The sequence below is a fragment of the Labrus mixtus genome, chromosome 6 (genome assembly GCF_963584025.1).
Source record: "Labrus mixtus chromosome 6, fLabMix1.1, whole genome shotgun sequence".
Lineage (NCBI taxonomy): Eukaryota > Metazoa > Chordata > Actinopteri > Labriformes > Labridae > Labrus > Labrus mixtus.
The window spans coordinates 6,568,677-6,690,572 of NC_083617.1; the positions used below are offsets into that span (position 1 = coordinate 6,568,677).

Here is a 121,896-nt window from a genome sequence, read left to right on the forward strand (position 1 = left end):
GGTGCTCATGTCCCCAAGTGACTGTCCTTACTGCAGAACCCTGCACAGAGAGGACACATGTTGGAGAACACTAATGCAAGCAAAATAGAGAAGTAGCACATGTACATTTGGCTATTTTTTATTCTTATTTTTATCTGTCTTCCTGTTGAGTTTAAATTTAGGCTGAAAAATCCATTACAATCAGTACTTAAATATAATTTATTCTTGAAAGTATTATACTATGATTATGCAGCCCATGGTCTACATCTAAATTGACTTTTTTTTGGCAGAGAGAATGTCATGTTTTCACCGCAGTAAAACTCTAAGATAGCCTTATACTTGTTTTATTTACTGTGCAGACAAGAGACATTACATAACAGTTCTCCCTGTTTGCACAGTTCTGTGGATTGGCTCAAATGGGTGTAGGCCTCATAGCCTATCAAAGTCTACAGATAAAATAGTGATGCTGCAATAATTATTTAGGGCCTGTTAACTATTAATGAATTGAAGGCTATAATGTGCATGATTAAACAGTGTCACCATGCCATGTTTATTCTGTCACACAATAGATCTCTGCATATTAAACTGCGGGATAATTCGGGGACTATGCCATGCTCCGGCTCTGCAGAAGTCCATAGTGTACTACAGTAGTTAGGGTACCATCTAGAGTTCATCCATCAGTTCCCTATATGATACGCTACAACAACGGAAGCCTGCACGCAGCCTCTGCGAAAGGCATGTGACTGAAGAAAGGGCATTCGGTAAAATCACGTTAACTTATCGCTGAGTAGTTTCAAATTCTCCCCTGCAACCCACCTGACATGCCTGGATGTTTGTTATTTCTCCTCGTCCCTGCGCAGATACTCCGCGGCCTGCAGAGACAAGCTGCGCGCCAAACACCCGGCATGGATAAGCGTCCCCGCACCGACTCCCGCAGCGAAACGAGGCTACTACGGTTTCTTACCCCTTGTTCGAAGAGAGCCCGCAGTGTTATGATCATCGTGAGGGAGCAGCCCGACAGCAGCAGCAGCAGCAGGCTACAATCCACTCCTCTGGCCGAGGTCGTTCGTCCTTCCCAGGCTTCTGTGTAGCGCACCTACCACCACCACCACCACCACCACCACCGGGGATCCACCGCACCTTTGGGCGTCAGACGGATTAGTTAAATCGGTGTAGCTGATCTCACGCAAACCCGCTATTGGTGGTTCTGACCTGTCGCTGTCAAACTGCGAGGCTAATCCAATTAAGCGTTTAGAGGCGACCAGCTAAGAATAGCGCCAATTACAGCAAAAAGTTTCAGATCCTTCAGCGTGCTGCTCGGTCGTAATAGAGCGAATGAATGGGGCACCATGTACAGTTCATGTCATTGATGAATTACCTGCCGGAGAGGAGCAGCTTTTACCGAGAGGACGTCAAAATCAGCAATGCGATGATCACAAGGATTGTTTTGGATCCGTGGTGGGAACACTGAGGATCATACAGAGGATCACTGCTGACACAGGATACATATGATACCAGGTAATATTCTCTACCGTCTTCCTGCTGCCTACCACACTGCTGGTTGACACTTTGAGGAGGTGGTGGGTGTCTCCATGTTTAGGTGTCTTCCATCAGTTTGCAAGATGAATTCTCTTCAGGCAACACACCGAGATTCAAATCCACAGGACTGAATTTATCTGTAAGAGTCTGAAAAATGCAAAATATTGCCTCCATATTCAGGCCTGTGTTGACAAAAAAAAAAAATCAGGTTGCTTAAATGTGTAATGAAGAGCCTGATAATGCTGCAACTACATAAATTAGCCTGGCTTTAATGCTCCCCACTATCATATATGAACATTGGATTTTATCTTACAGATGCTTTGCAAGAGACAAAATCCTCCACAAGCACATTGTACTAAATCCCTCAAAATAAAGTGCACCTTCTCTGTTGTCTGTGTGTACATCATGTGGTGTCTGCTAATGGTGTTTGTCTCTAACAGGATAATAAGGCAGCTTGCCGACTGCTTTCTTTGAAACCGTGAGAGACGCTGCATTTTAGTCCGAATATAACGAGCAACTAGCGGGCGAAAGAGGCTTTTCCATAGGGAGCTATAGAGGAGGAAAACATGCATAGAGCGGCAACTGGTGTGTAAAATGGGCAGAGTATTTACAGGATAAAGGTAATTGCAAGTGTTTTTTTTTTATGTCGTTTGTATGCTTTGTAATTCCACCTTAATCATGGCTTTTTTTGAAGGTTGTGATTTGCTGATTGCAGCGCTCACAGTCACATGTTTGTTGTGAGAGAAAGCAGGACAAACTAGACTTCACTACACATCCTAATGTAGTGGTCGAGGTGTTATTTGCCAAGGGATTCGGGCTTCATGTGGTAGTCTGCTGTCAGGAAGCATCCAGGATTCTGTGTTGGTTCCAGCAGCAGTGTGTGACTTTACAGCACTCCTGGAGTACCTTTACACCTGTAGACAGAGCACTCTGAGGGGGGAGCAGCTGCTGAAGTTTTGCACAAAAGTCGATGGATGGAAACACCTGGCAGGGAACCCTGTACTTTCTTGTCTGATCCCGTCTGTGGCATGAGAGAAAAGAGTGTGCAGGGACTCAGCAGGATGAGTCTACATTATCATAATTATCTAATCACTGATTTGAAAAAAAAAAAGGTTGTGTGCAGTTCTAGTAAAGCTCATGACCGCTCACTTTTATTGGTATTTCTGGTTTCTTGCAGCACACTTCACACATCCCTCGCGTTCATGCAGACAGTCTGGTGTCACAAGCCGAGGGATAAGTTCAGTTTGAGCAAAGGATTTAACCAGGGCTGAAGTAAGTTAATTGGGTTGGTTTGTATCAGTGGAAACAACGTTAAGTAAACAATGTTGTTGACTGTTTGGACCCTGTTTAATTAATGCTCTGCTACGATCAAATACAAACACAGTCAGGGAAATTAAAAAAGTCTTAAAGGTGTTTTTTTTTTACAGTCTCAGGCATGTCAAAGAAACAAATTGTGATTTTGTGTGGAGACAAAAGTTAACACAGTTTTCACTCTCAGTGTTGTAATGAGAGTGATCACATCTTTAAGTGCAGTGATTTCTTTGATTTAAAAAAAAATATATATGAACGTGTTGCAGTTATTTCCGCCCTTTAAATCGGACACTAACTGAAATACTAAGCTGGTTTCTACAGTAATCTTCCAGAGTTAAAGGATTTAGGGTAAATTCTGAGTTGATTTTCCTTTTAAATAAAAGATTCATCTGCAGAAAACTGGGGTTTGAAGCTTTCTCAGAACATGTTGATTTCATCAGGACACGATAGTGTGAACCGAGTAGTTTTAGCAGAGGTGTTTAAATAGAAAAAAGTAGGCAAATAAAACTTGATTTAAGAGATAAAACCTAAGAAATTATGGTAAAAGTATGCAAAAAAAATGCAAAAACAGCACTCAGATAAGAAAGCCTGCCTTTAAAGGCTGCAATTAACCATTCACTTCGTTATCATTTAATGTGGTAGTTATTTTTATAATTAGTCATTAACATTTCTTGAAGCCTCAAGTGATGATGATTTTGCTCCTTTTTTTTTTAAACAAACAACCCAAATAAACTTTAATTATGACATGGCAAAAGCATCAACTCTTAACATTTAAAAAGCTGGATATGTTTTATGTTAATTGCTAATAATAGCACAATGATTCATCAGTTACCAACATTTTTGCAGATCAATTTCATGTTGATTGATTCATGATTCATTTTGGAGATCTTGTATTGCACTCCCTGTCTCACGGGTTTCTTTTGGCGCTCCACACTCTCCACTCTCTACAGCCTAATACCTACACAACATGTCACAACAAACTCATGGGATCATGACACAGTCGATTTTGAGCTTTCCGGGAGATGCCCTCTGGTCAGAAGAAAGCTTATTAGCTAACCGGACGGGCACAGAGTGAGAGGCAGTGAGACTAATGGACTACCATGATCTTATCGAAAGAAAGGTTTCTTTTTCTTTCTGCGAAGGGTCTCAGGGATGTAAAGATGGGGTGGAGAAGGTGACGAGAGGATCACAAATCTGATACTCAGAAAAGAAGAATGGCTAAATATGGAATTGTTTTCAGCAGCGTTGATAGACGTCGATTACACTCCTGCAGATTCCTGAGGAATTACACATCTGCTCAGAATATCACCTGAAACAAAGGCTCCAAAAAAAGTGATGTTTTGTTGTTTGTGCATGTGTTTGTTTTATATGTGCCGTTATGTGTGTGTCCTCAGGTGCATGCTGGGAATGTGTGCAGGATGAGCAGCACATTTGTAACATTAGCTGAAGTGTTGGAGGCTCGAGGGGGCCCTCTGCTGGAGGAGGAGGTCTGGTCCCTGCTGCTGGCCACTGCAGAGTCTTTAGTGGATGTCTCTTATAAGGGTAAAGCACTTCAGACAGTAGCACACGTACATCACATCTAAGAGTTACCGCTGAACCACGACTCTACTGCGATGTGAATGTAACACACACACACACACACACACTTGAATGTGTCCTCCAGTGTTTTGGGTTTGACTCTGTGTGACTCTCTCCCAGAGCTGGAACATGAGCATCATGTTCATAGCTTGTGGATTTTTCTACTTCTTTTTTTTTTTTTCAGGTCAGAACAATATGTGTAATATAATAAGCCCCACCTCCCTGCTGCTGTCAGCCACTGGCACTTTAGCATTTAAGAGCTGCGGCCTATCAGACGAGGTTTCCACCTTCACCGCTCCGGAGATGCTGCAGGGCCGCGCCAGCTCAACCAAACCGGCCATGGAGAGGGTCAGTGCACACACACACACACACACACACACACATATCATCAGTTTATGGCAGAATTTTCTCTGCAGAATCAGCTTCTTTTCTTTTTTTTTTTTACTGGTGAATTTTGTGGTTAAATCTGCACTGACTTTGATTGTGTGTCGTTTTTACATGGAGTGTAACATCTCAGGATGTCAGGAGTTGAAGGACAAGTGAAGTGTGAGCACACCATCTAGTGGCTGAGCGGAGGAACTTCAGCTCTCATTGCTGCAATTTTTGAATCCTTATGTCTTTAACATTGGGAATAAAGACTCCTCAAACAATAACAAGAGTGCTTGCATACACAGAAAATTGTGTTTGCTTGTCTCACATATAGTATCTAGAAGTAGAAGTAGTATACCATGACAAATGTCTTTAAACAGGTGGACAGATGAGTCCGATATACTGCAGTCTATTCAGTAAGGTTAAATCAAACTTTAGTTATATGTTCGGACATTTAGAGGATAATTGGTGGAACAGTCATTATGTTTCATTTTCTTTGTCTTTTCTTGATAGCTGGATCATCTGGTCAGTTCAAACTATTCCTTTCACTTTGTTTGATTGATAGTTCTCTAGTTGAATCACAAGATGTTGCTTTTTGACCTTTGAACTTGTGCCAAACTTTATCCCCAACATCCCTCACTTTGCCTTAAAGTGCCAAACACACACTCCTCCTCTCATCACTTCTTTGAGTTATAGTGAAGGTTTCAATATTACCATAGAAACACAACATAAAAGAACAGATTTGTTTTTAGTAATTTTAGTATTTTTTTTCACCTGTCCTGTGATTAACTTCTGTATTTGATTGCAACAGATGCTGGTGTATTCACTGGGTATGACTCTCTACTGGTCAGTTGATTTTCACCTACCTCAAAATCAGGTGAGAACCTCTGACACACAACTCTCTTTTATCTTTCTTTTTGATTTTTTAAATCAACGTCACACAACCCCGTTAACACGATATCGTCCCGCTGTCTCCCCCCTCTCAGCCGGTCCAGTTGAGTGACCACCTGAACAGCCTCCTCCTCAGCATGTGTGAGGATCTGTCCCACCGCAGGATCAATCTCAACTCCATCCTGGAAGCCTGCGAGTCTCAGCACAAAGCCTCCATCCTGCCTCCGCCTGCCAAAGTCATCAGACAGCTGGTGGAGGAGGTTTTCCATGAATCTGTGAGTCTGTCTGTGAGCGTCCAGCTCCCCTGTGGATCATTGAGGATGTGTTTAGATTTAGAGCAGCGCTGTGACTTAATCTAAAGAATCTGTTTTTTAATAGAAGTGGTTTCTTTTCCTCCAGATGGACCATGGCTCTCTCCCTGACAGTAACGTCCCTTTGAGCGGCAGGAGTCAGATGATCAGAGAGAGACTTCATGGTGAGCATGTCAGACCTTTGATATTTAGTTTTATCTGACTTCATTTTTGATTGATAGTGAAAATGTGTGTGGGAAATGTTGTTGTGTGACAGTCGTTCTCTTAATGATCTGCTCAATCTAAATACTTAATAAACTTCATGAAATGCCTCAATATGTCTTTAAATACGGAGGCTCTTAGTGGAAATGTATCCAATCATTTTATTTAACTCTGATGTCCGTAGTAGGGAGTACATTTCCGTTGTTTTTTCTTGAGATCTCAACTTATTTATCTCATTATCTCTGGATTATAACATTGGTTTTCTTGTGATAACGGGTAAATTTCAGCCATTATGTCGATATATCATGAAATACAGTCGAAATCAAAGGAAAAACCAGCGTAGTTATAAAAAGATAACTTGATAAAGAAGTCAAGATCTTTAAAAAACATCCAAACTTTACTTTACTTGTTTTCACAGGAAAACATAGTGAAATAAAATGTATCAATGTTTGTCCTCATAGGGCTTCCGTACCTCAAACATCTGCTGTTTAGCCTTTACAAAACCAGTCTTAATCTGAAATAAAATTGCTGCTTGATTAATTGTTACACTCATGGACGGGGAATCTGCACCACGACTTTATGAAGTTAAATCTTCTTATTGATAAATAAAGTGCTTGTTTAGCAGATTTTTTTCTACCTGACTAGTGACACACTGAAAGAGAAGTCATGTCAATTTATGATGCAAAAAATATATTTTTGTATGCTGCAAATTTTGGGAGATAGTCGACATAAAGTTCTTACAAACTGCTCTCATGCGGTAGACTATCTCAGCTCTGCTGTCCAAAGAAAAAAAGTCGAGTGATGTCATTAAAAATGAGTAGTGTGAGCAGTTTGAAATGAAAGGCCCACCATTAATAAAGACACAAACGCCTAATCAGCATGATTTTAATGTAAAGTGTCTGGACTTGAAAAGTGATGGTAGCACCTTCTTCCACCCCTTGACAGAAAACACTTCTGAAAAGACAGTTATTAGTTATTTTAAACAGTCAGCAATAACTGGTAATTTACATGCGATTGTGAATATTCAACAAATGTTTACAATGTTATAAATGACTGTTTGATGCGATTGGCTGTCTGTTTTCAGTTTGTGAGCTTGTTGCCCACGAGCAGGCTTTGTGTCCGTTCATTTTAGTACTTTATTGTACAAGGGTGAAAGTTTTTTGATTGTAGATGTTGATGCTTGCTCTCAAACTGTCTTAAAAGTAAATCCAAAAAAAAACACGCTCACCTTAGTAACTTATGTGGGTGCTGAATCCTCAACCAAAAAAAGTATTGAAAGTATCAGGACAGCACAACAAAATCTTAAACTTCCACTTTTTTCCATTGCCGCAGACTGTAGACGCAGCCGTCTTCAGCGGCTTCAGGCAAACAGACTCAGACTGTCTTTCAATATGAATAATGAGGGAACATCAGGTCAGAAAGTGCAGGAATAACTGAGTCTGAGTTTGATCAAAGTGGCAAAATAATATGAAACAATTTAGACATCATAAACACGATTTGACCCCTTGAGAAATTGTGGCCTTCATATTTTCAGAAAGTGGTTGCAGTCGTTGCTCTTATAACTGACGACAGGTCAACAGGATTAAAATCTTAACCTTAAGCAAGCAGAGGATTAGGCTCGTGTGAGAGCCAATCACCAGAGTGTGGATGCTCTCGGCTAAACCCTCCGCTAGCTAGACTCAGTTCTGTTCAAACATCTCAGTGCGTCCGATGAGCAAAGAGACAGCGGGAATCAGACATTGGTGTGATCTGTCCTCTCTTTCCTGGTGTACAGGAAAGAGGGGGCCTCTGTCCGACTTCAGTGAAGGAAGCGCTGAGGGGAGGAGATACTCAACGGACTCTGACTCAAAGTCAGGTACGCATGTGAGGCGAACACCGACGACAACTAGAACCACTTTCTTGTACCCCTGGCGACACATTTTTATATAGCTCATAATGTGTGTGCAGGTGGTTATATGTGCATGTGCTCATTTTATGTCTGTTTTTAAGGGAGTTTACATCAGAGACCTTGGAGACAAAGACCAAGGAGTTCTACCACGCCGCTGTACCAATCTTCTTTAGACAGGTGTGTACTTTAAACACACACACATACACACCAATATTGTAGTAATAGGAAGATTCTTTAAGCGTGTAAAAAGGACCTGTGCGTGCATGTCCACATAAATAAACCTCCCTCATTGTCCGTCCTGACTTTGAGGGGACACGACATTGTCCCAGAGTTTGACTTTTCTAACTTGCCTGAACAACTATTACACAATCCATCCTTCCCCACTTCTCTCTCTCTCTCTCTCTCTCTCTGTCCCCTCAGACTCCCTCGTGGGGTTCGTCACAGGGACAGCAACTGCAGTTGGCTTGGCGGGAGCCCCCACCACAACATTTCTCCAAAGACGCCGGGCAGATCTCAGAGTCCCTCCATCACCTTCAGTGAGTCCTCGCTCAGCCTGAGCCAGAGGAAAGCCAAGGTAAGAGCGAACAGGACCTGACCTAAAAAGTTATTGCAGTGCGAGTTTTTCTTCTTGCGGGGATCGTTGACTTTAAATTTTTCAGAGCGGACAGCAGAGCATTTAAAAAAACAAAAAGATTTTCAGCTGTGTCGCGGCTTACAGATGTTATATTTTTTTTTTGTTGTCAGGCTTTGGGTCCTGAGTTCGCCAGGATGCCAGATGAACAACAAATAGTCCTCGAGCTTCCCGGATCTATCGTGGTAAAATCTTCATCTCTTTCGGCTTTCTGCTTCTGGTTGATGTTTTATTTAAATTCCAGTTTTTTTCACTCTATTTGAATTTGTCTTTTCTTGCATGATAAACTATGTCTGTCTGTAAAATTCCCATGTACAGTACTCATGTACATGTATGTGAGCATGTCAGTTGTTTTTTTTTATGTGTGTCTGTGCTTTTTTTTTGTGTGTATGTGTCTGTCCACAACAGTCCAAAAAGGGCCGTTCTTGCTCGTCTCAGAGAGAAGTGACTGTGGTGCTGCCAAACGGACAGTATGTGGTGGTTCGCTGTGACATTAAGTCCAAAGCACGAGATGTGTTTGACATGGTGGTGGCTCATGCAAACTTGGTGGAGCACTTCTACTTTGGTCTTGCCTTTATAGATGGTACGAGGACAAATGACATGTGACTCATTTATTTGAATGCACATCAGACATTCAAATTAAAACATTTTTATGTAAAAATATAAAATCCTGATTGCAATATTATTCCCTGAAAAAATGGCTTGAGGGGGATAATATTGTGTTTGTTATAATACTTCAAATATAAATAATATTTTACACTTAAATAAAAACTTCATGGCTTTTATATTGTTGTAGTCATACAGGATTTTCTTTGTCGCGTTGCAGATGATGAATATTTCTTTTTGGACCATGACACAAAAATCTCCAAAGTTGCACCTGACAGCTGGAAAAAAGGGCAGATATCCTCCTTTTTGGTGTTTCTTCGGGTTAAATTTTTCGTTGATGATATCGCCTTCATCTTGTAAGTACAGCGCTGTTGTTCTGACTACATTACTTAAAAAAAAAAAAAAAAAGAAGGAATATAGGCATGGCCAAGATAGCATACTGCATGGTGTACTTTTTTTGAATGTTAGACAGGATACAACAATCTGCTTAGAAAAACTCATCTTGCTTTAAAAAATGTTGAACCTTTATTGTGCTATCTGAAAAAAGTGTTCTTTTCATGTATTTGAAGTTACATTTCATTGATAAAAATAATTATGTTAAAATCATTTTGCTGCTTTTTATTCATCTTAGGCACAAGCTGACCCGTCATCAGTACTACCTACAGCTGCGTAAGGATATCCTGGAGGACAGGCTGTACTGTAATGAGGAGACGAGCTTGTTTCTGGTTGCTCTTGCTCTGCAGGCTGAGTTTGGTGACTACATGCCAGAGGTAAAGGAGGACAACAAAAAAAAAACACCTACATGTATGTCTTTAAATGCCAGAAACATCTTTCTGCGTGTGTCACAGCTGCACTTTTGTGTTTTCTTTTTTTTAGCTGTATGGAAAGAACTATTACCAGCCAGAGCATTATGTGTCTAAGAGGATGCTGGAGAAGCTGGCCCTGCCTAATATCAAGGAGGAGTTACCAAGACTGCATTCAAGTCACGCACAGATGCTCCCTGAAGAAGCTGAAACCGAATATCTAAAGGTATGTCAGCTCTGTATGCACTGGTTTTTGATGATTTTTTTTTCACTTTTCAGTTTCAATAAATGACTAGAGTTGTTTTACGCCTAAGCCCTCTCATGCAAATACACAGACAGGATTTGAAAGAATTTTCAACCCTCAGATTGCCCAGCAGTTACCGGAGTACGGGGTTATGTTCCACCGTGTGGGGAGAGAGAAAAGGCCGGTGATGGGAGAGTTAGTTTTGGGAGTCTGTTCCAAAGGAATCATAGTGTACGAGATGAAGAACCACCTCCGCGCCGTCACCAGACGCTTCCTCTGGAGGGAAACTGACTCCATATCAACTGGGGTAAAAATAAGAGCCATCCTGTACAGCTTTTCTGTTATGAAGCTCAGCTTATGTATGATGACTTGTGTCCTTCTTTCAGCGACGTAAACTGATTATAGAGTGCGGCGGACCCAGCGGGAGAAAGCACAGTTTTGTAACAGAGAGCTCAAAAATAGCACAGTACCTCCTGAACCTCTGCTCGGCACAGCACAAGTTTCACAGTGAGATGACGTCGCGACAACTGAACCACACCTTGATACCAGGTCGGAACATTTCAGTGATTGTGTGGAGTGCTTTGGCTTTGTCCGTACCGTTACACATAAAGGAAACACTGCTCACAAAGGTTATGGCTAAATATAAATAACCCCTGATTCTCCTCTGTTCCTCCAGATGAAAACATGGAGAAGTACCTGTCCGTCTACCAGAGTCGTAACTTGAACCTGAAGCGGATGTCGTGCTCAGAGGGCATGCTGAACCATGTCGGTGTAACACCTGGTCAGCCGGACTCTATCTCAAAGTCATGTGATGACCTAACAGCTAAGCTGGAGGCTCGGCTGCGCCAGCAGAGAGAGATGAGGAGGGAGATGAGCCGAGAGCTGAACAAGGAGCTCCTTGACTCAGGAGAGCAGAGGGACACGAGAGAGCCACAGTGCTGGAGGTAGCCCTACAAATAAAAATACCTTTTCATATATATGTATTTTTTACGGAAACATATTACCGTCCAAAATAAAGAAAGCAGACGTTTAATGAAGTGTTCATGTGTGTTGCAGCACTCAAGAGCAGATTCCCAGAGGGATGTCCAGTGTGTCACTACAGAAGCAGGACTCCGACGCGTCTTCCTCCATAAGAGGTGAATTCCTCAATTTTTGTGAATATTTAAAAAGAGGTGACAGAAAAGATAAAAAAACAACTTTAAGCTTGAGCATCTTAAAAGCCTTAGGTGTCCTTACGCTGATGTTGTGTGAACTTTAGTGGAGGGATTAGCATAATTTTTGTAAAAGATTTTCCTCATTATCTTGACTTTCACCTGCACCCGTGAATCTTAACATTATGACATTAAAAAAGAAAAGAATGCATTTTTAGTAGTCTATATACTATCTGTAAAACATGTGCTTTTCAGTTGAAACACCGACCAGGACCCCACCTGAGAGAGAGATAGTCTGTGTCAGCCTGAAAAAAGATGCCAAACTTGGCTTTGGTGAGTTTATTAAGCACAGAATGAACTTTAATCTAGATGTAAAATCAATGAACAGAGTGACTTCACTTCCTCTCTGTTCCCGTTTCAGGATTTGTGATTGTAGGTGAGGACAATACAGGTAAACTCGACCTTGGGATCTTCATTGCTTCGATTGTGCCTGACGGGCCCGCGGACAAAGATGGACGAATAAAACCAGGTAGCCTATGACGCACCAACTGTTGACCAAAATCACAGAGCAAACATTTTCTCTTCTATCACGCTCAGAGTAGGAAGCTCAAATGCTGTTATAATGTCACACTGCTGTGTTTGAGGGTTTATACATGTAGAAAACCTGACAAATTATTTAAATGCTTCTATATTTTAAAGCAATAATTAGATAGTGACCATTTAAAATCCTGAAGGACAGCAGGTTTTAACTTAAAACAATGTATTTGATGACCTTTCAGTTATGCTACATCAGACCAGAGCTAACTTAATCCTAACTTAAGTTACAGCTAGCTCACATCAACTTCTAAAAGTGTTGTTACGACAGTAGTTTAGCGTTGAACAGCTTACAATCAGTCAAAAGCTAATGTTAGCGTGTTTAAAAATCCTAGCTAATAATACTGTTTTAAAGGAATTTAATAACTTCTAACGTTAAGTTTGGAAAGTTTTTAGTTATGAAAGGATAAACAGGCATCAACAACAGCTTTCTATTCAAACCCTTCCTTACAAACATTACTGTGAGATATTACACTAAGATGAAATACATTCAGAAGGTTATAATACTGTAACCACTTAGCTAACATTTACAGTAGCTTAATATGTGACTGACTGCTAACATTAACTTAAGAAAGTGTTATAAAACAGTAGGAGTGGCAACATATCAAGACAGTAGCTTAGCATTGAACCTTTACATGACAATATTACTGTTAGAAATTATGCCTTTTCCTATAGTATCATATAAAACAAGCAGAAGCTAATGCTAGCATTCAGCACTTTCTAGCTGAAGGTAAGCTGGATGTGTGGCTGAAAGCTAACGCTGTCGTCCTTAAGGTAGCCAATTGGTTGTCGAATTTCTTTATTTAACCTGTAATAAGACCGTCCTCAGGATTTTTCACTATCCAGTCTTCAGTCTTTCAATTTTATATCAATCAGGAAAAATTAAGGTAAAATCTTTAAAGAAAAATAGTTGCTGCAAGAAGATATTTTGGTTCCAGGAGTGGGGAGAACTTGCATGTAGTCACAAAGCTGGCCTACTTTTTAGAAACAAAATCTGGCTGCACATGACAACCTATAACAAGGACTTTGTTGTTGTAGGTGGACGTCTCATTTCACTCAACAAAACAAGTCTGGAAGGAGTGACGTTCAGTGACGCTGCTGCTATCCTACAGAGCAGCCCTGAAGAGGTGGAGCTCATTGTGTCCCAGCCTAAACGTGAGACCTGCTTAGTGCTTTTTATTCTGCCTTGTTCTACTCCATACAGTCATGCTACTATTAATAAAACAATGTCAAACCATTAGTTGGGATCACATTAAACTATTAGTACACCAATGCATTTCTCTCCCCTGGTTGTTTTCCTATCAGAGTCTCTGAAGGACAGTAAGAGCTCCTTGAGTCAAAGCACTCTGGGGTTAGCATTGGAGAGGGGCTTTGGGTCACAGACCACCCTGAGCGGCACCGAGTACCGTCCTGCCATGGAGGAGCTGGAGGAGGCCATCACTCTGTCCAGTCTGGCAACCCCGAAACAAAACAGGAGGCTTCACATTCCTGTTGTCAGAATTCATGATGCCCAGGTTAGACTAAGTGCTCTGCTAACAGCGGCTACAGATAAGTGACTTTGTTTCCATGGCAACTGAGTTGTCAAGTGGAGGTCAAAGCTGATAAAAAAAAAAAAAAAGTTTAACTGCTGCCAATTGTTAAACGGATTAAGCGCTTTGATTAATGTGTTAAAAACTCGCCTGCATGAGACGTGTCCTGGAAATATTGTCTTCACCTTTATTTAAATAAAAGTTTTTTTTTGTTTTTTTGTGGCTCTTTTTCAGGACGTATGTTCCAGGTCTCCCTCTATCCTTAGTCTGAAAACTGGGGAGCGGTTTGTGGTGGAGCTGAAGAAAAGTGGTGGCAGTCTTGGCATGAGTGTTGCTGTAAGTAACAATTAATACACTCATCACCTGTTTAAAAAAACCCCAAAAAACTAAACATATATGTGCAAATTAATCATTTTTTTGCTATATTTGGACTAATAAGGACACGCTTATTTTATCCAACCTCCATCAAACCTTAAATCACATTTCTGCAGTAGCAGGCTATCTGAACATTTGACTTTTTTTTATGTGGTTAGAATTATTTTAAGTTTCCGGAGTTGTATGACGTCAGAGCAATAGTATATCTATTAGACAGCATAAGAGAAATTCAGTAGTCTACAACCCCCAAAAAATGTCTTACCTCAAATTTTTTTTTTTTGTTGAAATCTTCGGCCTTTGTGAAGTGATTATGAGGAAGGGAGAGAATCCTACTGAGCATGTGCAGAGTAACTGTCATTAATCCAGCAGGTTTCATAGTGAGGCCTTTTTCAAACCGCTCCCTACACACTCACACTCTGTTACTGAGTGAACTCTGTCTGACGTCACGCCCACAGCTGAATGACGTTCCCCTCCTAACGATGGAGGGTTGAAATAAAGCAGCGAGCTTTGGGACAAACTCCCCTCGCTCCCACGGAAAAAGGAACTTTATATAACCATGATAAGTCAGATTTAAATAATGAGCTGTACACATAAATAATGTTGGGCAAGCTCATTCAAATCAGAACACAAAATGAGAAAAACTCCTTTATATTATGATTATTATTACATCTTATCGTTTCAATGTTATGTTTATAAGAGGATTAGTTTTTGTAAGTCCTTCTTTCTATAAAACACTTATCAGTCAAATAAACACACATACTGTTTTCAAGACTAGAAAATCATTATTTAGGTCCTGGTTTTTATGTTAACTTTTTTTAATTTCTTACATCTGTTTGTTCATACAATTTTGTCTTATGTAAAGAAGTTTAAGTTTGTGCAGGGCACGGGGGATAACGCAGAACTTTTATGTATGGAGTGCCCCCATGACAAACACTAAAAGGTGTTACACCTGTTCAGTAAGCCGGCGTTCGTGCAGACTCACTATCGGAGGGTTTACCTACCTACTCTCACTCAACCCTCAGAGGTTTTGGACGGCACTCAATGTGGCTGACCCTACACGTGGATGGTGTGAGAGTGTGTAGGGAGAAGGTGTATGGTTTTAGACAGGCTCAGTGTGTTACCGCGGTCTCTACTACATTAAGCTAAAACTCTTACAGTCCTATATATAGCAGTCTCTTAAAATCCTACTGTCAAGACTCAGTTCACGCTTTCATTTAGAGGGGTTTGATAAAATAAGATTTACATGTTCCGAAACCTTTTTTTTTTTTTTGAAAAAATAAACATTATAACCTTGAAAAAAAAGAGGACTCTGCCTACGTTCACTGGCACCTCACTGTATTTCTTTTGTTAGCTTTGTTGCTCTACAGGAGTTTACATTAGTTCTACTTATCATCCCCACTTCCTCTATGACTGAAGAAGTTCAAACAGAGAAGCTGAAGGACCATTACTGTGCCCAGGCATACGGCCTTGTGCCTGATGCCCTGTTGACATACACACGGGAAATTGTGCCAAGGACTTAGTGACTTTGTTCTTGAAGTGCGAGATCAGCTCAGGCGAACCGATTTATAGGGCCTTCACGCAAAGGCCAAAAGGTAACAATCAATTAGGCGAGTTGGATGTCTACACCCTGAGTCAGAGTACGTTTTAAATGCCTGCTGTGACAGTGATGATCTGGAAGCTAGCGCTGGTACAGTCTCACCATCAACTTGACAAAATATGTTTAATCTTTTGTATGTTTGTTTTTTTTTTTGTTTGTTTTTTTTAATATGTACAAAAAGATAAATGTCTTCTTTGTTATTTTCTTTATTTCAAAGGGAGGAATAACCACCAACGTGCGATACGGAGGTATTTACATCAAGAGTCTGGTGCCTGGAGGAGCTACAGAGCAAGATGGACGAATACAGATCGGTAATTTTTTTGTTTTCATTTCAATATTTGATCATGTGTAAAGATGCAGCACAGGCCAACATCTTTTTTTTCCACTCTTTAATTTAAAAGGATCACAGTGTTATTTGACTTTGAATGACTATTCTCATAATCAAAGGGTACGATAAAAACCCTGAGCAATATCTACCACATCTGTCACAGACCCCAGAGATTTTTCAATTCCCAAATTCTGAATTTGAAATAACTTGAAAGTGGATTTAGAGTAATGCAGTGGACCTTTTAGATTAAAGCTCTTTAGAGAAGTTGTTCTTGAGGCTTTTCATTGTTATAGTCTTTTCTTTTTTTTTGTCAGTCATTTATGTTTTTTTGGCACGCCATTTCTGCCACTGCGCTGTGTCTGCTTCATTCATTGCTTCAGTGAGCAGGAAAGATTTTTAGATTTGTTGACAAGACCATCAAACGCACACACACAACAACACACACAAGTACACACACACACACACACACACACACACTAAACGTTTATGTGTTACTGTTGCTAATGATGATGAGATTTGCGTTTGTGCATATGACAGGTGACAGACTGCTGGAGGTTGACGGGTCCAACCTAAGGGGCGTGACTCACCAACAAGCTGTCGAGTGCCTGAAGAGGACTGGGGAGGTAAACACGCACACACACACACACGCACACACACACACACACACACACACACACACACACACACACACACACACACACACACACACACACACACACACACACACACACACACACACATGCATGTATGCACACATGCAACTATGCACTTGCAATAAACAAATACAACATCTCTTGTGATATAATTGCATAAAAAGTAGTGCATTCAAAAAATAAACAACAACGTTATTTAACCAGGTGCTAAGAAGAATCGTGTAAATAAAAAAACAATAAACAAACAAAAACAAAATATAAAAGAAAAACAAAGACTGATAGAATGTGTGCTGCATATGATTATAACTTTGAAGAGTTGTAGAATATAAATATTATATGGAATATAAATACAGTATTGTATAAATATGATTTTTGTCTTCAATATTGCACATTGTCAAAATATAAAGGAAATGAAGCTAGCTTGATGTCCAGCGTTGCAATGTTTGAGTCCTGCATCCAGGTCGTATGTGCTGTCCTCATTCTTTATTTCCTTCAAACATGATTACAATTTTGCTCTTTTCTTTGTCTAATGTACCTCAAATGAAACCATTAAGTGGTTAAAGATTCAAAACCCCCTCATTTGAGTTGTTTTGTAATTGACTATTCAACTTTTATTAGTTGGACATTAGGACTTGTCGAACTCTTAAAGCTCCTTTCAGTAACTTTTCGGTTGTCTTGATTTGGCGACCCCTGTGGACAAAGGGGGAATATTCATAATCTCAAACAAGCAAGTTATTTGGACACCTACCCTGGGTCAGGAGTGACAGGCATTTAAAATAACTATATATGAATAAATGATCTTCTCTTTGATGGTTATGGTTTGGTTATGATTTATAAATTAATCTTTATTAATTTCAGTGTGTTTTTATTACCAGCTAAAAACTATTCACAGGAGCTTGAAAAAACAATTCAATACATTTTAAAGCTAATCATCTAGAAATGTAATATTAGGTACCAATCTCCATTTAATTAGGGTCTTTACAACCGTGGCCAGACATTACACCATTCAAAGAATAAGCTCATTAATCGTTTTTAAAAGAGTTTAAAGTGGTTACTTAGTTAGTCTGCTACCTGTGTGAGCCAGTCTTTCTCTACAACTACTTCCTGTTTTAAACACACAGCTATGATTGGTTGCCAGGGACAACGTGAGGTTAAGAACAACACCGACAGCTTGTTATTTAATTCTAATCATCACAATACATTTACATGATACAGTAAGCCCTACACTATTCATAAATCGATATATTCATACAATTTGTTGCCTGGGTTATTACATGCGCAGAGAAAACGCTCAGTAACTGTTGATAGTGTTCATCATTTTCTGTAGCAATGATTGAACAAACTGTTAAAAAAGAGGGTGTATGTGCATCTGTTCCCTGTAGGTGGTGAACCTGCTGTTGGAAAGGGAGCCAACCATAATACTGGAGCCCAGACCTGAATCTCCCTGCCCCCCTTTGGCCCACTGTCCATCACACACACAGCCCCCCAGGACTGAAGTCTCCATGGAAACGACCTTGAGTGGTCGAGCCAAGGACTACAGCTTTGTGACTGATGGTGAGAGGGGAGAGGAAGGGGCACAAACGCTCACAAAAGGGGGAAAAAAAAGACACACACACACACACACACACACACACACACACACACACACACACACACACACACACACACATTTGCACACATGGCCCAGAGGTGACTGTGAGTCATCTGACAGCTACATTGTGGTTTCTGTCAGAGTCATCCAGAGCTGACGCTGCCTCTGTCCCCCGAGACTACATGCTCTGAAACCTCGAAGCTGCCTGTTCAGCTGAGTTAAAGGGACAGTTCCTCGTCTCTGATTTTCTCTACAGGAGATGTACAAAGAAATGAAGGATTTTCTGCCTTTTCAAATTCTATTATTAAGGCTGTTCATCTCAAAGATACGTGTTGGAGAGATTGATGTACAATTTTTTAACACAGTGATCCAAAATGCAGCCTACATTACTGATTAAAGATTACACAACACACATTGATGCTCCAAGATTCCCCTCCTTCTCCCTTTTTTTTTTTTCCCCCTAGAAAACACACATGAAGTGGTGCTGAGGAAGAGTTTGTCCGGCCTCGGTTTCAGCTTTAACATCTCGTGGCTGCACTCGGGGCCCGACAGTGGCAGCGTGGTCCGCATCAAGCGCCTGTTCCCGGGACAGCCGGCGCTGGAGAGCGGCCTGCTACGAGCGGGCGACATCATCCTGTCGGTGAACAAAGAGCCCGTCAAGGACCTCTCTTACCAGGTACAAACCGAGGCTTTTAAATGAGTGTATCGTTTTCTCTCGTTTTTGTGTTCCCTAAACAGAGCGTTTCCACTCCCACACTCTTCCCTTTTGTTTTTGCATATTTCAGTCTTAATGCACGGAAACCTTCTTTTAGTTGATCGGTCATTTCAAACGATTCGGATTTTTTTCTTTGCATTTTGTTGCTGTTTCTTTTTTTCCATACATTACCCATGCATGTTTAATGGATGCTTTTCTTTTAAGCACTAATCCTGCAACACTGAAACATAAAAAAAAAATAAAGATTAATAAATTAAATACATCCTTTAGCATTGTTGCCATGGAAAATTAAGCCAGCCTGTTTTCATGTGCAAAGAAAGTTTTTTTTTTTTTGTTGCATATAAGAGGTTCTGCTATGGTTAATTATTTTAAGTATTGTGTGATATCAAAATGGCGATTGGAGATCAATGTTGCTGCACACTTTGATAAACATGGAGCTCACAACAGCCTAAAAAGTGTTCATACTTTGTTCACTAATGAAAACACAGCAGTCGTTTCTGTCTGTTGAGGAATAATTGTGAATGGGCCGGCGAGTGAGTGAGCAGCTCTCCTAGTGACCCTGTTCTTTCTTAAGATCTCGAGCACGTCATCCCATCACTAATCCTTTAAGCTCAGACAACCAAAAATAGCGAGCCGGTTGTGTCCGAGCGTTTGATGTGTCATTTAATCTTTTGTGTCCGGCCAACATGTGTGGTATTTACACACAAGCGTTTTAGCATAGCAACAAAAAAAACATAATGGGTTTTTGTCTCCAGACTTTAATACCCAAACCTTCCTGCACCAACAGTTTTCTGTGCGTGTGTGTGTTTGTGTGTATATTGTTTCAGAGAGTCTTGTTTCTGCTACGTGGTGCTCCATCTGAAGTTCATCTGTTGATCTGCAGACCAGGTCCTGGAGTATTTTATGTTGTAGATGAAAACACACTGGTGAGTTAACAAACATGCACAAGTATGCACACACATACACTTTATGTACAAAGGTAGAGAGTAGTTAACAGTTGGATATATGTGTGTAAGTATGCACCTGTATTTTGTTGCATGTTAATACAATTACATTATATCCTATATTAATGTCTGAATAAACCTATTCACTGATTCTGCACACCCAAATGTGGTTAAAAAAAAAGTATGAACTTTGAAAAAGAAAATCCAGACTTACCATCTCCTGTCTGGTTCTGTAGAGTCCTGCAGCCTTCAGAGAGGTCCGGTCTCAGTCTCTGGACATCAGACTAGGAGACGACTACAGCCAGCTGCTTAAGTTTAAATATGATGTCAAAATACCCGTCCTGAAGCCGGCTCCCACTCAGGAGGACGACGTGACCAACGCAGCGGAAAAGAGGCCAGAACCTCCTGCACCTCCCGCACTCCCAGACAACCAGGAGGGTGTTGAAATCCAAGGCCAGAACAACCAGCCTCTCCCATCGCCTCCCCGCTTGCCCCCGTCACCCACATCGCCTACGTCGCCTCCGTCGCCAGTCTCACCAGCCTCACCCGCTTCCCCAGCATCACCTGCCTCACCTGCACCCGGCTCTCCGACAGCCCCGCCAGAGTCCCAACCGACCGCTGGGAGACCACCGGAGGAGGTGGAAGCAAAGCAGGGGAGCAGAGGCAAAGGGGAGGAGAAGGAGGTGGCAACGACGACGAGCTCCGTTGTGACGCCTATGGACGTCTGTCCTAAAACTGCCTCCAGCTATGTTTATTCCAGGTAATGAAAACTACAGTATGACATATTATTACACATCTTATTTCACATATTATCACATCATATAACATCATATAACATGTAAACATATGCTGTTTATCAGAAGTGGAGGAAGCCTCTGGTTTTAAAAGTGATACAATGGTGACGAGCCTTAAATCTGCATTCTGTCTAACGGCCAACAGGGGGGGGGAACTTTACTAATTGCAAAACAGAAATCCATTTGAATGTAAACAGATGCAAAAGTGCCCCAATGTCTGTTGTTTTATTAACTCAGGTCATATTTTCCTAACACGTTTATGGATCTCATCGCTGGTTTCAAGTCTCATTCTATATAAAATTCATGTTCATTTTGTAAATAATGGTCCCTTTACAGGTGATGTACTACTGATCCCCATCCTAAAACTCACATATAGTGTTACAACGCTGGATGCCCATACTAAACATGGGCAAGGTTTCAGATCAACCCAGGATCACGCAAATCACGCGTTAGTTTTTCTGATACAAAACCAAGAATCTCACAAGACGCCTTCAGGCCCTCATGTGAGCGGTTGAAACCTCTTACATAGGCTTACATCGGGAGGGAAGCCTTAAAGAGACAGCAGCTGAAATGAACCCTGTGCAGAGGCTGAAATGAGCGTTTGTACCCAAGCCCGTATACGATGAATAAGGAGTTTTGTAGAAGTGCAGATCATGCAAAGCAACTGAATATGTTTCACAGACTGACATCATGACAGGTGAAAATGAGTATAACATAAGTACCAGCTACTACAAGGTAGTTAGCCAATCATAGTTCAGGATTTTGGGGTGGCAACAGGGATTTTGAGATATGCCCAGACCCCGTGGATCCTCCCCTGCTCGAGTGCTCTACAGTCTCTTAAGTACTCTTTGTTTATCTGCAGTGGAGTCCGAGAGGAGGCCGATGGAAGTGTGACCTACTGTCTGATGGGAAATGGACTGACCATCATGGCGGATGAAGAGTACCTGACCATCAGCTCCACAATGGAGCCTCCTCACAGCTTTTCCTCCAATCTCACCTCTCACACCCCCTCAACCAACCTCCCAGCCCCCCACTCTCAAACCTCCGTCCCCTCCTCCGGATTCAGCTCTCACAATCCAAACCTAAATCCTCACACCCCGACCACAAACATCTCACCTCTCAACCTCTCGTCCGACACCCTGAACACCTTCCCCCTGACCCACCTTTCTCAGCCCCTGACGACGCAGCCGCCCAAAGCCAAGCACCACCCGATCCAGCAGGGGCTTCTCCCCAGTCACTACAAAGCCATGTCCAAGAGCAGCAGGCCTCTCGTGCCTCCACCTCAGCCTCCTGCTCCGTCACTGTCCCCCATCACAGCGCAGGTCATGTCCTCTGTGCCTCCCTGTGCAAGTCCACCTGCACCGACGCTACCTCACCCAGTGCTGCCCCCTATTGGTCCGAGCCACACGCTGCAGAGGGAAGAACCGGAGAAAAGAGAGAGGACGTACAAGGATGATGATGCAGATTTGGATGAAGAGGAGGAAGAGAGTAGAAGAAAGGCAAGTTTGCCAAGTTTTGTGTTTTTGGCTTACTTTACCCCCGCCGGAAAATTTTAGTTTCACCTCAATATTCTTGTCATATATAAGATATTATTGATTTAGACGGAGTATTTGGCTTGTAACAATTTACGAGCAGCCAAAGATATACTGTAGATGTTTGTTTTAAATGTTGAAGTAATCAATTTCAAGCATGTTACATTTCACATGTAGCATTTAATTGTGATTAAATTGCATAGCCAGTATAAACAACCAAACTGGTAACAAAGATTCAATATAGGATAGGATAGTACTTTATTGATCCCCAGAGGGGAAATTCGGGCGTTACAGCAGCACAGACAAGAAAGCTCAAATACACATTAAACAGAATAGATAAGATAAATAAAAATAAAAATAAAAACAGGGGGTATATACAGTACAAAATGAATGATGAAGTGAACTGGGGAGAATTGAGAATTGAGACAGTATTTGCAGAGAATGACAAGATAAAGTGACAAGTGATGATTAAAGTGACTTGGTATGATAAATAGCAACAAGTGATGTAAAACAGCAGAGAAGAGAGGCAGTGTTGTACTACAGTAATGCAGAGTGCACTTATATAATATAATGTAGTATAATATAATATAATATAATATAGTGCAATATGAACAATATAGTGTAATATAATGAAATGTTATATAATATAGACTAGTATAATAAAATATATAGAATGTACAGTATATATGTATATATATATTGATGCTAAATAATAATAATAATACAATAATACAATGATAATAATGAAGCAGGTCATGTGGGTAGTGTTTTATGGGGGTGAAGTTTAGTGTCAATGATATTCTATGTTTTTTAATTCTTATCAGCATAAATCAAAGTTTACCAACCCACTTACATTTGCATACGCTATACTGCTTTACAATGTATTTTTTAACCTTTAATTCATATCAAAAACGTTTCACCACAGTGAGTTATCCTACCGAGCAGAAACAACAGATGCATTAGCCCATGCTCTTGTTTCTCCATACCTCTGTCTTTCTCTGCTTAGTACATTGACAGCAGATGTCAAGGTTTAGTGCTTAGAAATCTGTAACAAGGATTAAAGGAATTTGAGGAAACACTTTTTTATTCACTAAGTTCACCAGAGTCCACCAAGGTGTTAACATTTAAGTATTAGCTTGAAGGGATGCTTCTTGTTATTTATTGAAGGTAAAAGTTTAAATGATTTGTCTTGTTGTTTCCCTGTCAGGGTTTGGTCAAAGAGTTTGAGCTGACAGTCCTTCTGAGCAAATCCAGGAGTGGAAGCTTTGGGTTCACCATCACCCGAAGCAAGCTGGACAACTGCTACTACATCCAGGAAATACTGGACAACCCCGCCAAGTCAGACGGTCGTCTCAGAGCTGGAGACAGACTCATCACAGTACGCTTAAACACACACACATCTTCAATACCGAACGTTATATCGTTGTGAAGTGTTTGTGTTGAGTGAGTAGTGGTCAAGGTGACAGTGATGATCTCTTATTGGTTTCCAGGTAAATGGGCATAATGTCACCAGTGTTGCAGACGACGTTGCCATGACGATCCTCAGGTCGTCTCCGAGAAAACTGAGCATGACCCTGGGGAGGGCTGTTACCAACCTGGTGGCCCCGCCTCCCTGTGACAGCCTGCCAGATGTTGTTCTCTACAAGACGCCTTCAGGACAGCTTGGTGGGGCTCTGACATTTTTTTACCACTCATTTCAAAGAACCTGTAGATCCAATCTAACAAAGCCGAGCCTTTATATGTTAGGCCTTTTTTATAAAATAGATAGAATCTAAAAAAAAAGCTTTTTAAATACAAAATCAAAAGAACATAATAATTATAAATTTCAATAACATTTTCTGGAATTGGATTTTACTCGGAGCAAATTGTTAATTGTGAGGTAGTTTATTCAGTCAGAGGAAAGGTCAGATAAAAGTTAATAAAATAAAGTTATTCTGCTTTTACTCCCACTGTTGGGATGTGTGTGGACAATTAATGACAGCCAGGGATGTTGAGTATTGACCTCAGTTTTATATTTTTAGCTGCAAGAGACAAGCTATGTATTGAAACAGTACTAGTAGCAAGTGCCACAGAGCCATCAGTTAGCATTGCGTTTATGGGTTAAATCTTCATTTAATAGCCTTTAATTACTCCAATCTATGAGATTAGCCTGCCATTATTCGGGACAGATGTCAATGCGAGACAGACTTTTCATTATTTCCAAATCAAACTCATGCACAGCAGAGATGGAAAAGACTATAGAATTTTAAATCTGCACTGAAATCATATTTCACTGTGTAAACAATTAGGACATCATTCAAATGTTTTGATAAGAAATCAGTCATTTGATCTTGAGCTCATCTATGCCAAACTGCTGCACTTTTTATCCCCTTATTATTGTTTTGCTAACTATTTAAAAACACTCGATGCATAGGGGCCTTTAATTGAGGCCTGCCTTTATTTTCTCAATTATTATAAGTTTTATGGTAGGTGTTCTTCGCAGCCAAACTAAAACCACTTAAACATTCAGTATCGTGTTGAACTTCACTGATGTCTCATGTGCAATTTTTTTGGAGTTTGATGAGGAAGATGTCAATCAAACTTGGATTTTTGACACTTCACAGCCCTGTGAAATTGTTCAAGCAGCAACATTTTGCTGAGTTTTTTTCTTTTTTGATTTTAAGAAGGCAGAGATTCACAGATTTTGAATGTGCTTATTGGGTCTATATGTACATGTGTATTATGTCATGCCGAATGCTTACAGGCTTCAGCGCACATCACCGGTGTTGTCCTACTGTTTGTGTGTAGGTATTAAGCTGACAGGAGGCATTGGCAGCAAATGGCAGGGCATCTACTGTCTGGAGGTGGTGCCAGGCTCTCCTGCCAGCGAGGAGGGCAGCGTCCAACCCAACGACAAGATCCTCTACATCAGCGGCAGGTGCACGCTGGGAATGACCCTGGAGGATGCAGTCAAAGCCTGTGAGATCGCCCCGCGAAAAGTTAAACTCAAAATCATCAGGTTTGTGTCCTCAAACTGGAGAAATGTGTTCATATAGGTGTTTTGTTCTTTGTGTCTCTGAGTGACTCTCATGTTTGTGTCTGCCACAGAGAGGAAACACCAGTGACCCCGAAGGCTAAGTGGAACGGTGAGTTGCTCTGAAGGGTTAATGGGATGCTTTCACCTGCTTGACTTAACCCAAGGACACATCAACAGGAAAGTTTTGTTGGACTGCCTAGAAACCAGAAATGTTTGTGCTCCGCTGAGGATCATTTAGGATCAATCATTAGCAGAATGTTTTGTGAGCTCTTCATCTGTATGCTAAATAAATGTTTTTGTACTAACGACGGTGTTACACTTCTAAGCTGTTCTCTCTTGTAGGTCTGTTTGACTGGAAGAAGGACAGGAAATTCTTTGCCCGTTTTGAAGAGCCGGTCTCTCCAGAGAGAGACTCTCCTACTGAAGATGGTGAGGTTTTGAACAATTGAATTCAATTGTTTGTTATAGAAGTCTTAGGGGCATTTTCACCTAAACATAAAATATTAGAAAGTGTCCAAAAAAAAAAAACACCAAGAGAGGTTTTCTGTACTTGGGCCTATCTCCTCACGTTTTCTATCAGCACAATGACTCTAGCTTGTTGCTGCTTTGTCTGCATGAAGCCGGAGCTCGGTGCTGAAAGATAGTTGTCTTTGCAGCTGTGTGTTTGAGTGTGTGTGTGTGTGTGTGTGTGTGTGTGTGTGTGTGTGTGAGTGTGAGTGATTTGAATGCTGACAGACAGATCCTGGGCTCTCACAGCAGGATTAATAATTAGCAAGCCTCAGGCCCTCCACTGGTGTATAGGACTGCAGGGCTGTATCTGTCTCACACACACACACACACACACACACACACACACACACACACACACACACACACACACACACACACACACACACACACACACACACACAGTGGCATACAGACAGTGGTCTACCGGGCAGGTAGCACAGTTGCTTGGTGACGGCGCATGCAGCAAACAGGGACAGTGGAGAGGGGTCAGTCTGAAAAGAGCAGACTTGTTCACCTGTCATAGAAGAGACGCACCCATCAACACTTCTCTTATAAAATGGCCGAAGAGGTGGGAGGTTGGTGTGTGTTGTTTCTTCCCCCCGTGTCTACAGCGAAAACTTCCATTGGCAGAAAGGATGCATGGATGTCAAATCTTGCCTCAGGGAACTTCTGTTGACAGCTTTGGACCGTACTCCAGACGTTTCTTTATAAAAGCGTTAACATGGCTGACTGACTTTTTGATGATTTATTATCTGCATCATTTTAGATACTATAAATGACTTTCTGCATTAGCTTGTGATCATTGATAACTCTTAACCTGTTTTTGTTTTTTTCAGTCGAAGCTGTGTGTAGGACTGCGGGGAATTTCCGATGTCTCCCTTTCACCCAAGATAAAGATGTAAGTTTTATCAAATGCTACTTTCCTTTGTCCAAAAGCTCATTCTTTCTAAGTCCACGTCTTCATTTTCACATCCAGTTCTGTCGATTTAATTTTTCTTCTCCAGCACATCTTTCAAATTGTTTTATGTAACACACACTGTAACATGAGTCTACTGTGTGTCAATCTGCGGATGTATTCTCCGCAGGGGGGGCCACTGTCTACGTGTGTGTGTGTGTGCGTCAGACTTTTTAACAACTGATATATGTTTGAACAATATGAGGGGATTACTTGCAGGGGGGGAAAAAAAGTGTTCCTGCAAAAAAAAAAAAAAAAAATGGAATCAAATTTCCAGAAAGCAAAAATTATTCATCACTCAATTCCTCCAATTTTTTTCGTTTTCTTTCTCCTACTTTCTTCCTGTGGTTTATTTAGAGTTGCATCATGCAAGTGGACTTCACAAAACCAGAGGGAGGAGGCCTTGGCTTTGCTTTGGTTGGGGGAACTAATGGCAGCATGCTCAGAGTGAAGGATATCTGCTCTGGTGGAGTAGCTGAGCAGGACGGTCGGCTGAGAGTTGGAGATATTCTATTAGAGGTACCATGCTTCTCTATCTTTAATTATCCCTGTAGTGGGGGGGGGGGGAAACAAGGCCTGATTGTCACTGTGTGTTTTCAGGTGAACGGCGTGATCGTGTCCGGTCTGAGCCACAGTAAAGTGGTGGACATCCTGCGTAAAGCGGAGGGCTCTGTTCAGCTCACCATCTGCAGAGACATCCTGCCCCTGACCTACTCTGAGTCACCCACACCGCCCAACATGTCCGCTCACACTGAAGCTATTCTAGCCGAGCAGCCGGCTCCTGTGTCCAGCCCTGATACCTGCTCCTCTCCCGACGTCGTGCTGAATAAGCCAGTCGAGCGCCCTCCAGGTAGGATGTCTGACAACTGTCTATTCTTTCAACGCAGGTTTTAGAAGGATCAAAGTGCAGAAATAAAACGCTGTACTCTCAAGTGTGAATGACATCAGAAAAATGAGGGTTTTAGACTTCACCGAGACTTGAATACCATTTTTGTAACTGTATTTAAACAAAATATGAGGATAATAATAATCTTTATTTAAAAGTGATGCCTCTAATAGACATACAAAACCACACAAGACCATCAGAGAAAACGCAGAATATTTCTACAATGTTACTGCCACTAGGATTCAACCGATGCAATTAACACCGGTTTTTGTTTACACATTCCCCAGAAAGGTCTCACAGTGAGTGGTATGAGTGGAAGCCAGATAAGACATTCTTTTTTTAGAGAATATTACGAAGGCATGTACAGGAAAGCATCAGCAAAGAGATTAAATGTTCTGTTTAATGCGGAAAGACCCCGAAAATGGACCCGAAATGAGAATTCCTCAACCTTTGTAGGATTTGAATCGCAAATAAACTTACTTTGGAATAAAAATGATACGTTTTGATCGGGTAAAATCATCAATCACAATCAAATTTCATGCAAATCTGTGCACTCATACTTGTGTTCTAAGTCTTAACATTAAACTTGCGTAAAACACATTTTATAAATACAAATGATGCTGCTTTTACGTGCAGCGTATAAAGGAGAAGTTACACCTTGACTTGCAATCATTTTCAAGACCAATGAGTTGCCTCAGAGCGCTTTAAAGCAACACTAACTTAAATGTATTGTGTCCTTATATCATCGTTTCAGAGATAACATCAGATCCTGTGCTCGCTGAAGCTGGTGTGGTGCTAACCTCACCCCCGCCTCCACCTCGACGGCTGACTATAGTCACAGACGAGGCTGCAGTTAAACAGGTAACATGCGCTTTAAAAGCATGACATTCTGTGTTGTAAATATGATTTTAACCTTTATTTAATGAATTAATTAACACCCCTTAACTCTTGACTAACATCTACTATTAACACGTTACTCCCTCCTGTCTGCTGCCTCCTCTGGCTGGAACAGGAGAGCTGTGAAAGCACGCCTTCTCATCAAGCTTGCTGCCCGTCCCTCAATGTCACTGACATGTTGCATGGAGCTTCTGACAGGTAGAAACTTCCCAAACTTCTCCTCTCATGTCGCCTCTACTTATTCCTTCTCCTGTACCACCTTAGTCCTCCTCCTCATCCTCCTCCTGCTTCCTCTGTTTGGTCTACTGGTGTTCCATTCTTAACCACAAGGAGGCAGCAGAGAGCAATAAATAAATAAACGCTGCTGCATAGAGCTGAGGACCTCAATGAGACAGCTAGGAAGCCTCTAGTACCATTGCCTGTAGCCTCACAGCATTAGGTATGGCAGACGTATGCAGATATTTTAGCTTCTTGTCTATACTGTATTTTAGGTGGAAAAGTCGCAGGGAAAGGAAGCTCAGCCTTGCATGATTTCATCCCCTCCTACCGAAGAGTAAAATGGTCTGGTCTCACCCCTGCCCCCCTGACTCCCCCAGGAAACAAATTGTGACCAAACTTTTGGACCAGTCCTGCAAAGACATCCGGAAAACTCAGTCAGATGGCTGGAGCAGCGAAGAAGAAGATGACGATGTGTTTGAAGCCACCAGTCTCGAAACAGCCTCACCACAAACAGGTGTCCGCTCGTTTTCCTCTTACGTTGATGCGTCTGTTTTTTTTTTGTTTTTTTTTGCTGTTTTAAAAGCATCACTTGTCCCTTGTCTCTTTTCCTCAGGCCCACCCATAGTTTCAGAGGAGGAACTGGCAAGTTTAGCCGTAATTAGTCCCTCTAAGACCAGCCAGTACTCCGGCTCCAGGGTTAGAGCTCTCATCCAGATTCTGCAGCATCAACTGGACCAGCAGGAACTGGTCAAAGAATTCATGGTGTGTATCATTAAGTGTTGTGTAAAATTCACAGGACAAAAGGTCAAATAAAACGGACTAGACATGACATTAAACCAGTACCCCCATTGATCCTGATTAACCGCTTTGATTCAGTCACAAAGCTGCAAGTTTGATGCAGAAGGAAATGTGTGCTGATATTCAGTACAGCCGTTTCACCTCGAGCATGATGATGATGAGATTTTTTATAACTGTAACAGACCTTTCACTTAGCTCCAGCAACAAAACGCGTTCTACAACTTGACCGAAACTGGACTGTTGCTCGGCCTCACATAAATATTCTCTGCGCGGTTGATACATTTGAATGCCTACACATTTCATTTACATTTCATTATTTAATTCAAGTATTTTTTAAGAAACTATATCGATCTTTGGAATGCAAAGTATGACAGTTTGCTGCGACGGTTATGTAACATCAACGATTCAACATTCAGTACACCTGAGGCAGAGTGATACATCAAGGCTGTGACAGAAATCACATTCTCATTCTCTACTCCTTACCCAGAAAGTTCTCTGTAGAAGACCATAAAGTGAGCTCAACAGTGCTGTAAAAACGCCGATAATGACATCATTGCTGTCGCACAATAAAACGGGCAGCTCAACGCTTGCTGGGAATCGTGCTATGATTAAATAACGGCATGACTTTCTTTCTTTCTTTTTTATAGATTTAATTGATTTGTATGCCTTTATTAGAGATACGGGACAGAGGGTGAAGTCAGAAATCAGAGAGAGAGAGTGTGTTGAACAACCAGTCGCCCTATGTTCAGGACCTAACCAATTGCTAGACCAACCTCCTAACGGCATGAATTTCAGGGACACATAATGTTATACTGAGAATATTTTCACAAAATAAATAAATATAATAAGTAATATATTTTATTAATCAAACCATATTTTCATGCCACAATTCATTTATTCCTCGTGTGGTTAAAGACGTCCATCTATTGATTTTCCTTTGCACCACAATGCATGATGGTTTATATTCCTCGGTAAATGACTCTCAGTTGTACGGTAATTTCCACAATGCATTGTGGGAAACATTGACTCCACTCTATTGGGTATAATAATTCTCAATCATAATAACAAAAGTAATGCATAAGAATTATATAAAGATTTTCTGAATACTCAACAAAGAAAAACAAAAAACAAAACAGAGTTTGTTAGTGTTTGTAGGAGGGAGGAGTTTTTAGGGATTTTTTAAAGGTGGAGAGTGACGGGGGGGGGGGGATCTGATGTTCTTTGGGAGATTTCCTCATAATTATGACGGCTTTAGTGTGGTTTATAGTGAGTAGTCATGATTTTGGACACAGGCAGTTTTCAGATATTTTTTTAAAGCACCAACACACATGCAAGTAAGCACATAAAGATACTTCATTAATATTAAACGCTGCCGTTTTGTTCTATTTTTTTTTATGGACAGACACACAGCAGATCCAGCTGCAGTCTTCAAAGTCTAAACATTTCCTTTTTTGTTTTTCTGCCCTTGTTGCTCCTTTCAGGCTCTGGAGCATCTGAAGCCCACGGACAACTGTTTGGTGGGAAAAGCCCCAGAGAACAGAGATAAGAACCGCTACAGAGACATCCTCCCCTGTAAGTCTCTCACAGAAACTTCTGATCACTTTCACTTTCTCCATTTGTTCAAACTCCTGTGTAAATGTTATATTCCCCCCTATTGGAGAGTTTTTATTGGTGAGCTGAAGCCTGTTAAAGTTAGATACTCACAGACCCCGGCGTTTATAGGAGTGCCTGTTTGTTAGCACTTTTCTTCGCCTCTCAGTTTAAGTTGACTTTGAGGTCTCTTCTGAAGGGGGTCGAGATATTTGTTTACAACACTGAAGTCATGTCTGCACAACAAATCATCCAGTATCAATTCACTGGTGGCCACACTGGTAATTTCCTTGGAGTCAGCCCAGTGTGTAATTACGAAGATGTCATTTGTTTCCAACCTTGTAATTATCTAGGATTTATATTTTTTAATAATTAAAGCGGCTTCAGGAGAAAATTACAAGCTGTGTAATTGGTTTGGATTTCAGGGTGTAAATGCAGACTCAGTTCTGTGTGTGTGTGTGTGTGTGTGTGTGTGTGTGTGTGTGTGTGTGTGTGTGTGTGTGTGTGTGTGTGTGTGTGTGTGTTCATGCACTCAGGGATGCTATGCTTTTGTTTATGATAACACTAATGATAGTGAAGATTGTTCAGCATGTTGTTAATGTAAACCTTCAAGATAACACACACAGTACAGTGTTTCCCCTAGGTTTACAGCGTTGGGGGGGGTGGGGACAAGACGACACGACACGACGACACGACACGACAACTTGAAGGAATCTTTCATGCGTTACTTTTAATGACAGCTGTCCTTTTCTATCGGAAAGGTATCCTTAAATGACTTCTTTCCCTGATTTCCGACTCTAACCACTACCTATACCTACAATAAAAGGCACAAAAAGCCCCCCCAAAAAAAAACCTTTTATTTTTTTATTTTTTTACTTGACCTTCAGGGTCATCAAATTACAGAAGCTAACTTGGTAATGTGTGTCAGATAGATAGCAGCTCAACACCAGTCACTCAAATTACCTGATAATTTAAATAAACATTCGCTCTTGTGCAGTTGAATGAATCAGAAGATAAGCTACAGAACACAAAAAAAACTTTGTTTTTAAAAGGCTATAAACATGTTTCACTCTGCTGTCAAAGTTTAGGCACTGATAAACAATCCCGTAAAGTTTTAACGTGCGAGTCTATACTGAAGTGCCAAAATACTGCAGTTCCTCAAGTGCCCACTTGAGGCCGGCGGCAAAAGCCAAGGAAGCCCCATCAACACCCATGTTAAAATGCTAATTTTGACAGCAGAAATAAACATGTTTACCTTGTGGTTAAAAAAAATGAATTTGGTATCGATAGCTCATGTCTTTATTGGCACACACTGTACAAAGGGGGATTTTTTTTTTTTTTTTTTTTACAACTAATCAATTTTTGATTGTATTAAGTCTGAGAATAATTCTTATTTAAGGATGGGGTTGATCTGACTGACAGGTGGGTGTGTTGCAGCTGTTTGCCATTAGCTAAAAGCCCGCCTCAGCTCCACGTCTTTGCCCATAGCCAGGGTGACTGAAAGTGAATTTGAGACAGCATTTCTAATATGGCCACCGCCATCATTGGGCTTCAAAAGTCAACTTCAGAAACCAGCTGGTGACATCACTAAGACATTGTCCAAGTATCTTGGATTGACTCACATTTGGAGCCAGCCTCAAGTGGCCACATGAGAAACTGCAGTTTTTGGCACTTTTCTATTTGCATAATTTCTCAGCCACTTCAGGTTAATGACTGGTATGCAACACTTTTGGATTCAATGCTTGAAATGTGGTTAACCCTGGTGATATTGAATAAAGTAACACCTGATTATAATGTTAACCTGCCACACACACACACACACACAATACACACAAACACTTAGCAATTACTTCTTCAGTCCTCAGAGTGGCTTGAGGGTGTTAAAAAGATCCTAAATGGAAAATCACTGCACCTCACCAAATGCCTGGTCATGTTTAGCCTGTAACAAATTGTGTTTGTGCATTAAGTCTAGAAAAAGGGGGGCATGTTGTGTGCTGCCCTGATACTTTGCTTTAAGCCTTTAACTATTTTATTTAGAAAGTCTGATTTCCAGTCTGTGGCTTTTTGACCTCACAAGCGGGAGGTGTGGGACTAACCCAGAACACATTCCTTACTTTCCTCCATCTATCACCTCTCTCATCACCAACAAACTTCCTCACAGCGAGGGTTTGTTGAGCCCGACTCCAGACCCTAGAGCTGTTTACTCGGCTTTATTTACTGTAAGATTGCGTGCCATTTGGAAAAACAACAAGGCGTGCAGTGTTTGTTGTTTATGATCAAGAAATGATTTGGCTTATCAATCATCAAGAAAAACACTGGAAACGTCCGTCAGTCTGTTGGAGGCAGAATGGTGTCTTTCTTTTTTTTTTTCAGCTGCAATTAATTTATTGTTAAACTCATGCAGTGGTGAATGCTCACACTCAGATTTACTCATGCAGAGAGTTCAGGGTGATTTTCCCTTCACTCTTTCCCCCCCATAGATGACAAAACTCGTGTTGCCATTGGAGACAACCAGGACTATATAAACGCCAGCTTCATCCGCTTGCAAGTTGGCGATGAAGAGTTTTTCTACATTTCCTGCCAGGGCCCTCTGCCCTCCACGGTGCCGGCCTTCTGGCAGATGATCTGGGAAAACAAATCTGACGTGATCGCCATGATGACCCAGGAAGTAGAGCGGGGACGGATTAAATGTCACAAGTACTGGCCACAGAAGCTGGGCGTGCCTCTGGACACGGGCAGGTACCAAATTCACCTGGAGAACCAGCAGCACCTGGACTACTTCCACATCAAGGTCATCCGCATGGTGGAGACAGAGGTAAGAGATGTCATTTATGTTTATTGGGATAAATTGAACTCCAATGATGATTGTAACCTTCGGATTTAAATCTCTTATTCCAGTCCGGTGAGACCCATTTCGTCCGTCACCTGAAGTTCACACACTGGCCTGACCACGGCGTGCCACAAAGCTCGGAGCAACTGGTTCGCTTCATCCGCTACCTGAGAGCGGTGCATCACAAAGGACCGGCCACCGTGCACTGCAGCGCCGGCATCGGACGCGCAGGAGTTCTTATCTGCACTGATGTTCTTCTCAGCCTCATCGAGAACGATTTGCCTGTGAGTTGAAGTCATTTTCAGATCTGTACCTTTGTCTCTAAATATCTTAACACAGCAATGAGCCGATTACAATAATAGTTTCTGTATTTATAAAGCAGTTTTATTCAACAACAAAGTGCTCACATATATATATGTATTTGTATAAGAGGGCAAAGCAGTAGACCTGGTCTAAGTGAGAAATGCAATGACTGCAAGGGTTTTCCAACAATTTCAAAGAACAATGTAAAAATATTATAGTGAGTAATTCAAATGTACAAAAATGAATTTCATTTAAAACCAAATTAAAGAAAATATGAAAGCATTGGATTTATAATTTAAACTTGTGTACAGCTGTTTTGATGAGCTCTTTAAGTTGGACACAGATGGATTGCCAAGACATTTTATGCAGATATTCATGTTCTGCAGGAGATGATGTGTTTTACCCTCTGACTGTTTCTGCGGCAGCACTGACAAGTTGATAACTTTTCTTTGAGTGAAATGTCTCAACAACTCTTAAATAAATAGTATTTAAAGACATTGACTTACCTGTCAGGATGAATTGTAATAACTTTGATCCCTTTGTGTTATTTACATTTTATGACCAAATACTTGAAACAACAATTTGTCACTCCCAACTGCCTTGGCTATATTTTTGTGTGTAGTACTTATTGTGGAAATTATTAGCATGCTAACAAACTAAATAAGGATGGTAACCAAGCCTACTAAATGTCTGGGCCTGGTTGTTCAAAAGGTTTATTCTGGATAAGAATGATCCAAAATTCGGTAAACACCTTTTTTCTACCAAGGATCAAGTAATCCAGCTCACATAATCCTGGTTTTAAAAGAAAAACTGGACAGGATAAACTTGGTCCAGGACTTTATAAGGAAAACCAAATCTGGATTGCCTGTGCTTTAAAGATGACGTCACACGACATAACACAAAGATCCTTACAGCTGTTTCAATTACATGATTAATGTTCAATATTTTTGCAATTGGGTGAACTAGTTTCTTAAAATTTGATTGAAAATCTTGAATCCTGTTGGATAACATTGAACAACCAGGCCCTGATCATCAGCTTGCTCTCGTTGGCATTAAGGAGATTGATGGCTGTCAAATCTAAGTTTTGTGTTTTTATTATGGGCATAATGAATGACTTATGGCTCACACACATCCTATAGCTGTGTCTAACAACCTTCTGTCTCCTCTTTTAGATTGATGTGACTGAAATCGTAAAAGAGATGAGGCTTCAGCGTCATGGGATGATTCAAACCAAGGTCAGTGCCAACGCAAGGGTTAAGTGTTAAAAGTTCAAGCTTTATAAAAAGAGACACTTCTGAAAAGTCATGCATGCCCTTTGTCCCTCTCGTTGCAGGATCAGTATCTCTTCTGCTACAAAGTCTGGTTGGAGGTTTTACAGGGCATTTTACAGCTTCACGGCAACCAATGGCAACCGGAAAGTCCCAGAGACCACAAAGTCGTCTGAATGTTTCCACCTCCACTTCAGCGAGCTGTAAAGCACTGACTGACTTTTAGAAACCACATGCAGGCTATCACAGCACAGACCGGAGATCTCTTTTTCTTTGGCTGTAGTTTAGTTTGATTAGCTTTTATGAAACCTGTACTTCCTCTCCGTTTTGATACTTTGTGTTGAGCCCTTTTGTTATTGACTTCTACTCTTTTTTTTTGTTTTTTTGTTCTGTATGTGCTCTCGGTGCTGTGATGATGTCTGTTTAATTTAGATCACTGAGGTTGTTTTGCCTTTTCAGGCTTAGTGATTTGCCTTCTGTCTCTTAGCAATTTTTTTTTTTTCAAATGTGTGTGTCACTTTTTGAATGTTTCTCATTTACTTTCTCCCCATTTCCTCATTTGTTTTTTGCAAGTTGCATTATTTTCTTTTTTTTAATTCAAACTGCATGGAATTCAAAAATCTGGTAATATTCACATCTTTTATCTGGCAGTCATTTCCATGAATGTCATCAAAATGCACAAGTGTACAGTACGCTCATCTCACCAGAAGGAGAATCTGTTTGTAACCTTGATGAGTAGCGTTTGATTAAGCATTATCATTTCATTAAGTGCATTTGTACCCTGGAGAAAAGGGCATTAGCAAAAGAACAGTATTGATTTTTCAGTTCATCATCTAAGGGAATGAAAAGAATCAAGTGCCTTGGAATGACTCACACCGTTTGCTCTGCATCGACCCCGAGCCGCTTGTCACAGGCGGCCGGGGACGAGGGGCGAGAATCTGATTTGAGAGCTTGTTTGTTGTTTGAGGTGAATGGGAGGAGCATCAGGAGGAGGAGGAGGAGGAGGAGGAGGAGGAGGAGGAGGAGGATTACATCTCACATCTCACCTTTAAGTTAGTTACACTGTAACCAAGAAACAATGTGAAGTTTGCACACCGCCTGGCAATCTTTTTTTTTTTTTGTTTGTTTGTGGGCCCATTTTATACAACTCACAATGAACGTCTTACTACACACAATCACAACTTGCACACCCTAATACAGATAAAGAATGATTTAACATAACAAACGTTTGGATGAAGTCATAAATTTTCAATTCACTCTTTTGCAAAAAAAATTTCGATCAGATGTTAACGCTGAATACTATTTTCTAAAATGTACAAAAAAAAGTGATTTAAATGTCATTTAAATAATTAGTTTTAGGTGTCATTTGTTATATGAAAGCATCCTTTATCTGTATTCCACAGCTATTTTAATACAAACTCAGCCAAAAATGCAAAAAATACGACGAGGTTTACAAACTTTCCATTTTGCCACTTCAGATGTACAAAGCAACGGAGCTGCATCTCAAAGTCACAGATGATTTATAGCTGCTGGTTTTAACCTCAACCTTTGGATGTAGCCGCTTGTGAGCTTTGTTCTTTTAGCCGCTATCACACACACACACACAAACACACACCAGCTCTCATATTGCATGCAGACTCTTAAAGTACAGACGTCTGAGCCTGGAGTTTGACTGAATGACTTGAACATGATCAAAAATGTGGAATGTAACAAAGCAATACCCTTCAAGGGGGGGGGGGGGGATCAGAACGTCAACCTCTTACCCACTAACATCTTCAAAACTGTTTGGAGCATGTTGGTTAAGACATATGCAGTACTTTACCTTTGCCATGTGGATGGCGGTGCAGAGCCGTCAGCCTCTGCGCTGTGTATGCGACATCCTTTCATTCAGCGCTGCTTGGTTGGTTTTCCAGCGACGGGTTATGTGCAAGTTCATGTTCTCCTTGAGATCCTGTTGATATGTTTTCTCCCTCAGAACTTGGAAAAAAAAAAAAAAAAAAAAAATATTATTATTGAAAGAACAAACGAGCACATTTTGCATTCATCTGTGAAAAGGCATACTGTACAGTCAAGCAAGTGCTTATGCAACAAAAACAGCATTGTGAAATGTAATAACCCCTTAATTGCACAACTGCTTATTTATGCTAAATTAATGTACAAGCCACTATGTAACCAATAACTGAGAACAATATAATACCTCTCTCTTTAATTAAAAACTCTTCTGAAACTTGTTTGTGTGTTTTTTAGCACGTTTCACACCCCCACCGATTCTGAACGCAACATAACTCAAGTTGAACAACGGAACAAGAGCAGCAGAGAGGGTTTTCCCTGACGGCACACACAGAACAGAGAGCCGGAGGCGGCCCTAAATCTAATTCCACTGAGCCCCCTCTCCACTTTTACTGCAGGGTATACTCCCTCTCAGGTTTTACTGCAGGGTAAATAAGCTGGTCTCACAGGGGTCTTTGTGACAGCATGGAAACCCCTGGAAGCACACTGCACGCCCCACACACACACACACACACACACACACATATAAACCCGACGCTGGGGGAACGCCATGGAGCAGATTTACTCCCTCACTTTCTCTCTCTACTACTTCCCTGTGTACTCCCACTGCCCTGTCACACACCTCCAGTCACCCACCCTCCTCTCTCCTCTTACTCCCTAGCTCAGACCTTGTTATTGCTGTTAGTTATGGCAGGAACGACAGCGACTGGGTTATTCAAGGCCCATTCGTATTTATGGTTGTATCATTTTATACAGTTGTGCTTTGGATTTTTAACCACAAGACCCCAAGGAATTACTGGCCTGGTTCACTGACTCAAAGATGATGGTGAAACGTCTGGAGGTTGAAAATCTGTTGAACCCCCAAAAATGAGCCAATATTGGCTGCATTAGAAGAATATAAGGAAATGTAAAGGCAACATTTTGAATATTCATTCCCTCCCTGTGGATTTGTTGCTCTCAGCTCTGCGTTCACTTGGACTGGACGGCGCTTTCTTCAGCTTGGTTACGCTTAGCTCAGAGGCTAAAACATGATTTATAAGTTTGTTTCTCTTCAACTAAATCAACTTTTAAGATTCATATCGTTACTTGAAATGGATGGCAGAATCTTTTTTTTTTCAGATGTTTATTAGCCCTCATCCTCTGCCGTCTCTGCCTTACAGAACCCTGATAGTGAAACAGGACCGGAGGGGCGGAGGGAAGTGGGGAGACTGGGGGGAGGGGGAGCTGAGGGATGGAGGCGATGTGTTCTGAGAGCATTGTTTTTTTTTTTACCTTAAAATATGCTATGAAAGTTTCCTAGTAAGCTTTTAAAGGTGGAAAATCCTTAGTTGTGTTACAATCATTGGTTGTGTTACAATTGAGCAACCAGGAAGAAGGTTCTCTAAGAGACAGAGAAGGGTGTAAAAAAAAAAAAGTGCACGTATGCCCTCAGTAATTCCACTTGGTTTTTGCTGGTCTCACAGTCAAACACAAGCCGTTTGTTTATCTCTGCGTCTTGGATAAGAATCGCAGACAAATGATTTGCTGCCACAAACTCTCTCCCCACACAGAATCACACACACACACACACACACACACACACACATTACTTCCTGTCCCCTCCTGTCAAATATGACCTTGAATTTCTTACAGGCTTCGGCTAGTCTCTGTAAGACTTTGATAATTATGTGGAACCTTTGCCTATCCTGTTACTGATGATTTCATTTCCTTTTAATTAGTTTAAATGCCTCACAGCCTTACAGCCACGATAACAAAGAATGAAATCATTTTTCCACAGATTGCAAACAATGCAGAAACATTTGATTTAACAGGAAATGCTATCTACTCTCATGCATCACTTTTTTATTGTATTGCAGACTTTAGATCTTGACTTAAATATGAGGGAAAGTAAGAATGATTTGAATTATTTGGTTGAAGTGTTTTTGTTTTCTTTTGTTTTGAAGAGGTCAAGTAGGATTGTCCCACTGCAGCTGAGCACAAGACGACTGAGTTGTTACCCCACAGGACTCTTAGAAAATGGACTCCGTCATAGATCATTTAAACAGACTCAGAAAACACACAGATGACAAAAATGTTGATTATAATCCCTCTGCAGCAGATGTTTGAGATTTCTGTATTGAAGCATTTCAGTGTGGTTGCCAGATCTCACTTTTCCTGGATGAAATTGTGTTTGAATTTTGTCTGTGGACGTAGTGATGTGTTGAGTGTTAATGGACGCTGGAAGGAAGAGGGGATGTTGACCTACCTGTGTGCTACACGGAGGAAAGTCATCAAATACCCTAATGTCATCGACACAGTGAAGGAGCCTGAAAAACGGATTTTAGTTTCCCCGTGTTGCATAAGCCTGTTGTGTAACACTCTGGATTTTTGTGTTCTAGGAACTTCACGGTCTCTATATTCCAAATTGTGGGATTTGATTGTGCTTCAAGCCGAAAAATAAACGAGTATTAATGTGTTTTTCTGCGTTGTTGTTGACCATGGCCTTTGTAAGGCGACCCCATAGGCTCCTCTATGATGACAGCTCGCTGACAGAGACACAGAGAGCCATTCATCCCCTCTCTGAGCAGAATGACACTTTTGTGGCTTTCCAGCCTTTCAAAAACCACAGACATGTCAAAGGAACCGATTATGATTAGGGTCTCCTCTTGCATGTTCACTTGTAATTATCTTAAGTTGGTTTTGTAGAGGGTTAGCTCGGCTCCCTATTGGCTTTTCTTGGGTGAGTAGCAATTGGAGTCTAGAATTACATCCAGTGGTGATTTGTGAAAGGGTTTTAATCTTCTGAGACTACTTTTGGTTTTGAGTTTGAGTCATTTCCTAGTCTGTGTTATTATGTCTGCTAAAATCTGAAAACCTCCAAACATAGAGCTTATGAAAAACTGTATACCAATATTAGAGCTCAGTTTGTCATCATTATACTCCAGAAATACATGTCCAGAAATACATGTCCGTCATGGTTGGAAAAGCATAGCAAATGTTCAAATCGCCAAAAAGAAAGAACACAAGAGCAATGGCTCATTTGGGACTAGTTGTGGCTCTCTAAGGTCCTACTTGAAGAAAAAAAAAAATCCAAAGTAATGATTTAAAAAAGGGAAACATTGTCAGCAGAAATTATTATTTGCAAGTCATGTCACTTTGTTTCCCACACATATTTTAGGAAAGAGAGAGGGTTTTTTTGATTGTGGCTCTTGCAGAAATATTTTTTGGTCACTGTGGCTCTTAAAGTCGATCAAGGCTGAGTACCACTGCCCTAAAGAGTTGAAACATTTAATTGTAAGAGAGGCCTCTCCAGGCAGCAGCAGATAAGTATTTCTAAAACTACAACTAGACTAAGAAACTCTCACATATGAGATATTGATGCCACAAATTAATTTACTGGGGCAAAAACAACAGATGACCTTAAAGAGTCTGTACCTCACTCACTGCTTTGTGAACTGGCGTTTTTCAGTTTGTACGTTAGCTAGTCTTCGCCATGTTGGTTGTCTGAAAGCGTGAGGTGGCGTTTTTGGACGAGGTGGAGGGTCAATATTTTTGCTCAGTGATCATTTGTTAGCTATCTATTTGAATGTAGTTTATAACTCAGATGCAGATTAGGATTTTATAGATTGATTTTTGGTTTGCAGAGGTTGCTATGTTAGGCATAAAAATAAATGCTCCTTTTAAAATCATTTTTATTTTAATAATTCAACCCTAAAAAGGTCAAAGACATGTATATTGTGGCAGTCTCTAACACGCTTAGAGCAACGCTTTGAATACAGGCTCAGTGTCATGGCGTCACCTGCAAGTGCTTGTTGATGCAGGGATGTACACTGCAAAAACTCAAATCTTCCAAAGTGTATTTGTGTTATTTCTAAATCAAGATATCTCATTAAATGTAATATAATCCAAATTCACCTGACAAGTCCAGATAAACATCCTATTTCAAGATTTTACAAGTAAAAATGAATTACTTGTTATGAGTAATTTAGCTGATAGTGCAGAAAGTTTCATGAAATGTGGTGTGAGATCTTAATTCGTGTAAGGAGATGCCTTTTCTCTGTTTTTTGCAGGGCAAACCATTGAGGAACATTTTGTACTTTTTAAAAAATGACAACGTAGTTATTTATTCATGATTCTCAAAGGAAGAAAAATCAAACTAAATTGAATTTAAGCTCTTGGCGTCTGTGCCCTGTGTGACTCATGACCATGATTTGTTATAATTATAATGTGACCTCTCCTTTAATCAAAAATAAAATAAACACTTCAATTGCCATGAACTCTGTTTTTGATGATTCTCTGTACACTCTACTCTTATAATCAAAAACAAGAAATAGACAAATCAACGATAAGAGGTGCTTTAACGCCTGGCTGTTCCTGGAGAAAGGTTTTAGATCAATTAATTTTGCTAATACAATTTGATGAAATGGAGGATGGACAACACTAGAAAAAGAGTGCAGAGGCGCTCTTTGTCAACTGGATGGTGTGTGTCGCTGAGTGGCAAGGACGATCTTCTCTTTGTCAAACTCCCTCCTAAATCACAAGCCACATCGGAGCAAGGTTGATTAACACCTGCTTTCAATTAAGAGACTTTCTCATCAAGCTCCAGTTGAAACAAGAACAAAAGAGACTCCCGCCTCATCCCGTCGAAGATGTTCCCGCGTTAGATTGCTATTTAATCAGAGGAGCAGACGCACGATGTTGCGAGAGGCGTCGTTTATCTTCATTTGAGCGGCGCCCTCCATGATCGTCTCCACAGGGGCGGCTAATTGAAAAAGGGCCTCTGAAATGCGATTGTTAGCCGTGATAATAATTTATTACTCTCAGCTTGTGGAGTCCTGGGAGTCATTTGTATTCATTAGTGTAAATTCAAATTATGTTTGGGATTAAAATGTGACTTTGACAGGCAGAGGGGCCTCTGACGGGGACAGGCGCTGATGAGACCTTTGCTCCGGGTCACTGCCTCCCACATTCGCCTCCGACTAAGTACGCGGCGGAGAAGGCTTCTTTGCCTCACCACCATCAATCTGTGTCTGATTCAGGTTGAGACGTTAGCTTTGATGGCCCCTTCTGAGGCGTGTGTGTGCTCTGAGGACACTTCACAAGCAAATGAATCTACTAACTGAAAGACAACACCATGATCAGATGAGAGATAAGACTCGGGCCTTACCAAATGAAGAGTCCTTATTTTTCTCTCTTTTATTGAGCCAGTTGTGGCTGTTATTTGTCATGCCTGACTAATATTGACCAAGCTTTTCTCTAAATGTCAGGCTGTGATTTCTTTGACGTCCAAGAGGAGATGGCAGTTAAGTAGGTCAGTGTCACTGTGATGAACATCAACCGTGGCGGGTCACTGACTGGGCCGCTCCTCCACTTGCCCGCCCCGTGTGACAAACCAGTGAGCCAGAGGAGGTGAAGGAGCTGAGTGCTCCTTTATTGAAAGCCCAGTAAATTACTCCAATACGAGCTGTCAGCAAGTAAAGCGAGGAACTTTATCAGATGCACTGCTAAAGGTCATATTTTATTGACCTGACAGGTCTCTGGCGGGGGTCTGATGGAAACGGTGGCGAGGCTGGAGCTGAGGATGATGCTGGATATGAAAATGTCAAACACTACAGGTCAAAGGAAAGGAGTGAATATTTCTCTTCAGTGATTGTTTTTTATTAACACATGCACATTTTCTGAATTACAGAAGCTATCTGACTCATATTTAGAGTAAAACAAAGGGATTACATTTAACATTGAACAGTGCTGTATGTATTTAGTCTCTAATGTATTATATAATGAACTGAATCTTTTGTTTACCATTGTATTCATTAATTATCTGAGTATGAAATGAATGTGCCATTTAGTCCACAAAAACTTCCAGTAATCTAAACTAAAGTCAACGTCTTGTGCACTATTATTTGTAACTATTTGCATATAGTATTGCACACATATTTCTGATGGTGTGCAACACTAATTATGATTATAATGACGATTTAAACTATTCCTTTTTTACATATACATTACATGTTTTTACATTCAATGCATACACTAATGACATAAATTAGTTCATGTAAACTTCCTTTTAACACCCCGACCTTCTCCACTTTAAACACAGTTTTAAAAATGTGCAAGATTTAAATATAAGTACAAATAAAAAAAATGTTTCACACGTGTGTCTGCTCAGTTAGGAGAGCAATGCTGTTGTGTTAAAATTGTTATTCAAAATACTTTTTTCCCCCTCCTTTTGTGATTTTGCTGTGAGTCAGGCGTTTGTGGTTGTCACTCATTCTGTACTTAACAGTTGTTTAAGTTCGTTCTTTAATTTGTTCAACATGTCTGGAAAGAATCTGGCGAAATGCTGTCAGTTTAGTGTCTTGTAAATAATCTCAAGATCATAAAAGCCGTCACTTCCAATCAAAACAGTAAGGCCGTCAGCCTCAGAAATACATGCATATGATACCATGATAACCCGGGATTCGCAAAGTTGTAGGTGGAAAAAGTGTTTAACAGGATATATTCCTTGTCGCAGCAACTGTGGGTTCGTATCCGACCTCGGTCCTTTGCTGCATGTCATCCCCCGCTATCTCTTTTTCCAATATTTCCTGTCTCTCTTCAGCTGTCCTATCCAGTCAAGGCAAAAAAAACCCCTCTCATTCAGGGCATTTTTCTACAAAGCATACACACCGACAGACTTTTGGAATAATTCCCTTCCTTCTGTATATCCCTGTTTATATCTTTGGCAATTTTGGACAAAGTTAAAAGCTAAAATGTCAACTTTGGAGTGTTTTGAGACTGAAGACCCTGACACAATGTGCAGGAAAAGCAAAAGGGGGTGTTTTTTTGGCTTTTATTGATAGGACAGCTGAAGAAAGACAGGAAGTGTGTGAAGACGAGAATGTGGACAAAGGACTGAGGCTTGGTGTCAATCCTGTATCTGTACATGTAGCTGCATGGGGCGCTGGTTTTACCAACTGAGCTTACATCCCTGTGGTTGCTATTATAAATCTGTGAGTTAAAAGGCGTCATCTGATCATGAGAAACATCTCGGTATGACTCATTCTCACTCTGAGACGTCCTCCTCCAACACAGGGACCTACAGAGGGGCACCCGTGTGGCATGAAAACAGATTTCCCCTCTCAATTACGCATGAATCACACACTTTAAAACGTCATGCAGTTCTATACAAACATGGGAAACACGCAAACACACACATACACACACACACACACAACTGTGTAAGTGTGGAAAATCCCAGAGTTTCCTTCTGACCTCGGTCCACACTTGACTCGGGGACAGGAGCACCAGCTTTCATCAATGGTGCTTTTCTCTAAGGTGGAGGGAAACCTAACACACACACACACACACACACACACACACACACACACACACACACACACACACACACACACACAGGAACACACTCACAGGGCAACCCCTCTCACACACTCCCACGCTCCAGCCCTCTTTAAATGTCAGACCGTGGGAGAGAGGGTTTATCTTGGAGCGGATTGGTATTTTTACACCTTTCGTTACAGCCTCACTCTCTCTCACACACACACACACACACACACACACACACACACACACACACAGAGAAAGACACACACTCATTGAGTTTCCAACATGCTCCGTCTACCTAAGGGCAAGCTTTGGGCTTGGTGTGCTACCTCACTGTGCAGAACATGAAAATTACCAAAACATTTATGCCCTCAAACAGCCTTTCATTTGCAAAGTTTAACCAAATGTCAGGATTAGAGCTTTAACTTCTTACCTTTGTGATTTGTCCCCTCTCTCGTGATCGAGTGCCCTGACCTTTTTGTTTTCACCTGCGCCTCTATTTTCTCTCTTGTCCCTGATTACTCTCACCTTACCAGTCTATTTAGTCTTTGGCTATTAGTCATACAACTATCAAACGTAGTCTGCATATATAGTGAATGCTAAATTTGTAAACAGTATGAAGCATGAAAGCCAGTTGGGGGTTATTTTGCAGTATGCCAGGCCCGGCTAAGCTGGTTTCCGGTATTGGAATGCAGACGTACACAAAATCCCAGCTGACGGTAATGAGGTCTGAAAAAGCTGAAAAGTGATCCATTTTGATTTTCATGATTTTGGGATTGAAAATAGATAGTTGATGTGGTTTGGTGCGATTGTGATTATCTCCCCTGTTACCATGGCCGTCGCTGTCTGTCATTTTGATCTTTGACCTGGAGCTTTGAATTGTTGGAAACAGTATATGAGGAAGACTGGTCTGATGAATACTGTAGGACATCCAGGTATTTTTGGCATACTGCGGATCTTGCATTTGTTCCCATACTGCATTATGTCCAAATCAGGATGTTCTACTTTTACAGTCGGCGGTTTGGAAAACAGCCGCTTTGATTGAAATGGCACTTGGCACAAAACTACAGATAGTTGGGAAACAAAATGTTTCTTGTACCAACATTTAAAAAAACTGAAAATAGTATCCTTTGCATTTTTAGCCCATATGAAGATATGAAAACTCAAACTAATATTTGCAGATTCTTTGGTAATTTGTAATTTTGCAAAAGCTGGAAAAAAAAACAGAATACGAACAATCTCAAAATTTACAAGATTTATTTGAATTTCTTTTTATGTAAAAACAGTCAAATACAAAAACATCTCAATTTTAGAAGTATTTATTTGAAGTTATTTTTAAGTCAAAGCCGAAATACAATCAAATCTCTAATTCAGAAGTATTAATTTAAAATGTAAATATCTAATCACAAATATAGAAGTTTTAAAAAAAAAAAACAGTAAACTGAGTATTTCTCTAATTTCAGTTTACTGTCTTCCCCAGAGAGCACGCCGCAAGCTGTCCGATAAAATAATTTGGACAGCATGCTTGTGGAAATTCATGCTGGAGTTCTGGACCAGCTCAATAAGTCACTGCTCATACTATCTGTGACTTGGATTTTGGGGCGACTGTGGCAAGGAAAAACTCCCAATAAGAGGAAGGAACCTCGGGAGGAACCAGGCTCTCTGGGGGAAATGCACATCCTCCAGTGGGCCGGGGGGGGGGACCTGCTGCTCCTGCTGCTCCTGCTGCTCCTGCTGCTCCTGCTGCTCCTGCTGCTCCTGCTGCTCCTGCTGCTCCTGCTGCTCCTGACCACGGGACGTGCTGCACATCATCCATCCTGCTCTGGCTCTGGTCGGCCATCTAAAATCCTCCGGGGTCTGTTTACCACCTGCAGAGAGAACACAAAGAGAGAGAGAGAGACAGCACTTACCTTAACATCCGGTGGTGGGTCCTTTAGGACTTCACCTGGTTTGAAGGTGAGATTCTCCCCGCCGCTGCCTCTTCGTTTCCATCCCCAGTCCCCATGGAGCGTCCCATCGCCTAATCCTGAAGATGAAAAAAGACCCAATAAATCTTGTCATCTTTCTCCTCTGCAGAAAAGGTGGAAAATAACTAAGAACAAATTCCTTGTTACTGTACTTACAGCTAGTAGACTTTAAGTATCTGAACTTTAAAAGTATTTCATCACTTTTTACTTTTTCTACCTCATCTGTAATTTAAATGAATCTGTTGTCTGGGGAACATTTGAAGAACATCGGTGTAGTCTTTTTTTCTATCAGTGCACTTTTGACGGTATTTAGTTCCTACCTGTCTTCTGTAGAAGAGGACGTAGGCATTCTGACGTTGCCGCTCACACACGGAGGCACCGCTGGTTTCCGTGACCTCGGCGTCGTTGAAAGTGAACCAGCGATCTGTCGGGTCCCCCGCTGACAAATCTGGATCCACGCCGTCACAGATGTAGTGTCCTAACGGGTGACAGAGCATCGTTAAAGGGGCTGTCTGATGACGGTGACTCTGTCTACTACAAGTCTCCATGATATGAAAAAAGAAGCGTTAGTAATAAGAGAAAGAACACTTCATCAAACATAAAACAAAACAAACGCTTATATTTAATAATTTAAGAGAAATTATGTATTATTTTACCACTTCCTGCTTTGCTGCCGATATGAGTGATGGCGCTAACCAGGCTGTAGCAGCGGCCACCCTGAGAAGGTTATTCATAGTTAGTGCAGAAATATTCGGATTAATTTCGTTTGCAATCAGGTCGTAGTTTTTAGTTTATATATTTACCTCGTTGGAAGGAATCACCAGATCCCTGAAGAGGTCTACTGGGTCCTGGATCTTCTCTAGCTGGTAGGATGGAGTATACCTGATGCGCTTCAGGTGCAGGACCAGCACTCTGTAGAGAGAAGGACCGAAAATATTTGAGAATAACGTTGTTACCTCCAGAGACTTTCTCTGAACCCTCCTTTTGGTGGACAGGTGACGCATCTTGGTTTGGTGCTTTTTTTCATTTGGGTTAAATGCCAGCTAGCTGTCCTGTAGCACATGTTTCTGACTTTAGCTACTAAAGTTAGTAAAAAGCTTGATGGGAAGCTTTAAAGGGTTTGTTTGTGTTTCCTCACATGTTTTGTGGCTGGTCAGGGAGCACAGAAGTTTCTTTAGTATCACTTGACAGGTTGATTTATTTGTTGTAAATGTGGCTTATTGATCGTTTTGGTCTCTAAGGCCATGACGACTTTGCTTTTATTTCAGCTATCTCACTTGGTGTGGAGTGTGGGTTTTTTGGGGGTTAAAAATATTATTATTATCCCTTTTGTGTTTCTGCAACATTTATTATGTTTTTTGCATATTTTAACAAAATTCTACTTCTACAGTTCCTCTTGGCAAAGCTAAAATTAGAAAGATTGAAATTGTAAAGAACAGTGGAGTTTAGACTATTCTACTGGTTCTGTCTTGACAAATCTACTTCTTTGGGTGATTGAGCACTTGAGGTCAGGAGCTTGGTCATATCTAATGGCTGTGTTGTCACTCACCTTGGCAAAGTTGCAAACGATGCACGCTGGCCTGACACGTCTGCACCGCATTCGCATCGATACTCCAGATCGGTCTCCTGCAGCACAGCCAAATATCGACATGCTTTACAGGATTAACAATCACAACAGCCTACATGCTAACGCAAGCCAAGAGATTATAACATGTGGTATAGTGCAACATGCTATCACATATGTCTGCATCAGGCTCTTCTATGAATGAATGAGGAGAAGAGGTCTTTGTTACCTTAAGATAATCCTGGAGCATCTCTTCAGTTGTTCCCCCTCCAGGGGACAAGTCTAGAGACAGGTTTGTGTACTCCTCCTGTCTTGTGGATCCTGCACCGCAGCTGCACATTCAAAAGACAAAACAGATCAAACACAGCTGCAGATGTATAACAAACAATGGTCTAAAACCTACTGTTGATGATTTGGCATTTTAAAGACTAGATCACCAAAATAGCATTATTTACTATCTCTACAGCCTTATATTTGGGACTGTGGTAAAAGTAGCTCATTTAATAGATGGGATGTCCCTATGTGGTCCCTGATTGAATATTTACCCCAGCCTCACATGATGTCAGATTTATGAATATGGGTTACCTTTTGCAGGTCCTGGTGTTCTCCATTTTGAACACCATGTGTTTTTCAACTGGGCAAGTGTAAGTTTGGTCCATGCTTTCGGCCAGCACCTGCAGCTGTGGACCCAAACCTCTGATTTGCTCCAGGACGGAGAAGAGGAACTCATGTGCATCCTGCAAAAAAAAAAAAAAAACAACACATACACATACAATTGGAGGAGGTACCAAGCAGCAACATCCACAGCTGAGAAAGGAAGCAACCTCTTAAGTGCCACTTGAGGCTCATTGGCCAGCTAATAAATTAGCCTTGTGCATTGACTGCTTAGCTTTGATAACTTGGCAATTATGAATGCACTGAACTTGAAGCTTCAAAAAATAAGTCCACAGAGCTTTCAGTGGCTTCACATGGGCTACGTCCATTATTTAAACAGTTGATGGTCTGTACACAGAGAAGAAACTAACAGCAGGAGGTGAAACTACAAACCATGAAACCAGTTTACTTACTTTCTGGCTGTTATCTTCAAACTCAGGATCCCAGGCTGAGACTGCGTTCTTGAAGTCTTTAAGGAGGTGGATTTTTTGATGCCTGTCTGCTGATGAGTGTGCCTTTTTTATTGCCATTAAAGATCTGAAAATGGGAAAAAAAAACTTTAGAAGCATTGTCTTTTCAGTTATAGTTTTGGGAATTCATTGTAGAACATAGGGGGGGGGGGGGGGGGGAATTGGGTTTTTGCCTCAGATGGGTGCTGTACCTGACAATTTCTGCATCAGGGATTAAACTCCACACCTTCTCCTGACAGCTGATGGCGCTGACAAAGTCCTCCAGCGTCAGGAGGCTCTGGAGGCAGGAGTTCATGTAGCAGGTTTGTCCTATGTTTGGGAACCTGAGACGCAGACAAAACACATCCAACAGGTCATTATCCTTTATTCTTCAATGACATTTTAAAATGTACGCAAAGCTCACTTCGATTGGATGGATTCATTTTCTAAAGCCTTGTTACTTGTGTATTAATTTATAAATATATTTGAGCATGTGTCTAAATAGATGTACTTACCCAAGACACTTGACCTGCTCGTGTCTGAGAGGCTTGTTGCTGATGTTGGTTGCTGCCTCTTTCTTCTTCTCTTCAACGATGGCTTGGACGTTCTTTTTGTCTTCATCGAGCACTTTTTCCCCCTTTTCTGTTCGGCCTTTAGACTCCACCTGGTGTTGGTGAGGGGTGGAGCGGCACCGTTTCTTTGAGCTCCTTTCCTCTTCAAGTGCTTCAGATGAAGAGTCCCATTTCCTTTTCTGTAGGAGCACAGATAGACTCCGGGTTGAATCATGTAAGGACACATTTATCAACCAATAAATGAGTGCCTTTCTCCTTCAAACATACCTGGCTGAATAACTGAAGATCATTGGGCTTGAGGTTGTACTTCGTGGTTTGATGGCTCTTAACACTGGTGACATAAAGAGTTATTTTATTGTATTGCAGTTTCAAAGCACTGTCTCCTTCTTCACTGTAGGATCTTCCCATTAAATTCTTTCAAAAAAAAAAAAAAAGAAGAAGGTACCAAGACATGCTGGCAGAGCGATAGCACTTACCGACGTTTTTTCTTTGGCTGCTGCTGGAAATAAAAATATGAGAGTTAAATTATAATTTAAATTAGATTATAATGATAAGTTAATTCTTAGTTATAGTTAAAAATGAAGCTCATTCTGTGTAACATACCAAAGAACGACCAAAGCGCCGATACCACTGCTTCCTCTCATGCTTGTTGTACGAGGCAGGAGGAGCATCATAGAAGTCGACACTAGTGATGAAGAGAGACAAAGACGGTTTTTAACGTGTTTTTTTTAAGAACTGATGAGAATTTCAACTCTTTTCAGTGAGCCTGTTCATTTGGCTCAGTTCAGCAATAAGCTCTTTATTTAATTTAATTATTTAAAGCTCCTGTGAGGATCTTTTGGTTGGTGTTGATTTGGCGCCCCCTGTGGACAAAGGGCTGATGACGAGGCTGCTGGTACATGAGTATCGTTTGTTTATTGACCTAAAAAATCTAACCCTGCCTTTTTTTTTTACAGCCAAAAGCATCGCTCATCAAAAATATTTACTGTACATAACAGCAGTGTACGGTTATATTCACTTTGTCTGGCGTCTACCCTGTGGTAGGAGTTAAAGACATTCATAATAACTCCATAGTATTAGTCATTCTTCCTGCTGATGTCTTGTTTACTTTTGTTGGTAAAAAATGAGTCATTAACATTTATTTAAGTCTGTTACTAACAAGTTAAAAACTCCTCACAGAAGCTTTAATATAAGTTTGCTTTATGTGGCGCGGTAGCTCAGTCTGTAGGGACTTGGTTAGGTCAGGACCAAGTCTGGAAATTGGTCTGGTAGCTGGCAAGGTGCCCATGTTGTGTTTCCTGACACAATTGTTACTGTGCACAAGTTTCGTCATTTGTTTGGGAATAATCCTCTAAGAAACTAAAAAAGGAAGATGTTAACCTGGCCATGGAAACGATCAGCTACTGATGTCCTTACCTCCTCTGAGAGCAGGGTTTGGGTTTGCTCTCCTCTGTCACCTCAAAATCCTCAGGCTTTGGTCTCTGTACAGACACAGAAAAGGTGAAAACTTCACATTTCCACAATAAGAATTTAAACTGGCTTTGCAGAAAGATTTGCTTAACACTGTGAAGTTGTGAAACGTTTGGGGTTGCATCAACAGAAAAAAAAAAAAAAAAAGACAGTCGGTGTGTAGCAGGCTAGATCTAGATCACAAACCTTTCCATAAAAGCGGTGAAACATCTTTGCGACTGTTTTTCAAAGTTGTTTAACGCTGAATCTTGAAACTTGACTCTCACTCAGGGTTAGACAGTGCAAACTGAACACTGAATCCTAAACATTTGCAGAAATGAACACAACATGAAGCCTGTGAGGTCAACTCTGTTCTAGAATGTGGATGTGTTCTGTAATGGTCATAATGTGTTAAAAATTCTACACAGACTGTTGCTATGGATACACAATGAAACAGCAAAACTTGTGCACAGCAAAGATGGGAAATACTATCAACCTGAAATTATTAGTTAGGATATTCAAATCAAGAATTTGATGTTCATTTTTAAGACAGTAGGTCAACCTGCTGCACGGCTGGTTACGCATACAGTACTAGCATCATTCTGTCTTTCAGATTTTGAAGTTCATGTTATTTTTGTCTGTTGTTGCTTTTTATCTTAAATCTTCAAACTAATCAACCCTACATACATCGAGGCCTCTAATTGAAACCTGCATTAATTTGTCAAAACTTTCAGCTACCAGGCTAGTAAAGGGGGCGGGGCCTGAAATTGGGATGCACATTTATTTCAAGTATAACGGTATATTTATTACAAGTTTATATGCTAAAATGGATATAAACAGTATAGAGTGTGGGGTCTTAAAGGCCCAACGTACAATAAAGGAAATATCAAATGAAGACAAAGTAAAATAGTCCACTTATCTTCAAATTGCATATCTAGAATTGCCCAGTTTATTTGAATAAAGATTAGGAAATAAATCATTTTTATATTTATTTTGTATCTGATGGTTGAAAACCCTCAAATTGTATCATTGACGTTATACGTAGGTTTTATGATATGAGCTTTTATACATGAGAGGGTATAGTCGTTATTTTTTCTGTTCTTCTGTGTTTGGCCAGTGTAGTCAACCCTGGCTGCTGATTGGTTGAAGGGCAAAGCATGCTGCCAGTGAAGGCTTGATTGTTATACTGGAAGCTGCAGAGCTGCGGTAGCACACTGGTCTTTGGCTGTGCTTTACATTTAGTACCTTTGTAGAAAGTTTTGGATATTTTTTATTTGACAAGAAAAGTTCTCAGCAAGCTGCTGAAACAAAGAACCTGGACTGGAGCAAAGACAGCCAAATGTTTTCAGCTCTGCAGTTTGTGTGTGCATATTTTGGAAATAAGACGGAGCGGCACTAATAGGCGCGATGGAGCTCATTTCTCTTATTGACCTAGCGGTTGTTTACAGACGTCCTTTACTTAAATCCAAATCAGTCGAACTTTGTTATTTCAATTTTCATGGCAATGAATCACTTACATAAACATCAGGACCAATCCATCTGTTGAATCAACAGTTCCTCCAGCCTTTGGTACAGCGCCTCTGTAATCACAAGCAGAAATTATGTTGTTAGGAAACTTAACAAGCGGACGTACCAACTATTCATAAAAAAAAAAAAAAAAAAAGCAAATCAGTAATAGAGGATACTTAAGAAAATGGCATAACTTTGATTGATTATAGAGTGACAGGTCACACACTCACAACACATCCTGTTTGATCTAAACTTGAATGTCACTTTAGTTTAAATCAAACAAATGGTGATGCTGAGGAAGAGTAGTGTGTGGAAATGTCTTTTATAGATTAATGAAAGCCTTTGCACCAGGAGACAGAAGAGTGAGGGATGAGAAGAATCCCTGAATGGACAGTTACAAAAACAACAACACTTGAACCAGCAAGCACTAACCGGGGTTTAAACATTGACTCCTTGGTGATAAATCAGAATCAGCTTTATTGGCCATGTATGCTTTACACACACAAGGAATTTTACTTCAGTGAACTGTGCTCTCTTTGTAAAACGTTCACGTTCCATCGAGCGTTTTTTACAATCGTAACTAAGGACGTATTGGAGTAGATGTCACAATGATGTCATAGCAGTTGTGCACATGGCAAACGAAGCAGGCTGCATCACTGAAAAAAACGCCTAATACCCGATCTGCGTTACTATCGCCTTGCTGGTGGCTAAGCAGCAAGTCGGTCCTTAATACACATCGAGCCATCCGACAAATCTCCGTATTCAATGTCCTGGAGATGTCTGCAAAACATTGTATGTGTCAAGAGGTTGGTAAGCCTCGAGTTTTTTGAGTACAGACACTGGTCTGGGTTTATTCATTAAGCGGATTCCAGTGCACAGGCAGCTGTTGTGTTTTCCTCTCACATCCTGAAAGTGGCCGTGTGTGCTGCAGGATCTGCAGTGGCTGGCTGTGATAGGGGTGACGAGGGGCCACGACAATGCCTGTCTCCCACCCTGCTGTTCCACCCGGGAGCCTAAACTACTAATGGCCCCCTAATGTATAAATACCATTCTGTAGGCATTAGTCACACTTTCTCTCTTTCTCTGACACACGAACATGTACGCGCGCACACACAAACTCAGAGTGGCACGTCTATAAGGCATTAGTCACAGTGGCAGCCACGGCCCACGGTTGGATCGCAGATGAGGGCCAAGGCCAGGGGCTGAGGGTCTAAATTCTCTTGCACAAACAATGCGTGTCAAAGAGGCCCATCAGTGGCATTCTTTAAAGACGGGAAGATGTTGTTTGGAGCACAAAGAGAGGGCAGCAGGACCGTGCCGGAGAATGGTGGAGATAGAGATGTGCATTTCCAGAAGCGCAGGTTTCTATTGTAATGAGTGTTTTTCTGGAGTTTGTATCATGACTGTGCGCGCATGTGTCGAATAAACGTCCACTGTGATCTGTGAATGGGGCAGCGTTGACAGCTTTGCATGTAGAAGAGAATACAAAAACATGTTACCTTTGAAGCCGTGCATAAATGCAAATCTTTGCAGGGAGAGAGGCCTTCTCTCTTTTTTCTTTCTGATGTTGTGAAGTGAGACCACAAGCAGGGAAAGGCAAAAGCTGATCCAATACCCAGGGGGATTTGTTGACAGTTAAATATCTTCATTCTCACATGAGGCATTAGGGATGCAAATTGCCATTCAGGTGCATGTATGCTGGAGCAGTGGAGATTAGTAATTCCTATTTAAAGCATCATTTATCACACTAATATAAAGACATTAAGACAGTATGAAAGGTCATTAATCACTGTACACCGAGTAAAAAAAATATTGTGTACATAATGTATTTATTTCTGTGTGTCTATATGTTCATGTGTGTGTGGGTGTGCGTGGGTGCATGAGTTTGACCTTAAGCTAACTTTGTGACATTTTCCCACACACGTCAAAGAAGCTATGAGCTGACAGCTAAAAAAAAAAACACTTTGATGAATTCATCATCTTCCACTTTTCACAAAGTACACAATCAATCAAATTCCTTTCAAAGCCACTTGAGGCTCAGTTTTCTAGATTTATAAAGAGTTGGTAAATTTGGCTTCAAATTGTTAAAATACATATATTATGTCTAAGTGACATAAATGCTCAAAGAATAGAAATCCTGCACAATAAATGTCATTTGGCTAAAAACTGCGATTGAGGCTAATCACGATTATATCTCACATCAACAACTATGCATACAAAACTAGCATTCAGCAGCCCTTAAGTCAAAAGACTACAAGAGGAAGTAGAAGCCCTTGTATCTTAAAATTAATGATTCAACAGGTTAATTAAAAATTAGCTACAAAATGCTTAGTCATCCATGTTACAATCAGCGGTTAGCATACAAATACAATGTTAGCTAAGACTGCGTGGGCAAGGCAGATCCAACATTTATTAAAACAACAGCACTTTTATATTACATATTAATATTATTATTATTATTATTATTATTATTAATAATTTCAACTGGTCACTGAAAGGTGAGTTACATCATGCTTTGCCATCTATGTTAGAGTTAGCGGTTAGCCTTAAAAAAGTGACGTCAGCAAAAATGCCCTATTTGTACTCATAGCTACGTCTGGATTGTATAATGATAGTTATGCAGAATTTAGCTAGTGCCCTATAATTATGGAACTTACCTCCCCATCAGCAACTCTCAATATACACCCACCCCAAACAAAAAGTATAAACCGCCTGAATAGACAGCCACATAGTGTGACAATTCCTATGATTAATGTAATGATTTGACTAATGTTTGTTAAAATATCAAGATTCACCACGCACCTAATATCAGTAAGTCTTACGGCAATTTAAATTACAATTCTCAAATATTAAGACTTTTAGATGCACACCTTTTTTCATGTAAGATTCATAGTTACACAGTCAGAGGGCTATTCTGGATTTGGTCTCTAGTGGCTTCAAAGAACAAGCAAGGGCCGTTTGCTATTTTTGCTCTGAAGTATAAATAAAAAATGAAGTTCCTACGCCTTTGTGTGTTTTCTGGGAAGTGTGTCTAGCAAAGACAAATTCTCGTAAAAATTAAACAAATCCTTTGATGCCAACCATCGCAGGAAAAGTCAATTTTTGGCTAAACTAACAGATGGTCCTGAGTCAAAAGTTCGTCATGCTGCTGCGAAAATACAAACCCATATTTCAGTCTATTTAACAATTAGTGAACCTCACAGCATGGGACATGGAGATCATTATTACAGAGCATCAATCAGAACCCTGAAATCAACCGTGGCCGTGCAACTATTACTGAGCTGTGACCGCTCTGTGCGTGTGACCTTATAACAGGGCTGTAAAACACACAAGGGGGCTTTTATTCACTTCTTTCTTTTAAGTCTCGCACTATTCAACTGTCACGGTGCTTTAACGGAGAGCTAACAATTTAACAGTTCGGTCTAAGTAGACTCTGTGTTGGTCCACGTTAGGCAAAAGTCCACGTAAACGGAGAAGCACGATTGAGAAAATATAAGAACAAACTCTATTTCATGTCGGAGGTTGTGAACGATTTGGCGGGTGTTTATATTACTGTAGACTGCAAAAGAATGTGTGTGTGTGTGTGTGTGTGTGTTACATGGCTGGAAACTATAACGAAGCTAACAGCATGTGGATGGGGATTCCATGAGAAACACCTCACCAGGGCTTTCCTCGACATCCTTTTCCTCCACTCAGCACCCGCCACTTTTAAGCGCCGAATGACACTAACATGCACTCGAGCAGAGAGTGAGGCGTGCTAATTTCTGCTTGTTTTGGACTAGGCAAAAAAACGTGCAGGATACTGGATGTTTTGATACATTTGTAAAATGAAGACTTGTGTAGGAGTGTTGCTGCACTGAGCATCACTTTCTGAGGACGACGACACCTGTACATGTTTCTCTCAGCTCATAAAACAACTTCTCCACGTGAAGTGGTGAATCAGTGGTTGTACTTAAAATACCTCCTTGTCTCACTGTTCTGAATTTTTCCCTCCACTCATTAGATCCATATTTTGCTCCTCATTACTCTATGGTTGGTCAGCCTTTGGTCTCCAGCTGATTTGGTTGTAATGTTTTATACTTTTGCAGAATTTGCTTGGCAAAATAAAGAAGAAGAAAAGGAGTAGTGCTCCCTAACACTGTGAGGCACATTTTCCAGCGATTTAGATGTTTCTCCTGTTTACCAGGTAAAGACCCCTGAGAGAACACAGGGTGGAAACTTAAACGAGGAGGCCTGTTTAACGAGAGAAGGGAAAACAAGCCTTTGCAATTTGATTTTACATGATGGCATTAGAAGTTGGCCTTAAAGAGTGCATGGAAACCACCAGAGGGAGTGGAAAACAACTGTGTCTGACCTCCGAGGTTGGAGACTACGATGAGAGTGGCATTTTAGCTAATTTCATTCCGAACATGGGATTTTAGATAAACAAAAGACTGGCACTGACTGCTCATGAAGGACTGATTCCAGACCTTAATGTATTGAAGTTGAAGGGCAACATCTCAGGATTATTAGTTTCCATAATGCTGTAAATCCAGAGAGCACACTGGTTGATTTCAGCTGGTAGGAAGATCTGTGTCGTGGAATATCACGGATCAATTGGCATCTGATGTCATGTGTATTTAGACAAAAGTAACTCTCACCTATTATTTGGATTCAAGTACGATGGAGGTTCCTATTCCAGCAAAGACTGGATGATTATATCCTTCAGACGGTCTGAAATTACACCCGAAGGTCTGATACTGCCAGTAACATATATTTTACCCTCTTTAAACATCCTGAAATTAAACTTTTATAAATGTGTAATAGCAAAGGATCAGGAAAAATGACATACATTGAACGCTTAAATAATGGTTTGGCTTGAATTTAAAAGCCACTGTTAATAATAGATTCAATTTTTACAGTTTTGTAGCTTCACAGAGCACTCTAGCATCTCACAATTCATTCTTTACATACAACCTGTGCATTTATGCTGTTATAGTTAACTCACTATTAATTCAATTTCAGTGTCTATTTATATGGACATGAATACGATGCATTTGATGATGCCACAGCATTTCTTTTTTTTTATGCCCGCAAAAGCTAGTTTTCAATTATTCACGAAACTCAAACATTTCAAAATCCCATCAGTCTTGCTTTCAGCTGCAGGACAGACAGGTGTTATCAGTGTAAAACCAAAGTGAGCATTAGCATGAAATGATAAACCCAGTTAACGCTATTAAAACTGTGGAATGACAAGGTTTGCTAGTGTAGCACATTACAGCTGAAGGTCAAGAGATGGTGGTGACCAAACTAGAGGTAAATAGAGAATAGTGGCAAGACTTATATATTCCAGGTTGTCAGAAACACCCGCCCAAATGGATGTTAGTGTTGCATTAAAAAGTAGTTAAGCAACTGTTTGCTTAGACATTAGCCATATCAACTTTGTAAGACGGTAGCTTTGTGTTTAACGCTCAAAATTAATCTTGGAATTGAGTGAAATCAGTGAATGAAGATTTTTCTCTGGAGAAAAGGAACAACTGATGACTGATTGGACTTGTATGATACATGGGAAGTAACCAGGCTTAAAGTTTACAGGTACAGGTAGGCATATTTTCAGGTTTTAAAGACTGCTATCCTGACTTTATTATCTGGTCAAAACTGGCTCTGTAGACACAAAATGTCGTAAGTTAAAGTTGCCCTAATGAATTTGAAAAGATGGAATAGGTGTGGATAGCAGGATGCACCTGCTGGACGTCGCCTCGTCCACATCTGACAGCCATTAGCTTCCAGTTCAAATGTTCGCTCTATTACGCTATTACAGCATTACCACGATACCACCAAAGAAGCAGCCTCATCAATCTTCTGCTGTCTTTGAACAAACACACACGCACATATTCACACTCAAGGCAACTGACAACCCTTTCTCCTTCCCCGCTCAGGCCTCCTCCTGCAGGGACTTTATTATTCTTTCTCCTCTGACATGTCATTCGCTCTTTTATCTTTTGCATAATGCATGAAGCCTTTTTAAAAAAAAAAAAATCAGTTTCATCAGTTTGGCACCAACACGCAGTTTGTTTGGCTTTGAGTTTGAGATGTAGAGGTGCCCCACATGTAAAGGTCTGTCAGACCTCAAACGTCAGCTCACTGTCTTTTTCCAACCGGCTTTTTCAAAAAAATGACACACAGAATTTAGAGTTTCTTTTTTGGTTGACTTTGTGCATCAGCCAGGTTTCCTTAAAAATGTCTCTCACTTCACTAACCCCGCCTGTCCAAAGCCTGTGACTGGGATCTTTCCCTCCTAACAGTTTGGAGGGTGCTAATGTAAAGTGTTAGCAAGAGGGCCGGTTCACTGGCTTCTGTTTTTTAGGCCTCTGTGTTCTCCAAGGCCTCTCCTTTCCCAGCTCCTCTCCTCTGAAGCACTGTGGGTGTGTTTTGAGCACGCCCAGCAGGCCGCCCTCCATCACAAAGCCCTGTTCTTCCACAGTCCGAGGCTGCCAGCTGGTGAGAGTGTCCAGTACAAGTGTGTATGTGTGTCAGAGAGAGACAGAAAATGTCCGTACAAAGGAAGAAAAAAAAAATTACGGCTCTATCTACTTCTTCGTGTCTTGTTGACCTAACCAGAGAGGGGAGTGAAAACCCTTGGAGAGAGATGCAGGACTTGGATCTTGAAGTGGAATAAATCAAGAAGCTGGACTCATACACTCAGCACTGCAGGTTTTTTATCTCCCCAGCGGGCAAGCGAGGCTGATAAAGCTCCTCCACTCAGTAGCAGCTCCATAGACGGAAGAAAAAAGAACATAAAACACAAAGAAAGAATAAAGTGCTGCCTTTGAGGATTCAGGAATCCAAATTAACTGTGGGTCATGTCATGAGAGCGCTACGCTGCGGTAAAGCAAGAAAATGAAACGCCTGAACTACAGCAACTCTCAGCTGAGGTGGGCAGATCAACAATTCCCATGGGAACTCGCATGTTTCAGAAGACCCGCCCACCATGAAAGCCTTTATCAAAAGACGCGAGTTCTCAAGCAGAAGAGCAGAAATGAAGACAAAAGACGTGGGAGGGTGAAAAGCAAGGACACAGTTTCTCATTTTCTCGAGGCCAAATAGCACGCTGCACGCTCAGCTGTTTTCAGTGGAGGAGACACATGACAAGTGGTTGATGAGCATCCGCCTGCGATCCAATCCAAGTCCTCAAACAGCACCAGTGGCCACCAAGAGTGGTGCATCTGTCAGCTGTCATCTTCCTTAAAGTCTCACAGTCCCAAAAAAAAAAAAAAAAAGCGTCCACTTCCTTCCTCCCAGGCGTCGTGCAGCAGCCAGGTTTCAGAAGAAAGACATGCTGGTGCTCATCACACACCCCTATGATTATTCACAATAGTAGTGGAATGCTGCAGAGGCTGAGAGCTGCTTGAGACCCTCATTCTGTGGCCAGATTGGCTGCAAAAGACACATTTGCTGATGCTACAATGTGCAAAATGAATCAGACGACTTCCTTCAAGGCTGTCAGTTCAGCTGGTTGTGTGCCATGTGGGTTTTGTAAAGGACACAAGCTTGAGAAGATCACAGTAGTCTGGCTCTGCTTCTACACCGTGTTAACATCCTTGTAAATGGTAAAATGGACTTCAGCTTGTTTAGTGCTTTCCTAGTCTTCTGACTACTCCAAAGCACTTTTACACCTCAGGTCACACCTACACATTCACACACTGATGCCAGAGGCTGCTACGTAGAGTGACCATCAGGCGTAACTAATCCCATTCATTCACATTTATACACCACCAACGAAGCAGCTGGAGCAATTCAGGGTTAAGTGTCTTGCCAAAGGACACATCGGACATGTTACAGATTTTAAGAAGGGATAAGGAATTAAATCGGCTCAAAAAGTGTAGTCTGGACCCGCACCTTAAATATAATCTGCCAAATCTTTAAAATAAAATAAAAATGCTTAAAAAATTCAACTGAAACAAGCTTTTAGAGGCTGTAATTCCAGATCATCAAGAAAAATGACTTGTTTAAGAGTGATTTCACTCACAAAAGTAGGTTAGGGTTGATTTTTAGGACACATGATTGAAAGGCTGTTACATTATTATTTATTATTTATTTTTTATTTTACCAGGTAAAAGTCTCATTGAGATTAAGAATCTCTTTCATAAGAGTGTCCTGGCCAAGACAGGCAGCAGCACAATTTACAGGCTTTCAGACATAAAAACACTTAACAATAATAAAACATACATTAAGCGATCACAAAATGAACCATTCATCAAAATCTGTCATAAATCATCAACAAGGCGATGGACAAGGGCAATACGAGTCACTTAAAACATCGACAGTCAGATATTCCTGCCTCCAGAGCATTAAGAAGACCTTTAAAAACATTCAAGGAAACCAGCTCCCTAAGATTTAAAGTATCTTGCAATCGATTCCAAGACGAGGAAGCAGCATACTCATGACCTAGAAACAAATAACCCAAATGTGTCTGCATGCATGTGAAATAATTTCATATCAAAAAAAAGAAAATCCTGCAAAATTATATCACAACCAGACAGACATTTGGTGTGGAGCAGCAAAGGTCCTGAAAACAATTTTGTCTCGCATGGATCAGCCACCACATTCTGTTGAAGCTGCTTGTTGTGGTTGGACAAACTGCCGTGCAACGGACAAGATCTATTTTCAAAGCAGCTCAAGCTGATCTCTGCTATTAAAGCAGACACATACAGAGCTATTTCAGGAGCAGGCCTGGGGGCCACAATAACAGTCTTTTATTTTTGTGGATGGAGCTTGAATTTAAACAAGCCACTTTTTAAGCTTTGCTGAAACAATTGAAGTGAAACAAGGAGAGGCTGACTTAATGAGATGGATTTGGATGGATAATAACAGGAACGATATGAATTCAGAACACATACTGTACCGGCTGCAGTGAAATCATAGGCCTTTTGACTCAGGAGGCATACGGAAGCACTTCAGAGAGGATCCTGCTTGGCTACGGTTTCAGTTTTCATTCCCCAAAACCATGATTATTCTTTTGAATTTCACCCCATCAAAACTGCACTCAGACCTCAAGGCACCACAGCAATCCTCCGGGTCTATGATTTGCATCTCAGGATTTATGGGGAACACGTTTGAAGAGCTCCAGATCAAATGCAACGTTTGAACATTGAACTGTTCCTCCGGCTCTATTAGAAGAAGAAAAAAGGGGGTAATAATTGCATGAACCTAAACAGCCCTAATGATATATGGAGATATGATGACAGACACAAAGCAGAATATGGGATTGTTGTTTATCTTTGGTGCATTAAGCAAACGAGGGGGCGGAGCAGAGGGAAGGTCAAGGGCATTTTCAGCACAACTTCACACATGTAAGAACATGAAGGATCGCCTGACTTCCTGTTTATACATTAAATGGATCCACATTGGCCCATGACCCAAATGGCGCAAGTGTGATTGTTTTAAAAAGCTAAACAGCTACATTTACAATTACCACTGATGATGATGGTGTTCACCACTGAATTGTACATTAACAGTATATAATGTGTTTGAACCATAAGGCAAACATATTAAGAAGTTTCTTGAACTGAATGTGTTCCTCCAAAGCCTAAAAAGCTTTTGTGTGACTGCCGGTGCCCGCAGTCCATTCTCTCGAGAGTGAAAGTGACTTATTGGCCTTCTCTCTGTTTGTCTTTGCCTGTCCAGGTTTGTATTGGCAATGTGGTGACTGAAGAGAAACACAATCGGGCCAAGAGTGCTGCACTGTGCCCTTCATTCATCCATCACATCAAGGGCTTTCTGAACACAGAGCTCCTACAAGCAATTAATGCCAGTGAGCCTCAGCGCTGGGTGCTGCTCAGTGTAAAGGCTGCCTTGAGGCGCAGACCACAGAGGTCACGAAGCACTTCCTCTACCTTAACCTCACCTTCACCCTTGTCTTGGAAACAACAGACAGGAACAAAAACAGCTTAATCACTAAGGTGCCCCTCATTTGTAGTGACATTGAGCTCCCTAAAAATACAGTATTAAGTAGTATTATTTATTGAACTATAGACAATACTGTGTAGTAAAGATTGCAAACTGATGTGAGGTCATTTGTGATCATTGGCTTTGTGTCCACAAGAGATTAGTGTTGATTTGACTACATGTTGTAAATAATTCCACATGTTTGGTGCACAACAACTGAAGTTGGAGTTTCCAAGTCAAGTCTAGCCCGTATGTGGAAAAGCCTTGGATTCTTTATCCTTAATTGTGTGGTAGAGTGGCTATACTAAATTGAATCCTGGAGGCAAAGAGAGTTAGCAGAGGAGGTCCGGTTTTTGGAGTCTACTTCAATGGTTTTGTTAGCATAAATAACTTTTTCAAGGATGTCAAGTCTAGCCACAACCCCTGGTCCTAAAAAAATAAAGCCAATGTGGAAGTGCAAAAAAACTGCGGAGGCTTTTGGAGGCTGGCTCCAAAAGTGACGGAAGTCCCTCACACATTAAATGTCTATTTTGACATCAGAAATAAAAATGTTGCCAGCCTGGGAGAAATGTTTTAATTGGTACACACTTAACAATGACTGAATTGGTTTGATAACTCATACGTTTTGATTATATGAAAGCTAACAGTTGTGAAAGTTCAGGACGTGGTTGATCTGACTGACAGGTGGATCCTTTGTAGCTGTTTGCCAGAAGACTAAAGGCCCACCTCAGCTCAACCTCTTTGCTTTTTTCTAGGCTGATGGTAAGTTAGTTCGAGACAGCATTTCCTATATGGAGACCACCTTGTTTTTGTTTGAAATTACAGCTTCAGAAACCAATGGGTCATTAAGTGCATAAAATGAAATTGTACGTTATCAACAGCAAGCTGTACAGAGTGAGCAATACATTGTGTCGAATCATCTGCATAGAGATTGATATCATTATTAAACAACAATTTTAATACTAATTATAAAAAATGAAAGGGCCCTATAACTGATCCTTGAGGAACACCTTTAGTTAATTTTTTTATATTTCCAGCAGTGTGCAAGCCGTCTTTCTCTTCGTTTTAAGATGATTTTTGTTTGCTCAACTCAGCACGTGCCCTATTTGGTTTGGATGTGCGTGTTTTCTCAATTGCTATATTTCCAGCTTTGACACATTAAAATCTATCAGAAAAGTAATTAAAATCTCTGTACAGTCAATCAAACTCAATATTGCTGTGTTTGAATAAGATCAACTCTATTGAAGGCTTATAAAGTTCAGAAGCCATTTGTCCAATTTCCTTTACTTAAAATTGTGCCCTGTTCAGCTACTGACTGCACAGAAGCCTTGATTTTTTCACACATTTTTGCACCCTCAGCAGAGGTGAGGATCAGTTCAGCCAAGGATTTCCAGAGTTTATTGCAAATTCCACTTTATCTCTTTAAACAGACAACCTAACGAAAGGTATTTGACCAGAAATATGTCACCCAGCAGATCAGTAAAAGGCTTACAGTATGTTTCCTGTGTGGAAAGGAAGACTTGATCCATTTGTCTTGCTGTGAAGTTCCACTTTGGTGTAATGAAATAAATAAAGTGTACTGATAGGGAAATGTAAAGAGTAGTTTTGAGTATCAGCCCAGGCCAAGCAAAGTGTTTTCCTTGGCTCAGGGACGAATGGGTAGCATAGGAATAAAGTATGTTTCCAGGATCTACAATGACATTTCATACTAAATTTAATGTAAACATTTTTAAAGGCAGAAATTTTAAGGGGGTTCATCTGTTTTTGGAGATTGTCTTTCACTGTAGACATTCTAGGAGATATTTAGTGCACACACAGATGTGAATGCAAATGCAGCATTGCAATGGGACTTCAGTCAATCATGTTAGACACATTAAACTGACATAACTACATCTATGGGACCCCAAGGACTGTGATTAAAGTTCATAGTTATTATTATATAAAGTTTTTTGGCATGAGAATATGACAGATACTCTGGAGAAGCATTGGTCTATCTCCACGTTTGCAGGAGTGAACCTCAGAACTTCGTCTGCTATTGGCTGATGACATTATAGCCTCTTGAGGCATTAGTCAAATATTTTGTGCCTTCCTGAGTTGCTAGCAGTTATTCAGATTGGAGATAAACGATATCCCGGTCACAACTTAATTCTCTGTGCTTATAATGTTTTCAATCCTATAAGCAAGATGCAAGGCAAGACATGAATTGAAGCAGAGAGATAACTTCTTCAACAGGATTGTTAGCTGCACTTTTATGCAGCTGTCTTTTCAAAGAGATAGATGAAATGCTAAATAGCTGGCAGACGATAGCTGACTGGTTCACAGATTATTATGATGGTCAATGCCTTCTGCCTCTTTTGCTTTTCACACAGATTTTTCTGCATGGAACAAAAGCCTTGTAAATCTCTGGTGGACTACAAAAAAAAAAAACCAGAACACTTCTGACACATTCACACCCCCGTTCATAGAGATTAGAAAACAGTTAGATGACAGCACACAAAAGTGCAAGGGTCAGATTCAAACAGGCATCTCTTCACCGTGTGGCTCCAGAACTCCAGGGTCGTGTGGCTCTGGGCCACCAGGCAACAAAGAGAGATGAGATAATCTGGCAATGGTGGAGGTCCACTGTGGAGAGTGTATTGTCTGTGATAAGGCTAATAAAGTCCGGCCATGCTGGCTGATCCTTGATATTTGGCCCCGGACCAGAGTGGGCATACTGCTCTTGTCTCTCCACTTATCGTCTCTCTCTGCCCCCTCCAAACTGTGACAGGAGGGCTTCCAGGAGCAGCTTTGATCAGCGTCTGCCTGTCATTCAGCATTAGTCACCCCAGGAGAGGGGAGTCCTATCTGGGCCTGGGATGGACCGGAGAAGGGCTCCATCCTGAATGGAAGGGCCCATGGCTGTGGAACAATCGGCTCTGTGTGGCACAGCAGACGTCTGGGTGTTAGCAGACATACTCTGGTGTGTGCCACATGTCTCACCCCTGACACTGTCATGACCCAATCTGTACTCCCCATACAGCTTTATCTCCCTAAAATGGCCCCACAACTCTATTAAATAGGATGTGTTGGTGAGATCATTGCTACTGCTGACACTTACTCGTGCTCACTCAACAATGATTTAATTGATGTTTAATGAGTTTTCCAGAGTGAAAGAGTGAGAGCATTGAGTTATACTCATTGCATCCAGAGGGTAAAACATACAGATTCACAGTGTTTTCAACTCCAACAAATTAGCTTATTTCCCATTCCATGAGAATCACTGTACCATAATGACTTTTGGACAGAATATTGTTCTTGCTCCAAGTTTATTAAGCTGCCAAGCATGACATCAGAAATCTCCTATTCAAATCTATCATCTGCCCCTACATCATGTCTAAGGTCGCTCACGTAAGAGAGTGAGCAAGGTGGAGTACGCAACTGTGCGGGTGTGCAGGCATACACATTTTCAAAATAAAGCGCCAAGGTCATTGGAAAACCAGAGTGGAAATAAACATTATAAGTAGAAATCTTAGTTCAAATGACAGGATTTACTCCAGTCTGTTGTGCACAGAATTGGCTGGCAGATTGGTAAAGTGATGCCATGTGCTTTGGTAAACAGTTTTTGGTCTGATGTTCCAATTGTTTCAACACTGGGTGAGGGCATATGATGTGATCTCTGGCATTTCAGTTGTTCCCAAAGTACTTGGCTTTCAAACTGCGCCCTAACACACGCCTTCAATTAAGTACAAACAGGCAGTCGATAGCATTGGACACTGCCATACCAACACTGAGAGCTGGCTAATGCTAGCAGAGTCACTGACAGACCAGGACCCACACACCCCCTGCTGCATCGGTAAAACCAAGGAAGGTGGAAAGAGTGCACGCAAGAAAAGGGAAGTTGACCGCGCTCAAACTGGCTGCTGGTGAAAATTTAGAAAGGATGTTTTGAGAAACCCATTTTAGGACATTTTTAATTGATTCAGAGTTAATTGCAATTCTAGTGTGACGTTTTTCCCACACGCATACATGCAATATAAGCTGAAATTTGTTCTTAAAATATAAAATAAAAAACTAAATGATGGCATTAGCTATAGTACTAATGAATTAAACTTACTTTGCAACATTCACCACCAGCACAAAAAGACTGTCAATTAAGAAAATGTTTCCTTCTGCAGCAAAATAGATCACAGTGAGAACAATTCAATACCCATAGACTAATGATAATCACATAAATTGGTGTAAAAACAGATTTTGTACATAGATTAAATATTAACATTAGTATTTATGAAAACATTAAAACTCTTGGTCGTCGACTTGAAATTATTTAGAGCTTCACTTGTTGTTTTGGCAGGGGCTAAATTGATAATGCAGATCTAAAATACTACATTTAACATACTTTTTAGATGGTTGCTATTATTTACACAGCACCTAAAAGACACAGTAAGAAGGCTATGGTTTTAAAACCCCATGGTTTAAGTTGAGTAGGAGGATTATGGAGTCGGTTTCTGGTGGTATGTTAGATTAAACAACAGACATAATGTGAAGACCTCATGGTCCATGTCCGTGGGAGCAGACACGAGTGCAATACAAGCACCCACACAAACACACACAAGTACGTGCACACACTCAATATATACACATGTGCTGTAACATCTGACACCGCCTCCCCGCTGCTCCCTCAGTGTCAAGAGGGGAAGTCCATTCATTTCAGAAAAAAAGCCCTGTGAATCAGAAAGACTCTGAACCAGGACCGAGGTTTCAGTTTACATGGAGACTGAATGTTAACAGCTTTTGTCCGCAACATCCGAAACCATTCATAAATAATATTTATATTTTATATGCAAAGCTGTGATAAGGTGGCCCGAGACCATCGGTCATTAAACAATGTATGATCCATGAACCAGAAAATGAAGGTAGCATGTGTCACAAAGGTCTGAAACTTTAGCAGCTAATGTATTTTTCTTCACAATCTGCAGCATTCCATCTTAGAGCCGTCGACCACTCTATAGCAGTCACACAACTCGCAGACCTATCTGTTATCACAACCCTTTTAGCATTTCCTGTTGGCATACCCAAAACTTGAGCTTCATCCAGAAGCAATCTATCATTTAGATTTATGTTTTTAGACTCACACATATGCACACCAAGGCCTTCAAGCACACACATGATTAAGAAAGGGAAAAAAGGAGAAATGAAATTGGATTTCCATTTCAGAGTAAGAGATTTAATTCATACCTAATGCAGTTGGACCATTAATATAATAATACAATAACTGTATTATAATACAACAACAATTCAATTATCTATTTCAGGGGTGTGAAGTTTCCTTTCAATCAGAAAACTTCAAAATGAAAACAGCTGCTCAGATTTGTGACATTTATATGAACTAAACCATGGAGCATACTTCTGACAACTTCTGAGCTTCCCACCCTGAGCGTGATGTCACAGCAACATGGCCGCCATGGGAATATGATCTATTCATACACCTACACATGCTTATATTCATACATTCCCACACAGTAGGTAGACATATAAATGCATTGTGCAATATCCCTGTAACAGAATCCGTGCAGCTTTTTCCTGAAACATCCTGGTTTGCTTCCTGAATAGTTGGTCCTGGTTCCCTGTGTTAATTAAAAATAAGTTTCCTCCTGTCTCCCTGTGTGATGCCAGAACTGAAGCAATAACGCTCTGAAAGCTGACGGTTCAGGCAGGAAGTCATCAACAAAGGGCCTTCACTTGTATTAATTGAATCTGCGTTCCTGTGAGATTGGCCTCCGCTGCTCTGGTCTTGACCTTACAACGGGTTTCTCACTCACTCGTACTGTATGTTTATCCTTTAGGCTGACCTGCCTGTAACTCTACCAGTGACAATATAGCCTGTTAGACTCAATGCATGAAATGATTGCTCTTGTGTCAACGATTGCCAGAATTGTGAAATATCAAACTGACTCAACACGACTTGGAAATCTAACACTATGGGAGCTTTTTTAGATCGCTACTTCCCCGGCTTTCAGCAATCAGTCACTTACCACTACAGGCCTTTTCCTCTACATAAAACCCACTAACATGACATCACTGCGGCAGTGGTCACGTCCAATTAGAGCCCTGAGAGCGACAGGAGGCCTGAACCCCCCGCTAATGGGAAATAGATATCGCAGTTATTGCCCTGCTAGGAGGGTAAATTTATTGGGAAATATCACACACCGCCTCGCTAAATGATGGAGACAGAAGCAAATTAGAGCAAGGGTCAGTCTGACAGATCCATCAAGCTATGAAAAGACCCCGCCATCATATTTCCGACACATATCTGCTTTCTTTAGAGAGCGGGAGCTCTGGGATAACACAGGTTTTTTTTTTTTTTTAAGACACCTGGAGGCCATTGGGTAAAAGTCAGCCCAACAGAAACAAACCCAGTGTAAATCTCAGCAGGATATTGTACTGAATGTGTGTGGGCATATCACGTTCTGGGCTCTATAAGTGATCACATCGCACCAAAGAAACACACTCTGTCCATTCTTCTCATCTCAGAACTCAAGTGTAAAAACACAGAAAATGTGAAGTGGCCAGGAAGTGACAAATAAGAGCCCTTTGATTTGTTTAACAGTTTAAATAATCAAGCTCACTCCCGAGTGTTTCGCCTTGGTTTTCTGTCAATATTTTCAAACCTGCCGCAATTCCCTCACCTCAAATAAAACCTCCAATTTCACTTGAATTCAGAATTTAAAAACAAAAAAAAAAACACTGTGAGGTCCCTTCATAAGGAATAACATTCCCATATTTGCTCCAAGGCACGTTCACTCTGGCCCCGTTGTGAAATCAGAATAATTAAAGGATTTAGCCAATCAATCCGCCAGCGCAATTTCCTCCATCCTGGCTCCAGCCCAATGGGGTTTAAGGGGCGGCCGATGGAGGTGAAGGTCACGGGCCTATGGGACGTGTTCAGGAAGTAGCAGCACACAGTGCAGCCTGTAATGAATATCATGGGCGTCAGAGTAAACACAACACCACCAGTCACAGCTCAAATCCCACTCTAGGATATTCTGCATTCACAGCAAACACTTCACACTCGGTTACTGCAAAATTAGTCGAACTACAGACTATAGTGTATGAATGCAAAGTGTTGGATACATGTAGAGAAAACTACATATACAGTCCATCCATTTCTTGGCAGGTGTATGAACATTGAATATCGACCAAAGCCAACATTTCCTGCAGTTTCTCAAAAGTAGAAGGTATTTTATACTTTTTTTTTGTCTATTTTTGACGAGTGAAAATTTGGGCACTAGTAGTTTCAGTTAATTTACATTTTTTCTGACTTTCATCGAGTACTGTAAGTTGTATAAACAGCTTTAGTTTACATGGCTAGATACCTTAATACACGTAGTTTGCTGTAGTCAAACTTCTTCCACTGTGAAGTAACATTTAATTCTATCCTTTAAATTTGTTTTGCCATCCTTTGAATGGATAGGCAATAACTGACCAAGAAAAACATTTTCTAGGAATAAGAAAAAAAAGGGCTTTCATGAGGCAGTAACATTTTGCATGTCAAATGGTTTACCACGGACAGACACCACGTTTAAAAAAAAAAAGCTATTAGCTATTAGTCGAGGTACAAAGTATGACATTGATGTTTCTGCTTGTGAATAACGTGGTCATTGAGAGACTGAGAGTGTTTTAACACACACACACACGAGAACACACATAATCCATTTATTTTCCTTAATCACCGATCAAACCCTCCTGTCAAGTGGTTTGAGCTGCGCTTAGAGAAAATAGTCAGTCAGTGAGATCTTAAGCACAATACGTCTCTCTGTACCTCGCCACGGGCTGCGAAGACAGAAGTGAACCAAAATGAATCTGAAACAGTCAGATGTCAATTAGGCATGACATAAAATATTCCCCTAGTGCTCTGGGAGGTTTTTTTTTTTCCTTTCAAAAGTCTGGATGTCACATGAGGTGAAATTGCCAGAAGCCAGGTTTCGTCGTCCAGTTTTAAAACCTCAGTCTCTAAAATGAGACGTCGGATTGTGCCTTCTGAGATTCCCACCTGTGTGTTCAGGAGTCTTCTATCAAGGGCCAGCAGCCAGAGGAGAAAGAAAAACCCCAAAACACAAACCTATTTATTGAGACAAATTCCGAGCAGGAAGGGAAATATTTTGTTAGCTCGGCGGCAAACGGTCGGCGGTGTTGGAGCAGTCCATAGATGAAGAAGAGGAGGGGGGGGGGGGGGGGGGGGGGGGAACAGCCGGCCCTTTGTTTGCTGACAGAATGGTGCACTCCGTGGGGTCACTGCAGGAGGCCCAACATCACAGCCACGAGCACACACACATTCTCCTTCCTTCACACACACGCACACACACACACACACACACACACACACACACACACACACACACACACACACATGTTCGCCTGCACATGCATGCACACTCTCACAAAAACCATAACATTCCTCTGCTTCTATGAATGTTTTATTAACCATGTGAATGGGTCACAGAGTTACACCCCCCCCCCCCCAGCATAACTATAGTCTCCATAGCCACACACACACACACACACACACACACAGAAACACACGCCTGCTCCTTTCTCACACTCACACACACCTACAGACCAGGACGAGCGGATGACATTGACATGTTGGGATTCCTGTTCTTTCATTTCCCCTAAACCTGTGGCTCATATTAGGTCCCGCTGTCCCGATCTGGACAATAACATGAATCTCCATTAGTGGATGTTTTTTTTTGTTGGATTTTTTCATTGATTTTTTTGTGTTAGTCTTACAGCTAAAGGAGAGCAATGATAACCACAAGATGAATAGGATTAGTTCAACCAGACAAAATAAAAAACTTTCTTTTCAATGACTGCATTGTCTTTGTTTTTATTGGCCGTTGTTGAGATTTCCAACCGTGTCATGGTCGTTCTGATTGTTTCCCCTAAAGATATCATTCATTACATTTACATGAGGTTTAAAAAAAAAAATAGATTTATTGGGTAAGTCCGACATGTAAACACAGCCCTATTCAGACTATCCATTCAAGGCGCGATATTTACACCCCAGTGACGTCTCGCCTTCACTGTGAATGTCACAGAGGCGTGATGGGGGATCAAGTCACCTCTGTGCAGCCATCGACGGTAGTAACAGATGCTGGACTTATAGGTAGCTCATTGTCATTGATTGTAATTTATTTTTATAGCGCTTACATATTTGAGAGTGTTTTCAAATGTTTTGATAATCTTTAATCTATACGGTGATGATGTTCTGTAAAGTAACGCAGCAGACAAAGTGAGCTAAACAGAACACTTTTAAAACGATGTTTTTCTGTAGCTTTGGCAGTTACTGCTTGACAGGATCCTAAAAGTCTTAAAACAGCGTTTAAACAGACGCTGGTGCTTTCCGCCTAAATCCCTACAATCCTGAGTGACCTCTTGTGTGAAAGAGTGTGACCTGTGGTTTTGTCAACCCATAAAATATTCCTGAGGAACACAGGAAAGTCACTTATAGCAGCTGTAAACATCCTGGAGGATGCACATCATGGGAACATTTGGCTCAAACTACCCCCCCCTTTTTTTTTATGAGTAAGAAAACCTTACCAGTTAGTCCGTCCCCCCCCCCCATATATGAACAGAACTGCTCTTTTTTTTAACAAAGCATGACGAAATCAGCCACCAGTGGACGACTGGCCAATAGTTGACCCATGCTGAATCTCCTGTGCCCACACACAAACATTTATCAGACCTCCACTGCTGAGCTCTGGATCCAGAAAGTCTGACCCGATGCAATGTGAAGGTGTGAAACCAGGAGCGTTTCCAGAACCAACCGCCAGTCTTTAAACCACACGCAGACACACAAACGCTGGCATGTGAAACCCTCACGCTCCTACATACCCCCACAGAGAGCAGAACACAAGTCCTGTTTGGTTTGGATAGCCCTACCAGGGGACCTCCATGTTGAACAAACTAACACACACAGCTCTGAGTGCTCAAATACAACAGGTCCTCACAGTGCAGGCTGCCGCACAGATCAATGGGCAGTAGATGGTCACATCTTATTTCATGTCAGATTTTGATTATGAGCAATCATTCAAATCCTGCAGTGACACATTATGAATGACAACTTATATTATTGCATTAATCTGATCATTTCTGTTTCTTATCTCTTATAGATCACTTATGGTGTCTGCAGTTTCAGTCACTGAATCAAGAAAGATCACAGCTGTGATATCACACACCTGGTTTTGAATTATTTAAGAGTTAACATTATTAAAGGGTGAGACATGCCATTTATAAATTAACAGAAAAATTAGCTATAGGGACCAAACCCTGCTTTTCGTACCAGACGGTAAACAGGTTGTCGAAGTTGTTTTGTAAAGTTGGGAGTAAGCTGTTTTCAGACATGCACTCCTGAAAATTTCTAGAAGATTTTGGTGCAGCCTGTCCAGTGAAGCAAGACATGATTTAAAAAAAGATGCTGCATTAATCCAAGATGTGCTGACAAAGGCCCAGTGTCTGACACCATAATGACAGATTTGCCTACAAGTCAATGCTGCACGTGACTGACTGTATTCACATAGTTTAAACAAAAGAGAATATACTGGCAGGCAGAAGAGAGTATGAAGCTATTTCACCATGTGGTGGCAGTAGCTCAGTCTGTAGGGAAATTGGTCTGGTAACTGGAGAGGTGCCAGTCCACTTCCTGAGCACTGCCGAGGTGCCCTTGAGCAAGGCAGCAAACCCCAAAACTGCTCTGGAGCACTCGCTGTGGGCAGCCCCCCTCACTCTGAGACCTCTCCATTAATGCATGTCCATAGGATCCTGTTTGTGCATGTGTGTGTAGTCCGGCCTATGTTTGTGTAGCATGTTCATTAAACAGAGTGTAAAACTGAATTTCCCCTCGCGGGATTAATAAAGGATTATGTGTGCGAAGACTACACCACTAGTGCACAATCAGTGTGATATAAACATCAATCCCGCAAAACTCCCTTGCTATATATTTTCCTGAATATTACCTGCTGCTTTCACACATTGGCTCAGCCCAAGTTCACATGGAAATTGTACAATAGGTAAAGTTAGAGTGAAAAATTTGGGATGATAAATTTCAGGAATTTCTCAGGGGTCTTGTTGCGTGTGTGAAAACAGCTATTTTAACATGAGACTCTATAGGAATTTACTCACTTTTGGATCCAGCCTCAAGTGGCCGCTCCACACACTGCAGTTTCAGCTCGTTGATGCTGGCTACTTTTTCCATCTCCAGAGATCGCTGTTTTTGTTTCAGTTGCCCTTTAAAATTTGGGACCACATTGCTGCTTGTTCAAACTTGGCCCTAAAGTGTCTGTTTGGCCTCCGATGTGGCTGCATTTATCAAAATCAAAATGTGTGGGATTCTGCTCTCAGTGAGAGCTTGACTACTTCCACATGTGGCTTTGAAGATCCTGTAGCAGCAAAATCTAATTTTTGTGCGCTTTGACCTGTCACTTAATACACCCATGCTTCAGACGGAAACATTAAAGTCGAACTGAAATGACACGTGTAACCGTAGCCTTGGATTATACGCCTGGTTGTGATCTCTTGAGAAACATTCACAAGCGGTTTCTCTGTCCTGCTGCTTTTTTAAATATCTTATTAGATCTAGTCACAGTGATGCTGCTGTCCTCACAGTGGAGATGGAGGGAGCAGCATTATTGTAGATAATGCCCAACATTAATCTCACGCTGCCCTACATATTCAGGGTTGAAGGTCAAACCCATTTCACGTTGTCATCCTCACGTTTGAACTTGTAAGACTATTTATTATGACCCTAATGCCCTGGTTTCAGATATCACTTTCCCCCTCTCTCAGCTCAAACATATGTGCTTAAATTTGAGGAATTTCAGTTTAAACTCCTGCATTCTGTGGATAGATAATAACTAATGCCACTCGTCTGGGGGAAATGCAGAACCCTCCTTGTGTATTTCCCATGTGCTGCTCCCTCAGAGAACAGTAATGAAATAATCCCATGCTGTCATAATGACAAGGGGTTTTTAATCACAGGGAACGACAGCTCACTCTTGGGCAATTTTTTTATTTGTTTTTCAAATGTTATTACTTCTAAAGGAACAATAGTATATATTTCAATATCTGTCTGCATAGCTAGGAGTTTGGTTTAAGATTGGTCAATCTTAAGTGCCATTCCAAACTCTCACCAGATTTCAAACTGTGTTTTTCAAAGATGACGCTTTTGTATTACAAGTATTCAAAACAAATGACCACAACAATTAATCATATTTTGTTTTTCAACCAAGACACTGCATGGGAAATGAAGCCAACTCCCTTTATAAAGCGTCTCCACTCTCTTTTACAAAAACACACACACACACACACACACACACACACACACACACACACACACACACACACACACACACACACACACACACACACACACACTTTCAAACGTATCTCCAGAAAAGTTCAGATTTAAGACCTGTCGCTGCCGTGGAACATAGTGAAAAGGAGTATCCTGTGGGGCCCTTGGGGGCCAGAAAGGTACTATGCTGCTCTGCTCGTGCATGCAAGTGTGTGTGTGTGTGTGTGTGTGTGTAGCGGCAAAGAGTGACCCGAGAGGCCCAGCTAGTTACAACCTCTCTGCTGGAGACCACCACTTCCACAAAACAAGCATTGTTGGTACAGAGCTCCAGACACCAGAGAAACACACTGGAAACAACTCCTTTGCACACATGCACCAAAATACACACACACACAGCAGAGACAAAACTGTGCTGGGTTTAACCATCAATCCCATAATAGATCATGTTCTCAGTTTTTTGTGTATAAAATCATATTTAAGTCCCATCTCGTAGCTACACCTCAGCCTTCCAAATCGACAGAAACACACACACACACACACACACACACACACACACACACACACACACACACACACCCCTCTGTGCAAACGTGGATCACTGTCGCTAACAATAGCCCTTGGGTGGTTGGTCAGACTATTATTGTAAGTGTTTCTATGCTAATTATGTGTGACTGAGAGCATGTCAGAAGTAGTTACTGGAAATAATGTGGTGAGCTGGAAATTGTGAGGTGGTTACTTCAAAAGAAGAAAAAAAGAAAACTTTATTGAGCTTCAACAGAGGCTTTGTCTGACCAGTGCTGAACAAATGAGAACAGCTCTAAAAACACAGCGCCAGAGCCACTGGATCATTTATTGTAACTCCAAAACAACATAAGGAAGACATCATCACCATCAACATCATCATCATCATCATCAAAGAGGGAAGGAGGGGTCAGCATCATGACCTCTGCTTCTGGCTTTGCGCTCTGCAGACACCTCGTTGGCTGACAGGAGTATACGTCAGAACCTCTCACCGCTCCAGTATAACCCCCCTCAAGCCTCGTGCGGTCATACACAGACGCATGAGTAAAAGTAGAGGCTCCAACTGTTGCCCGGACTAACCCACGTTCAGCATCCACGTCCCACACGGAGGAGTGAGACAGAGCGGAACGAGGAGCGCGGAGAGGTGGAACATTTACGCACAGCCTGCATAGTTTGGATTAGTTTGGCTCGTCTTTTAAAAAGTGCACTCTGGATAGTTTTGGACACATTTTTTTTTCTGCACTGTTCATATCTTGGATTTCGTATACATCTGAGCAATTTAATGGCAGCTCTAAGTTTCATTTCCTCGCACTTGTTCCTGTTGATGTTCAGTTGTTTCCTGGGTGCTGCGTCAGTCGGGACCATGAAAGGGGGCACAGGGAGCGCACAGGACAGTGGCACCCTCCACTCCTCATCGCCGGACCCGTTTTTGGATGACCTGGATGAGGACATGGTCTCCCAGCACATGTTCAGACTGTATGAGAAGTGCAACAGGGAAAACCGTCTCAAAGAGGGAAACACTGTCAGGAGTTTCAGAGCCAGCCAAGGTGTGTGCATACATTGATTAACCTGTATTACGCAATCGACAGGTATCCTTCCGGCAAAATGGTTCAATTGAAACAATTTGGAATTTATTTTGCATCAAGTAACCTTGTATGTTGTTAATGCACAAGTAATCGAATGAAAAAAAAGCATAGCCTAAATGTCAGCCAGGCTCCCCTCTGATCCTTTCCATGAATGGTTATTAAATGTGCACGCGCTCAGTGGATGCATGGCTCGAGCAGAAGCTCTAAATAGGTACGATTGTTTTGGAACAGTCTGAGAATGCATTTTTAATGATTTTTGGACGCTAGTGGGCTTACTGTGTTTTGTGGAAGCAGCTGCGCCCCATCTGATCAATTACCACAGACACACGCGCACAATATGCGCAAGAATGCGTGCGATTTTCTGCCAGCCGTGACCCCGCGTCGATAACCTACAGTAAAACCTGCAAAAGGGTCATTGTCGTGGCTCCTGTGTTCCTGTTGTGGCTACAGGACATGTGCGGCTCCACGTCCTGGAGTCAAGGGGGCTTAACGCACAGTCGTTCCTCTCTGTCTGATGCTGTTTATAAAAACACAACTCATAGACATTTTTATCCCACACAGTTCTCAGATGGCATAGCATAACACGTGTGTATTTTTACTGCAGAGGCTGCGTGTAATCTAAGGAGAGATGTGAGAGAGTTTTCACAACAATCTAAGATCTGTTAAAACAGTTGATTATGTCTTGGTGTCTGGGCAGACAGTGCTGGCTGTATTGGGCTTAAGGCGAAAGCTTTAAAGGGGACTGAGGTAAGCATTTCCATATGCAGGCTGAATCCGAGGTAATGTATATCTCTTGAGTCAGTCCATGCTTCCGCTGAACTCTTACACAATGAACAATAACTCTGCTGTTGAAGTTAATGTTCATCATGAATATGTAGCTCTCCGTTCAACCCCCCCTCTACCCCTGCCAGCCTGATCCTCACAGTCTGGCTCCTCTTAAGTGCACCTTCTCCGAGCCATGTAGCTGTGGACCAGCCACTCAGCTCAGTCACACAGAACAAGAAAATGTTTTGAAGATTTATACTGCAGCAGGAATGCTTTTGGTGTGATTTGAGCGCTTTCCCCCCCTAATCCTTTTCCTTCCTTTCTTTCATACAGGACTTTATTATCATATTGTTACCCTTTAAACTATTATTTCTCCTAAAAAATTTGAAGAAATACCGGTCAAATCTCAAATATGTCAATCTAAATAAGGTTCGGGTACTGCTTTTCAGTGCCTGCATTTGCAAATGCTTTAATCATCTGATCATGCCAAACATTCCAGAAAATAACAAAATAACAATGGCCTTAAATAGATTTTGATTGAGCGTTTATTTTCAAAACAAGTACAGAGTAGCACCAGTGAGTTAGAAAAAGGACCAGATTTTCTGAGGCAGAATGATCTGAAATCACAGATTAGTAAATTCCCCCCAAAAAATGTTGCCATCACAAACATTGTTTTGTGGATAACAACAAAGTTTACTTTCAGGTTGTTCAACCACTTGACACTGATTGATTGATTGATTGATTGATGTTTGATTGTCCTCAAAATCGTCTGACCTCTAGACAGTACACCAACTCAACCTCACCATCAAGCTCGTTGAAGATTTTGGAAAAGTTAGCTTTTGGTGCAGTTTGAGTGCTTTTTTTTGTAAAGCATTGTCCTGTTTTCTCTGTCATACACAACTTAATTATCAAACTGATCCCTCTTAGTCACTCATTCAAAAATTACTAAACTATACCAGTAAAAATATCTAAAACATTTCAATCTAAATGAGGTCTAATTCCTGCTTACAAGTGCCCTCATTGGCAAACACTTTCATCAAATCATGCCAAAGATTTCAGCCAATCGGCTCAATGAACACTGGAATGTATAAAATAAATTATGGCTCATTATGTCTTTTCAACACAAGAAAAACGAAGCACCGGATAGCAATAAAACTGCCAATCTTTTCTGCGTTAAGTCATCCTTTTGTTGAGAATAAATTGCAAATTGTGCAGGATAAATTTGGTTTCCACAACCTTTAATCTGTGGATTAGGGTCTCGTTGTCAGGTTACTTTTTTTGAGTGGTCGTTACTACATGATTGATTGATTGCTTGATTGATTGATTGATTGATTGATTGTCTTTTCAGACTCCTCTGACCACCGGACGGTGTACAGACTCAACCTCACAACAATCCAGGACTCGGAGGTCATCCTCTCTGCCACATTCCACTTCCTGCTCAATCGTCGTCCCCATCACAAACCCTGGTTCTGTAAACGCTTCAAAAGCCCATCCTGTCGATCCTCAGCAGTGCACCCGCCTCCGTCCATCAGCCTGCTCCTTCGTTCTGTCTCCTCAGGGTCAGAGATCAGAGCTGGGTCAATGGGGTCATTCCTAGGCAACATGACCTTCCACCCCCACAGGAGAGGGGCGTGGCAGATGAAAGACGTGACCCAGGTCATAAAGGAGGCACGGGACAAGGGTCATCTCCTGTTGTCAGTGGAGGTGGACTTTGGGCAGCAGTACCACATGAAACCAGAGGAGGCGCTGTCTGCTGGTGGCCTGCCTTACCTGCTGCTGTATGCTGATGACCAAGCCTTGGCTGAACCCAACAGTGTGGCAGGGAGCCTTCAGAGATACGACCCGTTTAACGAGGAAGGGGAGCCCACACATTCTTCGCAGCTCCAGCAGAAACCAGACTCGCCGCCCGAGTTGAAAGGACGCGTGAGAAGGGAAGCACCTCTGCTCTCTGACACCATTCAGAACAATGAGCTGCCAGAGGTTGACTTCAGGCCTGAGGGATACAGGAAGGATGACCTTTGGGAGAGCACTTGGTACCTGGCACTCAAACCCAAGCATAAATTAGGAAAGAAAAGAAAGAGCCAAGAGGTAGGACAGGGGAAAGGTAAAGGAGCACAGGACCAAAAAGAAGAGGTTCACAAAGCAGTAGAAAGAACATCACAGGAGCTGAATCTAGAGGCCTCAAATGTGAAAAAACTCACCGACAGTCATACCCAGACTGTCAGCAACGGACAAAAGCATGAGCGGAGAAATGAAGGAAAAAACAGCAAAAGGCACAAGGGGAGCGCTAGCTCTCAGTCTCCAGTTCTGAGCTTTGATGAACAAACGATGCGAAAGGCGAGGAGGAGGCAGTGGGGCGACAACCAGCAGAGAGGTTGCTCCAGGAGGAACCTCAGGGTGGATTTTGCAGACATTGGATGGAGCGAGTGGGTGATAGCACCCAAGGCTTTCGATGCCTACTACTGCTCTGGAACGTGTGGGTTCCCAATGCCTAAGGTAGGAGCACAACAATCTCTACTAAAAACATGTTCAAATACCATTTGCAATTCTCAATAATGATTCTGTTACTGAAAGTGTAATATTTGCTGATACCGAGTACGGAAACGTGATAGCTGTTCATTAAAAAGTGTAAACATCTTGTTGTTTAAAGCATAGACTGTATAAATATATGGACGACATGAAAGGTCGCCACAAGTAAAGCCAAAAGATTTAGAGCTCCCTCTGCTGACTGGCTTCAGTACAGGTCAAAAACGCCGCCTCCTCCATGTTAACAGATGGGAAAAGGTCAAACACACGGCACATACATCTTTCGTGTGTTCGTTACTGTGAGGAGTTTAGTTTAAATTAGTAATTTGATGTTAAAAAAAGGGGTAAAACTCCAATCGTTTGACAATCAGTCAGAATCAGAGGAAACAAAACAAACACTAGCACAAGAGTCATTGAACTTTACATAACCGTGACCGTCAGCATCAGACCAACACAATAGTCTGTTCTGCTGTGGACTGTACCGACCTGAGGGATCTTTGACTTTTTTTTTATTCGATATTTAAATGTGGTTTTGGTTTGTGAAAGAGGGCATCAAAATGGGAAGAGGTGGAGACACATTGTCCATATGAATATACAGTCGAAGGTCAAAGTCCCTCTTCCCTAGCATCATACTTTTGATATTTGTAATCGTACCATGATAATTGAAAATGGTTAATATTCAGAGGTTGATTAAACTATGGTATAAGATTGGTTAAATTACAAAATTTATTTCAAATACCAGAGGCTGCATGTTTTATAGACAGATGTAATAGATGGATCCCAAACTGGAAACCACTGGAAGATTTTAGGTTATATTGGAGGCCACTTTAGCATACATCATCCTTTTTCATTACTATATTGAATATGATTTCATCTTGTTCTATTGCCTTTCATTAATTCCCCCCCCCCCCCCCCCCCCCCCCCCCCCAAGGTGGCAAAGCCGTCCAACCACGCCACCATCCAGAGCATAGTCCGGGCCGTAGGGATTATCCCCGGTGTTCCCGAGCCCTGCTGTGTCCCAGAAAAGATGAGTCCTCTTGCTGTCCTCTACCAGGATGAATCCAGGAACCCGGTGCTCAAGATTTACCCCAACATGTCCGTCCAGTCCTGCTCCTGCCGATAGGAGGGTGAGGGTGATTGAGGTGGAGGAGGGAAAAAGAAACTGGGTGGATGTGCAGAAAAAAAACAGAAAACTAATGGAGTCAGCACCATACCTCTGTTTGTTAAGTGGTTTCTCGACACTGAGAAACAAGCTCACTTTGGCCGTCGGTATTCCTGGAAGAACTCAGGCTATAGAGAAATCACTTCCATCTCTTCTGTCCCGCGGCGGCAGACATGAAGAGACACTTTGTCTGGCGTCTGTTTTAGCAAGAGGAACAAGAGTCTCACATGTAAAGTCAGGGCTCCACATGTCCCAGAAGCCCCGTTGTTTTGATTCTGTGTTTGAGATAATATTGAGGATTTCATGGTCAGCTGCGTTTACGGGATGTGTTCCTTTTATCTCAGAATGTGCTTGTTGTCCAGACAGCTCTCAGTGAGTTTAAGTTCATTTTAGACACAGAGGCTATAAATAAAAGACTTTATCATTGTGTCGTCAGGCAGCTCACGCACGACAGAGATTATGACAGATTTCCACATTCTGACATGTTGTGTGCAGCTGTTTTCACTTGGAAGCAAATCATACGCCACATTATACATACTTGCAATGTTAATCTGTCCGCAGACAGGAAGGTTATTGTACATTATTGCTTTTTATATCTTAGAAAGGAAACATCCAATGAATTCAAGAGAGGCATCTGGAATTCATTTCATAACACTTCAAGAATGTTTTATTAAAACCAGAAATATTTTTCTATTTTTGAATGTGAAACGTGGTTAAAAAAGAATTTGTCATGGTTACCCTGTTTATGTATTACTTTATGTTAGAAGAGATGTGGTTTTGTACATGTGCATTGTTTAAATTATGAAAAGGTAGCCGTCTTTATGTTCGAATAAAAAAGTAATTTAATCACACGCACTTGCTGGGATGTTATTGTGTTTTACAGCTTGTGTTATTTCTTGGTTATTGTTGGATTCTTGGTGGAAATCTTGGAAGCAGAAAGGGCACCTCTGTTTTAAAATAGCTCAGTACAAACGCAGGAAGGTTCCACTCTGAGATAACCAACATTCCCCCAAAGCCTCTTGAACCCATTATTACCCCCACACCAAAGGCTTAGTCGTCTGTTGTCCAGCAAATAATGTGACTGATGCCTTGGGTTAATGGTTGATGGAGGAAGCAGGCACGCACCTATTAGGACGTCAGCCACTTGAACTTCAAAACATGCTGCACTTCCCCCTTTCTAAGCAGGTCGCTCTGAAGGGCAGGAAGTTTTCCTCAAAAGCCTTCTTCTTCTTTTTTTTTTTTTAAACAGATGGTCACAGCCCGATGATCTCAGCCACTTAAACGTAACTGTTGTCACTTTTATCCACAGCAGGCAGAGAGTGACCCATGTGGTGCCTAAACAGCGTGTCAAACTGACAGAGAAATGACAGAGGAACCCTTTTGATTATGAATCCGTCACTCTGCGGGTTGTTTCCCCCTCGAGCTTGAAAAAGTTGGCACGGAGCGCCACATCTGTTTGCAACAACAGAATGTTTTTAAGTTTGCCAAGACTGGACTGGACGGTCATTTTTTGGGGCCTTTAAGCCCCGTTTCCACCAGTGGTCCAGTTTGGTTCAGCACAGTTTGGTACGTTTTGGACATAGCGTAGACCGCTAATTCATTGAACAAAAGAAGAAGACAACACAGTAAACAAAGATCAACGATTCTAAGGAGGGTGTGCATCTCAGAGGTCATCCACAGGGCGGCGCCACCCACTGACAATAATAGTGAAAAAAAAAACAAAAGAGCCTGGAAATAACTGTCTCCAAATCCACGGGATATTTAAACATGAAGCGTTTTGTGTGCTTTTCCTTTACTACCAAAAGGGATTCTTTCGACCAATCAACGGACTGCAGTGGGTCTCACACCAGCCTTTTAGGTCACATTGGTACGCTTGGCATCCTAACAGAAGAGTACCAAAAAAGTAGGATGGTACAGATTAGTTATTTTGGTACCATTACCGACTTTTGACGCCAAACAAAATGTTTACCGTACCGGACCGCTTGGTAGAAACAGGGTTTTGGTGACAACAGGGAGGCTATAGGACAATAAAACCCTCATCTTTAGAAGTAATATTTGTCCAAGAAGTCCATTTAGCTGCAACAAATTATATGCCCAAAAGATAAATTGATGGGGTTCATAAAGTCAGTGCAGGTTTCTGAACATGTTGCATTGTTGTAGACAGCTCTAAAACAAAATGTACCAACCCTCCTGTCTGCACTGTTTTGCATTTGATGAACACAGATTTAAAGTTTAAGCACAGTGGATCACATGGGATACAATGTGGCTTTTTTTGCAAAGTAAAAAAAAATGACTTGACAACATTTAGTCCTTCAAGATGGGGTTGTATTTTTGCAGCAGACATGTTTCCCTTTGAGAATAAAGGGAATGAATACTTTATTGATTATTTTTGTACTTTGGACTTACAAATATCTGAGATCAGGATTTATGGATTGGAGGATGCTTTTCTGAAAAAAATGTGAGGAGCCACATGATTCAATGTTTGAAGAAACCACATGAAGACGGTATACAAATGCAATACGTACAAGATATGAAAGGAAATCTTATCTTTTCAGCTTGGTAAGATACAAGTTGGGATAAACTCATTTTAACAGTTGAATTAAGTGTTGTTTCTGCCCGCTGCTCAGCCATCGGAGGAAGAGACGATAAGCAATAATAAAACCCTAAAGAGATTATCTTTAATCCATAAAGATGGATGGTAAAGTGTGACAGATGACAGTGGAGAGAAATGTCTGAAATACCACACACATGATTCAGCTTTTCACCATTTAGATCTAAATGTTCAGCTAAAACAAACCTTCTCACAAAGCCCTCTTTATGGGCTCTAACCTGCATTTAAATGATTTTGATGACTGTAATGAGGGTTATTATGAATCGTGTTTGCGTTCATAAATGGTTTACCTTCAAGTCCACTGGCTCGATAGTAATGATCACCATCCAGGTTCATTATTTTCCTCATTTCCTGACTGATCCCTTTTTTTCAGTCTGCACCCACAGTCTGCTTTCACAGAGTGAACCCACGTCAACCGCAATCACAGTCACAGGAGAGCACTTACAATGACCCACTCCAGCCCAGAAAACCACCGCAAGTCCAGGCTCGTGTTCAGAGCCCGGTGAGTCTAAGAGCCAAAACCAAACGAGCCAAGAGGGGAACCAAGAACAACATTTGTTTTTCCACAAGATGACTGTTTAATTAAAGGGGAGCAGTATAGCCATTATTAGACGACAGAGGAGTTTCTGTGTCTGGGATTAAATGGCTTTTTCCTCACATGCTCAGAGGACTAATAGATCTGTTCATTATGATGAGGCTTTAATACTCGGACACTGTGCTACTTAATCACCTATTTATTCATTTGGACCACTGGGTGCTTTATTTTAAAATCTTTTTTCCAGTAGAAATTTACATTTCTACTAGTTCCACCAGTTTCCAAAGAACTTGTAGAACTCTTCTTTACCTTAAAAGTGCATTTTAACCAGGAAACTAAAAAGAGAACGTAAAATAAAGTTTGTTTAAAACTGAGAGGTGTAATCTCTCTCTTATGTTGTGGGTGTTTCGTGTGCAGGTTTCATGTCCAACGTAGGATTCAGCCCCAGAAATAAACACATTTAGACATCAATTATTAGTTTTATGGTTATATTTCCATACATTTTAAATCAACTCTCTTAAGACACCCTCTGATGGTCAAAACTATTTGTACTGCAAAAGTCTGGGAGCAGAAACTCTATTAAGCCCTTTTCACACATGCACATAAAACTCCTGATGTTTGAATGCAAAAAGATTCATTTGTCTCCCTTACTTTATCCAAAATCTTTCCTGCCAGCCCCCTAGTAAAATTTCTGCAAGAAGCCGGGGTTAGAACGCAGCAGAAAATATTCAAGATAAGTCACTGTGGGCGAGCAGGAGGGGTTGATGATGTTTACATCCTGCTATATCAGTGTGATCTTTAGAACTGCTTCATTATGTTTTCTGCTTGCCAGTATTTCCTCCGAAGCTGTAGCACTGACAGGTTGCTGCCCGTCTGCCATCTTGGCACATCTTTATAACGTCACATTATGCTTTCTTAGACCCCCCTCCCTCCTTCTTTCCAACACTCTGATGTGCCATACATTTGTTAATTATCAACTCGTAAAGATTTCAGGGGCAGGCTTTTTCTACAAAACAGTGCACATGAGAAAACGGCTCGACTGAAATAAAAGCAGAACTCAGCAGCCTGCTAGTTCACATTCCTGCTAATGTTACAGACGGACTGAACACGGTCAAGCCTCGACTTTCCCATGAACTCCAGGCCTCCTTCCCGCCTCATTTACCTGCAACAGAGACGGCTATTTATGTCCGTCTGTCTGCAGCCTGACATGAATGGGACGTAGGCTGTCCCACTACTGGAGAAAAAAACATCACAAAGCTAAAGCGGTACGTGGACAGTATCGAGGAAGTCCATGAACGATAACAATGAAACTTCTTTATCTCCAATATGTTTTTGAGTGGCAGTTTGGAAATCAGCCTCTGATTGTTTTTAACGTTTTCTTTATTTCAACTAGCATGCTAAACTGTTGGGCTAGGTATCTCAGATGACATAGATCTTTTAAAAACAACTTTTATTTTCTCTGACTATGTCAAGTGTGTTCGGCAGTCTAAGCAGCAGCAGCCAGAGTTTTAACACGGTCAAAAAGAAGAGATCACATCCCTCCAATTCTTGCCTTCTTACACTGGTTACCAGTCAAGCAGACGGTTGATTTTAAAAATACTGCTGACTGTGTTCAAGGTGATATAATGGACTTGTCTCCGCTTACCTTTCAGAACCCCTGTCCCCATATCAGCAGGTAAGAGATCAAAGGTCATTTGAACAAAACCTTCTGTCCATGCCCAGATCCAGGACAAGGTGTTATGCGAATCAGGATTTTTGCCAAATGTATGGAACTCTTTACTTCCAAAAATCCTTCTTTCACCCACAATTGGTATTTTTAAGACTCACCTCAAAACAAATTTCTACTCAATTGCTTTCAATTTTCAATAACCCATCAAACTCAAGGATCCATAGCTCTCTACGTTTTGTGTTACACTGTACATAAGTGTTACCTGTTCTTTCATTTTTATCGTTGTGGTTGTTGTTCTTGTCCGTTACTTTCTAATGCTAGAGTAGCAAAAGCACACAACAAACAGAAATAGGTTTAACTTACCTCATTTGTGTGTGACATCATGGTTTGTCTTGGTGTGGACTATCACAGTGACCCAGCCTAAGTTTGATTGCCAGAAAATGATCCCATTGTCATTAGAACACAAGCTTGGTTGTATCATGATGAATAATTAATCTGATCTTGATTAAAGAACTAAAATGAACTCGTTATGACAGAAATATGTAGTTAATAAATGTTTGCTTAGGCCTTCTGTAAATTGGTGATCAGAATTAGAACAACAAGCTTTTTCTGATGGTTCATGCCCAATCTTTAAAATAAATAAAGACACTAGGTATTTGAAAATACAATCTGCTCTAAAAACTAATGATACACTCATGGAAAATGGAGAAGTTGGTCTCAGTCACCGCCTACTAAACCAGAAAGAAACTGACACCCTCTTTGATTTGAAAGAAGACACAAGACTCATCCGTTTCATTTTCATATTTTTAAGAGTTCAAAGCCAAAGTGCAAACACACTCAATCCATGTCTCTTGTACAAATCAGAGCAGAGAAAAGCAGATAAATAAGAGGATTGACATTTCTGACAATCATAAGCTGTCCTCGAGACCTCTCCGTCTTTGTTCCCCTCCTGAGTTCCATAAGGCACAAAATAATCATCAAGCTAACAAACAGGCCTAAAAGGACAGACAACCAACTGCAGTGAGATCAGTCCAACGCGGGTCTCTATCGCCATCTAGTGGACAGGCTGTGAAGGTTACGTGTGTCAGTTTTCGTTTTTTCTTAACAGCTAACTACATTCACTGTTACGCACCAAAGCCTCGCTGTGAATCTGGAGTCTAAACCTGTTTATATACGAGCATCGTGTGGGAATAAATAAGTGTTCTGTCCTTTCGCATCTCAGTTATGAGAGGTCATGTGTCTGGAGAGGTGGTGCCGCTCCCTGAAGTATTCATGGCAGATCGGACAGGTGAGTTTCTCCTCCCTCCTTCGCCTCACCTGGGACTCCGCTGCGAACTCCTTCTTGTGATGAGAACGCATGTGGAAGACGAGGTCTGACGTCATGCGGAAAGAGAGGTTGCATTTGGCGCACCAGTTCTGCACAGAGACACCGTACGAGGTGTAAGTCGGAGGCAGGATCGTGAGAGACGAAGTGGTCTGCAGCTGGACGCCAATGCTCCGGGGCCAGTGTTCCGGTGCGTAATGGAAAGAGTTGTTTAACGCCACCGGGGATGGCACAGTCTGTAAGTCAGCGCTCAGCATGTTTGATGCCATCAGATTGTTGTATCCCATAACTGTCCTGGAGGGAAATGCGTCAGTCATCTCCTCTAAGCGGCTAGAGGGGGCTGTTGGAACGCTGCTGACGCACGCCTGGGGCTGCACGGGAGAAGTTCTTTTACTCGGTTTGCAAAATGCGCTTTTCTGGTCGCCCTGGCTGGAAATAACCCGAGAAAATGCGCTGCTGCTGCTGCTGCTGCTTGAGCGCAAACTGGAGCTCTCCCCTGTCTCCTCCCGCGCGCCAATCTCTCCCTCGTGCGTAAAAGTCCCTTTGGCGTCCCCTATTTCCACATCTTTACATCCCACGTGACCCTGTTTGATCTTATCAGCTTTCCCAGCAGAGGACGATGCATCTCCTAGTGCCTGCTCGTAGCCTTTGCTCATTTGTGTGATATTGTCGTCGTTTGAAATATTTGTCTTCTCCAACAGAACCGCTTTCCGGCTTTTGGGGTAAAGAGTTTCCTCATATTTCCTTCTTTTGGGGAAAATCTCTGCGTCCTCGTTGCTGCTGCTGGATTTCTTGTGTTCCAAGTCTCTGGCGATGTTGTGGAAGTCTGTGACTCGATGTGGCCTCTTAATTTCCAAGTGCTTGTGCTCGTAAACCTCGCGGCCCCAGGTGTCACTCTTGACTTGAGTGCACAGGAATCGGCAGTGAGCCAGGAAAGGATACTCATGCTTGAAGACCTGGTTACATCTTCCACATTTGAACTCTGAAAGAGACAAAAAAAAAAAAATGTGAGTACTGATACATCCATATATGAGATGCGAATATGGATTTTAGACAGTTCTGAGTTGTTTGCTCACAGAAGTCAAATCACAAATGTTTATTCTGCAATGGAACACTCAATCTGCTGTTTTAATTTTGGATTAAGAATATGCTCAAAAAGCTGTATGCTGGCTTTTTTTTACAGCAGGATCTTGACCCACGTTACATCACAGTTCTCTCCCTCACCTTCACTTGAGCCTCTGGTCATGTCCGTGAAGCCCAGCAGGTGAGACAGCTCTTGGTCGTACCACACCAGCAGCTCTTCTTCCTGCCTGATGTCCCGGATGGTCCTCACGTACAGCTGACCCGCTTTCAGGAAGGCCTCCATGTTCTGCTCCTCTCCGTTACGCGCAGCCTGCACGAGCCTCAACCAGGACAGGACAAGAGCGGAATTACGCATGGCCTCGGGGTCCACCTGTTGGCAAGAATCATTTAAACCAGTTTCCGGATTATTACTTTGTAATTACCAACATTCAAATCCAACTGTGTCATCTCTGCAAGAAATAAAAATATCAAAAGGGAAAATTGTTGATCTTGCAATACATCTTGTGGTACTTTAAATCATTTAAACCACGTATTCCAATGCAATTCAATTTGGTATAAGCAGCTTTCCAAATAAACAAAATCAATGCGCAAAATAAAGTCACATAAAACAAAGAACAAGCTGCATCAACAACAAGGAACCCAGGTTCCAAAACACTATCTAATCACCTTATTCTTCATTTTTTATTATAGCCTACAAGTAAAGCCAAACTGCTTTTTTACGTTCAAGTATTAATGTTGCATCATAACAGCCGAGCACAGGCAGACCCACTCACCCTGAACACATAAGACTTGGCTCTCTTGTCGCAGGATTTCTGCGCTATGAAGGCGATAGTGTCGTAGAAAGTGTTTTGGAGCACACAGGGACCAAAGCACGTGCCTGCAGGGATGCTGCGCGTAACGACCACACTGGTGTAGAGATCCGCTGGATGCTGCAGGAATTTACTGTCAGCGGTCCAGATGGAGCGAGGCAGGAAAGTGTAATCCATCGTTAAACTGTGGAGAAACATGAAATAGATTAAAGAGCTGACAGGTAATTTAGGCTGAATATGAAAGGCAGTTGTTCTTATTTTCAGCAGATGATGTTAAAATCAAGAGGCCTTAATCCCTTAAAGACCTGGACGTTATAACAAACATTTATCATTTTGTTTCGACAAAATTCATTGATAGAAAACATTAGACCATTTTTAAGAATTGTGCGTTTTATTGGTCTGCAGTTCACCAATATGGATTCAGGTGCTTTAGTCTTCCGTTTGATTTTCTTGGCTTCAATATTTACAAAAAAAAAAATAAACACATCAGCAGGTCTTTATTATGTCTTTCTGCTGAAATTGCATGTTCTGACTGTGATGCAGTCGCAGCCGGTGCCGTGGCAAAATGATTTCTAACGTCCTTTGTCTCAGTTTTTCACTCGGTTTCTCCTTTTGTCTCCCCATCTGCCGTGAAGCCCAACTGCCTCCTCTGCGCGCAGAATAAGTTCAGAATGTGCTTCTCTTAAAGCATTAACAATATAAACTGCACAAAGAATACCTGACGACTAATTTCATCCATCAAAAAGTATCGAATGAAGGGGTTTTTATCTTTTGACACTTGACGCGCAGCATCGCAACAGAATGTTCTGGTGCAAATCCCTAAATTGCTGTCATAAAATATGACATTTAAAAGATTCATTCATTTAAAAAAGAAATCAAAGAACAAGTGTGTGATCGCTGTGTTGGGGACTCACCTGCCGGACATTGGAGAGGTTTTGTTGTGCCGCGTGGCAGTAAGTGTCAGCAGGTGTAGATGACCTCGGTAACGATGCTCTCTCGTTTCGCCGCTATGAGTTACTCATCCGACTGATTCTTCCTCCGTACTGTGGTCGCACTGCTCTCCCACTCCCACTTATCCCCTTCACTGAGCGCACTGAAGCGTGGCGCATTGGTGTAAACACGTGCGCGCTCACGGACACACACACACACACACACACACACACACACGCGCGCGCGCGTACACACACTCACCATGAATTCAGAAGATTGGCTGATCCTTAACGTGTCAGATTTACTGTCCTTTCAAGGAAGGAGAGAGAGCTGGTGGCTGTTAATTTGGCAAAATAAAAAGGCAGATAATGAGGTCTTTATTCAAATATGGTGTTTGTCTATTGTGGAAAAACACAAAGCAGCTGAATACTGGTAATAGTGGTGATACAGTATGTAAGACAGTTTGAAATGGTTTCATTTTTAATTTCGAGTCTTCACTGTGTATACATTGGAAAAATTGAAGCAGTAAATCCAGATTCCCTTAAACCATGAGCTGAGAGTCCCACATCCTTCTGCAGCAGACCTCATAAAAGCCTTTGCCATTAGACAAAGATAATTATGTGTGAATGCCTTCATCATATTATCTGTTGTGGTTTTAAAGAAAGGACACTCCACACGTTGCTCTGTGCGCAGCAGGAAAACTGCCTGTACTTAAAATGAGGCATCCAGGGACAGTCTTTAGTCACATATCTGGAAACAATAACCGAGATTAACGAGTGGTGGGTTTTTTCACTGGCTTATGTGGGCAATGGGAAATTGTAAAATTGGCCACTTTTCCTTGATATGATGCAGGGTGGTCTGGGTTTGCCACCGGGCAAAATGCATAATTCATAAAGTAAATGTTTCTGTCTAATGAGCATTTAATGGATTATTCTGCATCAAAGCTCTGGACTGGATAAATGTCCTGCTGGTTATCGTGCCAACTTTGTGTAATGAGGAAGCTGGAACACATTTGTGAGGAAGCTTTTCAACTTGACTGGTTGAAGTGCTGCTGTGTTTTAAAAGGAGAAAATACCTTGAATGCGAAATAACATTTCCTGGAATGTAACTATTTGTTCACATTGCATTGTATCGTGATGGATGAAAATCACCCAAACGCTTTAGAAACCTTTCAGCATCACATTCTCTCATGGGTCGATTTGCATTCTGGCACAATAATGAGTCTGAATAACAGAATAACTGTTTCTCATCTTAGGGCGAAATAACAAAGTGAACGTGTTTATAGAGGGGACGAATTAAAAACGTAGAAATGAAGAAAACATTATTTACAAGGCAGATAAAGGGAATTTATTGAGCAGGGATGATTTTATAAAAATGTATCCACAAGGCAAATCATTTGGGTAAAACGACTTGACACATAATTTGATTTCATATTAAGTATTTCCTTGATGTTTCATTACAGGAACAAACAAAAGAAAGAGTCAGATTTATTCAAACTGGATTTTTTTTCTTCCACATTCTCCAATAATCTAATGTTATTCAGGGGTTTTCCCTCCCAGGCGCTGCATATCTGCGCACTCCTTTTTTTTCTGGGTAAAATTGGAGTTTTGTATCTCTCCTCGGGTGTCGCTCCTCTCCTCCATCCTGCTCTGCTTCGGTTCAGTGTTTTTTTTTTCTTCTCAGGAGAAAGAGAGGAGTTGGAGAGCCCGGCTTCAACTGAACAACACTCCTGTCTGCTGAATGCACCCAAACTAACAGCAGGACACGCCGACAAAAGACACTTTTATGAGACGCACAGTCGATTTAGATAAAGACTGTAGAGAGAAAATGTGAAGATCTTCGGTTGTCACAGTGTTGGAGAAGTCGGCAGTAAACCGGGAAAGATGGCGAGGACTCACGCTCGCATGTTGCTCGCTTTGGCTCTGCTGGGAATTTTCTTCCTCGATGTGTCGGTGAAAGCAGAGCAACAGGAGGAGGAGGAGGAGAGATCCTGTCAGGGAGCTTTCGACCTCTATTTTGTCCTCGACAAGTGAGTGTCCGATATTATTTATGGCTTTGTTACTTTCTGCTCGCTGCACATTGCCATGCAACCGCCCAGTTGTTTGGAAACGCGGAGCGCATCAGCCCAGATTCCCTCTCCACGTTTCTGTGGTCGTTACGACACAAAATACAAGTTAAAATACAAGTTTGAGATTGTAAATGTGTCAGACTTTATTATCTTGTGTTGTTTTGTACCGCAAAAGCAGGCCTTAAATAGGACATCGATTCGTTGTTTAACGGAATCTCAACACTGATAGTCTAACTATCGAACTTCAGCTCTCATTGTTGATCTTTTAGTCACTTTTTGTGCAGGTTAAGTGCATTGTTTCTGAAGTGGGATGAATGTTTTAGACAATGGGGATCTTGCTTTTCTTTTCTTCTCGTCCGGTTCAAAGTGGAGGGGCGAACAGGCTGAGCTTTACTCACGGGATGTGGGCAGGGCGAGCAGGATGGATAGAGTTTCAGGCTGATGACGCCTGCGGACACAGCTGCAGCAGCTGCCCCGCAGCGGTGCCGAGTGGCCTGCACGGTGATCCCTTTCAACTGCAGAGCTGTCCCTCCCTGCATCTACTGGGAGCTCACTGCATCCTGAACCAGCCGTAGAAAGTGGAAGCAGAGTTGTAGGGTTCATATCTTTGTTGTTGTTTTAACCCTTAAGGGCATTATGATGTTTTTTTAAAGGAACAAAAACAAGTGACATGCACATTGGTACCAATATGTGAGGCATGTTTTAAGTTAAAACAGATAACCACTTGGTTTGGTTATGCTTTATATATCTGTAAGGCTCTTGTGTGTTTATAACAACATTTGGGATGTAAAGCTGTGAAAATCCCTTTGCAAAGCATCTTCTAACTGTACTGGCTTTTGCTTAAAACTGCCTTTCTAATTTACCTGGATGACAATCTTTTCCTTCTGGAAAATGCTGCTGAATATATGAACCAAAAACATGAACTGTTCAAAGTATACGGACCATAACCTCGGATGTATGAAGGTGGTATCATAGCAACCTAAGGAATGTAAACTATCTACATAATATTAACTATTTTCTTTAGTTTTTCTTTGGAATTTCTGTGTCTCATCAGATAGGAGTAGGTAGAGGAATTCAAGGAATGAGGATGACAAACCAAAGTCCAATAAGAGAATCAGGGACTCTTCAATAACATCTACTAGAGATACAAATTTCCAGCGCTAGACTCCTTAATATTAATGTCAAGCCTTCTCTCCCTCCTGAAAACGTTAAGAAAAGTTCAGGCTGCCCCTGACATCTTCCTGAGTTGCCTGTTCACACATGCACCTCACAGCAGGACACAGCGTTCATCTGACGTCGCAGAAATGACGGACATAGCAACAGAGTCAAACAGCTTTTGCCTTTATACGGTATCTATGCTACATGCTATTGAATTGTTATTGACAGTGTAAACAAATGAGTGGACGAGAACTTGCAAGCAGAAAGAGGAAGCAGCATCGTCATGTACGCGACGACAATCTCATCCGTCGCTCACCCGTCGTGCGTAAACGTCATCGTCCCCGTCCGCTTGCTTGTGTTGAATTTTTCAGGAACATTTTCTGCCGTGTTCACTCATCAGCTCACCACGACTTCTCGTGGACATTTTCCTTGGGGGGGGCTGAAAAAAAAATCAAAATAATGGTCAGGGTGAAAATTCAAAACAACATGCAGCTCATTTAGAAAAAATTAAGAAACTTTCAGCAGTTTTTTGAGTGAAAACACCTTTAACCCCAGATCAGTGTTTGAGTACCTTTAAAACATTGTAAAACAACGTATTAACTTTTCATGTTGCACCTTTTGAAATCCAAGAGGAGAGCCCCAACCAACCATACTTAAAATCTCATAACTGTGACGTTTTCTAGCCTGTTTTGTTTTTACCACCTTTTTCTGGGCTTACTGCTCCAGTAATTACCTCTGTGTGATCTCACTGCAGCCCCAGAGCTGCTGAGTTGTTTTTCACAGCAGCCCAGACATTATAATTGACATTTTTCTGTCATAATTTTGGGCTCCAGTTGCAAGGTGAAGTTCAAGCTTGTGGACACAGAACAATCAGACATGTCAAAACATGCCAAGTGAGCATGGAGAGAGACAGAGAAAAAAAAAAAAAAAACATTAGGCAGAATTTCTTGTCCTATTTTTGTTTTAGATAAGTGGTTTTAACTCCAGAAGAATGGATTTTGTTTTGAAGCGAATGAGGGATTCTGCAGCATGTGGTCATTTGGAGGGTAACTTGTTGATCTCTGTGGTACCTGTTTTAACATTTTGGTTAGGTAATGGCTAAAAAACAAATACTTCCTGTATGACCTCACCTGGCCTGTTTTCTCCACCTACGAGCTGCTGGATGTTGAGTGACATTTTGCTCTGTTTTTTTTGACGCATTGGATGATCTTTCCGATGTCCACGGCAGCATCTGCCAGCCGCTCGACCGTCTTTACCCTTTGATTCAAAAAGTTTAGGAGGAGCCCGAGGAGCGCGGCGCATCACGCATGGCCAGGCATGTGGTACGCCTCCGTTTGTTTCTCCTGTCTGAACCAGCATGTATCAGCAAGCCTTCAGGAAGCCTCTGCTCTTTTTACCCCCAAGGTGGCATCAATTCTTTATTATTTGTTTTTCAGATCTTTAATGCCACAAGAGCGGGGCATTCTGATTGTTCTTAACTCCTCAATGTTTGTTTTAGCTTCAAATCTTTGGCTTCACTGTCCAGACAGTTCAGGGACACGCTGAGTAGAGAATGTGTGTGCGCTTCACTGGACATTAGAAAGACTAAAAACACCATGAGCTCCCCGCATCACTACACTCTGTCTGACCCCACCAAACACCAGGCTGCATATTTCCTCACCAAGCGGTGTCCCACAAATAGAATACGAAGAGTTGTGTCTTAGGTTGTTTTCATTGGTCCCAAAACTTGAAGATGAAAGGAGACGCTACTCTAATATTATGAAACCTGAGAGGGTAAAAATGTGTGGAGTGGATGGGATGAATGATGGCAGTGATTTAGCTCTATATAGCTTTCTGCTTAAATTTATTGTGCAAGCCCGACTACAACAGGACTTTGAAAATGATTTAAATATGTTAGTCCCAACTTAAAGTCACATTTCTGCAGTTGCAGGTCGATACTCTTTAATGTATACACCTCAATAAATGTTCTGAATTTAAATCTTAAACATTGGAATATATTCTCTGATAATGAAAAGTTGTTAAGTATGCGGTATTTAAAAGCAATTCAATTCACTCAAACAGTATATGAGGAGGGGGGGGGTGTCTTTATTTTAAATAGTCTCTCAAATTTATTTTCAAAATAATAGAATATATATATTTTTTTAATTGATAAAAATCAAAGTAGAAGGAAACTCTGGCGCTTCAGCCTCTCCACAAACGGAGGTCAGATCCAGACAGGATCCAAAGAAAAGTTTGACTGAGGAAGAAGCTGTGCGTCTAACGTTAGTCCTTTGCAGCCGTAAGGGATTTGTGTGATCCAGTATTTTCTCTTGATCTCGTCTGAAAGGAGGAATCCTGTTACGGATCGAGAAAACTAAGAGGAGGACCCAGATGCAGAATCAACAAAAACTATTTATTCTTCAAAAAGACAAACAAAAACTTCCTTCCAAAATCCAAACAGGAGGAAACAAGGAGCCGCGGGTAAACTGACATACGACAAACGACATACAATGAACTGACGCAAAAGGGAAGAAACACAGAGACTAAATAGACACGGGATAATCAAACACAGGTGAGACTAACGACACAGGTGAAGACAATGAGGGAAATCACAATGGAGGGAAACACACAGAGGAAGGAATGAACGCAAGACAACGAAACACTGAGGACAACTACAAAATAAAATACATGAAACACTGAAGACACACAGAACTCAAGAATGAAACAAAACCCACTAGAACATAGAGAAACACTGAAAAACAAAACTAAAAAATACCAAATCATGACAAATCCACTGAATTACATTTTGAGTTTTGCTCTAACGCTGCTCTCTATGTTAAATATTAAACACAAATTATGCAACAGATTGGTTAATGTGCACAAGGTTTTTACACGCTGGAATGAAACTGAGCCTCTGTTGTGGTTGTGTCAGTTTATGTTTAGACTCCACAGATTTAGATAAGACAGAGAAGTTGTTCCAAGAGGAGATTATTCCAGGGGGAGAGATTTCATCGTTCTCTAACTACTAGAGAAACAGATAAGTGGAACAGGAATTGATGGGTGAAATAAGAGGTACAAAGGAGGCATCGTGAATTTAACCAGGTCGGACTTTCACTCTGTTTATGACCCTGTTACACACACACATGTACACACACACACACACACACACACACACGCCCTCTGCTGTAGAAGCTGTTTGATGTTGCATCCTTAACTAGACCCTCACGCTCACATTTACCCCCTGCTGAGTGTTACTACTTTGTCCTGCTGTTGTTCATGTCCCAGCCTTTTCACTCTGTGGACCCCCAACCTGTTGTAAGACTGGCTCTGCTCACTGAGACCATCTGTTCCCCCTCACGGGTCCCACACACACACACACACACACACACACACACACACACACACACACACACATACACACACACACACACACACACACACATACATGCACACTCATATAAACACAGACACACAGATACACACAGGCCAGCTGCCTGCTACATGGTCCCTGCTAGAGGCAGACTGCTACATCTGTCCCTGTCTAACCTCAACCCCTCTGGCCCAGCAGCAATTAGCCCCCATTAGCACCCCCCTGGGACTGGGCTTCATTAAGGAGACTGTCATGGCTGCAGCAGCATGTAGCAGGGTAACCAGCAGCTCTCAACGCTGACAGGTCACTGTCTCTAAAGTCATGGATTGTGACTGATCGATCACAGGAATGTCCTCGAACATGGACGAGATAAACTCTTACTGTTGGTCCGGAAACATGACCATAAAATCCAGTCTGTTTACGAGAATCCTAAAATGCTTTCTTTACATTTGAGCTCTATAAGCACCAGAGAAAGTACGGACACAACCTTCTCTCAAGGAGACGTATAGAAAAAAGGTAGGAGTACTGATTCAACTTCTTTACTGAAGTAAAGGTAAAAAGTTCAGGCTCTGAAATACACTTACAGTATCAAAGCAGCTCTCTGAAGGATGATTGATCTTGGTCTGAATCAAGTTTGTCAGCAGTGTTTGCAGTTTTAGGTTGTCTTTGTCTGTTATGAGATGTGTAATGCTTGATAATAATAATAATACATTTTATTTAAAGGCGCCTTTCAAAACTCTCAAGGTCACCTTACAGAGCAGAGATTAAAAAAAACACAACGATAAAATTAACATTAAAAAACACAAATGCACAGGATGTAAAGGAGTTATGAGAACGGGTGGAGAATGATCAGACTGAGTATGCCAGTTTAAAAAGATGTGTTTTGAGATGAGATTTGAAAATGGAGAGAGTGTCGATATTACGGATTTGTGGTGGGAAGGAGTTCCAGAGGTGGGGGGGGGGGGGGCAGAGCGGCTGAAGGCCCTGGACCCCCATGGTGGACAGGCGGGCGGGTGGTGCAGTGAGTTGAATGGAAGAAGAAGACCTGAGAGTGCGAGTAGGTGCACCTAAAGAATCATGTTTTCTATTGGTTATTGTCCAATTCATTTATGTCGTTCTTTATATGTCATGCCTTGCCTACTGAGACCCCTGTCCCTCCCTTCCAACAGGGATAGTCTTCACCTTTGAGGGGCATATGTGAACAACCCACTCAGGAAGATTTCTGTGGCAATACGCCTGAAATTTTCCACAAATTCCCAGGAGTGCATATGTGAAAAGTGCTTGAGAGTAACCTGTTTGGAACATGTTATAAAATGCCAAAAAGTCTGGTGGTTTTCCATCCAAGAGGCTTGTTGTAAAGAACGAAAAACAACCAAAAGTTGAGCCCATGTTTGAAGTGGATAAATAGTTAGGGGTCTTCAAAATCAGAAGGCTCAATCCCAAAGGGACATTCATCCTCCGTACAAAAAAAATATTTCAATTCATCTGAAGGTTGTTGAGCAATTCGGCCATGGACCAAAATATTGGACCGGCCAGTGTTCAGCTCAAACACAAAGTGTAATAACTGCCATAGCACACATTTGGCTTTAATTTTAGCCTATCATGCAAAACGTCTATTTTTGTGTGATTAATCCCTGAGACAGCTGGCTCCTAACTAGAAAATCCTGCATTTAATAAAATCAAACGATATTGGCTTGCAGCAGAGGATAATTAGTCATCTGTGGGAACATCATATTTTATCCTTACAAGGTTGTGTTTATGTTGTTTTGTTAGGTCTGGAAGTGTGAAACATCACTGGATAGAGATTTACTCCTTCGTCGAACAGCTGGCGGAGAAGTTTATCAGGTAAACACAGGATTAGTCATTCAAGACATCAGATGTTTTCTGTTTTTGTCCATGTTAATGTTACAAAACAACTGTGTGTTTGCAGCCCCATGCTGCGGATGTCCTTCATTGTCTTCTCCACACGAGGAAACATCATCATGAAACTGACTGAGAACAGGTAAGACCAACACGTGGAAAACATCATAACTGTCCCTTCTTCTTCATTCTGCATCTTCAGCTTCCCATGAAATTGAACATCAATAGTCTGTAAAGTTTCCTCGTTTGTGTTTATCTTTGGTTTTCCAAACTTCTGGGAACTCTGATTTTTCTGACCAGATTTTCTTGCAGTTTAAAATTGAATTTAACACAAATTAAATCCAGCTTTAAGCAACCAAAGAATACAAAACAGTTCATTCAGTCTCCTGGGGATGACTTTGGCTGAGGATTGGCTTGAATACTTCTTGAGCCACACAGTTACTTGCCAACTCAAACCCCTCTGTACCTCTCTTTATCTACTTTCTTAGGCAATGGGAATATTCCCCGATGTATTTCCCCGAAAGCAGATTTCTTCCAGCGTGTTTGATCAGCTTTTGTGTGTTTATCCTGCAGGGAGTCGATCGATGGAGGCCTACAGGCTCTAAGGAGGGTTGTACCTGGAGGAGACACGTTCATGAATTTAGGCCTGGAGATGGTAAGAGGCTGAGGATTGAACACGTTTGTAAAGCCAGCCAACAGCACACTAGTTAAGCCTTCACTTTACAGTTTTATTCCAAATGTTCTCTGAGGATAGAGTGGACTTGGCAGCTAGAAGGAGGGATAATTAGTGGGGCTGGAGGAGTATCTCAGAACATGTTTTTTTTTTCTGATTCCTAAAACTGCTGAGTTTTGTGAACGGCTGTAACGAGGCATTGTGAAATCAAACCACACTGCCTTGAGGTCTGTTCTCATTTTAGATTCAATCTGAAACATGTTCTGGTGGTAAAAATGTGACATTTCGAGATGATTTCTAAATTAAAAAAATGTCACACAAAGACCAGTGACATGCTCAAAGTCCTCGTAAACTGAGGGTTGTGGCCTACTGTCACAAAATAATTGCAACATGTTTTAACCCAATGCAGTCTATAAATGTATAATTATGCACGTTTTTCCTTTAATTTAACAGAATTGGTTCAGAATCTTGACTTAAACCATGTTTTGTAAATGCAGGCTAACGCGCAGATATTCCAAGAGAAGCAAGGTAAGCTAAGCTGTGTGTTGTTAGTTAATTACAAACGTGTTGTCAGCTGTTACAGAGAAATGAAAGTTTTGTGTTCTACAGGGACAGCAAGTGTTATTATTGCTCTGACTGATGGAGAACTGAATGAGTGGCAGTTTGACACCGCTCAGCGAGAGGTAAGTACGATGTGAAACTATCCGATTTAAATCACTTGTAAACGTTGACATGAGGATGGGTGTGTCAGCATTTCAAATCAGTGGGTGATAAATGGTGAATTGGTCTGTGGATATTGTTTTAACAGCTGTTCAAAACAGGAGGAAATACTAATGTCCTTTTGAATGCCTCTTTAACAAGCTCTACTTGAGAGAAAATGACTTTTTATTTTTATTTTAGTCTTAGTCCAATAAAGGGTCTAATTACAACTCTTCATTTTTGCAGTCTCCTGAGTCTCTTATGTTTCACATAGAAAAGATCTGCCATTTTTCATATAAACAAAAATGACCACATAAGCAAATTACAGGATTCAAATTCATACTTTTGAGGGACATGAACTCAAGTCAAGAGCTTCAACCAGTACACCATTGTCATTACAATGATTAATTCTAAATAAGCATATCATTTACTTGTGAAGTACATAGCTAACTTTCTTTCTTGACAATGAGAGGCATCCAGTTCAACTCGTGACCACACAGTTTATGTGCTTTGGACCATTTTTTAAAAGTTTTGTTTCCAACACAAATAAATCTTAAAAAACAGTTAATTCCATTTAATTGTAGTGCTACTGAACAACTTTTCTCTGTGGTTTGTTGACATAATGACGCTAGAATTTAGGTTCTTCCACCAAAGGAACCAGAGACATCATCAAACTATTGATTACATTTAGGACAGCCCCATCAAATTTGTCTGTAGCCACAATTTGTAAACAATGACTCCCTCAAGTGGAACATAAGGCAAGCCTTCTTTAATTTGGGAACACACAAAGTGGAAAAGAGGCAGATCGACTCGGGCAACACATGGTCCATGTACAAATAGGCTATAGGCTACAAAATCTTGTGAATTGGAAGTGAAATATGGCAGCAGGTAAAGATAAAACATTAAGATAAACTTTATTGATCCCCCATGGGGGAAATTCAGCTAGTCTATAATTTTTTCTTCATAACAACAATTTTAAAGTAATCTTTTCTGGCCAGTTATTTGGGAAAGTCCCCACATCACAGGGTCACCTATTGACCCAAAATGCAAAGTCCCTAGAACACTTTCTTCAGCTAGCCACCAATGCTTCAAGCATTGAAAACATTAAACATTAACCAAAAAGCAAAACATCAAACAAAATAAGAGGGTTGACTGAATAAAATGTCGTTTTAGTTCACGTTCAACAAGAGAAACAAAAGAATAGCCTACAGGTGAATGGGTACTTCCGGTAAAACTCCGGTCCGTATTTTACGTAGGCTTACAGTTCATTATTTAGCAGTTTATTCACAAACAGTATAATCATAGTTTAACAACAGCTCGTTTCAGATACATTGGGTACACGTTTCAAATCATTCGGCCTGTTCAGAGCAATTATGAAATGAAAAACAAAGACTGAACCTCTGGAAATTAACTTTGCGGGGCTGAGTGCTACCAGCTTCTGGCAAATACATTTTTGCTCCTAAATGCATTTTGTGTTTTATTTCTACCTTTTTGCAGGCACAGAGGGCCAGGTCAATGGGAGCCATTGTTTATTGTGTAGGGGTCAAAGAATTCAACCAGACCCAGGTAGGATCCACACAAGGATATTAAAGATGATTCAAAGTTGATAAGAAAAAACATGACGAAAATGTCTTTCTTTCTGTTTCTGTATACTTTTCTAGCTTGCAACGATTGCAGATACCATGGAGCATGTGTTTCCTGTATGGGGAGGCTTCCAAGCCCTCAGGGGAATCATTGACTCGGTATGACGCATGTACCATATGTGTACACTCATCCAGTTACAGAGAAACATTGCAATCTTGTGTTATTACATTGACTTGTTGTGTATATTTCATTTCTTCCTCTCAGATTATCAAGAAGTCCTGCATTGAGATTCTCGCTGCGGAGCCGTCCAGCGTGTGTGCAGGAGGTAAGAGGTGTGATGAACAAGCGTCTCCCCTCCTTGTTAAAGCGCTGGGCAGTCAGGGTGCACGATTGTGTCATATGACAGTCATCTAAAGCCTCTGGAGTGGAACATGAGGTTGAGTAATCGCATGGACGCTTATGACTGTGGAGTGACAGAGAGCGTATTGTCATTCACGGCCGGGGGAAATTAGCATAGCCGCTCCAGCACAGCGTGTGCGCAGAAAAGAGGAGGGCGGGGGGGGGGGGGGGGGGGGGGGGGTGGGTGTTGGTCAGAGGAATTAGCCGTGAATCTTTAAGCATGGCTGCTTCTCTGGCCTAGTTTGCCACATTGTATATGTTAAACAGCCATTTGGGCTGTTTCTCTTCTTCTGTGTCCAGCTCTTCTTCTGGTCAGCAGTTTCAGGAAGTAAGAAACGGGATAAAAGAGAGATGATGAGAGAGAGCTTTTATGCATAGCCGGCAGGATGGATGAGCTTTGACATGACCTTATTAGGACTCACTTAAGAGAGAGTGCATTTACAGCCATGCTACCAGGACAACCAATGGAGATTAGCGTCCATTATAGGAAATGAAGGAGGCGAGAGGAAATGGAAGGAGGAGAGGAGAGGAGAGGAGAGGAGAGGAGACCAATAAAAATGTTGCCTTGAAAGGAAGGAAAACTGAAGAATCGAGGCTGCAATGTGATAATTACAGTCTCTGGTTGGAGTGTGTGTCACTCGACATGTGCCCAAATGTCCTCCAACAGCCTCATTTATAATTCGATTGATGAGCAGTCTAATGGTCAGTGAACTAAGAAACCAAGGACCCACTTAAACCAAGACTTGATCCGGCCTAATTAAGGAACATGACAACGTGCTGAACACATGCATATAGTGCGCTTTGTTTCAGACAGGATACGTATGAATACATTTTTTTGTAATTCTTATGAATAGCTTTAAATTTTTTTTTTTTTTTTTTAGAAAAATAACTGGCACATCGGTTCCTTACCCAATGCTTGTTTTTGCAGTATTATGTGATATAATGTCAGCAATAGAAGCAAATACCAAAGCTTGATGTAACAATATATCCATCTTGATTTACATATTTCATATTATGACATGTTGCATAGGTAAAGTGACAGGCTCGTTCTCTGTCTTTCTTTCTGCCTGTATGTACACACACACTGTACATGCTTTATTAACACATACACGATAGGATGTTCTTTATTCAGCACGCACACACACATGAACACACACACACACACACACACACACACACACACACACACACATCTCCAAGCACATGTACACACATGTCCCTCACATTGATGTGAAGTGACCAGACCGAGCTGCCTGCAAACAGGCCATCAGACTGGACAGTGAACGTTGGGCCACACTATCTGACATGACAGCACTGATTCCCCTCACACACACACACACACACACACAAACGCACACGCACACACCGGGAGAACGGCGAGAGTTGGGCCCTTAGATCTAACATGACAGCAGAGATTGCTGCTTTCATTAACGCCTGACCCTTTTCCTCCCCGACGTCCCGTCCCGCTGCGCCCCTCCCTGCCCTTCACTGTCCCGTCGCACTAACGTGATTGAAGAGCCGCCGTTCGGACAAGCCGTACCCCATTTTCCCTCTTGCGCATAGCACACAGTAAACACACAAGACACACACTGGTACAAATGTTATCCCTTGTCAAGCGTTCAGGTGTAGATGTAAATGGACATGTGGCCACAGAGGCAGGCAGAAAGCGCACAGGCGAGGGCAGCAGCATATGTGTTGTTCATGTCAGCAGGGCTCCACCAGTCCCTGCCCACCATGTGTCTGACAGCGCTGACCTTTCAGCCCATCAAGCCTCAGCGTGTGTTTGTGTCAGGATGTGTGAGGAAGATGTTCAGATTCTGACTTTTTTTTTTTCCAGTTTATAGCAGTTATTAAGTGATCAAGAAAACAAAAAACCTCTGTGGAAACCAACATGATGGGTGTGTTTAAGAATGACTGGTTTGGAAGTCTTCAAGATGAGTCAGGACTGGATATTTTTTATGAATAAGAATACATATGGGTAACATTTCTGTAGCGAAATGTTGCAGATGTATTTGTGCAATTAACACAGTGCTCTCTCTCTTTGGGTGAATGATATGACTGGAGAACTGGATTTTTTAAAAGCCTTCTGCAGAGAGCATTAGAAAGAATGAGTGTCAAGTCCTCTAATTAAGTTGCACATTGTGGTCAATGTTAAACATTACCACATAAACCGCCGTTTATGTGAGAATGATTACAATCATTTATATGGGGCTGTATTATAAAGCTGTTATTTATTACCCCAGTTGTTGTGGTTGTCTTTCACAGAAACAACAGGGCAGGATCAGGGAGAAGACAAAAAGTGTGTGGTAACTTTACGGCTAGGAAACTTTGTTTATCTCACGATTCGATTTCGATTCTTGGGGTCACGTTTCAATTGAGAATCTATTTTCAATTCAAAACGATTTTGAAGTAGTACATACTTCAGGATCTACTCCAGTCATCCGTGAGACTGACTGCTCCATTTGGCATTCTACTGAGTTAAAGAGCTAGCCTTAGCACTTAGCAGGGAGTGACTGATTAGCCAAAAAAAAAAAAAAAAAAAAAGCGATTTTTGGAAGTTATGAATCGATTTAAAATCTCAAAAGATAATAATCTCACTTTTTCATGAATCGATTTTTTCCCCCATCTCTAGTGGTGACAATACATTATTTAAAAAAAGCATGTGGTTAATCAGATGGTGCATGTGTGTGTGTGTATGTAAACACATGTAGAACCTGAGTCTAGCTGAGGAAGACATAAGCAATACTGACAGGTTGCAAGTCATTGAACATCTGTAAATAAGCATGCTGGCAGTCGTGCAGATAAGAGTGTTAAGAGGGCAGCTGCGTGCACACGTTTTGCCTACCTGAGTCGACACAGTTTGCACAAAATAGGGTGCAATATTTGAAGTTATATGATTAACCTAATACCCATATATCTAACACAGACAACATTCTCTGGGTAGAACTCAATTTTAATCTCCATCTGTGTTGTACATCACAGCACTCCCTCCTGGGTCGGCTCCAACAGCAAATCTGCTCTATTCAAGATTTTTACAGCATCTGTGAATATGTAGAGATCCTCAGACAAATGCAAACAGGGTTTTTTTTTTGTTTCCTTCGCTCTTCTCTGTCTCTTGAGTGTGTATCTTTTATTCACGGCTTTTCTGAGTAGCTTGCCTGACCTTTAAGGAAACACTGGCACGTATACACCCACACCCTCTGATGTTTTTATCCAGTGATCTTCACGCTGGAGCTTTAAAATGTTAAAGGTGTGGCCGATGCTCGCTTCCTTCAGAGCCAGCATAATGCTAGAGGAAACCTCAGTGCACAGCCAGAACACACACACACACACACACACACACACACACACACACAAACACACACACACATTCATGAATGCACATACTGATGACATGCAGATGCTTACACACTCCTCAGAAAAGCACAGCGGCACAGGACATATACAGTCTGTTCATAGCATTCTTCTTCAGATCCACATCTGCATACTGACACAGACATGTGTTAATGGTGCCATAGGTAAGGTCAGGCCTACTTTGACAGTGCTCTGCTGTTGTCAGCCCTGCAGGCATGTTTTTAAGCAAGTGTTTTTTTCTCCCGCTCTCTAACATATGCTGGGTAGCAGCCACATAGACACTCTAGCATATGCTGGCAAGCCTCTGTCAGTGCGCTTTAACAGTGCCTGAGGGACACTAAAGGTCAAAGACATGCGCACACACACACACACACACACACACACACACACACACACACACACACACACACACACACACACACACACACACACACACACACACACACACACACACACACGCGCACGCACACACATACACACCAGCTCCTGGCTACATCACAGCACATATTTGTGAATAGCAGCACTTTAAGCATTAGCACCATTGGAGCTTGTTATGGCCTTTCCACACATACACGCACAAGCACACAGATATAAACAAGCAGTAATGAGGCATGCACAAGTTTCTGCTGCTTAAGTTGAGTGCATCGGAGGGAAAGGATGGCCTTTGGCACTCGCCATAGTGGTTCACTAGAAAACTTCAATTTTGAACTAAAACAGAAGACCGGTTTCATCTTTTGCATCTCTCACATGCCACTGAAAATGTATTTTTTTTTTTTTCATGCACACGTTTTGGTATAATGTCTAATGGTGCGTGCGATATTCTTTGATTGTGTGTCTGTTTCAGAGAGTTTCCAGGTGGTGGTGAGAGGCAATGGGTTTCTGCATGCAAGAAATACCAACCAGGTCCTCTGCAGTTTCAAACTGAATGACACACACACTATCGGTAAGTTCTGCACATACCACTCAAAAACAGATACAGGCACAAGAGCAGGGCATGTTGAGAGGATTTAAAGGATTATTTATGCTTAAATAAATATAAGATGCAAGCTAACAGAAGATTGTGACTGTGTCTGATGGATCAAGTTTGGCACTTTTGCATTTCCTGCTTCTTCAGAATAAATACTTTATGGAAAATACCATGAAACCGAAAAATGATCATCGAAACAGAGCACAGAGTTCTGATGGGTTAATTTCCCCTGTATGCTCTTTATTACAGCGATTTGCTGTAGTACATAAATGCTTACACTTAAAAGCATTTTTGGATTCTGGTTTGGCTTGTGCTTTAAAGAAGAATGTGGGAACAGTTTTTCAGGCTGCACATGTTAGTATTTCTGCTGCATGAAGAGTGACTTTTTTGTCTTTCCTTGTCTAGATGAGAGACCAGCTGGAATAGAAGACACCTTCCTGCTCTGCCCTGCTCCTGTCATAGAGGAGGTTGGGAGGTAAGCAGGACATCTCCTTTGTTTTTTTTTCCTTTTTTTTTTATCCCCATGTCAAACTTTCTGTGTTCAGCTGTAACACGCTGCACTCAGATATTTACCAGCTGCACGCAAGTTTGGTGTGGACACAGAAGACTGCTGTCCTTGAACAAATTAGGGCCAAAGTCATTGAGTGTCTGTGATCAATCAGTGTTTGTCACAGCTAACGAAGCCAGACACCAATCACAAGGGGACAACAGGAGAAGAGCCCAGGAACACAACTTAATGACAGCCACGCTGGAGAGGACTTTGCAACCGTGTTTGTGTGTGTGCGTGTGTGTGTGTGTGTGTGTGTGTGTGTATTTGCTCGTGTGTGATTTATCCCAATCTCTGTCTGACACTTTGGGAGAGTGAAAGTGTGAGTGGAGTCGGCGGGGCAGTGTAAAGTTTCCTCTGAGGGCTGCTAGCTTCGCTTGTGGTGATTTAGAGCAGAAGTTTCTCGCGGCTCGGACGGGGCGATGCTGTGGGCCGAGCTCGGAGAGGACCGAGGAACGACCCCGCAGCCTTCCCGTTCCCCCGCCGCCCGCAGTCCTGTGCATAATTATACACTCCAGCCTGCAGCCTCAGACACCTCCCAGTCATCATCTGTCTTGATGCTGTCACTCAGATTTCTGGTGTGATTTGAGGTTGTCCTGTCCGCCAGTGAAAAATACTGCCTTAATGGGGAGAAAAACATTTTGTTTTCGCACTGTGGCAGCAGGGAGATTTCAGAGTCTGTAGTACATGGTGTATTTCACCCACACATGCTATAACAGAGGTTACACATGGAATTTTAATTATAACTCACATGCAACAATTAAGGGATCGACTTAATGACAATTCAAAATCCAAAAAGTACCCCCTTCCTTCTGTCCGGGTTGTCGCTAGTGTGGTTTTGTCTCGGGTTGGGCTGCACCTCCAGAGAACATTGCAGAACCTGGAGCATCATTACACATCACAACGGTGCCCAAAGGAGCTGTCCTCACATGTAGCAGAAGCCCATTAGAGCCGAGTCAGCAATGCCTGAGTGCTGCTAAAGAGGAAGTCAGCTGCGAATGGCTGAAGGGCCCAAAAGAGGAGGTGAACAGCTGGCTGATGAGTTCTGGGAGCTGCGGTGCCATAACATGCAGATATAGACTTGGAAATATGTAGGACGGCGAGAGGGCAAGCTTTACAGGTGTTTTGCGATGTGAAATTTGAATCCTTTGGAATTGTACTTGCAGAGTTAAATCCTTTCAACCAAAATCATCTCTCTTGAACCGAGGATGATCAGATTGGATGTTCACCATCTATATTCACAGTTCTTCATTTTCTTTATTCACAAGCGTTTTAAGGGTGAGCTAACCCAAGCTGCCAAATGTTTTCAATCTGTGAATGCAGCAAATAAAAGTCAGGAAGATTCACCATAAAAAGTAGATAATGCTCATACAAACAAATGTGTTAAAACAAAGTGGACAGATGATACCAATAAATAAAAATATCCTCTAAATACAAATATTTTCCACAGTTTTTTTTTTAAGAAATGTTTTCATTTTATTTTGAAAACTTAATCAGTATTGAACAGGACTACGACTCACGTCCCCAATAATTCACCCTTACATGTCAGATCACATTATAGGTGAACTGCTTCCTGTTTTGGGGGTCATACAGTCTATACATGTGGTCTCAGAGGACTCCAGCTCCCAGCGTCACCTCTTAACCCGAAACCCCCCCAAAAAAAACCTCACTCACTTATCCCCTGTTCCAGAGAGTCTTATCACATATAATGAAGTCATTGACGCTGCCGTCACACAAATCTATGTTGACTGGGAACCTTCCGGATGCGGCCACACACACACACACACACACACACACACACACACACACACACAGGGCAAAGACACATATAAAGTGGGCAGATTGATGATTGATAGGGGCTGAGATCTCTCTGTCAGAGGGGAGCTGATAGCACCGTGTCCCCCTGCCTTCCTGAAATGAGGCCTGAACATATGATGGGGGGGGGAGTAAAAAAAAAAGGAGGGGAAGAAGTGAAAGACAAGATGAGTGGCACCTGCACTGCCAATTTCCTCCTCTGAAGACAGTGTCAGCATGAGTTATGAGACAAGCTGCTACAGTGGATGGGAGGAGGAGGGAGAACAGAGTCAGTGTTTGAGGAAATAGCGAGGAAGGGGTCTCAGAAGGGAGGGACAGCGCTGAAGGGATGTCGAACAGGAAAGGCTTTCCTCCTACCATCCCCCCCCTGTCTCTGTTTCCCTCTCCCTTCTCCCACCCTGCAGTGACCTCCCCCCTTGTCGTCCCCTCCATGAATATAAACCTCAATGCCCCCCTTGTGTCTTTCAGAGCCCCCCCCCCCCCCCCCCCCCCAAACCATAAGAACAGCACAAGAATGCCTTTCTCCATTCTTTTGCAAACCTTTAACTACAAACCAGCTGTCTGTGTTTTTACCCCAGTGTGTCTATTTGACGAACAGGTTTTGTTTTTGTTGTTAGATGAATAAACTTTCACTAAATATTTCCCTGTTTTTTGTGTCCTCAATCCCGTGAGGCCTTCTCTTCCTTAAAACCCTGCTATCTCTGAATCTTCATCCAAAACCCTGCCGTGCATATATCAGTGTGAGTAGTGGGGAATAAGAAGTCATTTAGCTGTCTGTGGTTTCCACATTAGATGTCTGGGCCTGATCCAAACAGAAGAGATTCCTTCACTGGGTGGAGAACTCCCTGACCTCTTTCAGTGTTTTTTTTATTTTTTTGTCGATGTCAGCATGTTTGTGCGCTCATAAGGCAGCAAGTATGGACAAAGTAGATGGAGGAATGTACTCGCCACCTCAGGCGTGCTTCTACAGTAGCCGAAACATGACCATGATGTGTGCACCCAGGCAGATGTGCTCCAAGACTTGTGTGTGGCAGGCCCATGATAAAAATCCAGAGAGGAATATTACAGGAGCTGAAGAGTGACGTTTCCTCAGCTGTGTCTGCAGCCAGTTTAGTTTTTTACAAACAAAACGATTCAAACACATGTTCAGGAAGGAAAGCAGACTACTTATTTCGATGGCAATAACATACACAGAAGTTTGTTGATCATACTGTAAATCTTAGCAGCTGAAAATTTGTCAATAAGCACAAATCTGATGTTTATGTGAAGTGTATGAAACAAGCTTCAAAGATAACAAACCATGTATACATGGGGCGCAGATCGCCTAGCGGTTTGGTTGCGCACCATGTATGGAGGCTATAGTCCTCCAAGCGGGCGGCCCTGGTTCAAGTCCGACCTGTAGCTCCTTTCCCTCATATCATTCCCCACTTTCTCTCTCCCTGGTTTCATACTAGATCCACTCTCCTATTGAATAAAGGCAAAATTCCCTTAAAAATGCAATCTTAAAATACCATGTATACATGTCATTTCACCATTAATACAACATATGACTTCTCTCTGCTCCGCTACAGGGTTACGTATGTAAGATGGAGATGAGATTTATTTTAGTTTCATTTTGTAGGTCTTTATTTTCTCAGGTTGAGGTAATGCACATTGTTTGATTTAAGGCTAACTTCATTTATATTTATGTTTTGTACTTTGCGTACAATAACAAGAGTAACTGTTCGATATGATGCACTTTGCCTTTAAGGTTGCTCATGGTTACGGTAGTCGGAGTGACATTTGACTAAACTGTTACATGCACCATGCTATGTACAGTTCATGTTTACTGCGGCTGTAAAAATGGGCATTTTAATATGGGGTCTAAGCCTCAAGTGGACACTCAAGGAACTGCAGTTTTTTTGCACTTCTGCATTGACTTTGTTTTTCAATAACGGACGGTGCGGATTGAAAAATAGTGAGATTTCTCCGTATTTGGGGGGAGGCAAATCAATCTCAGACTCTCAGATCACAGATCAACATCACTGCCTCAAATAAAATGAATAATTAGTTAACGCAAAATAAGCCCCTTTTAAGCGTCTTAACCAACAGTTTTTGTAAGATCATATGGTTTAGTCAGTCTGTGTTTAATCAAACCATCACGTGTTTGTGTTCCTGCAGGGTGATCTACCTCCAGGTGAGCATGAACGAGGGCATCTCTTACATCACCAGCTCCGTTCACATCACTACAACTGAATGTGTGAGTACTTCCTGTGTGCGCACCATCACTACAGCACACTACAGTTTTATTTTTTTCCTCTGGCATGCTGCCTTATTTAAATAAACTTTCTTTCCACCTTCTTCTTATTTGCTCTTGGTTCTCCAGTCCTCTTCTTCTCTCCTTCCTCTCTGACGTCTCCTCTGTTGTGTCTGTCATCAGAGGAGGCTGTGAGTACTTTGGCTTTTTTGTTTCATCTTTTTTTTTCCTCATCTCGTGTCCGTTCGTTCTTTTAAATCTTAATCCGACGCCTCTGTGTTTGTGCACAGTTTGACGGTACCATTGTGTTGATATCGTTGCTGGTGGTGTTCCTGCTGCTGGCTGTGCTGCTGATGTGGTGGTTCTGGCCTCTCTGCTGCACTGTGGTAAGTTTGATGTGCGGACAAGCTTTAACTTGTCTTCATTTGATTTACTGTCATGAGTTTTTTTTCTCACGCTGTGTTTTTCTGATCTACAGGTGATCAAAGAACCTCCACCTCCTCCTCCTCCAGAACCAGTAAGACTGACGTGTTTCCTCATTGTTTGGTTGTGATGGTAACATTATTAACTGTTTGTTTTTGGGAATATGAGCTGTGTCCTGTAACGGAGTCTCTCTCTTTCAGGAATCAGATGATGAAGATGGGATGCCAAAGAAGAGGTGGCCCACAGTGGACGCATCCTACTATGGAGGAAGAGGAGTGGGTGGCATCAAACGCATGGAGGTATGCTATCTGTAGCTAATGCAATGCTATAAATAACATTTTTACAAGGCTTCTTCGTGGTTAGTTTCTATTTTGCCCTCCATTCTCTCTGTCTGAAATGTGTTTATTGCCCTGTATTCCATTCACATTCTTCATTTGTTTTCCCAAGCATCCGGGGAAATTTCATTTGTTTTAGGTGATCTATAAAAAACATTTTTTAAAATGTTAATATTGTAATGTCTTAGGTGCGATGGGGAGAGAAGGGCTCCACCGAGGAGGGTGCTAAGCTGGACAAACCTAAAAACGCCGTTGTAAAGATGCCAGAGCAGGAATTTGAACCATACGAGCCCAAGCCACGGAAACCACCTCGCCGCCCCCCACAGCAGAGGAGGTGGTACACGCCCATCCAGGTAAGACTCAGATCAAAAATACTAAATTTCATGATAGGGTTTTCTTCTTGATTCTTTTATTTTATAAAATCACCCTTTTGTTGTTTTTTTTTTAACTCGTTGTTTTTCTTCCTGGGTCCTCCAGGGGAAGCTGGACGCTCTGTGGGCTCTGTTCAGGAGAGGTTATGACCAGGTGTCTCTGATGAGGCCGCAGCCTGGAGACGAGGTGAGTCTCAAACAGCTGTCTCGTTTAATTCATATCTTCATGGTAAAGCAAAGACTAAATAGAAGATGTGGACGTAGCCACCCAGACACCATCCTGGTGTTTGTGAAACCCCCCCTCTCAAGTTTGGCATGTGGGCCGTGGTTGTCTAGGTTTTATGGATCCAAAAAGTGATGATACTTGATGATACACAGATAGCTGCAAGCCAATCTCAGGTAAAGCGTCCCTGCTTTATCCAAAGTTTTACTCTGAATGGGACCAACATTTCGAAATGAAAAGTCATGCTGTATTGACCAAGATGTGAAACGTGCAATTAGGAGCTTAATATCAATCGGGAAAATGTGAAGATCAACTGAGAATTCAAATAATTCTACAAATCTGACTTTATTTGCAACCAGCGCAGTAGAAGATAGAACGATCGCAAGTAAAAGTCACTCTCACATCAATCTCCACGTCTTATAAACAGTCTATTCCTCAAACATGTGTGAAAACTGAATGGACCACAACCAGGCATGACTGATACAAAGCTGAAGTAGTGTTGTAGTCAAGATCAAACTAACCGAGACCAAGACATACCCGGGACCAGAGTGCTCCGAGACCGAGACATTTAGGTGTCGAGACTGAGTCAAGACAAAGACCAAGGCAGGGCGAGGCCGAGACGAGACTAAGACCATAAATTTAATTGAAAAATCATTATCTTGTATTTAGGGGGCGTGTCACCCACTCAGACCGTACCACCCGGAAGGTTGCGGGGGGAATAGAATCGAACCACAAATTAATTGACAATGAAATGTACTTTTAGAAAGAGGCGTTTTCCTTCTAATCACAGTAATGACGTGGAAAAGTAGCCTATCAGTGGTGGTGTGATTTAAAATCCGGAGTCCGCCCAGTCCCAGACCGAGACAAGACCGAGTAAAAATGCTTTCGATTCCGAAATGAGACCCAGACCTTCAAAAAGTGGTCCTGAGCCCGAGACCGGTTTCAAGTACTACAACACTAAGCTGTAGTTTAGTAAACGTGTGTAAAGTCAGTAATGGCTCTGTGGGTGACTGACCCTTTAAAGACCGGGTAGGATACTGAAGACTGTCTGTGCGTTGCCAGATTTTGTTTGTGGACAAATGAACATCTGCATCTAGTCTTTTTGTTCCTTCTCTTTGCATAAAGACAACACGTGCCAGTGAGCTTCATGTACAGCAGCTTCAATACTGACTGTCTACATGCACACTGACACACAGAATGACACACACATAGGCTGAATCAATGAGGTACTGATACTTCTCTCTTGGTGAAAGCAGCCATTGTTCATGCACAAGGAGTACTGTGCTCCTCTGTACTTTTCTTTGAAAGTTCCCCATGACTCCCGGGTTTCTATCAAGCTTCCAAATCACACATTACACACTCACTCCCTCTTTACAAGTATAAAAATCAGCTCCTGTGTCACTCTGGGTTTTATTTGCTTTGGTTTCTGCTGCAAACCTTATTATGCTTTATAACCGGGAACTAGAGCTTCTACTGCTTCTCCTAAATCACGACACGATAGCGGAGCGGCCACTCTTATCTAACCTTGACCCTGTGTGTGTGTGTGTGTGTGTGTGTGTGTGTGTGTGTGTGTGTGTGTGTGTGGCATCCCATAACCTCACTGACATGTTTTCATCATCACACGGGTTGTCATGGTGAAACATCTGCTCCGTTATAAATGGTTTCATTGTCGGCGTTTTGTAGCTGCGGCCATATCACTGTAAAACGTATTGATTTGTTCCTTGAATGGCATGATTCATCCTCGGGGTGTCACAGCGTGAGCGTGTGTCTCTACTGTATCTGGAGTCTATAGATGTGGTCGTCACCAGTGGGTTTTATCCCTTCTTTCCGTCTTGAACTTTTATTTCCTAAGCGGTACAATTCATCTCTGTCGGGACAGAAGTTTCAGGAGTCTTTGTCCGACACTTTTTGTGAAGCAGTAGATCACAGAGCTGCTCTGCGATGACCCCCGCAACACCCTTCACGAGCCATTAGCTCGGGAAAATACAACGCTGCCTCTCACATGGAATGAAAAGGATGGGGAAAAATTCCACTTTTGTTGCAAAGGCCAAAGTCGTTCAATTTTGTCGCTTAAAAGCGATGTCACACATGAAAGACGACAATGATCCAGACTCAGATCTGAACTCAGAGAGTGAAGTCCTCGTGGTTGTAATGACGAGTTCCTCTGCAGAAGTGTAGCTGGTGGACTTCTAATTTGTGTTATTAAGAAATGAAAGAAGCTGTGACTCTGGGATCTTTTTATGGTTGGCATTGATTTATTTTTAAAACACACACAGTGAAACAGAACCTCCTTACTATCCGCTCAAGCTCCTATGCATATCAAAAACATGAAACAAAGATGTGTGACACAGAAAATGAGCAACACGGGGATTAATTAGGGAAATAGATGAGCAAAAACAAATATGCTCTTCAAAAGGAGAAAGTTACAAAAGGTTTGACTGGGGGGAAAAACCATGGCTTCATACCGTCAATCTTGAGTTTTTCTTATTTTTCCTTTGCACAGACAAAATGAAACAAACAAATATTTACAGACATAGTTCATGTCAGTGTGGTTCATAGTTTTTTAAGATTTATTTTTGGGCTTTTTGGGCCTTTTTATTAAAGAGATAGGACAGTGGATATAGAGTCTGAAATCAGGGAGAAAGAGAGTAGGGAATGACATGCGGGAAAGGAGCCACAGGTCGGATTTGAACCTGGGCCGCCTGCTTTGAGGACCACAGCCTCCATACATGAGGCGCGCGCTCTAACCACTGCGCCACCAGCGCCCCATGGTTCATAGTTCTTGATGCTTTTTTAAAAAAATATCTCTGAACCTGCAGCTTGACGACAAACAGCTGAGCGTCATGGCAAAAAGCACAGCGCTAAGAAGCTCACGTCAGACTTCTCCGATTGTTAACAAGCGGCTCGGGAGGAGGTCGTCCTGCTTTCTCCCCACATTACTCCTCCTCCGCTGCCTCTGCAAACGGCCATCAGCGGCCTGCCAGTTTCTGCCACACTCCCTGTGTGCGCTTGAGCCCTCCTTGCTGTGTGTGTGTGTGTGTGTGTGTGTGTGTGCGGCGTGCATGTGTGTGTCACTGTAACGTATGTCTCAGCTCTTCCGAGTTAGCGTCACACAAACAGATGGAGGAGTTGAAAGGCCACGAGCCATATTGTGACAGAAGAGATTCGCTTCTTTTGTCCCCAGAGCTGATGGCACTGATGGGACCGTCACACACAGAGCGGAGCGGACCAGAGGGCGGCCACCGTCCCTCCACGGCCCACAAACAACAAAACGAGCACCTCCCCTTCTTCACCCTCCTCTGTCTTTACCTCCCTCTGATTCCTTTAAAGGCTCAGATCACCCAAATGAGAAATACACAAATATCCTTACCTGCCATCTTCTCGTGGCGTGTAGCCATGTCGACATTTAGTTGAATTCAAGTTTAGGGATATCTGGAAATTTCACATTTCTGAGGTTGATTGGAAATGTGATTCTGCTGCTCACAGTGTTGAAGACAATATCTTAACTGATTCATTTTTTCTGGATCTTTAAATTAAACATTTAACAGGATTGAATTATGGAATTTGTTTGCTCATTGGCAGGGAACTGAAAAAACAAATTATCATATTTTTATAAAATACTCTCCTTTAAATCAGGATATTTTACTGAAAATAGAAATTGTTTGGTAAAGATATTCCAATACTCACACCGGTGTTGACTTGTTTCAGACCAAAATGTTGTATCCAGGATTGGATGTTTGGGTTTTACACCAGCTAACATGAATCAAATACAATAATTAATTACCCAATACCTACCCTAAAAGATGTCATGGGATACAAAGGTGTGTGTTTCTGTGTGTGTGTGCGTCTGTACCTACATAGCTTCTGTAAAAAAAGGAAGTCTACAGTTCGACTAAAGGCAATGTTCAACAAAGCAATAATATTATATTTATAATAATCACCCATAAGACAATTAGAAAATAACACAACAAAAGTTTGACTCACCTCTCTTAGAGGGGTTGAATAATACCACTGATGAATGAGATTTCAAATAAATTATGGTGTGAGCATGATGAAAAAAAAAAAACAGCAATGCCGGTTATGTTAGCCAGAGATAGCTAAATGTTAGCAATAAGTGTTTTTCCACCAATCATATGTGTAGGCTTTTATCGCCCTGGTATCAGATGACTGTTTATATCAGAATTGGTATCAGGAAGGAAAAAAAGGTTGTGCTCACATCTGAGTTGATTATTAACTTCATGGAGAGGAGTTCCAGGGAACAGTGAGGGTTTCACTATGAGGAGTAATGACCCACCGACCCAGGAAAGAGTTACTGCTGCCGGGTGACACGTGGAAAGATTGTCTAGTTCAGCAAATTTGAAATCTCTGACATTAAGACTTTGTTTTAGGAGGACGATTAAACACATAAACAGCATTTTAAATGGTTATAAGACCGGCTCCTACAGCTCCCATCTACATACGTGGATTGTACAAAAATGTTAATCAGCACAGACTGAACCTTTGAATTTCATCTCTCTATGTGTATCCTACATTCCAGAGCACTATATGTGACGCATGAACATGTGTTACCTCTCGTGAGTGCACATGAGGCATCTTTCTTATGTGAGTGGATCGCAGTAATGTCATGTGAGGAGACAGGCAGAGCTGTCAGGTCGGATGTGCGTCTGGGCTCCCTTCATCTTTCTCCGTTTTTCTTTACTATAACGTTGAGAAACGTGTGCTTGTGTGTTGTTTTCTTTGTAAACAGCTACAGAAGTATCTGCTCTATGTGTGTGTGTGTGTGTGTGTGTAAGGAGGGCAGAGTCTTGGGGCTCAGAAGGAAAAAAAACGGAGGCTAGACGGTGTGAGGAGGGATGCTGCGGGTGATTTAAGGGTTTTGTTTTTCCCAAAGAAAAAAAAAAAGAAAAGGGGGTTGAGGGTATGAGTAAACAATCCCCGAGAGGGGAAGTAAAGCAGTGACAGACACTACAAGCCAGAGGGACAGATTCAGTCATTGAACAGCACAAGTGAGACAATGCTGACCTCTCACACAACCCATCCATCTACATTCAGAGGTGATGAGAGTCCACACACTGTTTACTCAATTAGACAAACAGATATTTGTGGGAAAAGAAGACCCTTGAAAAAGCAGAAGTGCTCTTTAGACGTCTGTATTGAAGTAGAATTGAAAAAGTACGGGCTCTAAAATGTTCTAAAAATGTATTTTAGAACTATCTGAAGGTCATTTCTTCTGACTTTGGGTGACGTTTACACTTTGAAAAAAGTAAAATTCTTTAAAAAATAAAAGTAAAATAATATCGATGCTCCAATTTTCAAATCAGAAGGACGCGGCAGATTCTCTGAGACATTTACAAAGCTGTTTGATTTACTTTCATCCATGTGGATTTACATTTACATAACCATCTCGTTAAAAGAAATCACATTTAATAGATTAAAAGAAATAAAAAAGCTGAGTTTACAATTTTTAGATGTATTTTTAGATTGTCTTAGCTCATAGTTTTAGTCGTGCAGTGTTTGTTGTGTCATATGTACTCATGGATATGCTAAGAGATTGTCTTTTATATTTGTTTCTGTCCACGTCTTTAAGGCAATGATGCGAAATATAAATGGTCGTTTAAGGATGCACCGATATGGAGTGCGGATAGCCTAGCGGGTGTGTCGCGCGCCCCATGTACTGTATGGAGTCTATAGTCGTCGTTGCAGCTGCTGCGGCTTCGAATCGCAGAGCTTATTTGAAAAACAGATGCAACAAAGTGATGAAAAAGCATCTATGTCAGAGTCGTCCATTGGCTAAATTGTCAGCAAAAGCACTGATTTAAAAAAAAGGTGCATCTCTATAATCAGAGAAAGTACAGGTTGGTTTTAACATTTAATAGTATTAAATTATCTTTATTGGTTTTTCAAGCAATCAAACGAAAAACACACATTGACATCATCGTTAACATTTGAGGTGTTCAACTTGAAGCTGTCAGAAAAAAAGATACTCACGTAAAGAAAAAGATGCCCAAAAGTCTTCTAAAGTATAATTTGTATTTGTTGCTTCCTTACTGACTTAATGTCATCTACTTCCTCTTTTCGATACATTTCCGCTGCTCTTTTCACGAGTCACCCTATATTTTTCGGTGCTCTCCTGCAGCCAGCCCCCTAACCTTCCTCTCCCTCTGTTTCTGTTATTCATGAGCCGCAGGTTTCATTCAGCCCATATGTTCTGGTGGAGGCATGCTTACAGTCACACACACACACACACACACACACACACACACACACACACACACAAACACAAACACTCCCATATTCATGAGCTTGTGTTCTCATTGTGTCCATATGCTGTCTCTGGTGTTGTGCTGCTGCTCTGCTGCTCACAGACTGGCCCTTTCACCGCGGCCTGGACACAAGACCCCAGCAGTCAACCCCCCCTCGTTCTGTCCTCCAACCAGGGTGCCCCCAATCAATTACCCAGCCATCATATACACACACACACCCATATGAACACAAAGGCCCCCTCAGTCACAAAGCTACTGCCGCTGAGGCCCTCTTATTGGCCCCTGTGTGACTTTAGGGCCTCTCTGTTTAATAAGGTGTTATAATCAGACCACCAAGGGTCTGTGACACAGAGACCTACTCTCCATCCCTCACACACACTGACTGAGCATGACAAGTGTGTGTGTGTGTGTGTGTGTGTGGAGAGAGAGAGAGAGAGATAGGAGGATGCAGGGAACAGGGAGGAAAACCATCAATGAGAACAATGAGAGAATCGGTCCATTTGAGCAGACTTGTAAATTATGGTAAATTCTAAGGGGCCTCTGTTAACTATTGTGAGGATGTTGAAGCCCTCCCTCTGCATTCAGACATGTCGAGCACATAAGAGACATAAACCGCTTTCTGTTCTGCATCAAGAGAGTCGCACCAGAGGCTCGGAGAGACGAGGAGGGGAAGTGGGGAAAGCTTGAGCCTGCAGAAGCGTATGCGTGTGTGTCGTCTTCGCTCGCATCTCAGCTATTGTAGTGCAGGTGTGGACAGAAGACAGAAGTAGCTCTGTGTGTCCTCAGAGGCCTCGGACACACGGGCCTCTATCTGCAGAGCAGATAAGACTCACAGCAACCACTGTGCCTGTTGGATCTGAGCGGCTCATTGATTTTTGCACACAAAGACACACTGCATGTAAAGCTGTATTCTGCACGGCAAAATCGGCATTCATCATATGACAAACGCATGCAACGTGGGATAACGTTCAATATTGTAATTCTGATTAAAAAAGTGTGATAGATAACAAATATCAGAGGGTGCGTATTCATGTTGAAGGGACAGTTTGGATTTTTTGAAGTGGGGTTGTAGGGGGTGCAAAATTATCTTTTTTTTATCCACAGTAAACGCCATACATGGAGAAAATTATAATTTTTTCGTAGCCGCCCGCTAACCCGAAGAGCTGGACACGTTCATGATGCGTCACAGAGTAGTGCTAAATCAAAGTGGTTTACCGACGACAAAGTCAAGCGCTGAAAATTTTCAAAATGTAGCGTTCAGTTACATCATCGTTAGTTTTTTGGTAATTTTTGTTTTAATGACGTAGTAAAACTGAACCCGTCTGCAGCGATGTATTTAGCTTCTGTACCAGCACTGACAGGTTTCCCAATAAAGGCTCCGAGCTGACCTGCATCTCCTGTGGCTAACACACTTACTATTGACAGGTAGCTCGTGCAACCCCACTTTAAAAAAAAGGAAAAAAAGGACGACCTCTTTAACTCAGTTTGTCTCTGCGCTGTCTTTTCAGGTTTCACACAATAACTGTGTTTGCTACATGTTTCTCCTGAATCCAAAATAAATATATAAATCAGTATTTTCCCCCCACCACTTCATTGGCAGCATTTAATCTGAGGGTAACTGATGGCTCGATAGCTTTAGCTTGATCCTACTGTGTTAGCGTGACGTGAAATCGGCCTCCTGCATGCACAGTTCCTTCCAAATGTCCCGGCTATAAAAGTAGACGTGGTGGAGGGGTTTCAGTAACCCAACGCTTTGCAGAGAACAGAGTGTATCCCAAACCAGAAAGACATTATCTCAGTGCATTTCCAGCACATCGAGTGTGTGGTTTGGTTTAATGTGGTTGCATGGTCTCCAGCATGGTTGTTGACCGCTCATCTGTTTACTTTTAACTTTGGTAGTTATGATTTGACCCAGTTCGATTCTTCCAAATGGATTCTGATGTGTAGCTCTGGTCTGACATTTCTCTTTGCCTTTGTGTCCTGCAGGGTCGTTGTATTAGTTTCCAGCGGGTCAAAGATGCAGAGTCCACCTCAAACAACCGGCCTCCTCCTCCTCCTCCTCCTCACACACATCTCTCTAATATATCACCTCCGTCGCCGCCTCCTCCACATGCCGAACAGCGACCCCTGGTCTCCAACTCTGTTCCCCGTACGAAGCCGCCGTCAAGAGGGCCCCGCACCACGCCCCCCGCCCGAGCACCCCCCTCCGTGACCCAACCCCCTCCTGGTCCGCCTCCATCTCGTGTCCCTCCTGGACCTCCAGGACCACCGCCATCGCGACCCCCACCCAGGCTCTGATTAAGAGGAGAACACCTCGACACATCATGTCCTCGTTTAAGACTCAGGCAGCAGAGAGAGACATCAAAATGTTATGAGGCAGGAGCTCCGGCCTGGAGCTCTGTGCTTTGTTGCTGGACAGCAAAAAATATTTATCTGATTTTAAAGTCAAACAGGAAAACAGCATGTAGTCACCTGATGAAGCCTGTGTGTACAGTTAGATGTCGGTGTTTTGCAGAGGTAAGAGGAAGTGCAAACCTTTCTGGAGATGTATCCCAAAGGAATGAAATGTCAGCGAAAGTTAGATTGAGACAGTTTGTTTGAATGACAAATGTAAATAAACGTTTACTTTGGGGTAAGTAGGGAATCATGACTTTAAGGATAAGGGGTGTGGTGAGAAATTCAGCCGTAAGTGAGAGATGAAAGCTGAATGTTGGTTCTGGTTTTTAGACACGTTAGGTTTCACACTGTTTCACCTTTTAAACCAAAGAAACTTTTTCTACATCTTTGTTAAATTTAGTGTATAACTACAGCGATCTTATTGTAACTGCAGGGCAGTTTCACCATACTTTATTTATTTCAGCACAAGCCCTTCCTGCATCTGTTCTTTATTTAGTATCAGCTGGGTTTCTTGTTGTTGTTTTTTAAAATCACTGCGGGAGGGGATTATCAAGGTTGATATGAGGGGGGGCTTCCTGGCATGGCTGATCAGATGTATTTGTGGTCCTAATGGCGCCTTCTAGTGGAGGGTTTTTTTTTTATTGAACTTTTGTATCTTCAGGGTTTTCTGTATTCTGCATTTACTGACTGAAATGATCATTTGCATTGTTTCTTTATTAACAACCTTTTTTTTCTTTTTTCAATAAACAAAGTGGGATTTTTTATGTGCTGTCTGCTGATGATTTCTGTTAATGTTATTAGGAGAGTCAAATGACGGTATTATAGTTCATGGTTTTGCACAGTCATAATGACAACTCACTTATGAACATATTGGGGTCAGTGCAGCAGAACCGTCGTGATATATACTCAGAAGTTAATTGGATGTTGCAGTTTTGTAACATTCGGTGATATGTGTTGTGTCTCTTAAGTCATAGTTCTTAAATTAAGCTAATTAAAA

At 41.6% G+C, this 121,896-nt stretch overlaps 5 protein-coding genes across 8 annotated transcripts in view; 3 read left to right on the top strand and 2 right to left on the bottom strand.

Moving 5' to 3' along the window:
- mapk8a (mitogen-activated protein kinase 8a) overlaps positions 1–1,134 on the bottom strand; it is a 17,557-nt gene extending 16,423 nt beyond the window's left edge. For 3 of the 4 annotated variants that reach the window (XM_061039694.1, XM_061039693.1, XM_061039698.1), the window contains exon 1: positions 944–1,134. In XM_061039694.1, coding sequence (XP_060895677.1) covers positions 944–979 — 36 coding nt within the window. In that variant the 5' untranslated portion in view covers positions 980–1,134. Of the gene's footprint in view, positions 1–795; positions 917–943 lie in introns of those variants that run through there. The other variant, XM_061039697.1, reaches the window with a different exon arrangement.
- Positions 1,135–1,345: 211 nt separating this feature from the next.
- On the top strand, positions 1,346–37,653 carry ptpn20 (protein tyrosine phosphatase non-receptor type 20). The gene is made up of 47 exons (XM_061039699.1): positions 1,346–1,497; positions 4,224–4,371; positions 4,592–4,755; positions 5,588–5,653; positions 5,763–5,942; positions 6,067–6,142; positions 7,954–8,034; positions 8,169–8,244; positions 8,488–8,641; positions 8,812–8,883; positions 9,107–9,281; positions 9,525–9,660; positions 9,936–10,074; positions 10,181–10,333; positions 10,473–10,658; positions 10,738–10,900; positions 11,028–11,295; positions 11,408–11,487; positions 11,758–11,835; positions 11,924–12,031; positions 13,135–13,251; positions 13,402–13,610; positions 13,860–13,961; positions 15,815–15,908; positions 16,463–16,548; positions 17,961–18,132; positions 18,634–18,845; positions 19,712–19,810; positions 20,065–20,588; positions 21,485–22,121; positions 23,362–23,532; positions 23,645–23,819; positions 24,942–25,152; positions 25,242–25,279; positions 25,513–25,599; positions 26,517–26,578; positions 26,993–27,154; positions 27,236–27,485; positions 28,276–28,382; positions 28,534–28,616; positions 29,015–29,151; positions 29,251–29,399; positions 30,917–31,007; positions 33,506–33,840; positions 33,924–34,139; positions 35,331–35,393; positions 35,492–37,653. The coding sequence occupies exons 2-47, from the start codon at positions 4,248–4,250 to the stop codon at positions 35,600–35,602; spliced, it is 7,179 nt and encodes a 2,392-aa protein (XP_060895682.1). The 5' UTR covers positions 1,346–1,497; positions 4,224–4,247; the 3' UTR covers positions 35,603–37,653.
- A 38,483-nt stretch (positions 37,654–76,136) lies between these two features.
- Positions 76,137–82,068, top strand: gdf10a (growth differentiation factor 10a). Its single transcript, XM_061039700.1, has 3 exons — positions 76,137–76,725; positions 78,878–80,025; positions 80,987–82,068. The coding sequence occupies exons 1-3, from the start codon at positions 76,461–76,463 to the stop codon at positions 81,176–81,178; spliced, it is 1,605 nt and encodes a 534-aa protein (XP_060895683.1). The 5' UTR covers positions 76,137–76,460; the 3' UTR covers positions 81,179–82,068.
- Positions 82,069–86,828: 4,760 nt separating this feature from the next.
- prdm8 (PR domain containing 8) lies at positions 86,829–90,320 on the bottom strand. The gene is made up of 4 exons (XM_061039702.1): positions 90,163–90,320; positions 89,213–89,432; positions 88,581–88,809; positions 86,829–88,338 (listed from the first exon to the last, which is right to left on the bottom strand). Exons 1-4 carry the CDS (start codon positions 90,171–90,173, stop codon positions 87,251–87,253), a joined length of 1,548 nt encoding a protein of 515 aa, XP_060895685.1. The 5' UTR covers positions 90,174–90,320; the 3' UTR covers positions 86,829–87,250.
- Positions 90,321–91,817: 1,497 nt separating this feature from the next.
- antxr1d (ANTXR cell adhesion molecule 1d) lies at positions 91,818–121,661 on the top strand. The gene is made up of 18 exons (XM_061039704.1): positions 91,818–92,207; positions 98,527–98,598; positions 98,684–98,755; positions 99,187–99,268; positions 99,784–99,814; positions 99,896–99,969; positions 101,483–101,551; positions 101,647–101,727; positions 101,834–101,894; positions 106,167–106,265; positions 106,695–106,764; positions 110,812–110,890; positions 111,178–111,273; positions 111,366–111,404; positions 111,511–111,609; positions 111,834–111,998; positions 112,123–112,203; positions 120,489–121,661. Exons 1-18 carry the CDS (start codon positions 92,062–92,064, stop codon positions 120,798–120,800), a joined length of 1,728 nt encoding a protein of 575 aa, XP_060895687.1. The 5' UTR covers positions 91,818–92,061; the 3' UTR covers positions 120,801–121,661.
- Positions 121,662–121,896: the final 235 nt, after the last annotated feature.

Coding starts and splice junctions, on each gene's coding strand:
- ptpn20 (XM_061039699.1), top strand. CDS start 4,248: ATGAGCAGCACATTTGTAACATTAGCTGAAGTGTTGGAGGCTCGAGGG. Junction 4,756..5,587: donor CCAAACCGGCCATGGAGAGG/GTCAGTGCACAC, acceptor TGATTGCAACAG/ATGCTGGTGTATTCACTGGG. Junction 13,252..13,401: donor CATTGTGTCCCAGCCTAAAC/GTGAGACCTGCT, acceptor TTTTCCTATCAG/AGTCTCTGAAGGACAGTAAG.
- gdf10a (XM_061039700.1), top strand. CDS start 76,461: ATGGCAGCTCTAAGTTTCATTTCCTCGCACTTGTTCCTGTTGATGTTC. Junction 76,726..78,877: donor GAGTTTCAGAGCCAGCCAAG/GTGTGTGCATAC, acceptor TTGTCTTTTCAG/ACTCCTCTGACCACCGGACG. Junction 80,026..80,986: donor GTGGGTTCCCAATGCCTAAG/GTAGGAGCACAA, acceptor CCCCCCCCCAAG/GTGGCAAAGCCGTCCAACCA.
- prdm8 (XM_061039702.1), bottom strand. Junction 88,810..89,212: donor CCAAGTCTTATGTGTTCAGG/GTGAGTGGGTCT, acceptor TCTTGCCAACAG/GTGGACCCCGAGGCCATGCG. Junction 88,339..88,580: donor GACCAGAGGCTCAAGTGAAG/GTGAGGGAGAGA, acceptor TGTCTCTTTCAG/AGTTCAAATGTGGAAGATGT.
- antxr1d (XM_061039704.1), top strand. CDS start 92,062: ATGGCGAGGACTCACGCTCGCATGTTGCTCGCTTTGGCTCTGCTGGGA. Junction 98,599..98,683: donor CTGGCGGAGAAGTTTATCAG/GTAAACACAGGA, acceptor GTGTGTTTGCAG/CCCCATGCTGCGGATGTCCT. Junction 101,895..106,166: donor GTCCAGCGTGTGTGCAGGAG/GTAAGAGGTGTG, acceptor TGTCTGTTTCAG/AGAGTTTCCAGGTGGTGGTG.